The 105,120-nt window shown below is 42.7% G+C and overlaps 1 protein-coding gene across 2 annotated transcripts; it reads left to right on the top strand.

Annotated features, from left to right (window-relative positions):
- Nucleotides 1-838: 838 nt before the first annotated feature.
- On the top strand, nucleotides 839-100,194 carry VCAN (versican). 2 transcript variants are annotated; one of them, XM_036403485.2, is made up of 15 exons: nucleotides 839-1,010; nucleotides 8,986-9,061; nucleotides 13,774-14,145; nucleotides 25,381-25,555; nucleotides 26,129-26,256; nucleotides 35,520-35,813; nucleotides 46,436-49,351; nucleotides 67,029-72,539; nucleotides 74,656-74,769; nucleotides 76,223-76,336; nucleotides 83,531-83,689; nucleotides 85,122-85,204; nucleotides 97,805-97,949; nucleotides 98,434-98,616; nucleotides 99,471-100,194. In XM_036403485.2, the coding sequence occupies exons 2-15, from the start codon at nucleotides 8,992-8,994 to the stop codon at nucleotides 99,599-99,601; spliced, it is 10,395 nt and encodes a 3,464-aa protein (XP_036259378.1). In that variant the 5' UTR covers nucleotides 839-1,010; nucleotides 8,986-8,991; the 3' UTR covers nucleotides 99,602-100,194. The 2 variants fall into 2 exon arrangements, with proteins under 2 accessions (XP_036259378.1, XP_036259379.1); XM_036403486.2 differs by lacking the exon at nucleotides 839-1,010 and having other exon boundaries at nucleotides 8,909-9,061.
- Nucleotides 100,195-105,120: the final 4,926 nt, after the last annotated feature.

Here is a 105,120-nt window from a genome sequence, read left to right as displayed (position 1 = left end):
TATGAACTGGTGAACATCCCTTGTAAAAGGGTGGTTTAGAGTTCCACTTATGACTTCATCTCTCTGAGAGGTTTGGACAGCAAATGCAGAGTCTAATCTTAAAAAAAAAAAAAAAAAAGAAAAAGAAAAAAAAAAGGAAAAAAAAAAGAAAAAGAAAGTGGCTGGAGATGCATGGGTGGAGAAGCTTGGCTCGGGCGGCTGCCGATGTGAGGCTGCCTGTGAATTGGCATCGGCAGGGGAAGTTTGGAACCAGCACCGATTTATTCTTTCATTGCAACCTCCGCTGAGACTGGGGAGGCAAAGGGGAAAAAGGCATTTCGGTCCCAGTCACTTTCCCCATTTCAACCGGCTTCGGGAGCCAGGGTGGAGGAGGTCTCTCCATTCTCTTCCCGGTTAATTGTCTAATTGGGGAACAATGCGCCTCTCGCACCCGCCTGCCCCTCTCCGGAGGGCTCCGGGCGAGCTCGGACGGACCCGTCCCGCCGCACCGGGCTGCGGGTCCGCGCTCCGGGTCTGGGGGCCGGAGGGAGCCCCGAGGGGCGGCCGGGCCGGGCCGGGCCGGGCAGGGGGCGGGGGGGCCCCGCTCGTTGGAGGGAGGCGCTGGGGGCTCTCCTGCGCCCAGCAGCTGCGGGAGCTTTGGAAATTGCAAGGAGGCTCTCGCAGAGCTTGTGAACCCTCCTCTCCCCGAGCCAGCGCCCCTCCTCTGCAGCGCTGACGGTACAACGATATAATAATGATGGGTGGCTGAGGCTCGCATTTGAACTTGCAGGCTCGCTCCCTGTGCCCACTGCTCGGTCCCGGCTCCGCCGCTCGGAGTCAGGTGCTCGCCGGCGGGAAGCGAGCGAAGGAGGGGACACCGAGCTCCGGCACAAGGGGAGAGCCCGGAACCACCGGCTCCTTCCAGCACTAACGAGGGGATTTACTCTTTCATGCGGCCACTGGGATCTCTGGACTAGCCCAGCCACCACGTTGTGATTTTTTGCTATCTCTGCAATACGCTACCTTTTAAGGTAACTATAACTCTTTTATTGCGGGTTGGTTTGTAGTGGTTTTTTTTTTTATTCCCCCTCCTTTTTTTTTTTTTTTCTATAATATAGAAACACCTAGTCTAAGATTTAAAACAATTGTTGTACTGCTTGCACCAACAAAGAGTTTGAACTGCAAATCTTAAGCGGGGAGGGAATAGCGATGATTGGTGAATTTAAACAACCTGGGGTAAGTTCAACGACACGCGGGGGAAGAGGAGAAGGAGGGATGCTTGGGAACCCACTAAAAAAAAAAAAAAAAAAGGAAAAAATACAAGAAAAGAGAAGAAAAAAACGGTGCAAAGAGGAGAACAAAGAAAACTAGGGAATAGAAGACTTTGGGGTGGGATGCCTGACAAGAGTGTTCGGTGCTGGTGGCTTTGGACGGCTGGGAAGGTAGAGCCGCACCTTGGCGTGCGACGGGGCTCCGGAGGGAGACCGGGAGGAAGCTCTTCCTTACGGGTGTTAAGTACACAAAGCGCCCGTGTGGCAGGAGCGACCAGAACGGACCTTTCCCCCCGGCCACCAGTTTTGTAGCGCTGGGAAAAGCGTGCGCTCTGTGTCCTCCGCTCCTGTGTGCTCCCCACATCCCCTTTTTCCCCCTTTTTTTTCCCCCCTCCAATCCCTTCCCCTGCTGTTCCTGGAAAGCTGCTCGCAGAGCAGAGCGGCTCTGAGGTGCTCAGCATCTCTCCAGAGGAGCCGGCGAGCAGCGTGCCCCGAACCACATTTTCTCTGCGGAAAGGGGGGCAGTGGGTGAAGAGGAAGAGGAGGAGGAGGAGGAGGATCGCAAGGTCAGTGGAGCAAAACGCCCCCTCTTACACCCACGTCCACTTTCTGGGGCACGGGCTTTGCCTTCCCCCCTCCGCTGCCAGGGATTTCGCCTTTGTGTTACAAAGGGAAAGAAGTGAGAGCACGGTGGAGGGCAAGCGGGGAGTTCCGACGGCGGGAAGGAGCGGCTCTGTGTGTGTGTGTCTGTGTGTGTGGGGGACCGCGGGCAGCCTCCGCCGGGCCCCGGCCCCGTCCCCACACAAAGGGGCGGCGGGCAGCGGGCGGGGGCCGCCCCTCATTGTCCCTCATTGTCCCCCTGGTCACGTCCTCCCGGCCACCCCCTCTCCCTCCCTCCCTCCCTGCACCGGCTCTCGGGATTAAGCCCCCATGGCTTTTCTTTTTTCTTTTTTTTTTTTTCTTTTCCCCTTATCACCCGCTTCCCTCGGGTTTTCTCCCTTTTCCCCATTCTCTTCCTTCGTCCTTTTTCTTCCTCCTTTTCTCCTTCTTTCCCTTCCTCCACTTTTTCCCTCCTTCCTTTCCTTTTCCCTCTTTTCTTCTTTCTTTACCCCCTTTTCCTCTTCCCCTTCTTTTTGTTCCCTCTCCCCTCCTCTTTCTTCCTTTTCCCTACCCGTTTTTGCATCCCTTTCCCTCTTCTTGCCCTGTCCCTCCCTTCTTCCTCCCTTCCCCTCTTTTTCCCTTTCCCTCCCTTTTTTCCCTTTCCTTCCCCTTTCCCCCTTTTTCTCCTCCTCCTCCCTCCACCTTCCCCTCCCCTTTTCTTTCCCGTTTTTTTTTTTTTTTTCGTTAATTGAGGCGTGAGCGTCGAAACGCGCTGCAATAAAAAAACCCCAAAAAACCCAAACCAAACCAAAAACCCATCCCGGGATGGGAGAGCGTAAACGCTGGGTGGGTTCAGTGATTGCCTTGATTTCCGTGCCTTTTTTATTTAATCCTTTTCTCCTTTCTTTTCCTGGCCTCTCGCTCTGAGCGAAAGGGGAAGTTTCCTCCCCCACAAGGAGCGAGCAAGGCTCGGCGGGGCGAGCCCGGGACGGGGCGGGCGCGGCCCCGCGCTGGGGCGGGGGGAGGCTGTGGCAGGCCTGGGCTTTGGGGGGCTCTCCGTGTCCTGTGTCCGCCGGGGGTCACCGGTGAGTGCCGGTTTTGGGGCGGCGGGCTCGGTTCCGTGTTGGACCCGCGGGTTCAGGCCCGGTTTGGGGTCGTGGGCCCGGGGCCGGCCCGGGGGCGCGGCCGCTGTCGAGGAACGGGGCGGGCGCGGCGGCCCCGCGGCGCCCCCGGGCGGCGAGCGGCGGCACGGCAGCTCCCGCGGCCGCCGGTTTCCCGCCAGAGGGCTCCGGGCCCGGCACCGTGAGGGGAAAAAAAGGCCAAGCCCCCACAAATCACCGCTGTAATAAAATAATTTAAAATACGCAACACCTCCTCGGTAAAAGCCGCTGTCTCCGCTGTTCCTCGCATTCCCCATCGAGTCTTATGCAGAAGAAGTGGGTACAGAGGAGGCTCCAGGATGGGCAGAGGGATGGAGCAGCTCTGCCGGCACCAAAGGCTGGCACAGCTGCCATTGCTCACCTGGGCAGGAGAAGCTTTGGCCTGAGCTCAGGGTGGCCTGGCAGGGCCTGAAGGGGCTGCAGCAAAGATGGACACAGACAATTGCCAAGGGCTGCAGGGACAGCAGCCAGGCAATGGCTGCCAGTGCCAGAGGGCAGGGCTGGCTGGGATCTTGGCAATGAGGAATTGTTCCCTGGCAGGGTGGGCAGGCCCTGGCACAGGGTGCCCAGAGCAGCTGGGGCTGCGCCTGCATCCCTGGCACTGCCCAAGGCCAGGCTGGACACTGGGGCTGAGAGCAGCCTGGGATGGTGGGAGGTGTCCCTGCAGTGGCAGGGATGGCACTGGGTGACATTTAAAGCCCTTTCCAGCCCAAACCATTCCATGATTCTGTGGCACTGGAGCAGGCAGTGCTGGACAGCAGGTGAGACTGGCACCTTTCCAACTCCGAGCAGCCCCTCAGTGCCTGGGCTTGAGGCCTGAGGTGGCACTGGGGCTGTGGGGATGGCAGAGTGAGCTGAGGGCACCCACAGCCACCCTTGTGCCCAGCAGCAGCACTGGGTGAGCCCCGAGAGGGCTGAGGAACCCCTGTCGGAGCCCACAGTGGGATCCTGCTGCCTAACCCCACAATGGCAGTGCAGGATGCTGTGAGTGACGCTTTCACATTGTTTCCACCAGTGCAGCTGCTGGAGAGAGGTGGCCCTCAGCTCTCCTGCAACCAAGCCTGACAGAGGTCAGTGTGTCTGGGCAATGCTCTCAGGCACGGGGTGGGATTGTCAGAGTGTCCTGTGCAGGGCTAAGAGCTGGACTTGCTGATCCCTGTGTGTCCAGCTTGGGATATTCAATGTTTCTGGAAGGCAGGAGCGACAAGGTGGAGCAGGGTGGTGCAGAAGGAGCAGGGTGTGCTCGCTGCTCCTCCACGCGCTGCCTCTGGCAGTTTTCCACTGTGTCTCTGCGTGGCTGTCCCAGAGCCTGGAGCTGCTCCTGGCACACAAGCACGGGGCTGTGAGGGATGTCCTGCTGCTGCAGCCAGAACACGCTGTGCTCTGGTCACTGCTCCTGTCTGTGCTCCAGACAGCACCTGCAGGCAGCACCAAAAGGACTCAGCCTGGAGGAGTTTCCCCCCACAGCTGCTGGAGGTGATGAGGAAGATGATTTGGGGTGATGCAGACACCCCAAGGACCTTCTCCAAGGCTTTGGGAGGGCATTTCTAAGGGGTAACAGGCCAAGCGGGGACTACTGGTGAATCGGATGCAGGCTGATGTGCCATGTGTTGGCACAGTGGGCTAATTAATCACGTGGCAGAGAGGTGGTGGGGCTGGCAAAGTTAATTAGGCAGCGCTGATGGTGAGGTGGATACATGACAGCAATTAACAGGGATCAAAGGACTGCAGCATAAAGGGAAGTGCAGAATGTGTGCCTTTGAGGAAGGATGGTACCTGTGAAGCTTTCAGAGCTTGGGAGGTAGCAAGGGATGTGCTATGACTAGGATTGGTCATTTCTACCTTTTTGGGTTCCCACTGGAAACTCTAATTTACTGTTTTACCCACTAGAATGAGCAGCCTTCATTCTCTTCTCTAGTGCCAGATTCTGTTGGGTCCCACCCTCTTTTTTTTTTTTTCTCTTTTCTTTTAATCTTTTATGTCATTCTGACTTTCACTATGAGGGTCAGATGGGCAGAGGCTGCTTTTTATGTGTTTAAGGAACATATCCAGATTTCACATTGCAGCTGTTGAGCATGTGCAGAACTAATTGCAGTGTGACCCGAGAAGTTGCAGGTTTCAGAGACATTGTTACCTCTATGAAAATGGTTAATATGGCAAATTCCTCATTGTCTCAGCTGCAGAGAAACCAGGAGTATTTTTGGATTGTAAGCTTTAGTCTCTTTCACACCAAGACAATTTGCTTTCTGAACCTGGAGTTTTAAACAGAAAGAGAGACATGATGTTCCCTCATCTGGTTAAATTAAAATAGCATTGGTGTGAGGTCAAGCTTACACTGCAAACTAAACACAAGCTGGAATTTGGTCAGAACTTACTGCTCCTATGAGTTTTTGCTGTAGTAAGGGAAGGTAGCAGCGCCTGCAAAAATAGGAGAGTTCTCTCTTTTCCCACAGAGAGAGCCCCTACTGCTAATTTTTAAAGATGTGAAGTTTGTCCAGGGGTTTTGCATCTATTGCTTTAAAGATGCTGCACTCAGGGCTGCGTCCCTTTTAGAAATGTTAACACCAATTCCTACTGTAGATCCATCTGCCTTTAGTAGCTCCTGATGAAATGGATCAGCCCAGTTGGAAACCAGCCAGCAGGCAACCCAACTTTGGTCACGTCAAGTGAGGTACTTTTTTAGCAGAAGGTGGAAATTAAACACTTACTCAAATCTTGCAGCTTGAGTTGGCAAGATTTGCTCACTGTGTTATGGATTTCTTTTACTATGGGCGTAGTGACACCAAGGGGGGAAAAAAAAAAATCTTGTGGAAAAAGGTATAGTTGGATGGATTTTGGCTAATTGCAGTGGACTTAGGGGCAGTGCAGCAGCCAGACAGCAGAATTCTGTGAGCTGTAGGGTGCAGGAATGGGAAACACAAACGTGTTTTAGAGCAGGGATTTAGGCCTGGGGGCTACAAGAGAGCTCAGTCCTCTGCAGCCTCTGCCAGCAGAAGGGCAGGAGGCAGCAGCAATCACATCCAAGAGCCTGGAAATGTGGGTGGGAATCGGGGTGAGGTGTAAAGCAGCAACCTCTGCCTCACCTGTGGGTCCTGAGCAGGGCTTCTGGCACCAGGTCTGCAGAGCTCTGTCTCCTCCTGAGCCAGGCTGCCCTGTGGGGCTGAGCAAGGTGCTGCTGCTGTTGTGGTCTGCATGCTTGGAGAGGGTGGCAGGGGTGATTCCATGTTTAATTCTGGCAGCTGGAGTGGAGCAGCACTGGGCAACCCAGGAGTGTTTATGGGCACCCACCAAGGCCTGGGGCATGAAACCCAACCCTCAGGTGTGGAGGGTTGTATGGGAGTCACACTCCTGACCCTTAGGGCTGAAAATCAGACCATTCTTCCAGGGGTTTCCATTGCTTGAGTGAGCATTTCAGGATAAAGAAGATTTATAAAAAGTCAGGAGGTGGTTTTCCAAGAGCCAGGTAGGGAGTTTTGGCAAGAGTCTCATATCAAGCTTTGTGCTCAAACAGTGCAGTTTTTTGGCGCTATCCAAGCCCTTGGTGCAGCAGGTGTAATTCCTGCCCTACTCAGTAAAAGGCTAGGAGTCATCACATCCAGGAATGTCCTCTTCTGTTCCCATGGATACGTTGAAAATTGCCCTTCCAGAGTTGCCTTTCTGTTTTCACCTTTCCCTGTGGGTGTGTGTGTTGTGTTTGGTGACTGGAAGCGTCGCAGCAGGGTTTGTGTTCTTACCAAACATGGAAGCAGTTGTGTTATGACAGCAATTGCAATGAATTTCCAAGGGCAACAGGCTTCCACTGACACGTGCCAGGCACCCAGGTATGCCAGGTCAGAGCCAGGGAAGTGGGCCAGGTGCAAAATGCAACCAGCCCTGCTTAGGTGCAACATTGCCCCCATTGCTGGGAAAAAGAAAATACTTTGTTCTTTTTCTTGTCAGGTTTCTTTGATTCCCTTGGTTCTGGTCCCAAAAGGCAAGGTCGCCTTCAGGGGAAGGAGGGAGATAAAACTCATGGGTAAACATGGAGAGCTGAACTTGTAAACATTCTGTTCTGGACCTTGGCTTCGCTGTGGATGCAGCCAGTGTGTGACGCATGGGAGCACATGTGGGCAGAACATCTCAGAGGGTCTGGAGCCACTCAGCTCCCACAGGTGCCAGAACTTTGTCTGGCAGGTCCTTCACCCAGCACCTTGGAAGGTGGAGAATTCTTCCAGTCAGTTTTCTTTTCATGCTCTCCTCAGAGCGCTTGTGTTACCAAAGGAGCTTCACTGCAGTGCTTTTGGTGTTTGAGGCTTCCAGCATTCTTGGGATACAAGGATTGCTTGAAGGTCCTTCTGCACATCTGTAGGCTCAAACTGACATCACTTTTTCTTTTAATTGTTGTGTAATAATGAGGATCATTTAAGTGTTTATCTAAGCAAGCATGTGACTCTGTATTTCAGAGCTGATCCATTGCATTCAGAGGACTTGGATGTCTGCAGCTCTGATCTTGTGCAACCTCACTCATAACAGCCTTCTACAGGGACAGTATAGAATTTTAAAGTTAGCTAATAAATAATCACTTTTGTTTTCTTCACATGCAGCTTGGCTTATGTAAATGTAGGAAGAGATAAAAGTCTGGCTGAATGGTTTTGGGGGTAGGTGTTAGGGTCTTCGCAAGAAGTTTTATGGCCTGTAGGGCTTAAACTGAATGAAGTCCTGGTTCTAGTTTGGGACTCAGTTGTGAAAAGTGCAAATTCCATGAAGTTCACGTTGCAAAATATCACACTCTGCACTCAGCTGTCCTGAATGGCTGCAGCAGACATGGGGCGTCCTTGGCAGCGTGCAGCCTGCTCTGTGGAAAGCAGCTGCATTTCTCCCTCCACGCCCAGGGAATAGGTTGTAGCACATGTTTCCCTGTGCAATCAGCTGGCTCTGGCCATCCTTGTACAGAGAATGAAAGGCTCTGGGGTTTTCAGCCCTGTTGGGTGGGAATTTTTAACTTGCCTCACTGGAAGGGCTTGGTTGGAGATGTTTTGCGTCTTTGCCGTGCTGCTCAGACGTTACAGGACGTGTGCCAGTTCACACAGACTCCTGTGGAGTTTGGGCTGCAGCTGTGAGCTGTGGAGAGAACTGTCCTGAGGTTGAACACGTCACCAGGAGTTCTCTGAAGCTGCCTCTCCGGGTTTTTTTGCTGTCATGTTCAGTGCAGCCTGTGGAGTTTTTAAAAGTAGAAGTTTTAAATGGTACATGTGTGCAGTGCAGGTTCCATAGTTACAACACAGGTACGTGTCTATTAAATCTCTCCTTCACTGATCCTTAAGGCAGTTCAACTGCAAGCTCTCTTGAACAGGAAAAAAACCTGTCAGCTTGGTTACTTGTCCTAGTGAAGAGTTCAGGTGGCAGATTTTGCAGCAATATCAGGGAAATCAAGGTAGTGATAAAAATTTGTCAGTGTTTTGACAAACTGCTGCTGAAAGTAATTTATTGTGTTGGGATGTTCATAGCACGTACATGTAACTGTATGGATGAGGGAATATTTATAAACCCTTTGTAGTTGTTGGTGTTTGTGTGTCTTGCAGTGCTTTTGTAATTTTGTAGATATTTACAGGTTCAACATGTGTAACTATGAATGGAAATGAAAACTGTGAAATAATTTTGTGAACATGCAATTTATTATTGGGTTCATGTGAAGAGCTTTCCAGCTGTTGGAAGGTGGAGCCCGTAAAGGAAAGTGAGAGGTAAACCCCAAGGGAACTGACATGTCAGAGCATCACTCAGGACTCCACAACCTGAACACCCATTACAAATCTCTATTCAATGGAGGCATGTGGTCATTATAACAAATCTCCACCATAAATTGCTAAATGAAATGCCCTGAAAGCAGAAATGACTGTTTCTTGATACCAGTGACAAATATTGATGTGCTGAGTTACAACATTTGCTAAGGACACAGTGCAATACTAACCACTTACTCCTCTGTTCTTCATTTCTAGGTCAAGATGTTGTTAAGTATAAAAAGTATCTTATGGATGTACTCTACGTTAGTTATAACATATATGCTACCTAAAGGTAAGTCTTCTGTACACAGAACATGTCATTAAAATTAATTTAGTGCTCTAATTGGTAGGGCATTTCACAGGACTGAGGAAACAGCCTGAGCTCAGGAAATTGTCTTTCTCAGCCCCTGCCATGCTGCACCATGTCACTAATTTTGTTTCTGTGTCCTCCTCAAGGCATTAATGATTTATTTCTCTTGTGCTTGGGCTGCCATGAGCTAAGCTGGGGCAGCTCCCTTGGCTGCTGGGATCTTTAGCAAGGAGGTGTTAGAGCAGCTGCAGGTTTGGGTGGAAAGGAAGGAGCCCTTACTGCCTCTCTTGGTAATTACATGCCAAGACTGAAGTGTGTATCCATGTGTGGTTGCCCTGGTTATTTGAAAGTTTGGGTCAGGCCTTCAGTATGGAAAATATCTCAGCAGCTGCTACAGACTCACAAAGCAGCTTTCCTAAGTCTCAAAGCAAGATCTTTATTTTCTTTCCCCTTTCTTTCCAGGTACTCCTCAAACTGATTTTAGCCTTTGGGAAAATCAAATTTACTACTTTTGTTTTTCCACCTACCTGGAACACTGTTGCTAGTAACATGTTTAGGTAATCCTGAATGATAAAGAAAAGGACTGGTTCATTAGTGGAACCAATTAAAAAAAGGGATAATAGATTGAGATTGGCTATAAAGTCTGGATCAGATCACAGACCCGACTCACTGCCTTGTACAAATGCAGGATTCAGGGATACAGGGATTGAGAGGGCAGCACTCTTAAGTGGGGAGGAGTGCATGGATCCTTGGAGTTGTAGAATGTGGGATGCCATCTTTACATGTCCCCTCACTTACTCCACCTTTTATTACATCACAAATGGCTCATTTATCTCCAGAGCTGAATTTTTGGTACTTGGGAGATTTTTACGAATGTCCCATTCTTTGGAATGTAGATCAGGTTGTGACCCATCCTTATTTTTCCAAAGTTTTTGGAAGAAATTCAGAAAGACCCTGATGTTCCTAGAACACACTGTGAACTTTGTGAGGTTTGCTTTTTAAGTCAGGGGCCATTCTTTTGGCCTACAGAGTCTTAAACATTTTCAAACTATGGCCATGGTGAGGAGGACAAGGATGAAAAAATTTTTCTTTCTCATGAATTGATCTAATTCATGATTCCAAGGAATCTGTGGGATCAACTCATGCCCTTACCTTTTGTAGAAAAGTCAGTTGATGCAGTAATATCTTGAGAATGAATGTTAGAAGACTGCACAGAATCTTTATAAGTACGGCTTTTGTTTAAAAATACTCTAAAAACAAAGTATATCTCAGCTTTCTGAAAGATAGACACCCTACATTTCAACCTTTTCTTTTTGAATCCTTAGTTTGGATCTAAAATTGAAGCCTTTAAATCTTTAGTGAAACACAAATTCCCAGCTTATCACTGTTGTGGTTTACAAGCTGGACCTTGGGGTTATAACCAACGCTGGAGTTTTTCCTACCTGTTTTGGGTGGCCATTTGTGGTGTTGAGTTCTGCAGCTGAGATTTACATTTGCCTGGCTCCTTGTGTGTATCTTGTAGACCATAAAATTAATTCTTCATCGTTCTTTGTGTCCTTCTCTTATTCTGCTTGCTCAGACCACAAGCCATAAAGGACTCAGGTTATTGCTGGATCTCAGTCCATTACCTTTCAGTGTTTCCTAAAAGTTTCTCTCATTTTAATTCATTATAATCTTCACTAAAAGACTGGTGGTTAATGAAATAGCTTCTCCTAGGTTCAGTGCTAGCTGGATTGACAAAACACATGATTTTAGTGATCCTTTCTATTTCTGCTGCTAGACAGGGCAATATACCATATGTCCCAGCAGGTTGTTGATGAACTGAAAAATGAGATGCAAAATTTTTCTTTTATTTTTTTTTTTCCCTCATAAATTTAGCTAAAAAGAAATAGAATATTTTATTCTTTAAGCATGTGGGATTTGTCTGCATAGTCAGTAGCAACATTCTGTTCAGTTAAATTCAATTATGAGGCAAATTCACTCCTCTAAGCAGTCTCACACCATGCAGGGAAGGTTTTACTCTTTTCTTCAGACTCCTTGTCCACTGCAGACCTATTGGCCTGTTCATTGTGGTTAATGTGATACAGAAGGGCATAATTCTGTCCTTTGAAAAAATGATCTAGACTCCTACTTTAAGAATTTTATAACATTTACCACAGAACAAGTATACACATTTTGAAGAAAGAGACTTTGTTCTCAAGCAAGAATTCCTTTCTTCCCACTTCACAAAGAAGACATCTAGCTATGTGTCATTGGTCTATCACATCCCATTGGGTAGGGGCTGACACAGAATACAAGCTTAGCAAAAATGCTAAATGGGGCAAAAAAAGGGTTATATGGATTAATATGAGATACTGATAGCTTCTGCATTGGTCAGTAAATTCTGCTAGACTAATCTGGAGTGCTGCAAGAAATCAAGATTTTTGGAACTGTGCAGGATCATCACTTAATCTTGTATTTCAGATATTATGTCAACCAAATATTTTCTTTTTCTGTAGGGAAAAACTTCCTCCTCCTTTCTCCTTCTCCTCTTCCTCTCTTTCCTCTTCCTCCTCCTCCTTCTTGTCTTCTCCTCCTTCTTCCCTCACCTCGCCACAACAAATAGTTTTTTATTACCTGCTGTATAATGCTTTCTAAAGTTGGGCAGAACTGCAGCTCCACAGAATCTTCTGTTCTGGGAAGTAGCACAGTTTAGGAGGCTGGATCTAGTTTTCATATCAGGATTGAAAGTGTTGATTGCCAGGTCTTCCAGCTGGCTGATGTGAAGGCACGAATTTTAAAGGGAGGAAATTTCCTCAGGGTTCAGCACTGATATTCCAGATCACTCATAGTCATGAACAGTGTTCTTACAAAGTTTATTAAAGTTCTGTCAGTCAGTATAATTATAATTTAGTCATTCTTCAGTTAAGAAGAAAGTTCCTGTAAGGTGTATAGATGACAAGAGATCATAATAAATTCTAAATATTTTGGGACTGATTTTAATCTCCCACCTGTGCAATTTGGCAGTAATTCCATCACAACTGATAGAACTGAGAATTCATTCTATTTCTTTATCTCTAACCACTGTAGCTCTGTGAAGTTTCAACAAAATAAAGGTGATATAAAAGATCTCTGGTTTCATCAGCTTTGATACCATAATCTTGACTCTTTCTGAATTCTGTGCCCAAGGAATTCTAGTTTGGTAGGCATGGATGAAAAGGACTCGAGAAGTTAATTCAGAATTCTGAGTCTTCCCTGTCAGCCCATTTTTCTCTTTTTCTAATAATACTTTATTATTAAAATGCTTGGGCATTAAGCTGATGACTCTCATATTGAACCTGTTTAGATAATACCATTAAGACTGTCCTGTGGAAAATCATCTGTCTCTGTTAAACATAACCAGGTTAATGAGCAACTTTTCGTTTTTCTTCCATTTTCCTTTTTTTCCCCCCATTTATTTTTTCTGTTTTCTTTCATCTTTTTTTTTCTTTTTCTCCCTCTTCTTTATTCTCTTCGTTTTTTGCTCCTCTTCTTTAATTCTCTCCCTCTGCCCACCCTTCCATCCCACCCTCCAATCTTCTACTCTTTATGGAGAGATTATACTTTTTATCATAGGTAAACATAATTTTCATGTGCTGGTGTCTCCTGTTTCATGTATCACTCTGTTGATGGCTATTATTAAGTTACCATATTTCTAAACTTTATAAATCCCAGCTCCCTTCAAAATAATTATGACCCTGCTCTACCTTTCAAAATGTTAGAAGGATTGTGAAAGAGGTAAAACAGTTCCTATTGAGCATTAGCTTTTAATCTTCATTAAGCCATTATGTGTGATGAAATAACATCACATAAAAAAAGGAAAATCCATCAGAAACCCTCTCTTCAGTCACGGGGTGCAGCTTGGATGAACAGTAGTCAACTTCCCCCTCAGGATATTGTCAGATGGAAACATTTCACTGTGAAATGTTTGCAGCTGGAGATGACATAAAAAATGATAGAAGTTCTGATCATGTCAAGTCTGAGCCAAGCAGGGACTTTCTGCGGGCTTTACTTCTTCCTTTGCTTTTACATCCTGAAATATTTCATTTCTGCGATGTGTTAAAGGCCTGGAGGCTGCAAGGAAACAACTTTGAAAGAGTGACTGTTTGGGAGACTCTCTCTGGAAAGGCTTTTGTTTCAGCACGTGTGCAGTAAAAAAGAATTAACCCCTGAGAGAACAGTGGGGTCAGGGGTGACAGGGGTGCAAAGCCATGGGCTGTGTTTCCTTCTGAGGAGAGAGGCAAGGTGTGAACTCCAGCAGCTCCCCTGCATTCAGGGTTTTGGCCAGTGAGGTAACTCATGGTTTTTCACTCAGAGTGGTCTTCCTCCTGTGAATTGAAGAAACAGCTCTTACAGTTCATCTCTCACGTAAAATTTCAGACCAGTTCCCAAAGGTTAATTACTTGGTGACCATAACAAATAGAGAAAATAAGTCAGAATGAAATTTTCCCAAAGAGAAATTTGCTCCATCATCAGCCTAAGGTGTACCAAGACTGATACAAATTCTTTCTCAGCTTATACTCCCCAGTCCTGTTACAAATCAGCTAAGGTTCATGGATTTCAGGCTTTGCATTAGTGAATCATTAATTAACAATGACATATATCTGTTTCTGATTTTGCTGTTACACTGATGTGATTTCTCCTTTCTCTCTCCTCGCTCTCTTCCCTTTTTCTAGTTAAAGCAGAAAAAAAAACCCTGGTCAAGGGATCTCTCTCTGGAACTTCAGTCCTGCCATGCTTCTTTTCAACCACACCCACCATCTCCTCCAGCTACGCCGCCGAGTACCTCCGGATCAAATGGTCCAAGGTGGAACTGGACAAAGGCGGGAAGGACGCCAAGGAAACCACGGTCCTGGTGGCCCAGAACGGCAACATCAAGATAGGCCAGAGCTACAAGGACAGGGTGTCTGTCCCCAGCCATTCTGAGGAGAGCGGGGATGCCTCGCTGACCTTCTCCAAGCTGCGCGCCAGCGACGCCGGGGTCTATCGCTGCGACGTCATGTACGGAGTGGAGGATACGCAGGGCATCGTCTCTCTGGCTGTTGAGGGTAAGGGTTTTGTCTGTTTCATTTCTAGCCAGCAGTGATTCCAGCTAAAGCAGCGAACCTGGTGGTGAACACAGAGCTAGAGGGGATTTACAGCAGTGTCTTTAGCGATTGGCCCTTTGTCGCTGTCACATTTTCTGAAAAATCCCTTTGCCCAGGATTTCTTCTCCTGGGAAGCTGAGAAGCCTCAGAGAGAAAAGAAAAACAATAATTATCTGATTTGCTTCTCCCCGTTTTGCTGCTTTGGAATGTGGCTGGAGAGTGTTTATCCAACAGGTGCATGTTTGATTGGTTTCATGTGAATTGTTTTGACTTAATGACCAATCACAGCCAGCTGTGTCAGGACTCTGGAAGCAGTCACAAGTTTTCATGATCATTATTTGTAACCTTCTATCTGTATCCTTTCTCTATTCTTTAGCATAGTTTTAGTATAGCATAATATAATATAATATAATATAATATAATATAATATAATATAATATAATATAATATAATATAATATAATATAATATAATATAATATAATATAATATAATATAATATAATATAATATAATATGCTTTCTAATAACATGGAGTCAGATTCTCAATTCCTCCTTCATCCTGGGGACCCCGAAAATACCACAGCCCTTGGATTAGGGTGAAAAGAAGCAATTTATGATGGAAAGGATGAAAGTTTAGGATGTAAACAAACCACTGAAGCTGTGGTTGGCCTGTCTTGATGTCCCCAACTATGCCACCAAAAGTGGGAGCCACTCTTTCTGGGAAAGGAAAATCAAGCATGAAGGAAGTGCTCCTTTTGCCCAGTAATAAATTTTGGATGGGCAGAAGGAAAACTCATTTGTGAGAAGCTGGAAGAATAGAAGTAGGGAGGTGTTTGCTAAATGTGGGGCAGGCAGTGATAACAGTTTGCTTGCCATCTCTATTAGGAAATAGTCTCCAAAATTTTGAGAGGGAGAAGTTTATGTGTTGAGAGACAGAAGAGACAGGAGTTTCAGAATGGTTGATGTTGGAGAAGACATCTAAGATTATCAACTCCAAGCCTTAACCCAGTGCTGTTCACTACTAACCCAGGTCCCCAAATGCCACATTCAAGCACTTTTGGAACTCTCCCAGGGATGATGACACCCCCACTTGCCTGGGAAGTGTATTTCAACGTCTGACCACCCTTTCAGTGAAGTTCATCATTTCCTGATGCCCGCCCTGAGCCTGCCCTGGCCCAGCCTGAGGCCGTTCCCTCTGCTCCTGTCCCTGGTCCCTGGAGCACAGCCCGGCCCCCCTGGCTGTGCCCTCCTGGCAGGAGCCGTGCAGAGCCACAAGGGCCCCCTGAGCCTCCTTTGCTCCAGGCTGAGCCCCTGCCCAGCTCCCTCAGCCTCTCCTGGGGCTCCGTTCCCTTCCCAGCTCCGTTCCCTTCCCTGGCCACGCTGCAGCCCCTCCATTGCCTGCGTGAGGGCCCAGAGGTGCCCCAGCCCTCGAGGTGTGGCCTCAGCAGGGCCGGCACAGGGACGGGCCCTGCCCCGCTCCTGCCGCCACCCCAGGGCTGGCACAGCCCAGGGGCCATCGGCCTCTCGGCCCCCTGGGCACCCCTGGGCACCCCTGGGCACCCCTGGGCTGTGCCCGGCTGCTGGCACAGCACCCCCAGGGCCTGTCCCAGCTTCCCAGCCCCTCTGTCCCAGCCTGGAGTGCTCCATGGGTTTAAGCAAAACCAAGGAGTGAGCGGCCAAAGCAGCGTGTGATGTGTGGGTGTTTCTCCCCTCGGAACCCGCTGGTGGAGCACGGCACAGAGGCTGCTCCAGAGCCCGTCGGGCTGGCACTGAGCCTGGCCTAACAGGCTGTGCTGACAGGCAGGGCATTAACCCGGGCTCTGGGCCATGCACAGGCACGTTCTGGACCCAGGTTTCTGCCTGTGCTTAGAACAGCACTGAGCTGTGTGGATGGATCTCCTCGAAGGAGCCTTGCTTTGGGCCCTGCCTTGCATGCCCCTTTGCAGCTCGGTGTCTTTTGGAAGTTCAGTATTTACTCAGGTGAATGAATCCCAAAACAAACATTAATATCTGCTGCTGGAAATCATGGCTTTGGCTAAGGGTTTTTTGGTGAGCTTAACACTGTATTGTTCTTCCAATCTGCCTAACCTAATGTGAACAGTCTGTTGGTGTTGATTCAACAAAAGGATTTGAAGGTGTGGCCTTAATTTGGAAATACAGTAAATCAGTGTAGCCATTAATGTCTGCATAACTTCATAAACTCTTAGGTCCTAATGACAAAAGCAAAAGAAATCCTGGTTTGAACATTACTTTTCATAATGAGTGTCCCTGGCATTCCTTACCCCTTTTCAAGTGTTCCCTTGACTACATATCTATATCCAGGAGCTGCAGATGTTTATGACAATAAAATATCAGATGATTTATGGTGATACTGTAGCTTTTGTAGTTGCTGCTCCTGCAAAAACACTGCAAAGTGTTGAACTGATTAGATTTATGATTTTACCTCAATGAAAGCTTCACAGACTCCATTTTCTTTCTGCAAGTGTTCTTTTCCATGAGTGCTTTAATGTCAGAATTTCAGGAGAGGAAAAAAGCTAAGTCTTGATCCAAGTGGAAAATTGGTTTGCTAGACCATGATTTGTGCCATCCATTCTCAGTTTTCTCCATTATGTAAACAAATGGCATTTATTAGACTCATAAGAGCTTCGTGTGAATGTTGCTGCTCAAATCTTCTGCTCTATTCTTTATGGTTTCTTATGATTTCAGCTTTTATTAATAAACAAACAAACAAAAAAAAACCTCTAGTCCCAAACACAAATTATTTCTGCTGTTTCTTTTTGAATCTGCACCCCAAGGTGACACATTTGAGGAGACTATTCTCCCCCTTTGTTCATCCTGTCCTGACTGGGGTGCAGGCAGGTATTTCCTTGTTAACTGAGCTAATTCCAGAGCTGAGGGATAGCCTGGTTCAGCACTGTGCTTTGGTCAGCTCTCCTGGGTGGAGCTGGGGCTGCTGAAGCTCTGGTAAAATTATCACCGGATTTTTTATTCTGCTCATTTTATGCTCAAATTAAGTAGGCCAAAACTTTTTGGAAGAGTTCTACTGAAGCAGGTGTAATTTCACTTTTGCCATGGTGATGGATTTATTGTTTGGGTGTTTTTTAATGATTCTTTGGGTATTTTTAAACCAATGCAAGACTTTTTTTCTTGGTATTTTCAGGGTCTCTATTTGTTTTATAGACACTCCCTAATTTTAAACTTTCAAACAAAAAGCATAATACAGCATCAGTGAAGCCAGGAAGATAAGATTAGACAGCTGGCCAGCTTGTTTTTCAAATTAACCTTTACAGTGTAATTGATGGCTGGGAAAGATAACTTGAATAAAATTACTGTAATTGTCATTTCTCTCCTTTAGGTGTGCTGGGAATACAAAACTGCTATTGAACACACTGTGCATCAAATTAATGTATTTTACCAGTGATGGAATGTATTGTGAACGAAAACTGGGATTTCTGAGGAAGGATAATTTTCTTAGTAGCAGTACAGATTCTCCCAGGTTAAGCTGAATAGTGAATATTAGTCATTGAAAGTAGAACTTCTAATGCCTAATTATTTATTTTGGCTGGGTCTCAAGCCCAAGACTGTACAAAAGCTGTAACTGTGAACCTGTTTTTTTTTTTTTTTTTCTGTTTAGCTATCACAACAGACAAATTTGATAACTTGTGTGCAAATATCCAGTTAATTTGCTGGTTTAGATGCCAAATGAACTTCTGAAGTCAGACTCATATGTTACTAGCAACAAACTGTTCAGGCAAAAGATCTGGCTGTCCCAGAGTCCTATTCCAATGAAAGCAGCTGATATCAAAGAGTTACTTAAACTCCTACCCTGTTGCTGTCAGAGACCTCTCACCCATGGAATTACCCACACAGAGACTTGTGCTGTTCTGTCCTGGACAGATATGGCTTTGGTTTTTTCCCATTTGTTTTTTGAATGTCTGTAGATTTTCATTATCCATGGGTGGACTCCTGGTTAAGCCACCATTTAAACACAGCTGGTTATTTTAGTTATCCTTCACAAGGAAGACACATTTCATCACACGTGTCCCCTTTGTCTCTGCAGTGCATATTTCTGCTAGATCATTTTTTGACAGGTGAAAGTTTTCTAAGCAATGACAGGATCTTGGAAATTGATGTTATTCTGTGGCTTTCCTTTGCCTTGGTTGTAGGAATTAACCGTGCCAGCTACTTGGGTATCAATAGCTGCTTATATTTGGAAATAGAGAATCTTTAAGGTCCCTTCCAGCCCAAACCATTTCATGATTCTGTCTCAGAGACATCATCAAGACACTGTGAGTTCACATGGGATCTTTTGTCTGCTGAGCAGTGCTTGGCTGTGTGCGCAACAGAGATCAAATACTTTGATCTGAGTATCTATTTAAATGTCTCAGAGCAAAAGACCTGAATTGGCCCATTTAATTCTAGGGCTGTGAGCAGTTGTGGTCTAGCTGGGGTGGCTGTGTTGTGCACAGCCCTGGGGATCTGGGAAAGTCACAGCAAAGTGTAGGAGAAGGGTGACACGTTGGGTTACTTGATCCACTTTTCCTTTGGCATTGCAAATCTCCCCGTTATTATGTGCTGAGCCTTGTGCCCAAACCCAGCAGACAACACCCATCCACAGGGGCCAGGTGCTCTCCACACTTCACCCCTGAGATCAGGGTTACTGTTTGGCGTTTTGCACTTGGTGAGGGCGTAAGAGGGAGGAGAGAAACACTTAATTTTAGCCCAGGCAGGAAGTTTGGGGCAGCCAGGTGCCTGCCTTACTCATTATTCAGGCCTGCAGGGCTGTGCTTGGGGCAGGCAGCTCTGCAGGATCACTGGAGGGGCACTTTCCTCACACTGGATACCCCCTTTCCTGTCATTAATCATGGAGAATGCTTTCCTGACACACTGGTTGCTGCTATAATTACACTGACCTCCCAGACAGGGGTATTTTGTGTTCAAAGTGGGTCTGACAGCATGGCAGTGTTAGATGCTTCAGCTTCTCACAAGGAGAGGAATGAAGAATCTTAGAATATTTTGAGTTGGAAGGGACCCACTAGGATCATCCAAGTCCAGTCCTGGATATATAGAACAAGCCATTCATACTCATTTTCACTTCCCTGTGTTTTCTTCTCTGCCTCCTGTGCACGTTCCTCCAAAATTTTCCCTTTGTCTCAGGAGCAACTCTTTGTAAAATTCTGTAATTTCATCCCTCTACAGTGTTTTGTGCTTTTCTTCTAACCTTTCTTGCTGTTTCTAAGCCCAGAATTCAAACTGCCTCACACTGGGAGTCCTTGGCCTCTCAGCTTTTGGATATTCCTGGGTGAGGTAAGCTCTCTGCATCAAATATCCCTGGTCACCAGCTAGGGAGATTTATAGATGACTCTTTTAAACTCAACTTGTAACCTTTAGGCAAAGCTACCTTGGGTGGGTTGAATTCCAGGAAGGATTTTATGAAAAGCATTGCTGTACCTTTCTGTGTCACATTTATTCCTTCTCTCTACTTGTAATGAATTTTACTTTTATAAAATATCTTTGAGCTACCTTGTAAAAATCTGACCTAGAAATGAAATGGCACAGTACTTTTCATTCTGGAACATTTCTGAAAATTCAGTGAAACACTTGTTTTGTGCTAGGATATTGGGCAATTAAGAAGAATGTGTATCACCCAATGTATTCAATATTAAGAAGTCAGAACAAACCACTCATTTGAGCTGATTTTTTTGTTCTCCTCCTTGGAGATAATTGGATTTAAAAGGATCAAAGTGGCAAACGGGATCCTTCTAGTTTACTTACTCTTTTGTTGTAGCTCCTCAGTGAATATTTTTCTGCCAAAAGTGAGAGCACTTTATTCTTTTCTAACTGATATTTTGGGAATTCACTCTTTTCATGGGCCTCATTTTCTCAGTTTCTGTTTGATTCTGCTGCAAATCTGAAAGACTTCTTTCCCCCCCCCCCTTTTTTTTTTGGTGTATTTTCTTTTTAATGCCTGTAAAGACAATCCCAGGCTTAAGATACTGATCTTTTTAATGGAAAGAAACAAGAATTAGGGAGGCAGAGGTAGATGGTAATTCCCATTTTCATTTTTATGCAAACTTGTCTTTCCTGCAAGCATTATAATGATAATAAATGAAAGTTGTTTCCGAAGTGGGAACGCTGCCACTCAGGGATTGTGTGCTGACAACCTAATTGATCTGTTCTCTCTGCAGCAGAAATCCCCTTCTTTATCTCTTAAGTAGGCATTTGAAGAGGTGCTTTTACCTAATCTTTTGGACTCACCTGTCTTGAAACCTTACCACATCTTGATGTTGAACTTCCGTGCAAATTATCATGGGCTGCTGCATTTTTCACCTCGTTTTTTACTCCCCTGCCTGATGGATCCCGAGGAATCTTCCTGGCAAGGGAAGAGCACAGTTGGTATGGACCATCAAAGGGTGGCAGAGGGAAATTTCTTTCTGGGTGGTAAAGACCGAGGGTTTACATGCGAGGCATGCCAGGAAGAGGGAAGGAAAGGTCCTGGCCAAGCTGCTGTTTCCCTCGTCGAGTTTGGGAGCGTGGCAGCCTCTGGGTGGACAGGCTGGGGTGGTTCTGGATATGCAGGAGCTGTGGTGGGAGAGAAATAAAGGATAAACCACAGGTGAAGCTCATCATTGATCCTTCCTCTCATTATCTGGAGCTGTTCAGAGGAGTCCCTGCTCCTCCCCACCTGTGTGCTGTGAGGATGGGCACAAACATCCTGCGCAGGGGAGCACCTGTGAGCTGGTGCCTGTCCCTGGAGAGCCCTGGCAGGGCAAGGGAAGGCACTTTCCCTCCCCACCGTGAGTTCCCTCAGGCGTTTGGCAAGGCCGGCCTCTTCTTCTCAGGTTGCCAAAGCCCAAGATGTGTGTCTGAAGATGGGTGCAGAGCCTAGAGAGAGAGAGAGAGACACAAACGAATTATTCATGCAGAGAACTGAAAATGCTGCCCTGTTCCTTCCTTTCATACAGTGCTCAGCCCTGTAACCCATATTTTTGGGGTGTATTTGTAATGTAAATTGCCTTCTGCATCAAGCCCGGGGAGGATTTGAGCTGTGATCTGAACTGTGTGGTAGCTCTGGCACTGGGCCTGGGGTTATTTCAGGGGTCTGCACCACAGTGCCCAAGGTCTGAAGACAAAAATTAACAGGATAACAAGTGCTGCCATCACAATCTTTCCCCTTTAGGTATTTGCTGTGTGAGGCAGCTTCTGAGGTTCAGAAGCTGCCACATCCAACACTGCATGAGGCAGCAGCGTGAGCTCACTAGTGAAAGTGAACTATAATTTATTAGCCATACCAGGAGCTAATAAACCAGATTCCCGTGCAGTTCCACAGGGTTTTGATGCATGATACACAATAAAGCAGCAATCCAAAGGGGTGTAACCACGGAACCAGGCTCTTACCCATGGAAACCCTTGTTCCTTAAAAACGAAATGCTTCACATTTTTATTTTCTGCCCTAAGACATGAGATCAGCGACGAAAAGACGTTCACCCTTGCTCTGACAGAAGTGAATTTTGGATGCTACAAAATGCTTTCCTATGAATGCTCTTTCTTGCTGCTACTCCTTCCTGTAATTACACCGACTTTGTTTGCCAGATGTTCAGTGACAACATTATACCGCTGTAGTCTGTTTTCCAGTCGCTTTATTTGTTCCAAGGACAACTCCTTTCTTGCCTTTTCTTTCGGGGAGGAAATAGACAAAGGGGGGAGAGAAAAAAATCCTTTACAAATGTTTTAAAGTGCAAAGACCGGGACAATGGGGTTTTTCCCCCCTCTCTCTGTCTAACTGAAACAATGAAAGTCCTGCACTTTAATCTTCTTAGCCCCAGGGGTCTTCTAATTATTGCAGCTGTTGCACAGGCTTATGCATAGTGAGTCCTCCTTCCCATTCATCTCGGAGGCTCTTTCATGTCCATTAGCTCCTCGCTGGAAATGGAGGAGCCTCCAGCGCTGAGAATAGGTGAAGTTTACCTTGTGGATCAGGGCGAGGAGAACAAAGCATTCCCCGAGTTCCTTTCCAGGATTTACAAATGACCAAAGGCTCTTCTTTGCCTCGGCGAAATCCACTTTAAATTGGCTGGGATTTTAACTCTTTAGTCCTGCCTCGTTCAGGTGTCCTACCCGGGCACAGCCAGGGCACCACAGAAGGGCAGTGGTGCTTCCAACATGGAAAAAAAAAAAAAAAAAAAAAGGTAGGAATGAGAGGTGTAATAGCTGGTTGTGGAAAATGCACTCATATGTTTAAGCAGCAGGAAGCTTTAAAAAAAAAAATACAGCTTTAGAGAAATATGTTGCCATCCCCTCTAAGGTAACAAATCTTTCGGTGGCTGTGCTGAGAAGCAGAAACTCTTGTGCTCAGTTTGAAGTCATAGAAATCCCTTTAACAATTTTGGAAAAAATTTATAAAAAAGAGAATGAATCCAAATTCACACAAAATACATTTTAATTAGGATTAAAACGACAAACTGAGTTAACAAATTGCTTTATGTAATTGGACATTTCTGACTCAGCATCAAATATGTTTTATTACAGAAATGCCAATGTTATAAAAAAGAAAGTTTTAAGATGCTTGTATATGTTCAAAAATAACAAATAGAGTAGGCAGATGTTCAGCTTGTGACTATTATTATGGGTTCACAGTGAAACAGGATAAATATTTTATCTGCTTCTGTTGGGAGCTCTGTAAAAGTTGTCCATTTTTAAAATCTAGAACCAGAACACCCAGCAGGCCACCTGAAATCCTACTTTTATTTACTACTGTGCTACTAATATGGCAATCCTCATTTATACCAGCGGGTGTTCTGCTCACAGTTTCAACCACTGCTACTAAATTCTGAATATATTAAAATAAATATTTTTATGCATACCACATGTTATAAAAATATAAATCACCAGATAACATATTTTGTGATTTTAAGTTTTAAATGCTGATGTTGGCTAACTGTGTGTTCTGGGGTGTGGGGCTGTGGGGAGCAGGGTGTCCCCCATCCCCAAGTGAAGCATTCCTTTGGCTCCCAGCACATGATGAAGATGCCCTTTGGAAGCTGTCCCTGTTCTCAGCTCTTGTTCTTGAAATCTGCCCAGGAAATTGTTTGGAACGGTGTTGTGGGGCCTGAGCCAAATAATGCAGTAAAATAACCTAACAATTTAACACCCTTAATGACTGAATTTCAGGCACCTGGAAAGTTTAATGTAATGATGCAAACACAGCCATAATTTTCCGGGGTGTATTCTTCACTTGTCGCTGTTGCCAAACAACACTTGGATCCATTTTGAAGCTGAAATTTCACTGTTGCTTGGAAGAAGCTGTTGGTGATGGGTTTTGTCAGTTCTGAAAGGCATTTTATAGGGATGCTGGTGGTCTGCAAGCTTCCAGTTAGTGGCTGCAGCTGGTGTGTGACTCTCTATTAAATGATGAAATATGGGGATTCCCAGCCTTTCTTCTTTTATTTCCTGTTTCTCTGCGAGTGGCTTTGATAAAAAAAAAAAATTATGGCTGAGTAGTTTTCAGATAATATCTTCTGTATTAATTTCTTAGTGAATCATGACAAGAAGAAAAATGTGTACTCTCTGCTTCTTGGCCATGTGCAGATTTTTGATGGCTGGCAAGACTTTACTGTATTTGTCTGCCTGAGAAAAAGATTTCTAAATAAGTTGGAAATTATTGCATCAACAATTTGCTAAGTGACCTGTATTTCTATTTGCTTGTGAACTAGCAGACTTTCTTTATCTTTCAACAATGCTCTAACAGCAAAGACTTGTTGTAAAATTAGTTATTGCTACAATATTACTATTTTCCCCATCTATATTACATTATGCTGTTTCCTCATCATGAAGTACTCCAGTAAAACCATCAGAGAAAAGGAACATTCAGTGGTTTAGGGGCTTGCTTTGTTTTGTTTTCTTGCTTTTCTTGCTTTTCTTTGTTTTCTGGTTGTTTTATGGTGTTGAAACACTTTTGAGGATTTTAGAGTGCAATTAGGTATTGCAAGGGACATGCCTTTGATGCTAAACTGTAAAAGACAGTGGTAATAGGGGGAAATGATTTTGTAAGGTGGAATGGCTGCTTTCTGCCACTTCAGTGCCCTTTATGGTTTGTTCTAGCTGTTGTCACATTCAGTGGGAATTGTGTGTGTAGAAAACAGAATGTGGCTTCTAGACAGATCCTGCCTTAAACAAAACCATCTTCACACCAGGCCTCCCTCTCCAAAGGTCTGACGTGCTCCAGAAGCTGCTGAAATTGTCAAGGTCCTTTTCAGAACCAGAAAAACCCCAGATAAGATCATGCTTTGTTTTGTCTGTACCATCTGTGCTGTGTGCGGGAAAATATGGCTATGGAAAATTGACCAAAATCCATATAGTGATAAATGATGTATTTCTAGTGATCTTTGATGAGTAGAAACAGCCACCAGGCCCATCACTGATTAGCAAATCTGCTTCAAAAAAGTGCATTTTTGGGGGTATTTTGTCATTACTAGTAGCAGCCACTAGAGGGAGAACATAATTTATACCGTGATATCTCACATTTTTGTATTATTTTTCATTTTGCTCACCTGTTTTCAGCATTCTGACAACACCTAGGTGAGGTTACAGAGTGGTGATGGTTGCGGAAACAACCCCAAATGTGCCACTGATGACATTTTTGGGTTACAGAGCAGTGATGGCAGCAGAAACAACCCAAAATGTGCCACTGATGGGGTTTTTGGGTTGCAGGGTGGTGATGGCAGCAGAAACAACCCAAAATGTGCCACTGATGGGGTTTTTGGGTTGCAGGGTGGTGATGGCAGCAGAAACAACCCAAAATGTGCCACTGATGGGGTTTTTGGGTTGCAGGGTGGTGATGGCTGCAGAAACAACCCAAAATGTGCCACTGATGGGGTTTTTGGGTTGCAGGGTGGTGATGGCTGCAGAAACAACCCAAAATGTGCCACTGATGAGGTTTTTGGGTTACAGAGTGGTGATGGTTGTGGAAACAACCCCAAATGTGCCACTGACAGGGGGATTTTGGGTTTCAGAGTGGTGATGGTTGTGGAAACACCCCAAAATATGGCACTGATGGGGTTTTTGGGTTACAGAGTGGTGATGGCTGCAGAAACAACCCAAAATGCACCACTAACAGGTGGTTTTGGGTTACCAGAGCGATGGCTGTGGAAACAACCCAAAATGTGCCACTAACAGGGGTGTTTTTTTGCCTTCCAGGTGTTGTGTTTCACTACCGGGCTGCCACGAGCAGGTACACCCTGAATTTCACACAGGCCCACCAGACCTGCCGGGACAATGGTGCTGTCATGGCCAGCCCAGAGCAGCTGAAAGCAGCCTATGAGGATGGGTTTGAGCAGTGTGATGCTGGATGGGTGTCTGACCAGACTGTCAGGTGAGGCTTTCAAAACGCCCCTTCACGTTTTTACCCAAAATTTGTGTGCCTGGCCTGTGCAGACCTGAACTGTTGTTTTGCCGTAACTGATGCCTTGGAGTGGCTGCCTGGAACAGAGGCTGGATAAGATTAAGAGAATAAAGTGGGTATTTATTAAAGGCCTTCAAAAGGTGCATCTTGGACAGTCAGAAGCCTCACAGAGGCTACGCCCAAGATGGAAAATGGTCACAAGTTTTTTACACAATTATAAGTTTGGTCCATTTCCATTTCTGGGGTTAATCCTCCAATTAGGGCTTCAGGTAATGAAGTCATTTACTCCCACTTTCCTCCCCCCTAAACCCACTTTATACTTTTGTTTATGCTTTTTATACTGTTTATACTTTCAGGGCCTGAGGCTGTAGGGTGCCCTTGAGTGTCAGGCCCAGAGGGATTGTGTTGTCTGACCAAAACATGAAGACACTAATTCACACTCTATATGGAGTTCAGAGTTACACCCTAAAGCAGCACAGGATTTGAAAAATATAAAAGCTGAAATCCTAAGGGGTCGTAACAATACATTTTCTGCATTTCCAGGTATCCAATTAGACATCCAAGAGTTGGCTGCTTTGGAGATAAGATGGGAAAGAAAGGAGTCAGGACCTACGGGCGCCGCTTCCCTAACGAGACTTACGATGTTTATTGCTATGTGGAGCACATGGAAGGTGAGATGGGTCTGCAAAGCCTGGAAGTGCACTGCAAGGCTTAAGAAGTGACTGGGGAGCCTAATGTGGAAGAGCAGAGAGGGAGAAAATTCCATTTAAAATAGTTTTGGCTGCTCTGGATCTGAAGGGAGCTGCCAAACGGAGGGAACCTACAGTTTGTGGTCCTGCAGGTCTTAATTAAAGGCCAGTGTGGAGTCCACAGAGAGGCAGTCAGGGTTCAAGCTGGCTATAGTTAGTGCACTAGATCTCACAAAAGTTGCTGTTGAAGTGTCTTATTTTTTGAATGTTATATAAAAGTATTTTCAAAAAAATGCATTTAATGTTTGAGAAACTGTGTGTGCTATATATAAGTATATACAAAGATAGATGTAGTATATGAGCTAACTGTATTACAGTTCATAAAGTGTGTAATTAGGTCTTTTTGTACGTCCATGGCATAAAATTAGACAGATATTGAATTGCCATCTATGTTTAATAGTATCTTTTTAATAAAGGGTCATCTCAGGTTCAGAAAGAAATGAGAAAAAGCTTCGTCGTTTCTGGGCCTAGTTTAGTAAAATTATTACAGAGATACTTTGCAACCAGGACCAAAGTATATTTTCCACTTATTACACACTTACAATGGCATGAGTGTGTCCCAATGTTGTCTGTTTGACAGGTTTTTATTCCGTGCCAGTTCCACAGTTCCTGTCTTAAAAAAACCCTGATAATTCCTAACTAAACATCCTCAGGGATGGTTCTTGGCTGTTACACTTTTAATTTAGTGCTCTTAAAGTCAACAGAAAAATAAATTAGCCTTGGCTCTGAGCAAGCCTGCCTTTGTAGGTGTACATATATTTTTAAAAAGCAATTGCAAAATGCAAGTGTTCAATGTTTGTTTGTAATCTGTTTTAGATAAGATATAGATTAGGTCATACAAATTTTTCTCCTGCTGGCGACTTAGAGAGGTTTGAGTTACTGAAATCAGTAAGTGTTTTAGTTTTAGTAGCTGAAGATCTGTCCTAGACCACTTGGAGATTTATGCAATACAAGCATCACAGGTATTGCAAAGCCTCCAGAAAAGATATATGCTTGAGAATTTGTAACTTGAACTTGAAAATTAAGTGACAGAATTTTGTTAGTGCTTTTCATTGTCTTAATTTTAGTTATGTCCTGTTTACATCTGTCAGTGAGCACCACCTGTGAACATCAACAGTTCATGACATTTGATCCTCCATCAGTCCTTGATGGGATTGGATTCTGAATCTCCTCTAAATCGATGCTTTTAAATTCAATTTATGTCTTTCCTAGCTTAAAAAAAGAGGTTTACTCAAACACCTAACCTGTATAATTCCTGGGTGAAGAACAATCTCTTGCTCTTTTCCCTCTTCAAGAGCAGAGAAGTGTAACTAATACAGAGCAGATTGTCCTGGGTGCATATGAGCCAGCGGTTTCTCAGGGTCAAAATTTATCACTAAACTTTCAAAAATAAAACTGAAGTCAAAACTGAAGCATTCTTCACTGAGTCTGATGACCTCTGCTTGGAACAACCTGGAACCAGACTGGTGTGTGGTTCAAAGAGGCTGCAGTGACTGTGCCATCCTCCTGGATGAAAATGCACAGGTCCTCAGTTTCTCATGGGCATCAATTGGTTCTTTGTTATAAAATTTAATTTGCCAAGATTTATGACCTGGTTTCCCTCTCTGGATGCATCTACACTTCTGTCCCACTGTTGTGGCCTGTCAGCTGGACTGTGGTGACGTGATCTGCTTATATGTGAAAACATCCAGATTTTAACAAATACATAAGCTAGAGCACAATATTGTAGATTTGCTTCATTATATTGCATTCATTCTATTGAACAAGTTTAATGTCAGATTATTATAATAGTTAGCCAAAGACACTCCCCAACATTTCCCTTTTGTTATTTTTGGTGGTTTTTGCTTCGTTTGGGTTCCTTTTGTTTTTTTTGTTTTTTTGTTTTATTTCAATTTGGGTATTTTTGGTTGGTTGGTTGTCTTGTTTGTTGGCTTTTGTGTGTATGTGAGAGAGATTTTATTATTTTCTCATTCTCTCAGAACTTTTAAAATGATCAGGAGTGTGACAACAACTTCTACGACCCTGGGTACAGGGCACAGAAACAGTGAGGGTGGGTTCTGCTGACATACAGAGGAGTTAAATTATTCTGTTTGGATGAGGAGAAGCAGGCGCATGCTGAGGAAAAGACACGGTGTCACACTGTGGTATAGCGCAGGATAAACCACTCCTCAGTGCCTCCACAGAAACTTGAGCCTCCGAGCCAGACTCCCCATTCCAGGTGGGGCTGAGGAGCCAAGGTGGCCTTTGTCTGTCCAACAGGAGCAGTTTCTGACAGGACAGAGGTTAATTTGGAGTGGGGAGGAGCTTGTTAGAAGATACGCAGCATCTGTGAGTTTATACTTCAGAACCACTCACCCACAGAAGATGGAAATTTAGAATGTCAGTGGAGTTATTGGAAAGTTGAATTAAACTAGATTGCTGTGTTGGTAGGAAACTTACAGATCAACAGCTAAAATTGTGCCAGATTTCTGATGGCCCTGTTCTCCAAAGGTTAATCCTACAAGGTGTGACCTTTAGCTTAAATCATAGCAAAATGAATCCATGGCACTTAGGGTGTGCTTAAATACAACTTTTTCCATGTGAGTTTTAAAGCTCATATCTGTGTACCCAGCCATGATTCAATGCCAAGTCTATTAGACTTGCTTGCACTAAAGAGGTCCTTATTTGGAGGGTCTGTGTCAGTGGAATGACTATTCATGGCACAAGCCTGAGTAATGATATCAAAATTTGGGCAATAACGAGGGTCTCACCATGGAAGTCATTGAACACTTATTGGTCTGTTGGCTGCTGTTGGTCTATTACCCCAGAAGGCCATAAATGGTGGTGGGAATTCTTGCAATACATTTTAAAATAAATGTGCATTGAATTTGCAGTACTAATTTGGGTATCTGCACTGAGGATTTGTAGGAGCAACTCCATCTCGATTTTATTCCTTTTTGGCCATGTGGAATCAGGAAGTTAGCCAGAGACATGGATTTCTCCTTAAATCACAAACTATTAGCTTAAATTGAAACCAGTTATCTAGGCTAACTCTTGCCATTTCCTTGTTCTGAGGAAAGTCAGAGAGATTAAAGACTGCACAATTCTAATTTAAATAGTATGAGTTTTGCTGCGACAGTCAGAAGAATAACTGTGGGAAGGATTGAAAATTTCTGAGCTCCTGGAGATAAAAATGAGAACCTGGAGTCAAAGTATCATTAAAAAGGTACCAGGCATGGCGTTTTATTACAAACTGTTTTACATTCCTCATATTTCATCACTTGTTTCAGTGTACCAAGCACTAGCAGAAACATTCAGGGTACTTTTAACTGCAGGAAGTGATTTATGAGTAAAGATTTTAAAGTGATGGAGCTGCAAAGGTTTGGATGAGGATCCTTTAACACCACCAGCCGAAGGGGTGTCTCCTGTGATGTGATCCCTTGGATGGAGATGGGTGATGGGTGAGGAAGAGTTTGAACTCTTCAGGCAAGCAGCGTGTGGTTATTTGGTGTCTGAGATGGAGATGGAACCACCACCAAAGCCCGCTTGGTGGGGTGGGTTTGTGCACAAGCCACCCCATCAGGATTGTCTGCTGGCCAGAGCCCATCAGAGCCCATGGATGCCTGACAAGCCTCCCTCATGTGCACATGGGGCCCTCATGCTAACAGAGTTATTTTTGGGGTGTCTGTGGGGAGGATTGTGCAGCCCTCCTTCCATGCACCACCTCCCCCCCACCACAGGGAGAGCAGAGAAGAAGGATAAAAACCAAAACCAGATGTCCTTTGAATACTTTCCACCTACTCTCATGCGGTTTTGCTGTTGTCATGGAAATTTCTGTGAGAGCGATGGTCATGATTAAAGGAATCATAGTCTAAAATGTGGCCTCAGGTGAGAAGTTTCTTCTGTGTTTTGGGGAGCTAAAGATGTTCTCTGGGATCTATTCTGATTCTGGAGCAAGTAGATTAGGTTTCAAAAGTGGGACACAGAGAAAATCAGGTTTTTTCTCTAGTTCCGGGCATAGGGTAGAATTATCATCTCTTCCATTCTACTGGACACTTATCCAGCCTTCACCCCTCATGCAGGTTTAAGTTCTCAAGAGGATTCCTGTTCAGCCAATGGGTCTGCACAGAATAGACTCAAGACATTCAGGAAAGTTTAGTTAAACCATTGCTGCTTGTGCATCAAAAGGAATCAAATGACTTGTTCTGACGTGCAAGAGAAAAAGATTTCTTCATCTTGTCCAGCCTCCTGCTTTAAAGTTGAACCAAGCTGCTTAGATGTTTGTGGTTTTCCAGCCCTGCAGAGTGGTTTTGGTAATTAGTGACTTTGTTAAGGACACCTCTTTATTACCCTGGTGTGTCAGAGAACCAGCCCTGAGCAGCAGAGAAAGAGAGGAGGGGGATGAGGAAGTTCTTGGTCCTGAAGTCACAAGGGTAAATATTTTAGTCCTCAAAGTGGTCATTCCTGCCTCTTTGCACACTTGACCATGTCCTAGGAATGAAGTTTTGAACAGATTCCATGTTTTTGAGGAAAAGAAAGTTGTGATGGCAGTGCCTCATGACTGCCTGGACTTTGACCTGCTGCCTGTGTCCAGGTGAGGAGCAGTAACCACAGGTTACAGGTGCAGGTGAGAAGATGCCCTTAGAATGCTCTATAAAACATCAAAAAAGATGCCATTTTGTCACTCTTAGCCAGCTTTTGTCTGTGACCCAGGGTTTTATCTCTACCCAGCTGTAGTCACAGAATCCAGGAGCTCTAACACTCCCAAAGGACATCTCTGCTTGGTGAACTTGGTGGGTTCCAACTCTCAGAAACAAATGAATAAACGAATAGATCTGGAGTTCACCACAGGCACATTATGCTAAAAAAAAAAGGGGAAAAAAAAAGGTAGCTCCCAAATTCTTAGTGGGAGATAGTGTTTCTTCTCCTCAAACGAAACTATCACAGAGGAACTAAAATGAAAAGGCAAAGTTTTTGTCTTGGCTTTTTTTTTGTTTTTTTGGGGTTTTTTTAGGTTTTTTTGGTTTTGATTTTTTTGTTTTGTTTTGTTGATTTGGTTCTTTGTTTTGTGGGGGGTTTTTTGGCTTTTTTTGGGGGGGGTTGTTTGTTTGTTTTTGTTTGGTGGTTTTTTTTTTTTTGTTTTTGTTTTTGTTTTTTTTTTTTTTTAATTGTGAGAGTTAAGCATTTTCTTCCGTGGGAATGATTAACTTTTCATATAATCAATATCCCTCTGCATTTTCTAATGCCTGGCTTTGGATGGTTTTGAGGGGTACAGAATCTGAGTGCCTGACCACAAGGTAAAGCTCATGAACACCAAATTCTGGATGAGACAGTAATAATCACAGAATCACAGAATCATTAAGGCTGGGTAAGAAGAATTTTGAGATCATTAAGTCCAAACATCAGCCACCACCCCAGTCAACACAGTTGTGTGTTGGCCCCTGGCTTTGGTTCTAGCCTGCCCTTCTTCCCACCTTGCTTTTAAGTTGTGTGATTCACGACATTCACATCTACTAGTGTGCCCAGCTCACCCAGACATCTCCTGAGGAGAGAAAGTGAATCAAAGCAATTAAACTTGCTGTAAAATCAGCTGATAAGATTTTTAGAACTGATTCTTGTAGAACTTCAATGTTTTCCTCGGGGATTGCATGTGAGTCGTCTTTTGTCTTCAAGAGAAAAATCTGACTTCTTCATCTGCCCCAATGTTTTGTAAAGAGATGGAAAAAGCCTGACTTTCATCAGGTATCTCCTTTGACCAAGCAAAACAAACACATGTAAGAGGAAAATCCTGGGGATTCTTGGAGCGCAGTGACCGCTGAGGCCGCTCCATCAGCCTGAGGCTTGGTTTGGAACGGGAGCCAGCAATAACACACATTACATTATTGTCTGCAGCCTAAACACTGTCACGTTCTCCACCCCACCCCCTGGTACTGCTGAACCACTTTTTTTCATCTCCTGGCCTAAGCCCTGGGCTTTGCCTGCAGAGTATTGCTGAGTTACTCAGGGTGTGCTCCAGCTATAAAAACAATGCACGTGGCTGTTTAACACACACAGAATTGAGTTTTCCCTGCCTGGTGTTGGTGGCTATGTCATTTGTTTATCGAGCAGATGAGTTTTTCCTTTTAATTTCCTCAGTTTCAGGGCTTTGGCTGGGAAACTGAGGGGCTTCCAGTCATCTTAATAAAAACACTGTAAGAGTGTAGTGGGATCTGTCCTCCTGTCAAATATGGAAGCTGTTGTGCTTTCAAAAACAGGAGTAAATTGTAGAGACTGCATGGATTAAATACATTTCATTAACTTGAGAATTACTTTTCTTACTTTTTAGAGGAAGATTCTGTGCAAGGCTTGAGTCCTTTTCTCTTTGATACTTTGAAGGAGTCAGGATGTTTCAGACACATGCTAGAAGGGAAGGAGATCAAGAAACCCCAGGAAAACTCACATATTTTAATTTTTTTATAAGGTTGTTTGAGAAGCTTGCAGAAGCCAAAAAAACTTTCAAGTGTTTCTGGATTCACATATCAAGCAAGGCCCTTATTAAACTCTTTTTTTGTTTTTCACATTTCATACCAACAATTATTAAGCACATTAAGTGCACATTTAATCACAGAGAATTTTAATCAGTTCTAAAACTGGAGGACAAATTGAGAAGTCATAGCTCCTAGAGTAATTTACTGCTATTTGCAGTATGACTTTTGCCCCTTACTTCATTTTTTGGAAATAAGAATTGTGGAACCATAGAAAAATGCTCTCTAACTAGAGCAATTACAAGATTACATGCTTTAACATCTTTGCCCTTTATCTTATCACTAGCATTCCTGAAATAAATGCACATTTACTTGGTATATGATGGAATTTTGCTCATTGCCCTGCTGCCTTTTTGCCTTCTTTGTGAGGCTATTGTCACAAATTCTTGAATATACCAATTAGGTGTCAAATACATTTGATTTCACTTATTGGATTGTTTTGGTTAAGATGTGTTTTTCCTTAAATATGTATGTGTTTTCTTCTTCTTCTTTTTTTTCCCTTTGTTTTAAATTAGTTTGGTTTTTTTATAAAACTATCATTGACAAAGATGGTGTTTGTTTGACAGCAGCTGATTTTAACAGATGAACAAAATAAGCCCATGTGGGGTCAGTAGAATATATTCAGTGCAGAGAAAGGTATGACACTCATCTTTTAAGTGGGCAGGGTTATCACTATTGCAAACACAGGCACACTCCAAGGCAAACCTGGGGCAGACTTCTACCTAGAAAGTGCAGCTTGGGCAAGTCAGTTCTCTGCAGAGTGACCTCTCTTAAAGAAGAACCCTGCATTTTGAAATCTTACACCAATATTTAACCCCTCCCTTAGTTTCTCTGCCTTAACTGAGTGCAGATGACAGACCAGATGAATAAATAGCACTAACTTTAATGATGTGGTGTACAAGCTCCATTTGAAGCCAGTGATCCAAATCACCTGATGGAGAAATTGCTTTTATAGTGATCTTGCACTGTTTACCCATTTTCCTGTATATTCTATAAGTTTCTTTCAGAAGGAGTGTTGTGGGGTTGCCTGCAATTTTTTTTTTTTTCGTTTACAGAAGTCATGGAAATTCATTGTTCTTCTTCACTTTTCTCACGCATCTAACCGGACTGATATCTGCTGAATAATTACAATTAAATTGCATTTTAACTACTAATTTTCATATACATCATGGCTGCTGTGAGAGGATCAGTGAACAGTTCTCAGAGCAGAGAGGGCTGCTCTGGAGAGACCTTTTTTTGCTCCCCTGTTTCACCGTGCTGCTTTTGGGACAGGACTGTGGGATTAACTGCACCCATCACTCTGTGCTGGACATGGCAGCAGAGCTGGCAGGCAGATGCAGAAGGATGTAAAACAAAAAATGCTCATTTTCTGTGTGCTCTGAAGAGCTGAATGAGCCATTCTGAGGACAAATGGCTCTTTGCTTCCCTTATCTGTCCCTCTACCTCCAAGCTGGGAGCTGCACACAATGTGCATAAAGGAAGTTACACTATGGGATTGGTGCTACAGCTGTAATAACAAATCAGAGCCTCTACCTAGGAGGAAAAAGAAAGCTGGCACCCTGCCTCCTTTCACACTTGCATTCCTTTCAGGCCCCTAACAAGTGTAATATTGATGTGAATGGAACTGCTCGGGGTGATGTAGTTTCTGTCTGCATTTTTCTGTGCTCCCTTCAGACCCGTGCAAGGGTAGGACAGACTGGCTGGTGTGGAAAAGCAGTGTTTTCCACAACAGCGGCTGTCGTGTCCTGGCCTGCTGGGGCTGAGGGGGGGCATCACTGTCTTGCAACAAATATTTTGATTTTTGTGCACCAGCATCTCATTTTAGGTCTGTCTGGTTTAATCTGAAGTCTAAGCAAAAACTGGGAAAGGGGTCAGTTTACTGCTTCATTCCCAGGACACGAACATGAGAGGCTTGTCTTTTCTTTAGAGTGTTTGTGTGAATGAGGCAACCAAGACAACTGCACAATGGTGGTTTACCTTGGAAGCAAAATATTAGATGTGCTATTTGCTTTGTTTTAGTGTCCAACTGGATGGCTATTGCTTACAAACTGTTATTCCTTGGAAGCTGAACTATGCTATCAACATTGTAGACTAATTCAGCTTCTCCACACAAAGAGGGCTTTGTGCATGTAACATGTCTTGTGCGTTTCCTCACCTTTGTTTCCAAATGGGACAAGAGGAAGTCTGATGGAAATCCAACATTAGAAACTGCTCTAGAGTAGCCTGTGAAGAATATTTCCTGTTCTTTGAGTGTTTGAAGTGAGATTCTAGCAATGCCTAGAAGGGCCAGATAGAAGGCTTGCAGAAGTAGATTTGCTTTAAATTCTGATGGACTGGATTTAATTAACTCAGTTGAGCTGCAAATTCTACTCTAACAGGGGTCACAGTGGAGCCTCATGGCTGCTGTTACCTCTTCTAGAGACCAAGGAAGGGAGTCAGTGTCCAGCCACAGGGTACTTCACGGCATAAAGTTTGCTTAAAAATGTTCATGCTTTGTGGCAGTTTAACTTTCAAATCCAGGCCTGGAACATTTGGTTTACAGCCATCTGATTATTTTTCTCTTTAAGGAAAAAAAATACTCACTCAAAATCCCCAACCTTGCAGGACTCTGCAATTGATTGATGGCGGAACATGCTAGTCAGCCTTTGTCACCTTTCTTTTTTTTTTTGTTTCCTCCTGCAGATGAAGTGGTCCACGTCTCAGCCCCCCAGAAGTTCACCTTCGAGGAAGCTAGGGAGCTGTGCGAGGAGCGAGGAGGTGTCCTGGCTTCCGTGGGGAACCTCTACGTGGCCTGGAGGAATGGCTTTGACCAGTGTGACTACGGCTGGCTGGCGGACGGCAGCGTCCGCTACCCGGCCTCGGTGGCGCGGCCCCAGTGCGGCGGAGGCTTGCTTGGGGTGAGAACCCTGTATCGCTATGAGAACCAAACAGGCTTCCCTTACCCCGATAGCAAGTTTGATGCCTACTGCTATGAACGTAAGCATTTATTATTTTTTGTTTTCTGGGTGGTGGTTTGCAGCATGCTTGCCGCGAGGAGCGGTTCCTTTGCCGCGCGTTTTGCGTCGGTTCTTGCGGTGCGCGCGGGTTTTTAGGAACTGGAACTACTAAAGCATTGTTGTCTTAAAGTAACATTGTCAATGTCTTAAAGTAACATTGGCAGGTGAAGACAGGCAGAGTTTTAAGGTAAGTTTTCAGCCTGAGCAGTGTTTTGACCGTGAGTCTGTGCGTGCTCCGTATTTTGGTGCCCGAGCACACCTTGGTATCTTTGCATCTTGTCAATGGACACCAGACAGACATTCAAAGATCACCTGGGCATGTCACCTCCTCCAGGTGACTCTGCCTTGGCAGGAGGCTGGACTAGATGATCTCTGGAGGTCCTTTCCAAGCACATCTGTTCTGTGGTTCCATGATAAATGTCCTAAAGGTGAACAATGGATATTCTGTCCCCAGTGATGAGAGCAAGAGAAGCTGTTCTCGGGCTATGAAACAAGGCTGGCCACTTTCAGGTCTCTCAATGCCAGTAATTTGGGGCCTATCTCTGGATCCCAGGCATGTTGTCCCATCACTTTCTTTCTCTTTCCTACTCAGTGTTTCATGGGCCAGTGGGTGGTCTGAATTGCCTTTCTTACTGCAGCTTGTTTCCCTCCAGGTATTTTCACAGGCACTTCAAGCTCTTGCCACATTCACATGGTAGATATCACCAATCTAAACCAGATGTCCTCCACACCTATCAGCATTTTTTTGGGGTCAGATATTGCCCTGTAAGCTCATCTGTCTTCAGTGCCTGCCACCTGGCTCTGTTATGGTGCAACCACTCCTTGAATGGGTTCCTGTTGTCCCAAAAGGTTCACCAGCTTCCCAGCTGAATATCCTGCTTCCCTGAGACTTGCAGCCTCAGCACAGGGGGGTTGGACAGCTCAACTATTTCCCTGCAGGCCTCTCTGTCCAAGGAAGTTCCTTGTTGCAAATAGCATGACTGACATTAACATTGTGTTGAGTTAAAAGTTCAGAACTTGGTCATTAATGATGAATATTTAGGTTTTTTTGGACTCAGTCCAGTGACTGTAACTCAGAACTACTTGAAATGTGCAGTTTGTACTGTCCCCATTTTTGTGGATAATGAACTTACTGCAGCTGCAGATCTTTCTAGCTCAGGCACTGAAGACCCATTTATGAGCAAATCTTACTCTTTGAGAACAAATCCCGACATCTGCTGCAACATTATGGTCTGGCTGTTCTCAGACACTGTTGGTTTGTTGTTTTAATTTTCCTTTATAGTTTGTGTGTATGATGTTCCAAACTTTGCATGTGGAAATAGTCCTAATGGAACTGGTTACAGGAAAAAGGACTTAAGTTCAGGAGTCTGTGCTCTAATCTTCAGAGCAGCATTTTGTCATATCACTCCTTCTGTTCCTACTCCAAATTGTTTATGACCTGTTTAAAGTGTTGTGGATAAAAAAGACTTTAATGAGGGTGTATTTCATAAGTCCCTCTAAAAGACTGGGGTAAGAACTGAACATTTTGCCTGTAATCTAGTCTTTAGTTAGGACAAATTCCAACCTTCTGTTTGTTTTTGTGAATTTTGCCTCTTTCAAGCAAGATATGCATTTACTATGTTCTTTCCAGAAGTTTTAGTTAGCACAGTTTGTGGTAACATACCATTTGTTCCAAAAGTGACCTTGATAGGTATTGGGTTGTTGCCTTTTATATGAAGGCTTTTCCTGAGAAGTCTTGCTCTTGGTATATAAAGAATAAATATTTCATCACTTTGCAGCCCAGGAATAGACAATTCAGGACTATCAAACTTTTTACAAGAGAAAATAAGACTAAACAGAACCAAAACAATTTGGTAGAGGCTGAACAGCTCTTCAGCACTTTTAATTACAAACAATGGAATATCAGAATTAATTGAACACTGCTGGCTAGAGGACTCAGGTTTTGCCAGACTCATCTGCCTTTGTGTAGGGAAATGCAGGGGTGTCATGCTGTACCCTCCTTCAGGGTGCCACAAATTTCAGAAGTTACTGAAAGCTCTCTCTCCCTCTCAGAAGGTGCTTGGGATCTCACAGGAGCCAGCTGTGACTCCTCACTGCTTTTGCTAAAAGATTTATGCAAGTGGTGAGTAATGAGACTCCCTGCCCAGCATCTTGGTCCTCCACATCTCAAGCAGCTGCCTGGTGCAGTGGCTTCAGAGTGAGTCACTCTCTCCCACTGGGGCCTTGGAGCCAGTCCCTTCTTTGGGGCAGAAAAAGGGAGAGGATTAAAAAAAAAAACACAAAAAACAACAGGCTCTGCATGAGAGCAGAAGGCTTGAATTTAAGCCCTTTGTTTCAAATCATCCTTTGTCTGGAAGTTTCTTCCGAAATTTCCCATTATCTCAGTTTCAAAGTTTTGGTCCACCACAAAATCTGTTGTCCCCCAGCTCTGCCTGCTTTGGGGTTGGCATTAAGCTCTCACACAGTGATTCCCACAGTGCCTGACAACAAAACTGTCCTGCCCAGCACCTGGGCTCTCAGTGAAACCCCTGCTCACAGCTCTCACTGTGTGTGTCTCACACCTCTCCCTCCTCACCTGGACATGCAGTCACACCACAGCACCCCTGTGCTTATTCAAGCTGTTCCTGTCTTCACAAAGACAAATTGTGCATTTGAGAAAGGGGATATCTCCTTCATGCTGCTCAGGCTCCTCACTCCTGTTTCGTGATTATGGGTGTCTCTGCTGGAAAGTCTCAAAATGTTAATTTTAATTTGTGGTTTTAAGAAACCTCAATCTGTATTTTGAGCATTTTGTTTGCTTTCAAAGAGGAATCATATTTATTGAAATACATGAAAAACACAGGGAGTAAATTCAATTTAAAAATTATATGCACTAGTTTCAGTAGAGCAGCCAACCTGGACAACTTTTAAAGTACAGTTAAGTTCAGAATTTTAACTTCAGCAGTGTTATGGGTACAAAATTACATTGTTTGAAATGTCTTGACTTTATGAAAATAAGAGTGGCCCAGACTAATAATACATGATTTAAAATATAAAAGCCTTGTTAAAAACCCCTGAAACTTTCTCCCCTTTGATCACAAGTACTTTTCACTCTTCAAAAACCACATGGGTCTAAGTTTCTGAAACATTATCTGTCTGTTTCATTTCATACCTCCAAGGCTTTTGCCAGACCTTTTCTTTCTTTTTTTTTCTTTTCTTTTTTTTTTATTTCTCTCTGAGAGATACCTAATCATGTATCTGATGGGGCCTGAAAAGGTTTCAGGTTAGACACATGATTAAGTACTTGCAGCTCCTTGGAGGCCATCATCAGAGGGAAAATTTTTCAAGTGTAAACATATAGGACTTACGTTAATATGTTTAAATAAAAAAAAAAAAAAGAACAGTGCTGCTGAGCACTTATGCTAATTTGTAAGAGATGAAAATATTTCATCATTAAGAAGATGATGAATATCATTTAAATTGCTTAAAATGTATCTTTTTAATAGATACGTATATAATAATTAGTTCTTTCAGAGAGCTATAGGGGATTTACTTAATCCTGTATGTCAGCCTCCCAGTCCCTCCAGGGCTATTTCACTGGACTTCGTAGAAATCTTGTCACAGACTTCAGCTGATTTTGGATGGACCTTTTTATCCCACAGCAGCCATTGAACAAATTGCACTCCAGAAATGCACTAATCAAAATGCATTCAGGTTCTTAACTTACATACCTGCGACAAAGCTGAAGTTGATGAGCTCTGTACACAGAGGTGGTTGGATTTTTTGAAACACAAACCCCCTTTTTGCTGAGCAACAGTGATTTATTAACGCTGAATTCTTTCATAGACCTGTATTGGTTTTGGCGAATCTTTCAGCAAAACATTTTTCACTTTGACTCAAAACACGTGTTGACCGTTTCGCTCTGGATTTGCCCATTCTCTTTCCCATTTTCCTCTCTCATTTTGACTTTGTTTCATGCACCTTTATTGCTTCTCTTTTGTTACACCACTTTGGTTTGGCATCGCGGCTCAATTTTAGCAGGAGATTGGAAAATTCCAGTTCTGGGCTGGTGTTGCCATGCCTGTTCCTCAGGAATGGAGAGTCCATGCTGCTTTGATTGCTCCAATCCAGCCCCGTCGAGAGCGGGTCCAAGTCTGCCACTGCTCGGGGCTGAGGCCCCCTTGCTTTGATGCTTCATCCATCTAAAGCTCAAAATCTGCTCTGTAGGAGAAATATAGGAAATTATGACCTCCACAGGGCTTTGGGGCGTCCTACAGCACCACCATGGCAGGCTCAGGCAGCATCCACAGTGCTCCTCTTGTCCTGCAGCAGGATAAAGGATAAAGGCTGCTGGGCACAGCTCAGAAGCTGGCAGGAGGAACGCTGTCTTCCCCTTCTGCTGCATGTGACTTAGCTTGGAAAACCTTGAATAGCCGTGCAGCTCTGTCCTTCTCCACAGCAACCGTCGGTAGCTGCGTGTCCCAGCTATTTCCTGGATGAGGGAATTATTTCCAGCCTGATGTCAGGGGCTGTGTTACGGGAGATCTGTGGATTTCTGATCAGTTTGGGAACGGACGCGGAATAATGAAGACATCGGGCGTGGCGAAGCACGAGGAGCAGAATTGCCAATCTGAAGGGGAAAAAAAAACCCAAAAAACAAAAAGAAATTTATATCTGAAGAAGCACAGTGCTGGGCATAATAAATAATAAACACAGTGTGCTCCAGCATTTCAGAGTCCAGTGTCAGAATGGGGAAATGCCTTTGGGCAGGTGAGGATCCCAAGGTCAGGGCATTGAGCACAGCCTGTGCAGGGCTGCTGGCTCTGCTCAGGCCGCCTCTCCGTGAAGGTGAAGCTGTGCAAAGAGATTACCCCCAGACAGCCATTCTCCAGCCTTTTATGATCTTCCTAAGAAAGCAGATTTATGTTCTTCTCTCAGATATGCCGTTCGTCAAGTCCCCCACAGCTGCAGAGATCCCTGGTAATTTCTCAGCCCAGGTGTGGCTGTAGTAAATCCCTGCTTCTCTCTGCTGGGCTCATGGTGAGCAGCACACCGACAGCCCCTTGCAGCTTCCTCACCCTACTCTTCCTCAGGGCTTTGAGAGCTCAGTTAGACCATGCTGAAAACTGCAAGAAGACCTCAGTCCACTCCAAACCAGCCTGTGCTGTTCATCTCAGCCTGAGAAGGAGGGGAAGGAAGTGGGGCCTGGGTGCAGCTCAACCTTTTAAATGCTGCATAAAGTAGGAGCAGAGATTTATCAACCTGACTGATGTATGAGGAGCAGCTGTTTGGAGCACCATGAAGAGCTGGGGAGGAGATGCTTCTTGCCTGAGCAAGAGAACTTGCATTTGCCTGAGTGATTCAAAACTGGGTGCTCAAAGAACAACCTCTGAGTGCAAACATTGTGGCCAGACAGAGAGAGAAAAGAGAAGAAGACACAGTTGGAGGCATTTTCCTTCCACTGCCTCAGGTTACTGGCTAGGTCAGGTAACAAGGGTAGGATGAGGAGCAGCAATGTGAAGAAGTGGAAGGTCCACTCCTATAAATGCTCAAGTGCAGAAAACATGAATTGATTTTGCTCTTTGTCACTTTTGCTCCATTGCAGCTGTGGGGTCTGGGCATCACCCATGGCACACAGGGGTGATTTCCCCCCTTTCACACCAGGCGGGGGGAGCAGAGCACCAAGAATCCTGCTCTCAGTTCTTACCCAAGTGACAATCTTGGCCCTTTTTGTTCTTCAATTGTTTTTTTGCGGTCACAAAGCAAAAGATTATTGCTTTTATTTGGTGCTGGGTTACAGATTTAATTAGGAAGAGCTGACTAAAGAGGCTTGCTGATTTTTTTTTTGTTGTTGTTGTCCTCTTTGGCAGTTTCATAATAAATAATGTGGAAAGAGAAATGCTTTTTGCTATTGTTCTTTTGTGGATAGATTGGCAGGTTATAATTCGTCCACAGAACTGCACTTGCATGTGGGGAAACCAGGAGATAACATATCTTTTCCTCTTCAACCATCTGACTTCAGAAGTTATGAAATAGCAAGTGGTTTTACTTAAGAGTGTTTGTGTTCACAGAGCTAAAAGAGCTGCTGCCTCTGCTGTTTTGTTAGCTGGAAGAAAAGACCTTGGGCAGTGGTGTGAAGAGGATGCAAAAATTTTTATTATAAGTTTTTGTTGCAAATAAGACAGCCTGATAGTTTTCAAATTTCTGGGTACTTTTTTAAGAATCCTGTTGGTTTTCTCTGCTATGGCACATGCTTTGTAAGCAGGAACAGATCCTGCACTTAAATTTTCATATTTTTCTCATTACATTTGGCTTTTGATTTTGACGTCAAAACAGAGTGTAGGTGAGTGGGAGTATGCACCTGGAGTTACAGAGAAATTCTTACAGCTGCACTGTCAGATTTTGAATTCTGCTACCAAAAGTCTCATTATTTATGAACAAAATGCCCTGTGCACCACTGCTTCTGGAAAAGTGTGAATGAGCAGGTGCTGGATCAGTGCCATGATCAGAGGCTTCTTGCTCAGCCTGTAACTCAGAGCACCAATTTTTGTCCTTTCTTTTTTTTTTTTCCTTTTCTTTTCTTTTTTTCTTTTTCTTTTTTTTTTTTTTTTTTTTGGATCTGTTCTTAATCTTAGACTTGTTCAGCTTGGAAGGCTCTGCCAGTAATTTAAACTCCAGCTGGCAAAACTTTTGGGCTCAGGGGAACATTCAAGGCTGTCCTCTCTGCCAGGGTTGGTAGCAGGGAAGGAAGAGACACCAAGAAGAAACACAACAAATTAACATAAAAAAATATGCAAAAATGAAGCAAGGCAGCTCTCTGCATTGGCATTGTGCTTAAATTGGGCTCAAAGATTTCAAACATTAATTTTGAGTGTCTCAACATTATTTATATTTTGTAATAATTTATTTTGGCTGTAATTCACAAAAATAATTCAGTATTTCCAGCTTTTGTTCCAACTTAAAGCAAAATTTTTGTTGTTTTGGCTGTTAGCAATGCCCCAAAACAATCTCTGCCTATAGGGTCTATGTCCTTCCAGGTTCTTAGGTACTTACCTAAATGTAAACAGATAAACAGTATTTGTGAGTGCAGAAAAATTGCTCAAGTGGTTCAAGTTAGGTACATGAGTAGATCTGGTAATGTTGAAAAACCATGGGTACAAATTATAATATATATAATTTATAAAATAAGCATTTCTCCTCCATAAAGTACACTAATACTAATCCCAAATTCAACAGCACAGAAACACGCCAAAATCCTTTTCTGGTAATTGTAAAGTTGAACCGTGTCTGAAGTTGTGCAGTTTGATTTCCGTGAAAAAAATAGTAAGTTTCAATATTGCTCCAAAATTTTGAATCCTTGTTTAAGTCATGGTGGAAAAGAAGAAGAGGAAAATGCTGTACAGTAAAAGCATAAAATAAATAAATAGGGAGTGACAACGTATAACATCTCTGCAAAGTCATACAGCCCTTCCAAAATCAACTTCATGCATGTTGTTCAATGTAGAAGGAATTGATTAAAACAAAAAAAAACCAAAAACAGATAGTCTTTGATACGAGCAGCTGTTGGTGAGATAATTTGCTTTCTTGCTGCTAATATGTTCATGCATTTTATTAGGAAAATCTGTCTCATGTCTTGAACCAGAAGGAGGAGGACAAAGGAGATAGCATATTGCACGCATGATGCAAGGAGTACAGTAATGCAAAACATCTGGGTGGAGCGGAGGACAGCTCAAACTGGTGTTGTCTACTAAAAAAGCAACCTTCCCTTTGTTTATTCTTTTTTTCTTTTCACACAGAAAAAAAATAAAACAACATGGATATGTTTCTCATTGAAGAAGCGCTGTCAGGGTTTTTTTTTTTCATCCAGTCAAATAAGTTTGCACTCCTGGATGATGTGAATGAAAAAACTTGCATGTAATTGTTTAGACAAAGTGACTTTAGGGTCACTCTGGTTGATTTTAACCACAGCTGATTTGCACACAATTTCCATGGGAGAAAATCTGGCTGTTTATTGATAAACTCTTAAAAAATATGGGCTCTACTTATAACACTCTATAAAGGTAATATTTATTGATTCAGTTATTAATATAAACAAACCAAATATGCTTGGTGTTTTTTCAAGTTGGCATAATAAATGTGTACCTATTCTGTCAAGTCATTAGCAGATAATAAGTCATGAATAATAAATATCTGCATCCCAAGCATAAATATCTGAACTCTTGGGACTTCCAAGCATTTCTTGGAAATCTGGGAGCTGTGTAAGTGGTTGTGAGTAAGTGTACACAATTTCCCAGCAGCGATGAGATAAACTTACCTTTTTTTTCCACAGATTAAAAAAAAAAAAAATTATCTACACTGCCCTCATTTTTGTCTGGTTCTGTTAGAGGGTATTAACATTTTAATATTTGTGCAGAGGGTGATCCTGATGGTCACTCAAAGTGTGGCAGCTGAAGCCTGAGTGAGTGTTTGTGTTGGCTGCAAAACCAATTCCATCCACATTTAGGGAACCGATCCTGTGATTAGAAGGGAGAGATTGAGACTTTGCTGCCTCCTTTCCATTTTGCCATTAAACAAAAAAAAAAAAAAAAAAAAAGAAAGTAAAAATTGCTGTTGAGGAAAATGATGAATACTTTGGTAGAGGTTTAACGGCTACCACCCAGCAGCACACACCAGTTGTGTGCATCCTTCATTTCCCAAGCCGTGAGGCAAAAACCTGTGGGGTTTAAACCAGCCCCATGCAAGCAGAGAGGGGAGGAAAAATATTTTAACTTAAATGAGTAAAAAGCATTTTCATATATATAATATGTAGCTAAATCTTCTTTGTAAAACCACAAAAAATTTAAATTTGTGGTAGGGAAAGGTATCTGCTCCTTTTTTTTTTTTCTCTGCTGGCAAAGAACACCACCACTTCTAAATATGGCGACGTCATATTTTCTTGCCCTTACAATTTCCTTTTCACTTTCACTTCTCGTTCAGGAAAGCTGAAATATCAACCCTTTTACCTCATTTTCCTACTCTGTAATTCTACACGTTCTTCTAGAAATCTGGAGCAGTCATCCCCTGGCCAGTCCCTCCTGCTTCAGGATGAATCAAACAGGTCTTTTGCAAAGGTGGCATTTTCAGGGCTGAGTGTGTGAAACTGAACAGATATTTGTGTCACCCTGACTTGCACACGCAGAATTCATATCTCCAGCTATCAAAGGGGCACCTAATTAGCCATGGGTGTGTGAAAAAAACCCTGATTTGTGCATGCATGTTGCTGATGCTTGAGTATAAACTGTAAAATAATGTAACTGTTTTGATTTCTGTGTGCAAAGGGAAGAGACTTATTTGATCTATTACATGCTAAGCAAGATTTTATTTTGCAAGAAGTTCTAGATGTAGTCATGTCTCTCTGGTAAACAGTGAGTCCTCATAAGCACAGACTGTTTAATGCATTCTTCATATGCTTAGCGTGATTTAAAAGCTGTATTTTGGTCTTTATCTGCATCCTTATAAGGCTTTTGACTCTCAGTTACTTACCAGTTAACAGAATTGGTTTAAGACATTCCCATCTTCCACCCATCTGCTCCTATTGCCCTTGTGAAGATTACTGACCTGGGAAAACTGGTAGAAGGGAAGATGGTTCCAACCTGGGCTTTTCCTGAGGAAAACCTCTTTTCTGAGCACTCACTTTTTCAAGGAATTTAAAATCTGATGACACACCTTGCAGCGCTGGCTCACATTTCCTCCTTAGATGGCGTGGAAATGTGGGCTAAAAGGAGTAGACAAGCAGCAAAGTCACCAGGTTGTTTAAAACATCACAGTTTGGTTCACTGGAAGGACCTTTCTTTGTACCTCCTGTTCATCTAGGATAGCAACTCCCTCACCTTTTCCATCATCCAGAGGGTTCAGCACTTTGCCTTTGCATGTTCAGCACTCCCGTGGAAGCATTTCTGTGTGTGGAGGAGTTTCAGATGTGCATCTTTGAAGTGTCTTCAAAAGATCAACATCGTTTTAGTAGTATTAAGTTTGTGATCTTACGGTTCAACATTCTCACCTTTCCCCACAATGAATTTCTCCCAGCATAATTTAAAGGCAGGGCAGCAGCAGCATTTTCTGGTGGCATGCTTGATCCTGCTGCTTGAGCACACTCTCACTGCAGTGAGGATTCCTTCTTGCAGCTTGTAATTATGTGCTGAAAATAAGCTAAAGCATTATTTCACTCCCTTTATACATCTGAGCTGGATGCTGCGCCAAGCTTTGAAGAAAACCCACAGCTCTCCTAATTTGTGACATCTTGAAATAAACCTTTATGTCCCCAGATCAGTACCTGGCAGGCTGATGGTCACTCATGTAACACAAGGACTTCTAGGGGTAATTATATAAACCACAAATATGAAGAATATTGCTATTTTTTTCACTTCATCTGACTTTTAAGTTAGGCATTCTGCAGCTCTACAGTGTTTTATTGCATGTCATTCAATGCTCTAAAAAACTACCTAACCCCTTTGAAACACTTATTTTTCAGCATGGCATTTATTTTTTTTTGTTGGGGACATTCAAACTAACGAACTAAAGTATCCTGTGTACTGACTGTACTCTTTTTTTTTTTGTTTTTTGCTTTTTTTTTTTTTTTTAAAGCTAAAAAAGTCACAACAGAGCCCACAACCATTGAGCCCGTGACATCCCTGAGAACTGACAGCGTGAGATCATCTCCTGCTGGAGCTCCTCTCGAGCCTCCCATCTCCGAGACCCCGCTCACTGAAGTGCCTGCCACCCAAACAATTTCTTTGGAGGAAACAACCCCAGAGTCTGAGGAGGACACAGAAATGACTACTGACGTGGCTGAGGAGAAAAGGGAGATGGAGGTGCTCATGGAGAACATTCCTCTCACCACCCTTCTACCTCAGACTGTCACCGACGGCGAAATATTCACTGGTGACACACTGGGCAGGACTGAGTACGATGTCTCACCCAGGCCAGCAGACACCACGGCCCCAGATTTGGAGCTGGATCACACTTACTCTGAAGCAGAGGAACAAGGTAGGTCTGAAAGCATTGAGGACGCTTTCTTGACCTCTGTAATTTTTCAGGATAGCACAGCTGTAGCTAAGAGTTCCACTGGTTTTTGGGAAGATGCTGAGACGGGAGATGCGCAGAGGCACGATGTTGATAATCAGACTGAGCAAATAGAAGTGGGCCCTCTGAGGACAGCTACAGATAGCTTCTTACAGACTGCTCGGAGAGAGGCTGCCAGGACAGGGGCTGCAGATTCACTGACAGAGGAGAAAGTGTCCCACAGTGCCCACCTCACGAATGCCCCCACGAAAACATCACTGGAGGCGAAATCTGACGAGAAACTTAGAACTGTTGTGATCCCTAAAGCTCTGCACACCGCTGAGTCTGCAGAGAGGGAGGGCAGTGAGAGCGTGCACACCGCTGTGTCTGGCACAGATTCTGGAGTGGCTGCTGGTCATTACCCAAGAGCAGAAGTGCCTGCTGCATCAGAGGCACTCCTAGATGAGCAAGCAGTAACCACTGGACAGTTTTCTGCAGCGAAAGAGTCAACGCCCTGGGTTAAATTTAGCTCTGCAACAGCATTGGACAGCGAGGCCTCAGCTGAAGGGAGCAGAGAGGACCTGAGGGACGTGCAGCCCACTGTGGCCTCTGGAACACCTGTATCCTTTTCTGTGTCAGCTGCTGATCAAACAGAAACTGAGGCCATCTCAGGAAGCACCGATGCCCTGCCAGTTTTTGGAGAAGGCACCATGTCTCTTATCGCCTCATCTCAGCAGACAGAAGCATCAGCTGTCTTGGAGGAGCAGGAGGAAACAGAGCGGCCAGAAATGAGGACAACAGATGAGGAGGTCCCTCATTCCACAGCTGCCATTCCTCCATGTATTGCAGGAGAATCTGAGGGATGTTCTGCAAGGGAGAAGATCACACAGGCCCCTCCAGGTTCTGGCACGTGGCTGCCAACAGATAAAGAAGAGGGGTACATGACAGAAGAGTCATCTCACACTGGAAGAGTGATTGAGTTTGCTACAGAGGATGGCTTCTCTGGAATGGAGCCCACATCATCTCCAGGACACATTGTGGAATCCACAGTGCATCCAGGAGCTCCAATTTCAGCAGCTACAGAGGCAACTGAGACAAGCAGGGAGCCAGCAGAGACCACAAGGGATGAAGAAGTGGTATCATCTGATTTTGGTCAGAGCAGAGACACTACAAGTGCATCCCACACCAGCAGCTCCTTGGATTTGGAAATGACCACAGCATCCAAAATACCAGTGGAAGAAAGTAGTGCAACCATAGGGTTTTTTAGCTCCCCAAGTGTAACTGTATTGCCAAGTGCTGTGCCCACAGCTGTGGGGGTAACTGAGCGTGAAGGAGATGAGACATCAGGGACAGAGGGAACTATTAAATTTACAGGTGTAACCGAGGTAGATACTGCAGCTCCACAGAAGGAGTATGATGCCTCCCTAGTTCCAGTTACTGTAGAGAGTGAGGTCACTAGAGATATGCCAATTACTGATCAGACTCCTTTTGATGATGTCTTTCATACAGAAGCAACAGAAACAACTGCAAAACATAGCGAGGTGTTCCCAGAACTCTCCACACTGGACCAAGGTTTGGAACCAAGAACTGCCACACTGTCTGTGACATCTGCCCACACACACGAACCAGAGATGTCACCAGGATCTGAATGGGCTCAAACAGCAGTTCAGGAGACACTGGATGAGACAGGCTCAGCTTATGAGGAGATGTACCCAGCCACAGAGGCACCTGCACCTGCAGTGACATCCACAGACCACGGAGGGGTTCTGGCACCTGAGGAAACCAGCACCTGGTTGCACCTCACGGCAACTCCAACAGCTGGAACTGCTCCTGACCAGGATGAGGAGGTCACTGAGGTGATGCCCATAACTGCTGGAACTGAAGCAAAGACACAGGAGAGCCCAGAAACCCCCACCAGGGAGGAAGATGATGCAGTGAGCTGGGATTCCGTGCCACCCTCCCATACGACGCCAGCAGGACGTTCCACTGCGGAAAGCATTACTGACCTGGCTCTGGGAGCTTCTCCAAGCCATGCTCATCCAGAAGGCTCAGGAATGACTACAGAACCTGAGGAAACCAGGCCAGCTGTATTTGCAACAGATAAGGCAACAACTCCCAGCAGCATGACACCTTCCCTCAGTGCTGCAGACAAAGCTCAGCCCACATCTGCAACCAAGCCTTTTGTCACTCCAAAGACTCCACGCATCATTCCTGAGGAAGAAGAGGAGGTAACAAGCCATGACATCATCATAATTGATGAATCTGTGTCTCCCAGCAAAACCACTGCTGAGGATGATCTGCCAGGAAAGATGCTGGAGCCGGAGATCGATAAGGAATATTTCACAGCATCCACTGCCACGGCGGTGGCACGACCTACTGCTCCACCCCAAGTGAAGGAGGCCACAGAGGCCTTGCAACCTCAGGAGGTGTCTCCTTCCACTTCACACCCTGATAATGACATAAGATTGTATGTTATTCAAATCACAGGCAATGACACAGGTAAGATTTTGCCCTTTAGACCCGCAGTCCATCAGAGTGGACAGTTTGTCATGTCAAACAGGTGTGCTTTAGGATGTGCTGGAGGTGTTTCTTGGATCACTGAAGGATGCAAAGTACCACTTTTGTCTAGACAGCAACTTGCTGAATATTGGTAGGTCTATTTTTCTGTCCGTTAAAAGCCCCTCAGAAATGAATTTTATACTTGCTGTGTGGTAAGAATTGTTTCTACGTAAGAATGAATATGAAAATGTTTTATTTCTTTTTAAAAGTCATGATGGCTACAGTCCAGTTTTCTTTTTTTAATGTTGTCAAGTCACCAATTTAACTCCAGCTGTCTGTGAAACAAGCATTTTAATTTCACAGCTTCCATTCCATGCATTACTAGTCCTAAACGAAGCACTAGATTATTTTAACATTCCATTGGTCTGTAGCAATTAACAATGCCATGTACAGTGTAGTCAGCTAAAAAATGGTTAAAGCACTCTACTGCCTCCTGTGATTTGTAGGAATGGGGTTTTTTAATTTTTTTTTTTTTTAATAGCATATCATAGAATTTTTTAAAAATCCATCTTAGGGAATATGTGGTGCACATTGATGCAATATTTAATTCTGCCACATTTTTTAGCTGATGGTTCTGTACATGTGTATGTAGCTTCAATTCCATGGGTATCCAGAACAGAAACTTCTAAAGTAGCAATGAACTGTTGGGGTTGATGATGAATATGTCTCCATAATGCAAATGTTGAAGGGTGTGCAGTTTTACATCAAAGAATCCTGTCAACTGACTATTATTTAAGATTTCATGGTAAAAAATTTTATTTTAAAACAAAAAGCAAAGGAACTGACAAGCAGTACAAAGCACAGAATTTCTGTTAGGCTCAATGTTTTATGGTGCTTAATTGTCTTATGGTTGTATAATAATTATTTTATTTTTTTTTTGAAGGAACAAAGTAAAAAATTGGATTTTTTTTTTGGTCTTATATACCTTAACTGCATGCATGTCTTTTGAATGGTTGTGTCAGAAACTGTTTTCTCTTTGGTTCTTGGCCAAAACCTCCGTGCCTCTGAAGAACTCATCCAGCAGAATTCATAATTTATGGGAGTCTTTTGGATGGTTTTTTCAGGTTTGTTCTTGGTAGGGTTCCATTCAAAAATCAAAAACCAGTAGTGGTTTTTTTCCCTTGAGATGTGCCATATCCTGTTTGGACATGTAATACCTTGGCTTGGTATCTTTTTACACATTGTGCTTATTATCCTACTTTATGTTTACAGGGTGCAAATCTGCACAAGTTATATATAGCAATAGTAGCTTAGCCTTCTATTTCAGAAAATGATAGTTCTGAAACTTTTGTTTCTGCTGTATATTATCATTATTTTGTCTTTATATGTTACCAGTGCCTTGGGAGTCTCTGTTCAATGATACAAGTCCCAGTAAGTCAGAGCAGAAGGGTAATTTCTGAAGACAAAACTTAACCCACATTTTAAGTCCTTTTGTGTCTGTGGATATTCACCTAATTTAACTTAATGATGAGTAGCTGGACTAGGTAATAGTGACATATTTTTTCTCTATTAGATTTTTGATTTGTGCTGCAGTTTATTTCCTACAGGAGAGTGGGTTGTGCTGGGCAGCTGTGTGTTCCAGGTGGTGGGAAGAAGTAGGATGGTTTGGAAGGGTGTGGATGTAGGATTTCTCTGCATCTACCTCGAGAGGAGCCTCATTTTACACTTTTTTTTTTTTTTTCAGAATAGTATGGGTAGTGCGTTTTATTAAATTAGGATTTGGTTCAAAGTGGATTATCTAAAGGACAGGGCGTGCAGATGCTCTTCATAGCTGCTCTTTCTTGCTCTGCCTTGGGTGATCAGATCCTTAGGACAAACTTTCTTCAGGGCTTGTCTTCTTCATCTTCACAAACTTTCAAAGCTGTGCATGCATTTCCCAGGTGTAGGTGTGCATATGTGACAGGGTGTGTGTAAGCAGACATAAAGTTATAAATCCTTAAAAACCTGCCTTTAAGAATTATTCAGTCTGTGAAGAGAGGAATAAAATTTATTATCTTTAAATATTATTAAATTTGTCATATGGCACTGTCTGTGCTCTCTTTAGACACAGAGAGCCTCATTGTGTGTCTAGGGCAATTTTAAAAAGGAATTTTCTTCATTTTTCTGTTTTCAGGCCCTGGCAGTGGGAATTCCCCCACTTAGCTATCCACAGACTAAAGGCACCCTCTACCTACTGACCCCAAATTCAGTTAGAACTGCCAAAGATTTATTCTCTCTGAGGGTTTGGATTGATTTATTTTATTGCTACAGAAATGAAAGACATCATCTGAAAAATCCTGTCAGGCCCAGTTTCCCTTCATTGTTCTTAGTCCATAAACTTTTCTTTGTGCTGAAGAAAATGCGTATAGGGAGTAATGAAGAGGAATGAATTTGGCAAATTTTACCAACATATGCCTTTCACTAGGATGTAGTTTAACTTCTTTTTCTATCACTCTTTATTTGAGAATTGATCCATTATCATAAAGAACTACATAAACTGTACTTCTGGCTTTTTATTCTTAGCTCTTTGGAAACTGTAAATACAGTTTACATCATTACATCTCTGATAAAGTTTTTTCCTCCTTTGGCATGTTTTCAAGGTAATGCAGTTTAGCATTTTTAGATAAAGTTAATCTGTGAGGGTTATAAACAAAGGCCTTCACTGATTTTCAAGTCAAGAGTCCAAAAGTGCCTCCTAAGAAAGGACAGCTTGCTTACCAAAGCCCTTCAAGAAATAACTGTTTCAAATAGGAATTATAATGAGAGGTTATATATAGATGGCATTGTCTATAAACGAGTATATTTTCCTTTCTGTGTTTGCAGAAGTGCTGGAACTATTTATGAGATTATTCTTTCCCCCTCATTCTTCACCTCCTTGTTATTCAGCTTTTGCCAGAAGCAACAGTTTAACAGTGAGGCAGGGCTCAGCAGAAATTCAGCACCATGTTTTGTTTCCTATCACTCAATTACAATAAAAACCTTGCTATTACACAGCTGAATATTGCTCCCTGCAGCTCCATTTGCCATCCACAGCGTGGGCACAATAATATTTAACTGCTCCATGGAGGTGCCATTAGGCTTTGTCAGGCAGGAGCGGTGCCTTACATTCCGCGTGGAAGAGAAAGGCTGTGCTAAACTGTGTGAATTCTTGAGATTTTCAGATATTTTAAGCAGTTTCCATCAAGCAGGGCAGAGAGCCTGTGGTGGTGGGGGCAGCCCTGGCTCGGGCGAGCTCACCTGTAGCCAGGCACAGGTGGAAGGAGAGGCAGGAAGGATTCCTTGTGCCTTCCTCCTCCTCCTCCTCCTCAAACCCTCGCCAGACTGGCACCAACTTCTCTGAAGAGCCTTGAAGTCCTTGGGCTGGAATGTGCTGTTGATACGTGGAATGTGTTATGGATGTATGGAATTTCAGGGGATATCATTCTTCATCATTACTGCAGGCTGAAGCTGCACTCGAAAGGTGTGGAGTTAAATTCAGGTAAATAAAGGGGCAAGGATATTTTCCTGTCTCATACACACATGTCCCTTAATATAAAGTAGTACAGTAACTGGAAGGTGATACTAAATGTTATCATTTCTAAGACTTTACATTTATTAATTAGACCAGAAGAAGGTTCTTCTAGAGGACTTCTTTTCTTATTCTAGAGATAAATAGCTTTACTCCTAGCTTTTAAAATGCATGCTTGCAGTCAATGAAAACTCCTATAAAGGAACTTTACTTTTAGATTAAAAAAAACCAAAAAAACAACAAGGCATGGAAACAGAAGTAATTTGAACAGAAGTAATTTTAAGGCCTGGTGGAAGGTCAAACTCAGTCTGAATTCTGGAGGATGTGTTCTAGGGCGGATAAGAAAGACCCCAGAGCTGAACAGATAAAGCTGTTCATTTGTGTAGGAATACAGCAGTTTTCATTGAGAAAATGTACAAACAAATCCACACACTCCCATGTGGGCAAACATGAGGCAGGTGCACAAATTAATCTGGGTAGTAAGACTTGTTTTTTTCTGACAGCCCATGGGCAGATCTCAGGGAGGTATTTCAGTTAATGAGGAAAAACATCCTTGCACACGAGGAAACATCCCTTTTTATGCTACAGGAAGGGCCACACACGTGTTTCAGAATGGAAGGGGCCTGGGACCTTCATCCACTGGAGCTGGAACCAGGAGCTTTTCCCTTGGAATCACGAGAGTGAGGAAGCCAAACACCCCTGCAGCGTGAGGTGCTAGCACATGCGCAGCTTCCCACGGCATCAGATGGGACACAGGGTTTAGTCCTTCTCTGCGAGGATGCAGAATTTGCCACCTCGTGCCCTGTTGTGTCCTCACGCTCTGATGTTCCCTGCTGGTGCTGCTGGTGCTGGATGGTCATGGATTAGCAGCTGGGAAAAGAAGAAAAAAAAAAAAAAAAAGAAAAACAACCAACCAAACCTGAAGGAACTTTTCAGCTCATAAAGCTTTTATGAGCTGAAAAATGCTTGTGGGGGTGTTGTTTAACAGTGGTTGAGGGGATGCTGGAAACATAACTCCTGTCTGAATCAGGAGTAATTTGCACACCTGTGTTTTTTGGAGACATTTGAAAGTCTTTATTTAGTGAATATGTTTCAAAGTGTTTGTTGGACCCTGGGACTCACACCAGCTCTGTCTGGTTTCTTGTCCCCTCCAGCTTTGAAGAGAGTGAAATTGCAGGAGCTTGTGCTTTGTGGATGTGGATTTTTATGGAAAGAGGTTACAAACCTTTGTGTTTCAACATGTAATTCTCTGACATGCATATTTCTGTCTTAGCAGTGTGAGAGGGCAAGCGAAATTTGAATGAAATGCAGGATGGTAATGAGCCATAGTCATAAACCTTAACAAAGGAGGCAGAATAGAGTCTTTTCAGGTCCATCTTAGGCCTTGCCTTAAAATTCATTTAATCTTCTTGTCTTCACAGCTCCTTCTGGAGGGCTGTCAAAGATCGTCATGGCTCTGTTTAAGCCTGATTCTAATATCTAGCCTGAATTGCTCCTTGGCCAGTTTATACCCGTGTTTGTTCTTGCCAGCATTGTCTTTAGCCTGAATAGGCCTTTTTTCTTCCTGACACTTATCCCTTGATACTTTTATTTCTCTGCTCAGTCTCAGAGAATGACCACGTCCCCTTGCTCAGCCCCCCGTTTTTGGTGGCTCCTGAGGGGGGGGAGCGTGCGTGGGAGACTGGGAATGCGCTGGTGCTCTGCAGGGAGGGAAGATGCTGGCTCTGCCCCAGGCCCTAGGGCTGTTGGGGTGACCACTGCCTCTTCCAGGCATCGCAAGGGACAGCCTGAAAGTCTGCAGCACCCAGGGCTGCATCTCTCTTCATCTGTACCCACACTGTTCTCCTTTAAGGTGTTTTATTTGTGCTCGCTGGCAAATAATCTCTCTGGACACCACTATTTGTGGTGTACGCGCACGTGTGCTAGGAGCAATTTTTGGTGTGCCTTTCTTTGCTGATTATTGTGCTAGTCTCCTCCCTTTCAGCAGAAGTCTCTCTTTGTCTTTTGTGTGCTGAAATCACCATTTGTTTTTTTCCCCAAATGAGAGGTATGTGCTACTGAAAGCCATGGTTTCTCTAGAGGACCTATTTCAAACCAAGGTTTACTGTAAGGAAAGCTGCTGTCTTGCAGCTAGGCTGACCTGAATTAATTTCTGGTGGGATCTCGAAGCAACAGCAAAAGTGGCCTCACATGGGCAGGACCCATTTCCCACCTTATTAAATGCAAAATATAGTCTTATTTTTTTTTCTTCCTTTTTTTTTTTTTTTTCCTTAATGGAGGGCTGAACTTGTCTCTTTATCAATTGTCACGTTCTAAACTTCATTTCCCAGGGAAGCAGGTCTGACTGGAGTAACTTTCACATCCTGAATGACCAGACTCTCTGTATTATTCATAAAACCTGCTGTGGAGCTGGCCAGGTTCTTCCTGTGCCTGGAGTAACTGAAGTGTTAAACGCTGAGCAGCGTGGCCAGATCCTGATTTCATCTTCCCCAGTGTAATTACACCACAGTAATTCCAATGAGGTGATTGAGAGCAGAACTGTGGTGAGGATGTGGGGATAGTAGGTATCACAATGTCTTCATAACACTTTGCAGATTCTGGGTCATTTGTGTAATTAGGTGATTATTTTTTCTTCAGAACACATTTGAGTACAGTCCAAACTGGTAGATCTGTTGTTTAACTAAACCAGTTGGGGTTTTTTCTATATTAGAATAGTCTTTTTTTCTATATTAGAAATATATTTCTATATATTAGAAATATATATTAGAAATATATTTCTATATTAGTCTCTTTTTTCTATATTCTTTTTTCTATATTAGAATAGTCTTTCTATATTAGAATAGTCTTTTCTTTAAAAAGCCCTATGGAGGGCTTTTTAAAATAGGTTGTACACCATCCCTTATAAAACATCCCTTCTGTATATATATATACATCCCTTCTGTATTTAAAACAGAATGGCAGTGATGCCTTGTATGAAAGCAAAAATAATATCCAAGTAATTTTAATAAATTCAAGCTTTTTTTGTGCACTTCTCCTTTTCTCAAAACAAAGGAAAAACAAAAACAAACCAACTCCACCAGCCCCATATCCAACGGAGCTGAAACTTGATACTTAGAAATTTTCACAAGAAGCTAAAACTGAATTAACAAGTGGTCTTTGGGCCACTATTGCTGGCTCTTCCTGAAGAAAGACTTATTATAGAACAATAATTTCTCTTTCCACATTCCTTTCTAGACTTCCATAGATACAAGGAACAGTGCCCTCACATTAAATACTGTTCAGAGGATGCCTACACATTCCCTGCTGTTTTTGCATTGTATCCAAGGAGACGTCTCAGATCTAGACATAGGGATTACACATTTCCAGCTTTCTTATGGCTCTTTGTTTATTCATGAGAGAAATGAAGGAATTTTATTCATAGGTACAATGTAGTTTTTCATACTTCTGTTGTGAAGAACAGGAATTCCTTTTAGGAGTTTTGTTTACATGTGGAGAAAGCCTTAAAGTCCTAAAAGTCCTACTGCAGAAAAGATGAGCTGTCTTTTACATGGTGATGCAATATGACTTAATTTTATTTTTTTTTTTTTGAGGAAAGTGTTTTTCTGTACCAAACTTTTCTGAATGTGTCCAGATTGTAACTTCCTTAATATGGAATTTTCAGTGGTGTTTTTTTGCACATTTTCAGTTTAATTAGTGGATTATTCCTTGCTAATCCAGTCTTTTAAAACCTTCCTTGTTTTTTGAAGTGATTAAGTGATACATTTGATCAATAATATACAAAATACCCACTGGTGTCTTTCAGAATATTTTTTCCTGCTGTAAGTGAGTGAGGATGTGTGCAGACTGGCTGCTCAATATTTTGTCTTGTCTTTGGGAACATGTTGCTGAAGTTATCAATCTTTCTTTATGGAGTAATTTTTTTTTTTTCCCCAAACTGCTTAGTTCATTAGGACTTTTCTGACAAGCCTTGTATTACTGCTTTTCTTACATGAGGAGAATTCAGTATGAAAACTTTCAGCTTCCTGAGGAGGAGAAAAGCAGCTGGAATTTCATTCCTGGTCAGGAATGTCTTCCAGTAGTCCCTGCCTGCCTAGGTATTACCTCTGCTATACTTCATTACCTTTTTGATCCCCACCATTAGCTCAAGGAGTGCACAAGAAATATTAGTTTCTGACTTTAAACCATACTCTTGGATTTTACATGTAGCACCTCATCAAGCAGGAATCCCATAGTTTCAGTGGGAGGTTTTTTGGCATTAGAAAAGGAATTTCCACATATTTGATGTAATTTTTTTTGTTGCTTTTTTGCCAGAATAGCAGCAAAGAATGTGCCTATATGTACACAGAGTAGCACTGAGATTTTTGATTGTATTTCATTGTGGGATTTTTTCCCTAAACCATTGGGTTTTTTTCCTTGAAAGCGGTGAGTAAAATGATTCCGGGCTTACTTATGTATTTACCACTCTGGCTTGTAGTGAGTTTCCAGTCACATGTCTAGTTAAATAGTGAACATTAGAAGCAAAATTCATGAGTCCTTGGGAAATGCTGTGGGCACTTGGTCCAACTGACAGCACCAAGGATTAACCCAAAATGTTCTTCAGACAAGTATTTGTTCACACTTTAATTGAATTGTTTGACTTCCTGGCCTATATACAATTTTTTTTTTCTTTTTTTCTTTCAGTTTACTCTGACCACATACAGAGCCTGCCAGGTGTGAGCTAACTCTGCAGCAATATTGTCATGTTAGCACAGGATGGGGTTTGTGAAAGTACCTTATAGTCAAAAATATGTCTCCCTCTGCTGATTTTTGGTGGTGCAGTAACACTACCACAGCAAGGCATCTATTTTTAGCTGTAGTTGGTTTAAAACCTTTGTTCTCAAGTGCTGTCCAACAGAAGTGTCTTTTCCAAAAAACCCCCCAAGTGTTTCTAAAAACAAAGTAATATTTTTCCAGAGCAAATGTTCCAGTTTTGCCAGGGGAAAAAAAAAAAAAAAAAAAAACAAAACAAAGCAGAAAAGAAAACTGAGATGAAAAAAGTTACTGAAAGAAAAAATTATGTGATTCTATGGTTAAACAAACACTCATGTTCTGTAGGCACTGTTTGAAATTGTGTCTGGTAGAGACATATTTGTGTCATTCCAGCTGCAGCAGAGGGGAGTTTACAGACTTATGCAGATTCAACTGAGAAACTCTGCTTTATCCCTAGGCTGCTTCAGGTGTTTTATAGCCAAAACGATTTTATTAACACCTGTAGATAAATTTACAAAATTTTCACCTTTTTTAATTTTTTTTTTTCAGAAGTAAGGGGCCGGTACCAAGAATAATCAATTAAAGTTTTCCAGAATCCACTCTGTATATCCAGAGTAATAGTTGCAAAGTACAGGACTCAGATCTATATGCAAAAATCCTTTTGCCACATATATCAATATCTATGTATGTATTCACTCTAAATATGAATTCTAACACTCACTTGCATTTAAGAAGTTATGTAAATACTGCAGTACCAACTGCCACTTCTGTAGCAACTCAATTTTGCACATGCAGAAAGGCCCAGGACAAGACTGATTTGCCCCAAACAAAACATTAGTCACATTTCAATGAAGAAAAATGAAACTTAAAAAATATATTTGCTGTGGGACAAAGGTTGTGCGTTGCCACATGACTAATAGCTCAAAATTATGCCCCAAAAGAGCAGGGGCTGCAGCTAAAGAATGTGATTTTGGTTCCTTGCTACGTGACCAGCGGGCTTTTGCAGGCATTAAATTAAAAGTGTGCTTAGGAGGTACATGAAAAAATGCTTGAGAAATAGTAGGGGATAAAATGCCAGAAAATCATCATGATAAGCAGAATAAACTTCTCCAGATAGCTGTAAAAAGAGCATTTTGGGGTACAGCAGGTGGGGTAATTGTCATCACAGATTCAGTTCTTAGAAAAAACAGACATTCTGTATCCTTCCTTTTTTTCCTTTTCCTTTTCCTTTTCCTTTTCCTTTTCCTTTTCCTTTTCCTTTTCCTTTTCCATTTCCTTTTCCTTTTCCTTTTTTCCTTTTCCTTTTCCTTTTCCTCTTTTCCTCTTTTCCTCTTTTCCTCTTTTCCTCTCTTTCTCCTCTCATACACACACACACACTCACATATACAAACCCCACTGTCTGTTTTAGAGCTCAAACTGTAAAATATTCTCTGGCTTTATTTTTGCCACATAAAATTCCTCTCGTGAGACAAATCAAGAAAGAAAAATCTAGTACATGCCTTGTACATAAACCAACATTTATTACTCCTAAAATAATATCATGTCAACCTTTTTTTTTTCCCCAAACTGCCACATTAAGTAGTGTACTGTAAGTTGTTTTTTTTTTTTTTCCCTGATGCCAAATGGTTCCTTTTTCCAGTAGTACTGGAAAAAGGAAGAGGAGAAAGAATATTCCTTTCAGCCCTGAGCAGCCACAGGTGCAGTCAAAGGGTGGGCATGTGCCTTGAGATTCTCAGTGTAGTATTCTGACTTTTGCCCAAATTTGTGTTGTGGTAAATCAATTTTTTGATTCTTGCTGGAGGGGACACTCTCTCCCCATATTGGTAGGGCCAGAGGTGGTTCTTTCTTGTGCCAGCTGTGTCATGGCAGAAACATTTGAGGTTCTCCCAATTAAGGGTGTAAATGTAACGAAGGGATGGTGGTGGAGTGGGACAGGAAAGCCCAAAATTCATTGGTACCTCCGTGTTTCCACCTCAGTCGTGGAACATCACGCACGAAATAATGGATGAAGTCATTCTGGTGAGCAGATGCTCTTTCCCAACCAGCTTTTCCTGCAGAGTTGGGCTTCCCTACTTCCCTCTGCACACACCCAGACACACCAGCTCAGTCAGATACAGTCTGACTCCTTGCTTTGTTTTGGGTCCCATCTGGAGAAAAATGATTTATTGCACGGCAGTTGCTTGGGTTTGGGTTGTTTAGCCCCGCAGAGCTTTAGAATTGTCTTCTCTGTAGGCAGCGAGAGAAATGTTGTCATTGGAAGGATGCTCACACCCAGGAGAAGGCTCCGTGGGCTGGAGTCGTGTTTTGCTGGTGACATATTGGAGCAGAAAGGAAGTGGGAATGGCTGCCCTCAGAATGTTGCATGACAAATATCCAGGCTTTATCCAGGGAGCTGTACCCTGCCCGTGCTGGGGCTCACGGCAAAGCTGCCATTTTTAACAACTTGACATTTCACTCAGTCTGCTTCTTTTTAGCAAATTTATTGCCGGGTGTGGGGGAGAAGAACAAAGGAAACACCAGGAATTGCCAGAGGGCTCCGTGATATGCTTTTATAATAAAACAGTTCCTTTCTTTCTGACATGGTTTCTGCATCATCCTGTCTGCTGCTTTGGAGTCTGGCAGCGCAAATCCAGAGCCCCGTGCAGAGCAGATGTCCCCCTAAGTGACACCCACTCCCCACAGGTGCCCCTCTGGCTGTGGCCTCCAGCTCCTGCCTGGGGTCCTGTCTGTAAAAAGAAATGCCAGAAAGTGATACTCATGGTTTTTGCATGAGAAGCCCCAAATATGGTAAAGCAGACGGACTGGATAAGTGAATTTCAGTAGGCAAGACTGACCACCCACCTTGAATTGCTTTCAACTCCTACCCAGCCAGCTGTGCAAAAGTCACTCCTTACAATTACTTTCTCCCAGCAGTTTACCTGAATCACTGAAACTTTTATGCAAGGTAAATTTATACATATGTGCGTAATGTAATAATCTCTTTTGACTCTCGGAGCGATAGCAAAATGTAAATTTTGACAAAATTTAGAAGGTTAAAAAATCCCCACAACAATCCAAACCTCAAATTATTGAAACCTGCCTTGCGTCCTTGAGGATTTTTAGAGGCAGCCAAAGTTAACAAAATTTTAGAAATATATATGTCCAGCTGGGAAACATTTTAAAGTGAACTAAATAAAACCTTTTGTTTACTTAGAGAGAACAGTAATCAAGACCTGGATTTTACTAGACCTCATCATGTAACTAGTCATGTTAATGTGAGGTAGAAGGATTAAAAGCATAAAAAATTTAATTATTTCTGGATTTTTAAAAATTTTTTTGGCTTAGGTGTGTATAATAGTAGCCATGTTTCTTTAATGCCTTAGACCAGCTCCTTGGCAGTATTCCTACTTTTTCCTGAAGAGGAGAAGGGGTATGCCTGGAGCACTGTTGCACTTTGACCATGCTTAGGTGGGATAATGATACTACAAGATGGCACAAGTTAGAGGAATTGCATATTCCAAAGGCTGACACTTGGAATTTTGGTTCACCAGGAAACATCTGTATTTCAAAATATTTTATTTATTTAAAAAAAAAATTAAATGAAAAGAACAATATACATTGTAAAACACCAACAAAATCAAACCTCTTCTGTGAAGCAAAACAGTGTAAAAGATGTTATCAGATTGATTGATTTCTGTAAAATTTAATGGTTTTGTTCCAATTTGAATGCAATATCTTAAGGGGAAAGAACGCCCTACTTAATAGAAAGGTTTTGATTTTTAGTTTTTTTTTTGTACTGGGCACAGCTTTTCAAATCCCTTTTTTATTTCCTCACCATGCTTTTAAAACAGAACATACTCAATGAAACTGACACATTCCTGTGGAATTGGTTGAGGTTTTGGATTATTTTTTCCTTGCTGTAAGAATTTCAGCAAGCCATGGTCATAAAGCTGCTCAAATCCACGCAGGCTGTGGATCAGGTTGCTGGCAGAGCTGAGGTTCAGGGGTATCAGGGCATGACATAAAGGTGGCTGAACTCTTTCCTCATCCTAGAGGCTCTCCCTGACTCAGGTGTGAGGCCTCGCTGGTTTTTCAGAGGGTTTGAACCATCTCCACTCTCTCCTCCTTTGAGGACTCCTTGGTGTTTTCCAGGTGGAGCAGAGTGTGGATTTTAGCTGTCCATAGGCTCTCTCTGGTGGGAAACCTTTGTGATCCCACCCATGAGTATCCCAAAAATGAGCAGGGGTTTTGAAACAGCTCACTAAAGCCATTTACAACTATACACGTGTTTCATCAATGTCTTCACAGAACCACAAGAAATTGAATGGTTTGAGTTGGGATGGAGTTAAAGCCCATCCAGTGCCACCCCTGCCATGTCAGGGACACCTCCCAGTGTCCCAGGGTGCAGCCTGGCCTTGGGCAGTGCCAGGGATGCAGGGGCAGCCCCAGCTGCTCTGGGCACCCTGTGCCAGGGCCTGCCCACCCTGCCAGGGAACAATTCCTCATTGCCAAGATCCCAGCCAGCCCTGCCCTCTGGCACTGGCAGCCATTGCCTGGCTGCTGTCCCTGCAGCCCTTGGCAATTGTCTGTGTCCATCTTTGCTGCAGCCCCTTCAGGCCCTGCCAGGCCACCCTGAGCTCAGGCCAAAGCTTCTCCTGCCCAGGTGAGCAATGGCAGCTGTGCCAGCCTTTGCTGCCGGCAGAGCTGCTCCATCCCTCTGCCCGTGCTGGAGCCTCCTCTGTGCTCTCTCCAACAATAACTAATAATATTTTATTCTTGATATAACTCCATTGAAGCCAACCTGAAGAAAGTTATGCTTATCAAGTGCAGGAAATAATTTGGCTTATGCACACTCTTGATTTTTCATGCAAACCTGTCTCCTGGTTATGAATTCTTGATGGTGAATATTAAGGATTTTCTGTTAGTGTCACACCATGCAATGAAGTACTTTAAAAACAATGAGTCCAAAATAGTTTTAGACTTCTAACTAAAATCTCTTTTTTGTTTCTTATTTAGCTATATTCTTGTCAAAATATAGGGCCTGATTTAAAATCCACAGAACATTTTATGTAGGTCTCATGGCTTTATCAGACCTCTAGTCCTTCTACAAAAGACTGAACTGTACTATTACAGAAAACTGAGCATCTGGCTCTGAAGAAATAAGTGGACAAATTGCAGAAGTGTGAAATTCCATTATCTGCAGGGTGCCAGATTAGATGTTAAGAGCCCCATTTTGAAAGGAACTTCACAAAACCATAAGTCTTCTGAACGAAATATTTTGTGTTTCGAAAGTTTGGGAAACATCATGACATGTTTTCTATTTAATTCCCCATTAATTCTTCCTCAGATGCTTATCTGATGGATTTTGAGAGAGAAAATGCTTTTTTACTGCCTGCCCCCTCAAAGATGGTCTTGGAAAAGCTCTTTGTAGAATATTAAAAGTCTTCTCAAGAGAAGAAATATTGCTGCACGTTACACTTTTTTTGGATGTGTGCAGGCATTATCTGGTGCAGCACTAACAGGGAGGGAACTTTTCTGTGCGATCCACTGGAAAACTGGCTTGGGTTTGGAACCAGCCATGATGGATTGGGAAGGGTTGTAAGGAGAATTAATGACTCCTCGGTCTGTGGCTCTGTGGTTATGTGCAGTAGCAGGCTAAGATCACCCTGTAGCCAGAGGGATTTCCATTTCTTACAGATAGGAACTGTTACTGAGATGGATGCCTGCTCCTTGCAGGTCATTTAGAACATCTAGATGTATTAAATGGATTAAGAAAAACACTCCAGGCTGGATACAACTATCCTTTCCATCTCCATTCCAGCGCATACCTCATCACTTCCCTCCAAGAGAGGCTTTGCTGATAAATCTCTCCCAGGACTTGTTTGGGTTGGCACTCTGAGCTGACAACCCTTGGCTTTTTCTCCTTTTCAGCTACTTGTTTTCACTTTCCTTCACTTGGAGCCAGAATAACAAAGCACCTCTTTGAAAAAGGGCTCCTTTTGGCTTGTTTTCCATGAGCTATTGATAAGCATATTTGATAGCCAAAATCCTTCCCCTTAAAGTCCTGGTTTCGTCTCTTTTTTAGTAGTCTTTGGTCTGAGTGTGTTTACCTGCAGCAGGAATGGGTGTGAAATAAACAAGAGCCTGCCCTCAGGGTCTAACAAACCAGTTCAACAGATAAATATTTCTTCTATTTTAATATTTCTTCTATATTAATATTTTATGGTAGGTTTTCATCCCAGTGTTTTATACCCAGTTGACAAGGATGTATGAGCCATATCATTATGTAGATTATTTGCCATCTCAGGAGTTATAGAGCATTTTTCATTGCTCTTAACCCTCAGCAACCTGAATCCTAACACTGAATAATCAAACCTGTAGGAAGGAAAAGAATTTCTAATTAAAAACAAACAACAACAAAAAAATCAATTACATTGTTTGCTGTCTCCTGAAAATCTCGTTATTTTTTCTTTGGGAAAAACAAAATATTAAAAAAAGACCTCCAAAGATACTTGTTATTTAATGAAAGAGCCTCCTGAAACTCCTGAAAGTTTATTATCAGAATATCAGACCTTTTGCTAAGGTTCTTTTATGTGGATTGTTCTGGCATGTGAGATCTTGAAAAAGCTAACAAAGTAAAAGCAGGGTCTGATAGAGATCTCTGCATGTGTAAGAATTTGTATTTGTCTTCTAGGTGAATTTGGAACAGATGTTGTTCACTAAATTTATTGCCTACCATAAATGACTTAGTGTGAGCTACTAATTTGAGGGACTCCCAGGTGTGCAGTGCTGCAAAAATTCTGCACTGTTGGTCAGAACTTGTTAGTCACGGTGCCCTCCTACAAATTACACCCCATCCAATCCCATACAGGCTTTACAATTTATTTATTTATTTATTTTAATGCACAATTTCTGTGCAAAGCTGCACATTTTGTTTCACGGTTTTAATCTCCGTATGTGAAATCATAATTAATCTTTATGGCATACCAGGTTGTTTATGCACATCCCTCCTTGGCTGCTCACACAGCACAAGGCATCTTTCCTGGCCATTCAAATTTCTGTGCGTGGGTGCAGTTATTTTATAGTGAATCTTCCAAAAATCAGAGACTCCCAGAGCTCCCCATCAGCTCTGCCTTGCCATTCCTCTCTCACTGACTGAATTCCCATGGGTTTTTGCATGCACAGATTTGAAAGGAAGGTGTGAAATTCTGTCTGAATTGAAACTCCTGCTTTCATGAAGACATGGTTTCTCAGTGTGTCCAGTGTGTGGCCTTTTGCTGAAATTCATGGATTCTGAAAGGGTTGTTATTAGACATGCTCCTCAAAGTCATGCTGCCAGTCTTGGAGAGATTACCAAATCCCTGCTTTTCACAAAATTTAAAGGGAGATCTGGTAGAGCTCAAGTAAATGGCTGCAGAAAATTTATTCTTCTGTGGCATTGGGCAGCCCTTCTCAATATTTCTAATTTACTGGAGAAAAGCATTCATTCTTTACAAGCATTGCATAAAATAACTCCCAACAAGCACATGTGAGGGAGAGAGGAAATCTCAGTTCTGTAGCCATCTAATTGAGCTGTCATAGCACATGGTAAACGCCAGGCTTCTCTGAGCAATACACAACAGCCAAGCAGGCACAAGGTTAAAAACAGCCTTTGTTTTGGTTGCACTGGGAGCCCTGAGCTTAGTGTTGTACAGACTTGACACTGTAGTTGAAATAAACAATGCTGAAGGTGATTTATTATCTGTGTTCTTCAGCTCTTTAGCAAAGCTGAGATCCAGTAATGCTTCATGAGTTTAGCTGTAAACACAGCGTGAGGTATTAGAACATTAATTCTCAACGGAGCTGCAGTGACCTTTTCAAAACCAAATTGATGTCAATTTGCACACACAAGCCAGCCCAGGCCAAAGAATCACAAACCTTTCATAGTGCTCTGTGTCAGTTTAATTTGATTGAATACATTCTTTTCCAGAGTGATCACCTGATGACTCTGTCTCTGAGGACTCAGTAGTCACAGAGGTTAAGTGATCTTCATAGGTAGGGGAATTACTTCAAATTGATGAAGTACTTTACCTCAAGTTCTCATTGTTTTATGACTTGTAGATAGTTTTAGTGAGGGAGATTTGATTTAAGAGCTGAGCTGTGTCACGTACTGCAGATATTTTTTCGGGAAGCAGCGGTTGCTGACAGTGCTCTCAGGCAGGAGTGCTGTCAATTGCTTCAGATCCTCTCCTGGCAGATGTGGGCAAAGCTCCACTGGCCATTCCAGTTTGTACCAGCAAGAAAGTAATCCCCTCTGGCCAAAATGGTTATAAACAGAGATCCAGAAGAAAGAAACGCTCATGGAATAGGATTTCAGCACAAGGTTTACCATTTCAAGTCAGTTGGCCAAGCTTGAAATATTGGGGCTTGTTTCTGAGTCTGTTGTGTCCTTCTTTTTAATTTTTTTTTTTTTATTTCATTTTAATTATGATAGCTTCCATTGTCTGGAACCGAAGGTTTGAAGCAATGTTTGTGCTGGAAGGGCAAGTTTAAAAAGTGTCTACGGAATTTGGGATCATAAATCTTGGAGGAATTAATGAGGCTTTCTGCAGCTAAAATCTTGCCTTCTTAATCTTCTTTCTTCCTCTTTATCTGCCTGGCCACCTAGGAAAAAAAACTGTGAGAGGTTTGCAACCCGCAGGAGTATGTAAATAATTCAAAGTTAGTGGTAAACAGAAGAAAATTACTGGACTTCAGTCATGTTACCCTCTGAGTAGGAGTTGATGTTTGAATCTGTGATATTTTTTCTTATTTGCTGCATAATGCTTTAAAATTCCAAGTAGCAGCAACTTTGTAAAGCAAGACTTTATTCACTGTCCTAGGGTCCAAGTCTAGTGAAGAGTGATTGATGTAGGTGTTATGGTGTTCCTAGTAATTTGAATTATTCTGTACTAAAGGGAAAAGGGAGATGCAGAGGGAGTTTTTTTGTGTCTTATTTTATTTTAGACTTTGCCTTGCTTAGCTTTGCCTGGGTTCAGTTATTGGTAGAGGTTAGTTAGTGTCTAAATCCCTGGAAGCAGTTGCAGCAGGTTGGTCTGAAAAAATGGTTTTTATCTTGTCCATTCCTCATCTTTGCTGAAAATGTAGGAGCAGGTAACTCAGGCATGGGTTTGGGACCAAGGGCATGTGGCAATGAACAGCACTGAAAAACCAATGTGTTCAATATGCAGAGGGGCTCCAACTAGACAGTCATACCCCATGGCAGAGTTTAACTTTGTGTCAACAGGAGAACACACACAAATTGTTGAATTTCAGGGTTTTTTTTGGTTTGTTTTTTTTTTTTTTTCCTTCTCCAATGGATTGCTTGTACTTCATGTGCCTGCTGTTACTTAGGGATTATGAAAAACTCTCTTTTTCTTGCAGATCACCCGGTGAATGAATTTTTGGATCTGTTCAATCGCCACGTGCTTCCTCATGCAATAGATGAAACCCACATTGATGCAGAGTCAGCTCAGACTGAACCCTGTACTTCAGACTCTGTGCAGGATTCCTCTGAATTTATAATATTGGATCCTTTCTTTTCAAACTATGCAGAGTTTGAAGAAGACGAAGACTGTGAAAATACTACTGATGTAACAACCCCTCCAGCTCTGCAGTTCATCAATGGGAAGCAACAAGTCACCAGTGCACCCAAGAGCACAAAAGCTGAGGAAGCCAGGAGCGACCAAATCGAAAGCGTTGCACATTCCAAAAATGTAACCTTTTCCCAAATAAACGAGACAAACACATTCATCATTAATGAATCTGAAGCTTCTGGTACTATGCAACCAAGCAAAGCTGGAGAAGTCATAGGGGCGCTTGAGGCCACACAACCAACCTCAGGGGCTGCAATGTTAGAAGCTGTCTATAGCGGGGAGTCTGAAGTTGTGACAACAGATAAATCAATAGCCACCACTTCTTCACACGAGCAGTCTCTGCAAAACAGCAGAGAGACCATGACCTGGCAGGGAACTGAGGAGAGCTCCACTAAAGATAGCAAAAACCTGCTTTTGGTTCCTAGTGAATTCTCTGGAGATGGCTCCACTGAATCTGATCTGCCCACTTCGGTCTTAGGAGTTGTGACAGGGTCAAGAAAGGAAGATGACGAAAAGAATTCGGGTATAACCTCTTCTCCTGATGCATTTACCGTGGAAAGTTCTGCTGTAACTGTTTCTCCGGAGGCAATTTTTGTTCCTGCTACAGTAGACAATGCTGTAACTGACCTTGTTTCAGAAAAGGCGACCCCTGCTCCAGGAGACCATTATAAAACAACTCTTAAACTTAATGCAAATTCCCCTGTTGCAAACATTCTGGACACAAGTCATACAGCAAAGCCTGAGCTGAGTGCTGCTTCTTTTATGGTGCAGGAAGGCTCTGGAGATGTGAAAGATAGTATCACTGTAACTTCAGCCGTGACAGAGGAAATAGCAGTAACAGAAACACTTTCAATGCAAGATATTTCTTTGGGCTCGGGCACAGCACTGCTGACAGAATTTTCTGTAACTGATTCAGGAATCACCTCTGCTTTGCCCAGAGCTATAAGTACTCATTATCCTGCTTTTGATCAAAGTCCTCAAGTAACTGTTGCCACCAACTCCGTGTCTGATCTAATTACGGAAAAAGTGTTTGCCAGTTCTCTTGTAACTGAAAAGAGTATTGATGATGAAAAGGAAATACACACCACTGTTTATGCAGGTCACCAAAATTCAGCTACTGCTGCAGAGGAAAATTTGGATTTGAATGAACTTGGGAGCACTACAAGTGAAGTCAGAACTGTAAGTCAGGAGCCCCTCAGAAAAACAGTACCAGGTACCATAAGTTCTGAAATTAAAAAGGTCACCACTGTTCCTCTCTTGAGGGAGAAGGAGCTCTTTGTAAATGAAGGATCAGCAGAAGAGCCTGCAGACATATTTTCAGGGGGTTCCACAAGCAGAGTGGTAAGTATTGGCTCCCCATTTAGTGATCCAGGCTCTGGAGACGTAGATTTTGTCATCGAGTCTGCTACTTTGACTTCAGTCCCGTTAAGGACTGTCGCTGAAACACAAACAGAAATGTATGAAGGGAAAATTTACAGCACAGATGATGCTTCGCCAAAGGATGCAACAACAGAATACGAAAAACATCCCACAGATGAACCTGCAGTAACAGTTTTGAGTACTTGGTCAGAGAGCTTCACAGAGGGGTCTGGAGTAGAAAGTCAGACGTCCCTGGATATGATTAGTACCAAAAACCCAGGAGAACTAAACGTGGAAACAAAACCAACCTACACAGCTCCTTCTGACATAAAATCTGGTTCCATAAAAGAGATAACATCTCACATTGCACCAGGAATTGAAACTGGAGATTCAGAAACGGGTGAGGCCACATCATCTCCAGCATCTGTGGTCAGTAACAACCCTCATGAGGGCTTGGTGACACATGGCACTGGCAGTAAAAAAGCAGTAGCTGAATCTACAGAGAGCAAAGATGCAAGAGCTGGTTCTTCAACTGTCTCCTTGGGCAAGATTTTCCTGATTGAGCATGGCTCTGGGGAAGAATTCAAAGATGACAGCAGCACCACAAAACTTATGTCTAATGGACCTACGGAAGAAATACTTGGAGGTCATTTCTCAATTACTGACCAGGGATCTGGAGAACCAGACTCATCCACTGGATCATTTGCAGAAACATCAGTTGCTCCTACCGGGAGACCAGAAATGTGGGAAAAGGATGACAGACAAGCTGTCAGCACATCACCTCCAGGTCCTGTCTTCACTACAGACCCTGATGAGCAGGTCACAAGTTCTGAACATGAGGTAACCTCCATGGGGACTGCAGGGGACATGAGAACTGAGGAGAAAACTGTTGGTGAGCTCACAGCGAGAACTTTTTCTACAAAGATTCCTTTGATGGAAGAGATACATTCTGGGGAAGAGGCACCAAGTGAAATTTCACCAAAAGCTACGGAAACTTCTGAGGAAACAACAACAGACCCGTTCTTTAAAAGTACACAGACTAGCCATGAACATCTGGGATTTTTAAATTTTCCAACTCCCAGTCCTTATCTGGAAGAAATGGAATTAGAAACTGAACCTGTTAAAAAAATACTTTTGCCATTTAATGATGACAGAGTAACTGAGGCTGTAACAACTGAAAGGAAATACATAAGCTCTCCAGTCACAGTTGTAGAGCAAGAGGAAGAGCTGTTGCAAAACATTTTCCCTACTAAAGATATTCCCAGAACATTCCTGACACCTGAGGAAGAAAAACTGTCAAATAACGAGCTCATTGGTGATCCCCTGTTTTCAGGACAGGGGTCAGGAGACGACCTTGCTGTTCTTCCTTCTGTAGTGCCATTTGTTGTTGAAAAAATCAAGAGTACCTCAAGCCCTGAAACTTCTCACCCTGTGACTATGGAGCCTGGACTTTCCACTGACATGACCCAGGACTTTGAACAAGGAAGCACTCCAGCAAATGTTGAAGTCAATGAAGAAGTCACAAGTGCTGTAGCTGAGCTGCTGCCAGAAACTGGAGACCCATTCCCCACCTCCACGTTCCCCAGTTCCTCAGCTTTAGCAGAAGACAGCTCCAAGAGCTTCATCTCTAAAGAGACTGAAGACACCACACATTATTCTGTTGCGAATGAAGAACCACAGGAAAAGGAAACTGACCACGGGAGAGGAGAAAATGAAACAGATAAGACAACACCCACGTCTAAAGCTATTTCTCAAGAGGAAAATTCACATTTTCTGATTAAAGGTGGCACAACTCCTGTATCTGTTATACTGAATGGAACTCCCAGTCCTGAAACAGAGGAATCTCTTGTAACATCAGCAACAAAAGTGATGGGCAGAGTGTTACCTGAGGGCTCTGGGGAAGGATCTGGCTGGGTTGGTGTTTCAGAGTCATCTTCCCCTGATACGTTTTCCCATTTCTCAATACCCACCGTATCCAAAGTGGAACTAAATGTTTCATCCAGTGTTCCTGGACCTGTTTATTCCAAAGTTATGACCACAGAGGCTCCGAGAGATGGATCACAGACTGCAATCACGGGACTAGTCTCCCTTTTTACAGAAGAAACAGAGGTTTTGGTAAATCCATCTGCTGCTCATCCAAAGACGGCTTCATCAGAGGAGTTACCAAGTGACACTGGATTATATGAAAAAATTATTCCTATAATTGATGACAAAAGGAGTGTAATATTGAACGTTTCTGTTTACGGTGATATTACCCTGATTGAAGAACGGCTGCAAACCCCACCAGAAGAAACAACTATTATAGACATGGATCACTCCAAATCAATGCCTGAGGATATAATAAGTGTGCAGACAATGCCAAATCCTGTCACACAGTCAACATATGGCTATGATGATAGCACGACAGCTGAAGGGGAGAAATATTATTCCACTCCCAGGTTTTCCATAGCCAAAGAAGAGACACTTGGATCTGGTGATAATCTTCCTCTGACTACTTCCAGTCCACCAAGTACAGAGCAGGTGACTTCTGGGCACAGACCAACCTCAGGTGACATGGATTTGGGTTCAGGGAATGACATGAATTTTGCAACAGAAACTCTCACCACCACGGAACTCTCTGAACTGGGCATTTTCCTTCCTACAGTGCCATCTCTGGCAAGCCCTCGGGTGCCTCATGAGTCCAAACCTGTTGTGACCAGCCCCACAGAAGACACCTATGAGCCGAGTACTTCAGCAAACAGCCAAGTAACAGCAGATCAAAGTGAAACAATCTCTGGCTTTTCTGGGATGGGCCAAGAAGAGCTGGCTGATAATCAGCCTGTGGCTCCTTCTCTTACACCAGTTGTAACTGGTGAGCCAGAAGAGGCTTTGACAACTGGTGAGCTTGAGTTAAGTGTTGTCACCACACAGCCAACATCCCAGCTGACAACTGTGTCACCTACCAAGGGTGCAGGGAATCGTCCCACGGTGTACACAAACACAAAATCAGCATCAGCAGAGTTCGAGGAGACAGATCCAGTGACTTTTTATTCTGTTCCTCAAACTCCTCAATCCTCAGTAACTGTTCATTTAGTAAACACAGTATCTGAATACCCCGAGGTAATCATTACCAGCACATCATCATCATCATCATCATCATCATCATCATCAAGGGATCCACATCAGTCCAATCACTCATCAGGAGGAATCTTCAAAGAGGTTAGTTCTGATATTACAGCAACATATAGACCACCCACCAGTGACCTCCTTGACACAACAGAATCCTCTCTGCTGGAGCTTTCTCCTGAGCCTGTTTCAGACAGCACAAGCACAGACAGCACTCCTCAGTTTGGCAGGCTTCTAACAGGTGGGACAGAGGAGACAGAAACCCCTGCAACTGATTTAGCTGGTGAGGAAGAAGCTGCTGTTTCTGGAGATTCTCCATCAATACATGTCTTGCCTACTGCTTTTCTGAGTTTTGGAGAAAGAGCGAGCACAGATATTCCAAAAGTCAGCACAACGGAAGTGGAAGCTTCCTCAGGGAGAGTCAGTAATGCCCACCAAGAGGAAGACAGGACTGCTGAGAGGCAGAACCCCTGGCTCGTGTCCACAACTGTTTCAGACTCACCCAACAGCATTGAAAGTGAAGGATTTAAACCTGGCCAGGAAGCAGTTACTATGCTAACCTCGCCTTCCCAGCTTTTGGATGGAGGCACAGAAACACAGGCGGCTTTGTTTGGCCAGGGGGAGATCACAACCACCTCTTCTAACATTGCAACCAACAGCATTGCCCCTGGGAACAGCCCCTACCAAAAGGAGCCACCAACACTGGGCTCTGAGGAGCCAAACACTGTGGAAACTGTGACTTCATCATTTTCCCTCCCGGAAGTCACGAACGGATCAGATTTCGTGATTGGCACCAGTGTGGGTTCAGTTGAAGGCACAGCAGTGCAAATTCCAGGTAACTTCCCCAAAATGTGATCCCTTGTGGTGTTATGTGTGTTTGTGGTACTTGTGAAGGCGTTGCCTGGGCTCTGGTGAGGGGTGTGGCAGTCAGAGCTCTGCGTGAAATGGCAACGGCCCTCGTCACCCCCCAGCTGAGAAATCAGCCTGGTTGTGGCCCCCACAAAGTGGAAGAGGATGGGGGGGTGCCCAAAGAAACCCCAAGCCCAGTGACTTTCCACCATGGAGCTCTGGATCACACTGGAGGTAACCGGCCAGCTCTAAAAGGCAGGAAGGTAACATTGGTTGTGGTAGGGAAATCAGCTGGAGTGATTTAATTTGCCGGTTTACAACAGATGATTTTACCTGGTGACTTTTCTTGTGATAGTTCCTGCACAATTGGTTTCTGTGAAGGGTTGTTTTTAACATCTTGCAGTTGACCTAGAAAGCAACGGTGCGCGTTTTAGGATCAGAATTTTCTATAAAATTGAACTTCTCTTGACCTACAAGATAGCTTTCCACACAAGAGAAAACCAAGACCTTCTTCTCAGCCTGTCTGTAGGTTTAAGTCATTGATGCAGTGTCAGTCTCTCAAAAAATTACAGAACTTTTTCTTAGACATAATTTGCCACAGTATTTTGTTTTCCATGATGGTATTGGGAACCATTTCATCAAATACGTGGGGGATGCCAGTAGTATTACTTCAATTCATATTTTCTCTAGATACATCTGAGGAAAGAACTGGACTGGATTGATTTTATAGGTTTACTATTATTTTTTCCTCAAATAATCCAGGTAGCTGGCAATTTGAAAATGTTTACTGTGGAAATATCCAGTCTGTAGAAGGATAAACAGACAGCAAACACACAAAAAAACACCATTAAGGTGCTTAATAGAGCCCTATGTTTGTGACTTTCACTGAAGCAGTCCTAAAACAAGCACCCTATTTAATGGGTGGGATCAGAACCTTTCCAAAACCTCCAAGGTGAAAATCTTACTTAATTACAACCCTAAACTTTTGCACATAGGATTTTCTTTTGGAGGCTTTCAGCTGAACCTTCTGCATTCCCATGCCTAGACAGGGGGCTTGGTACTGTAAGAAGACTTTGCATCTCTAATTTGCAAGAGTAAAATAGATATGATAACTTTTTTTTTTTTTTTGGTCAGAAATCCTAGTCAGATTGTTTTGGGAAAACATGACCAAAAAAAAAAATCTTAATTTTTCTCATGCCTCTGATTTACAGAACTCTCTTATCTATTATGTAAGTTGTCAAATCCAGGGCTTTATTTTTGCATATCAGAAAGGGCTGTCTTCAGGATTTCCCTCTCACTGTGAGAAACTAACTCTCAGAAATGGTTTGGTGTGGACTTGACTGTGTGAGTGAGTGCTCCTAGGCATGAAATCAAATGCAAATACCCAGGTATCTAAACTCAGTGGAAATAAACATCACTGGAAGGCATAAAGCTCTTCAAGGAAATGGTATTTAGACGCTAACTCCAGTAACAACCGAGGATTTCACAGCAGGTAAGTTTTTATCTTCATGTTCAGTCCAGAGTCGAATGCATTCAGAGCCTTTGTTTGTATTCTTTAAGTGTATTTTTGAGAAAGGCAGGTGGGAAGCACACGTGTGAGAAAAGAAATAAGACTTGGTGGGGGTTGATTGATTCAGTACAAGCAGCCAGTCAGTATGTTCTGTGTACCCTGTCATTCTGCATAAACTAACCCTGTTCAAGAAAAAAGCATTTTCCATTCATTTTGCATATGTTTAACTGTTTTCAGCTATAATTAATTGTCATGTCATGCAAACTAAATCCTCAGCAGAGTATCATGACTGCCAAATACAGTACAAATTGCTGTGAAAAAAAAAAAGTAATTACAAGAGTAATTTATATTGTTCGTAGTAAATGCCATATTGTTGTTTAAGTTGAAAGTAGTGATGCCTGAAGACCAGCTTTACTGTTTTATAAATCTTATTTTGAGGGGTACGTTAATAGAGTTTCTGTAACTACAGTAAAGCCTGCACCACCAATGCAGCAATGAAGAAAGATTTATTTCTTTTTTCCTCCTGAAAATCAAAAATTCACCATTTCCTTGAAACTAGGGAGTCAAATTCCTTTTTCTCTTTGTTTAACAGGTCAAGATCCATGCAAGAGCAACCCCTGCCTCAATGGTGGTACCTGCTACCCTCGTGGTTCCTTCTACATCTGTACCTGTCTGCCAGGTTTCAACGGGGAGCAGTGTGAATTAGGTAAGCTGGTGCCATCTGGCTGCTGATCAGCTCGAGTTTAAAGCTCTTGAACATGAGATCTGGTGTGCTTTAGAGTTGAAGGCTGCATGGACATTTGAGAAATTTTACACCGAGGCCTTACTTTGGGACAATTAAATGGAGAGTTCCCCATTGTTTCTCCCCTTTTCCCTCTCTCTATAAAGTGCACAGATTTGTGCACACACACAGGGGTTAAGGGAACTGCAAATGAACTGCAGGAGCTGGAATTCACAGCATTGAATTCAAAACCACACCAAATAAAAAAAATATACATTAATATTTGGGATACTTCTTTAAGAGCTTACCATAGTTATTTAAAAGGCTGGTAAGATAAAATATTCCCAAATGTGAGTGGGAAGCTGAGAACTAAACACAAACTTGAAAATTTTTGCGGGAAATTTTAGATATTATCACAATCATATGCATCTTTGGTACAAATTAGTATTTTGGTAACAATTTCAGCTGAGGAACTTCTTCCAGTTGCCTGTGACATCTTTGCACCTCCTGTGACTGTAGATTTCAAGTGACTCACCTGTGTGGTTCAGAATAACCAATTTTCCCTCCAGAAAGCCAGCCAAAGTATGATAAGATGACTGGAACAAGTAAGACCAGCATAAAATTTGACCAGAGCATATTTTAAAATAGAAATATGTATATTTTTAAGCCTGCTACATGATGCAGCAATTATTCCTAGCTGTTTGTTTGTAGATTATGTCCAGGTTCTCTCTTATATTTTAATGAGTGAACCACAACCAGCAGTTCATTTCTGGATGGAGCTGTTTGCAAAATCTGCGTGGAAGTCTACGCTGTGATTGTTTGAGAGGAACAGCACTCATTAGGAAACTTCATATGGTCTCCTTCATGAGGAGCCACACTAGCTTACAACCTGCGCAAAAGCAACCCATGCTGAAAATAATTGTATAAAATGAACTTGTGCTCCAGTTTAAAAGGTGAAGACAAGGTATTTTAGCAGCTAGAAGAGGCAGGGACAGACATGTTATTTGTTTACTGTGCGAGACCGTGAGTGCTATGATGTTTTGTCCTCATCTCGATAAGATTAGACATGAAAGAAATGAGAAATGCAAACCAATGAGAATCCAGAGCCTGCTGCTCTGCAGACTGAAATTAGCAGTCTGTTTAATGCTAAATGATAAGTTGGTTCCCAATATTTGAGTTTCGTGAAGATATTCGAGGCCCCTGGTGGTTAATGGGAATTTCTGTTGTGCCAGGGTCACGCACACGAGTCAGATTTTCCACCAGGAGAAGGCTGCGTGGCATTCCTCCCTCTCATCCCCACAGCCACCACTGGGATCTTTTGCAATACTTCATTCTTCTGCTCTGAACTGGTCCCAGTCACCAGCCTGACTGAGGCTGCAGAGCATTTCCCTGCTGGCAGCTGGGAGGGTGATGAAACCAGTTTTGTTTTCTGCTGCAGATATCGATGAGTGCCAGTCCAACCCGTGCCGGAACGGAGCCACGTGCATCGACAGCCTCAACACCTTCACCTGCCTGTGCCTGCCCAGCTACGTTGGGGCTCTCTGTGAGCAAGGTAAGGGCTGTTCCCTCACCTGTGCTGCTGCACACTCATTTCCAGCCCAAAATCCTTCTGGAGTAACAGGGCAAGGCCTCCTAAAAATGAGAAGGTGGAAGAATCCGACAAAGATCTGCGGGAAGTCACCAGTGGTGAGGAGAGCTCCTGATTTTTGTTAGACTTCCCTGACTTGTGGTTCAGGGTGTTTTCCCATCTCTCACTTTGCACAAGCCCTGTCCACATGCTAAGCTGAGTGGAAGCCATGTACAAACCATAAACTGATATGTGGGGCAATTTCTGTGTCAAAACAACAGCTCTCAGGTGTTGCTTTTCAGCAACAGTTTTCAGGTGGCTCCAAGCCTCGTTGTTTATGCTGCCTTGCAAACAGCAGGGAAGACACATAATGAGGCTCTCTCATTACTGTAGTGATGCTTAATGAGTGAGAGCAGAGTTACTTTGTGGCTGAGTTTCTCTCTTAAAAAATTACATGTGGTGTGAGAGACATGTCAGAACCCATCACCTCCAAAAAGCATCAGTAGGAATAGTTTAGTGAATAAGACAGATTATATATTCCTCCACTGGGGACCACAGCTTTGACAACTTCATCCTACAACTTTCAAAAATATTTGTGCTGGGATTCTTTTAGGAAAAGTAGGTGCAGGATTATCATCACAAGGAGATTGTAAAAGGCTTTCTATGCTGAACAGCTGAAATAAGATTGAATATCCAAATGCCTGTAGTTGTTAGAAAATTGCCTGCAAGAAACCTCACAGAATTTACAGGAAACATTTGCAGTGCAAGATGCTTACTCAATATGTGGGAGGAGGAATAGGGTAGCAACATTTGTTCTGTCATTAAAATTAATGAAGGCATTTCCGTGGGAAAAAGAAATAGTGCTTGCTAAACTAATGAAAATATGTTTTTCTTTTTCCTTCAGCTGAATGATTTTTTGCCACAGGTGAATGAACTAAACCTTTGGATTTGTTTAATTAATATTGTGTATTTTCATGTTTGTTTCTCAGCTTCAGTGAAGAGTTGTTTGCAAACTCTTCCAGCTCAACCTGTAGAGATCTTTGTTAAAGATGAAAAATCTCAGAGCTGATCAGCTCCAGCATTTTATTGTTTAACCTTTTCATCAGTCTGGCTAACCTTGTAACTTGAGAAGGCTTTCTGAGCCTTGCCTCCCAAATTAAAAATTGACAGTGTTTTCACACCAAAACAAATAAATGTTCTCACTCCCTTCCTCCTCCCCTACATTCCAGCAAATCCATAGCAGTGAGTGGTTCTGAGTGCCATGGTAGCTTTAAGCTGCTTTTTATGACCAACCTGAGAGTGCATTTTAGGTGGTTAATGGGAACATTTCCTAGTTTGTCAATCAGAACCAGAGCTGTGCTCTCTCAGCTTTGGAATTTAAATTTCCTCCACTTAAAGTCCTGCAGTGGTTTGGGACTTGGGAAAAGGTTTTAGTGCCAAATTTCCACTCCACCAGACAAAATAAAACTGTGTTGGCGATTCAGACATGGTTGTCTGGCAAGCAGGCTTTATTTCAAGGCATCAGTCCTGACCTCACTAGATTTAAAGACCAGCCAGGACGACAGAATGTGCACCTCGGTGCCACAGGAAAGGTGGAGCTCAGCACACCAAGATTATATTTCATTACTTCTTTTTTTTTTTTAAAAATTTAATTTCAAATATACTATTCATTTTAGAAAGCTTCAAAAAAAAAAAAAAAGAATCAGGCTGAAGGGATTTCTTAGGCACAGTGCTGAGCATTCAAAATGCTGTGGGAGGGAATGGGAGCAGGGAGCATGCACTGCCCTTGGAAATGAAGCTCAGAGCAGGAGGTCGCCACATCTGCACCCACTGCACTGGTGCAGAAGGAAACGCAGAGCTCGGAATCTCACCCAAGTGCCCCTGTGGGACTGCTCTGGACTGAGGGATCTTGGACAGGGGTATCATGCTTGTGTCAGCATGTGGAGGGGATGTGACCAGGGGACAGCACAGCTGCACGGCAGGGAGCTCTGGCAGGTGGTGCAGTTGAAGGAACCTTCTGGGTGATCTAATCCAGGCTGAGGCAAATCAGTCCTGAGACTCGGGGAGCTGGAACTGGCTCCCTGACAGCCCTTCCTCTTGCCAGGTGGAAAGAGTTCAGCAATCTGAGCCGGGGAACATCTTCCTGAAGCGAGCTGGATTTGTCAGATGTTAGAAATAGTGCAGCTGAAAGTTCCCTCAAAAGTTTGCCTTTGAACTAGATTGTTAGCTCAGTTAAGCTAATCATCACTTCTGGTGCTGGTGAGATTAAAAGGGACAATACCCTCTTTTGCCCACCACCTTTTCAAAGGAAAGATGGATGTTCTGCTTATCACCTTTTGACATTTGAACATCGCCCCTTAAAATTCATAAATATCCCCAAAACACTTTCCCAAAGAGTGACAGGAGATTACAGTAAATCTTGGTGTGAGTTTTATTCTGGGAGAGCCAATCAATCTTTTCATTGTCATCCCTCTGTGAAAAGCCCCTATCACAACTCTCAGGAAATGGTAGAGACTTGCAACTTGAACCTCGATTTTAAGGGCAAGTTCTCTTTATGAGAACTGGACAGACACATCTGTGGATTTTCCTCTTCCTTCCTCGGCTGGCTAGAGTTTCCTTTTCTTTTTCTCCTTTTTCTGCTGTAGCTGGTGTCTACCTGCTCTCAATGAATGTTTTAAGCCTAAGGTTTGGCTTGCTTGCAGCTGGACATGTGTGCAAAAATGGCACATGTGTGTTTGTAACAGAATGCGCCTCCTTGGGATAATTCAACCAGCTGCTCTCTTCCAGTTTCTGAAAACAAAACAACTGTGGGTTTTTAACCACCCTACCAGGAATCATGTGTTCTTATAACCCAGGTTCATTGTTTCAATGTCTGTGATTACTCCAGTCTCGTTTAATTCACTTTGTTCCCAGGGCTTTGTTGGTTGGGGTTGAAGTAGTTGAGAAGGGCTCAGGGAAAAGGTAATTTCAGAAAACAGATGGTCTCCTACTGATGTCTATCAGCTGAAAAGAGATTATTTTGGATATTTACTAGAGAAATGGGTTTCTCCTTGAGATGTGTGGGCTAAGTGGCCTCCAGCATTTCCTCATTAGCTGAAGGAGAGAGTCACTGATAAAATTCACAGCTGAGTAAGACTCTCATTATGTTCTGGTACCTGTGTCAGTCTTTATTTCCTTTAAGCCCCTTCTGGAATTTCTTTAAAGACAATGGACCTATTGACAGCAGCACTGAAAAAAAACAGTCCCTATTTATGTATCAAACCCACTGAGAACTCTTTTTTAAGTGCAGTGTTAAGGGATGTGGTTACACATGTTCAGCTGCAGTTACAGAGAACAGAAGCTGTGAGACTAACTCCTTGCACACACCACTGAAACCCCCTGTAAATTGTCATAAGCCCTGGATGAGTTTTAAAACACCACAAATATGGTGAGCAGTGTTTCAGTCCTTCTGTCAGAGGCTGGAGTAAGGTTACACGAGTCTGTGGCTGGGTACACAATGAATGTGAAGTATTGCATTCAATAAGCGCTTGCACCTACTCTGCTCACTGTGGCTGGGTCAGAAAATTTACCTGCAATTGGTGTCTACTAATTCAGTAGACACTAATTCAGTGGTTCAGTAAAGGCACGGAAAATTTATACCCATATGGAACCCTTTTACCTTTCTGTCACCCTTTCAGCTTTCCTTGAGTAAGGGTTGCACACGGAGGACAAAGCTCTGCAGAGATGAAATTGTCCTCACAGTTTTACTTGTCTGGTTTGCATTTTTCATCCTCTATCATCTTGGATCTTTCCTTCCCTTATATGTTTTTTCCCCTCTTCTTGTCAACCTCTCCTCTAAAAAAAAACCAAACCAACCCCCAAAAATGCCAACAAAAGCAAAATGCTTTGAAAAACCCCAGAATCCCCAGCCACTCTCCAACCCCAAACAAAAAAATCCTCTTTTCCAGCATCAAAAAACATCATGTGTTTTATAGCCATAGTTCTGGTTTGTTCCATTTTGTTGTTTTGGTTTTTTTTAAGATTTGGGATATACACAGGTGCAGAAAATTACTTAACTTTTTGTCAATGTTTGGCACCTTTTTTCTTTAGAAGAGAAATTGTGTGATTTTTTGTAAGAGAAATTGTGTTATAATTCATGTTCAGGCCATTATATCTAACTAAGTAAACACAGTCCTCTCAGTTTTGTATTTTCAAGCCCCTTTGCCTCCCCTCAAGTGTGCCTTCTCTCAAATCCTTCACTTCTTCCCTAGCAGAGGCCAGGGAAGGTTTGATTAGAATAGCCTGGAAATCCTCTCTGGCCACGTTTTTCTCAGCTCCTTGTTACTATCTGACTTGTTTCCTGTGGGACAAAGGAGTCCCTGAACAAGATAAATAATAAAATCTTAAGTGCCTTCACAATAGGTCTGTTAGTCAGCTCTCTGTGGTTAAACAAATGTTCTAGAAAGCCCAAGGCAGACTAAACTTTAAAAATTACCTAGATGCCAGAGATTAAAGCTGTGTCTGCAGCCTGCACCTCACACAGAATACAAAGAGGGAAAAGATAAAAAAGCTAACAACTTGGTTATGTAGATTACATTCCTTTTCTTATAGCTGGGATGACTCAAGGCACAAGCAGTTTTCTACAGTTCAGCTTCCTGGAAATAGAAGGGACATAATCAGTGTAAGCTTGATTATGTCTTTGCATTTGGTACATTTATGTCAATACTGATGACTTTTGGGAAACTATTTTGATATCAGACTCCTCAGACAATGACTACATTATTAGTGTCAGAGAAATTCTGATAAGCCTCAGACGTGGCTTTTGCCACATTTTGTTTGCACTTTGTAATCCATTTATGTACATGTAAAATCTAGTTTGTGTCATGGGAGATTTAAACCCTTTTTTTTTTTTTTTTGAAAAATAGACAATTTGGTGAATCAGGATGGAAATGGCCTCTTCCTGCTGTGAATTAAAAACCTGTGCTGGGAAAAACTGCTTTTTAGGTGGTAGTAGCAGCTCAAACCTAAGTAATCCCTTAGTTAAGGTACTTGAAGCCATCATCCTTTGGCATGTACTGCAATATTTGGCTGTTTCTGTATTCAGGCAAAAAGAGCCCCTTTGGCCAGAGAATGTTATTGACCCCTGACTGCGTTGACTGACTGAGAATGAGAAATCCACTTTCCAGCCCAGAACATCTCCATAACTCTGCAGAGGCTGGAACACCTCTGGAGAGGCTTCAGACACCGTTTTGCTCAGGGGGCTGATAAAATTTGTTGGGAAGTGGCTGATTCCTGGTGGGTAGGTGGGTGGGTGGGGTGGGGGAGGCCGGGCCTTGTGTTTCTGTTCCTCAGCATCCTGAGGCCCCTCAGGGTGAGCCATCCCGTGCTGAGATAGCTGTGGCTGAAACACGCTGTAACCTCTTGCTGAAATGTCCTTTATGATGCCATTGCATCTGTCATGGCTTCAAACTCCCTGCCTTTCCCCTGTTGTTTCTCCCACTCCTGCCTAAAACTGCCTCTTATCACTGGCAGGTCCTTCCCATCCTCAAGCACAGCTGAGAGGTCACACAATCAGACACTTGTTTTGCCCATCTTATTAATGCTGATTTTTTTCCTGTGATTCATCCCTGCAGAAGCAAACTTGGAACTGAAACTCTTGGGGTTTTTTTGCCATCTATTCTGTTTACAGCTGCCTAACCTTGACAGAATAATTAACGTCAAATCCATTTTGTTCCTGTTCCAAGGCTTGTGTTCATTTCTCTTGTGCATCGTGGCTGGTGTGAATCCTCTCTGTGATGCATTCTTATCAGCACCACGCCTCATGCAAGCACAGGCAATGCGCAATTTCATTACTTTTTATTTCAGCTTTGCAAACCTCCTAACAAACTGATGCCTAAAGTTGACTTCATCAAGGAAGATGGGTTTTGGGGGAGGATTTGGAGGCCTGAGCTCAGAAAGATAATATTGCAGCTTTGCTCCTGCAGACTAAACAATTACAATAATTTCCCCTCATATAATTTTGAGTTATCAGTTTCTTCCAAACTTAAGTTAGTACAGTGACTTGAAGAACCATTTGTCCTTGCAAGTAAAAATTCCCATCCCCACATACAGGCTCAGAAAACTGGTGAAATGAAGGTTCACTGCAGTCCAACATCCAGGGATTTCATCCATCCAGGGTGACAGATGTGGATGTCCTCTGAAATTGCCCAGATTCAGCTCAATTCAATCAGTGGAAACCCACAAAGTTTCCAATTGCAATTATATGCCTTAGATAAGTAATAGTCTTGCAGTTTGTGCTGGAAGTGGGTAAACAGAACTGCCTGAAAGTGAGGTCTCAAGGATGGGTGTACCGAGACTGGGCAAGCAGAACTACCTGAAAATGAGGTTCAAATGATGAGTGTTTGATTTTGCATGCCTTGACAAAAATGGGTTTTTTTTGAAGCTTTGTCCCACAGAAAATCCCTTGGTGTAGATGAGACGTGCCTGGTTTTGATGCACTGACCAAACGTGCCTGGTTTTGGTCCACTGATCAAATGTGCCTGATTTTGGTTGATTATCAAATATGTCTTGTTTTGATCCATTGACCAAAAGTGCCTGGTTTTGGTTGATTGATCAAACATGCTTGGTTTGGTCCACTGATCAAACATGCCTGGTTTTGGTGTGTTGACCAAATGTGCCTGGTATTGGTCCATTGACCAAACATGCCTCATTTTTGTCCATTGATCAAATGTGCCTCATTTTGGTCCATTGATCAAATGTGCCTCATTTTGGTGCACTGACCAAACATGCCTGATTGTTGTCCATTGATCAAACACATCTGATTTTGGTCCATTGATCAAATATGTCTCGTTTTGGTGCATTGACCAAATGTGCCTGGTTTTGGTGCCTTGACCAAACGTGCCTAATTTTGGTTGATTGATCAAATGTGCCTGATTTTGGTCCATTGACCAAACGTGCCTGGTTTTGGTTGATTGATCAAATGTGCCTGATTTTGGTCCATTGACCAAACGTGCCTGGTTTTGGTTGATTGATCAAACATGCCTCGTCTTTGTGCATTGGCCAAATGTGCCTCATTTCGGTCCATTCACCAAATGTGCCTGATTTTGCTCCATTGATCAAACACGCCTGGTTTTGATGCACCCACCAAACATGCCTGATTTTGGAGCACTGACAGGAATGTGCTTTTTCTGACTGCTGCAGACACGGAGACCTGTGACTACGGCTGGCACAAGTTCCAGGGTCAGTGCTACAAGTACTTCGCGCACCGGCGCACGTGGGACACGGCGGAGCGGGAGTGCCGCCTGCAGGGAGCACACCTGACCAGCATCCTGTCCCACGAGGAGCAGATCTTCGTCAACCGTGCGTACCCACGGGCCTCCTCTGCCTCACACCGCGGGTGACACCACACCAGGGACAGCTGGGGGTGTCAGGGAGTGTCCAAAGGAGGGGCGTGGAGATGGAGAAGGGTCTGGACGGGAGCTGAGGTCACTTGGGTGGTTCGGATGGAGAAGAGAGATTGAGGTCAGGCCTCAGTGTGGTCCCCAACATCCTCTGAGGGGCATTTCTGATCTCTGCTCCCTGTGGCAGGGTCAGAACCTCAGGGAATGGCCTGAAGGTGTGTCAGGGCAGGTTGAGGTAGGACTTTAGGGAAAAGTTCTTATCCCAGAGTGTGCTGGGCACTGCCCAGGCTCCCCAGGGAATGGGCATGGCCTCAAGGCTCTAGATTTCTGATCAAAACTAAAGGATTTTCCTTTAATTTTGCCCGTGTGGTGTTGGAAAAATTTCTGATGACTGGTGGAATAGGTTCTGCAAAAGAGCTGTTTAAAAAATTTAAAACATGCAGCGCTTTATTCAAGTGCATTTGAGGCAAAGCCTTTGCTCCAGGAAGCAAAGACAAAGCCTTTGCTGCCAGAACTCCAGGAACATTTGAAATACTCTCCCAGGGATGCCCAGGGTGGGATTGTTGGGGTGTCTGTGCAGGCACAGGGGCTGAACTGATGGTCCCTGTGGGTCCCATCCAGCTCAGGATATTCTGTGTCTCTAAACAAGAGAGATCACTGAGGGTGTAGAGATGGTGAGAGCTCCTCCTCACCACTCAGCTTTTGCATCTCCAACTTAAAACATACTTTAAAATGTTAAACAAAAGGCACACTTTGTGTTATAAATGCTTACTTCTGCACTTAATACAAGTTTTCCATCACTATTAAGTTATTATTTGTTAAATAGAAAATACTTATTTGGGGGCGGGATGAGAACAAGAACTTTTGTTTTGGCATTGAGTCTTTTTGAAACATTTTGTTTTCTGGAGACTTTAAGGTATTTTGTGCATATGACACATTTTTGTGCACATGGTGACATCAACACAATGCCACCATAATTAGGCATAAAGAAATACCTACTGTGTTGTATTGTAAAATTTAGACAACAATGGCCACAGCCTAACCAAAGCTTGAAAAATGTGGATTAGAATATGTGATTTTAATTTTTTTTTTTCTTTTCTTCCTGTCATACCCTCTCAGGTAGGAAATTAACTCTCTTTGCTGTAGTAGATATCCCTGGGAGTGAAGAGACAGGGTCCTTTAAAACTGTTAGATGAGAATCTGCATTTTTATACACATCCCAAATTAAAACCAAAAAGCTGAAAAAGAGCCTCTAAACCAGTCTTTAGCACAAAGAGCAGAAACAATCTTAAGAACAGGATGTCTGATTCACTCCGCATAAAATTATTTTCTTTGGTGAAGCCTCTTCCATTTATGGGAAAATTAATGAAAACACCCTTCTGGTTCCCTAGGTATTGGCCATGACTACCAGTGGATTGGCCTCAATGACAAGATGTTTGAGCGTGACTTCCGCTGGACTGATGGTAGCCCACTGGTAAGATGCCTTTGAGCTGAAATCACTCACTCATTTCTTTTTGTGGTGGCTTATCAAATTCCCACTAGCAATGAGGGAAGCTGCATTAAGGAAAAAAAAAAAAAAAACCAACAAAAAACCCCCAAAAAAAACCAGCCAAAAAAACCCCCACTGTCGCTAAATACGGACCCAAGCAAACAGCCAGTAAATTCATTTTGGGATACCTAATATTTTGTGGTTTAGCTCTAAGGTCTTGTTCTCAGTTCCTGTTATTGTATGTGTGGGAGCTCTCTAAGGTTTCACATAGAAATACTCAAAAATCTGAGACTGTGGTAATTTAAGGGTCTCTGCTGGAGCTGGTTTGTGATCTTGCCTTGCGCAAGGCCGTGTGTGGCAAATCTCCTCACGCACCAGGATGCATTTTTGGGTGATGATCTGGCACTCCACTCTTGGCCTTTGCTGGGTCTCTGGGGTGCACAGAGGAGCCTCACAAGTATTTCTGGAGCCTGCTCTGTGGTGCAGCTCTGCAGCAGACATCCTCAGCTGGTTCAGGGGGCCTGTAACCCATAATTCTGGCATAAAACTTTAAGATGCTGTTGATACCTCCTGACTTTAAACAAAAAGGAAAATCAGCAGAAGGAGAGGGAAAACATCTTCACCCACCATTGAAAAACCTAAATCAAAGAGCTGATGGATGTAGGAAATGATCAAACTTTTCCCCATCCAAAATAATCTCTTCTGTAGGAGGAACAGGTGATTCATTTGCTGTTGAGCACCCAGTGGAGAACATTACATTAAGAAAAAGCCCAAACTGGTTATTATTTTCCCTTCCAGTAGTGAACTTTTAAATCAGAGAGCATCTGGACACACCTGTTGTTGCTGCAGACCATGTGGCTGCAGCTGGTGTGGAAAGACACCTGGGGCAAGGCAGGCTTCACTTATTGCCATTGCATGTAAATAACCACAACCTAAAAGTGCTCTTAAAGGGTTTATAAACCAGACATTTCTTGGGGACATGGCTGTGTGTGGCAGGTGACAGCAAAGAGGGGTGGGAAATGGTGGTGAAGCTTTCTGTTGCCTCACTGGTGGCTCAGGGTGGTACCAAGGCCCCCTCGGTGATTCCAGACATCAGCTGTAAAATAAGGTAAATATATATAAGATAATATATAGTGCTTATATATTCCAAAAGCAGAGTTGTTGTGACACTAATTAATCACCCTGGTCTAGTGGAAGGTGTCCCTGCCCATGGTCCTTCTCAATCCAAACCATTCTGAGATTCTATGAATTTGAGGAAATTAAAATTGGAGGTGAGATCATATTTTTTAATTCAGGCTACTGACCGAATGGGCATTATATTTTTACTGTAATTTTCAATGTTAAGAAATTAAGATATTCAAGGAACAGAGTAGTACCATCTGTCCAACAGATTTCTGCTTTGATTGATCTTTTTTTCCACCTTATTTTTCTTTCATTTTTAACCACTTCCCTCTGTCTCTTCCTTCGGAAACAATTTAGGTGTCTCCTGAAATCATTTATGTTCATTGCTTCAATAGATTTTCCTCATAACTTATTCCATATGGTTTTTGGATCCCATGGTTCTGAGCAGCTGCCTCATTTGTTCCTTTTTCTTTGGCTTTTAACTTATTTCTCATACTTTCTAACCACTCTTGTTGTTACAATGATTTATTACTTCTCTAGTAATTAATAAGAATGATAACATAATTAAATACATGCATCCAATCTATTTCCCTGATGTTCTCCTAAAACTGCACTGAATTTAAATACTATGCAGGTGGAAAATTTGCCTCTTTTATGGGTGTGCAGGTGAGCAAGATTTATGATGGCTTTAAATTCATTAGCATAATTTATGATCATGAAAATCAGCATCATTACACTAACACTCAGGCTCTAAATTGAATTTCTGAGTTTAGAGGTGACTCTTGCCTATAGCCAAAATTTAAATAGCCTTGACTTGTTTTATATATCAGGGTGCATGTGTATTCAGCTGTTTCTAAATTTGTTTCCCAGCTCTATGCACTCTCCAAAAAATATTGTCTATTCACAATTCCATTCAAGACTTCTGGCATGGGGAAAAATTTGTCAAGTGTGCTGGGGATCCCCCTGATATCAGTTTTCTTGGGGATACTATCAGAAGAGTGATTGTGCAGCTACAAGTGGTGCACATTCATCTTTATCTTGATACTTCCTTGAATTTTCTCCAATAACAGCTTGGTCCAATCCAAAAAATCATGTTTGCATGACTTTATGAGGTTTTATGGATTAAAAATAAATCCCTGACAGTTCTTATGCTTTGTGCACTTAAAAGAAAAAGCAAATTAACAACAACAACAACGACGACAACAAGACATGCTGTGGGTGACAAGTTTCTCTTTCACACAAATTTTCCTTCTGAACCAAAGCAAGCCCCTGGAATTGGGAATTGGGAATGCTTGAAGCACAGGCTTCACTACTGGAGACACAGAAAAAGCTTTATATTACTTGGGTACTCATTTCCCACCAACACAAGGAAACCAACAGAAATATGCAGCACACTGACAGCAACTCTTTTGCCAGAGATTTTATTGGCAATTTTGGGAAAAGGGATAAAATACCTTTTTTTTTTTTTTTTTCTTTGCACCTAAAACGTTTTCCAACCAATGGGTTCAATGGAAGGAAATCATTAATTTTTTGACATTTTCAGCCCCTGACAAGTTGTGTTTTTCCAGGTTTTTTTAAACTGAAGCCAAGAGCCAGCCACCATTAAACATGATATTTGGGCAAAGCATGTAAATGAGAATATAGAATTAAGGTTCTTGCTGGGAAACCTAGACTGAACTTAAAGTAGCCTTGACAGGGTCTCAGCCCTTCTGGAAAAGACTGTTTAGTTACCTAATAGTGGATGAAGTATAGTCAGCCACTTTTGATACCTTGGAATTATTCCTTTTTCACTCCTATAGAAAATACTCGCTGTTAAGAATTCATCAAAACCAGCAGCACCAGTCAGAAAAAAAAACCAAAAAAAAAAACCCCAAAACCCAAACCCTCTGTATTCCTGTGCACATTTTTTGTGCTTCAACTGGAATTTATGTTAAACTTGGAAAAATAGTGCCAGTAAGCAAGTTTTAGAAAAGATGAAGAGTGATCTTGGAAATTCACGCTCTGGCTCTCAGGGTTCCTGGAGGAAAATGTTAGTGTCTTGAATAATGAAGTGAATACAATCAAATTCAGTGAGAAAGCAAGAAATAGTGTTTAAATCTTCTCAGCCCGTATGACTTTTGTCCATATTTGCATTGAGTCTCCCTGTTTTCCATTAAAAACCCCAGCTTTGAGGACAAGAAAAATTATCCTAATAAATAGAAACAGGCCCACTCCTAAATCACATTATTGGAGGTTCTGGTCCTGAAACGAGACCTTGAGGAAGCTTTTTGATCTGCCTCACTGAAATGTCTGATGCATCATTATCTGTGAGATTTCAGAGGGATTGGGCAAGTTTGTTTCTTCACTGTAGAGTGGTTTTAATTCAACGCCAGTTAGCAGTTTCCTGCCTTTCAGGCAAAATGGCACAATCTTGTGCAGATAAAGCCTCACCATCTGCTGGTGAAACACACATTTTCAGCTTGTTGTACCCACTGCAACCCAAACACAGACTGGGCTCGAGAGAACAAAATTAATTGAATAAAGTGGTTGTGTCCCACCTCTCATGCCCTAAAGTTTAATTGTCAGCTCAGGTGGCACTTTGCATAAAGAAAATGGTTTTCAGGTAACTGGTCTATCATTACAGGTTATATTTTTTTGGCAAATGAATTTGCTTATATTTGTCTTTCTTTTTTTAAAATTTTCTTTACAAACAAATTGGGACCTTCTTGGCTAAGACCAGAACATATCTTCAAAGTGCTCCTTGGCTAAGCTTAGGGCACATTTTCCAATGAGCAGAATAAAATAGGCTTTAATTACAGTAAGCTGAGGGATCAATGACTGCTCACATGTATCTGCTTTTTTTTTTTTTTTCCTGATTTGCTGTGCTGTACCTGGGGGGTAGGGAGCAATCTTTCCTCATCTACATCATGTCCCTGCCCTCTTTTTTATTTTATTCCTCCTATTTATTTATTTTTCTGTTTTTGAAAGAAATAACTTCTCAGTGGTTCTGTTGGGTGGGAGAGCTGGAATTCATGTTCTCGAGCTGATGGGACACACAGCAGAACAATTTTTTGGGCAAAAACAACAACACCTTTTTTTTTGTATGAAGGGGAAGGAGTTGTTGGCAGCTGTGTTAGTGCAGATCCTCACACGTGGAGCAAATTCAGTGAGAGCTGGGACCACTGACACTGGCCTGGGGCTGGGAGCATCACCTGAGGTTGTGTGGAGCAGCAGGAAGCTGCAAGCTTTGGCAAATCTGCCTGGTCCCTGATTTCAGACAATTTGTCCCAAAAGTGAAGGTGGTGAGAGCAGCCCCTGAGGTGTGTTCAGAGAACTTGCAGCACCCCAGCTCTTTTGGAGCTTTGTTAATCATGAATTCCTGAAAATCAAGCCAATTTCTGCTCAAGATGTTTCAGGTATGATTACATTGATGGATTCAAGAGGCAGGGGAGAATAACATAGTGGTTTTTAGAGCATGTTTTGCTAGCTCTGCTTTTCTTCTGTTCAGGGTAGTTATAGGGCTGTTTGTTGGCTTTGGTGTGGGAGAACATTATTTTCCCTCTGATATGCAGTCTACAGTGCAATGAAAATGCCTATGTGTAGTCTTTATTTACATTTAGAAAATTACAGAATCTAAATTGTTCTTGCACTCTACTCTAGATTTTTCTCCCAGCATTTCTGCAACAGTGAACAACACTTTCAAGTATGTCTCAAGCACAATCTTCATCCCACAATTATCTATAAGGCTCTAAGCAGTGAAAACAAACACATTTGGCAAAAAACCCACAGTGTTGCAGGAGAAGGAAGCAAACACTCACACAACCGTGTGACCAGAGTAATTTGCCTGCTTGGATCTTTTTATACTTTAAATGTGATGCAACACACAAGTACAGAACAACAGAACTTACATTATCAGCTGGGGCATTTAATAATTGATCAAAGGGAGAGGGGACACTACGGGAAGCTTGAAAATACACCAGCAAAATCGAATTTAAATAATTCACTTAGCTCTGTGAATGGTAACTCTTACAGCTGTAAAGCACACCCATCCAAACAGGGGAAGAGAAAAAAAAAAAAAAAAAGAGAGAAAAAAAATGTGGTGTTGCTTTTGGCAGCTCCCCCTTTGTGTTTGCTAAGGACCCTTGTGAGCAGGCAGAGCAGACAAGGAGCCCTTTGGAGCTATTCATGTTATGGATTAAGCACATACAGCAACTTGGGGCAGTGCCCAGGGCCCCCTGCCCCACGAGGGGGGTTTTTCACATCCCCTGGAAAACGCTGCTGATAATTAGTGCTTTGTAGGGCGGTGAGCTCACTGCCATTACATAAGATTAGTGCTGTAATAAGGAGCTGGCCAGCGTCTGTGGCCAGATTGTCTGTCACTGGGAGAATGCTGCCAGCCAGGAAAGGGATGGGGAATATTGCCACTTTTAAAGCTGTACAGGGACCCTGGCTTGGGCTTTTTTTCCTCCCCTTCAGCACAGGGGTGTTTATGCTTTGTGTTCTGCAAAGCTGGTTCTTTGGGTTGTCAGTGTTAGGTAGGTACATTAAAATAAAAAATTTAAAAAAAAAATTAAGAAAAAGAAGGAAAACAACCCAGAAACTTAATTCTGGCAAAAAACAAAGCCCTCTCTTTTCCTTCCTTTATTGGTCGGTGAATCAGAAGGCTTTAACTTGAGCAAATCTGTAACTGCACCCCTCTCAGAAAGAGAAACTTCATTGAACACACACACACACACACAAAAAACCCAAAACCTTCAAAAGGCATGGAGTATTGTAGTGAAGTAGCCTGCCTCTGAGGGTTAAGTAAAGCAAACAAACTAAAAAAGTGCTGTAGTCAGCTGCAAACAAAAAGCTCATTGTGCCCATGTCCCGCAGGATCCTTGGAGAAGGAGATTTTAAACCTACCAAATGTTTTGGTTCTGTGCTGCAGTCAGTCATTACGGCCTCTTTTTAAGATGCTCATTTGACCCACGTTTAAATGGAGGAGAACTATATAATGTTATTAATGACAGGTATATTTTTGGTTCAGGATGTCGTAACGAGGGCCTCCTGGACAAAGTGGGGTTTTGTCTTGTTTTTAGCAGGGGGGTCAGCAGTTACTTCAGAGACTTGTTACTGCTGGGCTGAAATTACTCGTTACTCTGGGCTAAAATTCTTGGACAGCTTCAAACCTGCAGTAATTCAGTAATTGTTGACAAAGTGCAGGATTTTCCTTCTTTTTTTTTTTTTTTTTTTTTTTTTCCTCGCTTGGTAGCTGTGCACAAAAAGATTAAGTCACACCCCACACAATTTGCATTGCGCTGCTAATATATATTCGTGTCAGTGTGACTCCAAAACAAACATGAGTTACACCAAACCAGCACTTACCACCCTACTTTCTTTCTTTCTTTCTTTCTTTGCCACTCATTTTAATGTGATTTCTCAGCTGCTAAAGTGACTTCTGAGAGCCCATCACACACAGCATACCCTCAAAATTGAACTGTACAGTGTGTGATGAAAACTATTATTCTGAAAACAACACATGGTAAAGACCAGGTAAAAGTCCACGGCTTCATTTAGCTTTGAAAGAGTTAATGAAAGTTATAATTCTGAGTAATTATAATTTTGGAGCAACTCTGGGCTTTGGAGCAAGCAGACAGCGTCACCTAGTGGGGTTTCACTGCCTGTTTTCTGCTCCTCATGGAAAAATCGTCATTCCTTGGTATTGCTTTAAAAACATCCCAGACCTAGCCATCTGCTCCACTATACCATCATTTCTTCCCAAAACTATGGGACTGACGGGGCTTTTATGTTTCAATTTCTTCAGGTAGCCTTCTTTTCCCACTGGTTGAATTTAAACTAATTAGGTTTCTTTCCCAAATTATTTCCTTTTGCAGAGCTCTTCCTGCTTATTCAATCTGCAGTCGCTTTTTGTGGATAGATCCACATGAATGTGTGTTTTCCAGAGTCCCTTTCTTTTTTTTGCAAGCTGCTGCATGGGACCAAAAAAGTTTCCCAATACATTCCATCTCTCTGTAACCAAAAAACCCAACCCCTGCAAGTGAAATCTTTTTGCAGAAGTATTTAGCAAAGCTCCTCCTGGGAGCTTGTCTTGCTCACAGTGTGACTCAGTCATGGGGAGTGTTGGGTTCCTGCCTGGTCCAAACCCTGCCAGTTTCCCAAATCCTATGCAAATAAAACTCAGATTAGGAGCTAAAGGGAAGCCATTCAACCAGAACCTTAAAAAAAAAAAAATATCAGGATCACGACATGTGATTTTTGTGTGTACTTGTAGATAGGTTTAAATATAGGAGCTGTCTTCAAATTGATTTGAGTTTCTCCCAGCAATGATTTATGCACACATTTGGTGCCTCCTTCAGGCAATTATTTTAGCATCTGTCTGAATCTGCATGTGAACTTCTCTGTGATCATCCCCCTTAAGGCATGACCCACGCCTTAAATCAAGGTGTGTGCTTAAATTCTCACTGAATGGAGTTTTTAATCTCAAGAACGCTTTTGGTGAGTTCTGTCAGTCTGCTTCCTCTCACAGAATTTAACAGAAAAATCCTTTGCAGGACTGGAGGGAATTTTCCGGGAACAGAGCCTGCACTGTAAGATAGCTTGTTGTCTTTCCCATGCAAAAATGCATTTAAATACTAGGTGACCTTAATGGAAGTATCTCATACATTGCCAAATCTTCACAGAAATCTGGTTGATTTTTTTTTTTTTTCCCTATGGAAAAGAAACGCAATCCTGTTTAAACTTCCCAAGTGTCTCCTGTAACAGCATCAGTGCTGTTACACAGTCCCAAACGAGGGTTTCCTGGACTGATGCATGTGCTCATTGTAACCTCGTGCTGATCTTGTTGAAGTTCAGCCACCGAGTAATTCCCGAGACTCACTGAAAGTGAGATGTAATTTTTATTTAAGCTGCCCAATTATAACAACCCCCACAGAGAGAGAGACTCATTCAGGGCCTTTCCTGATAAAGATTTCTAAGACTTTTTCTGCTTTTATGTTGAAAAAAAGAAAAAAAAATAGTATTCCTGTTCTTATCAGAGCTATGGCAGGAGAAGAAAATGGTGATAGTAAGGTTTGCAGTGGTGTTTTCAGCTTAGTGATAAATACCAGGCAGGAAATGTTGCTTCACTTTGAGATGAAATGGCACAGAAAGTATCCAATCAGCCAGGCCCTACCTCTTCCATTGTTGATTTTTCTCTAATTTGCCTCATTAGTCTTGCATTAAGGAGGAATCAGATAAGGAAGTAGTCGGAAGGAAAGAAAATAAAAATCACAACTGCAAGCTCCAAAAAGTGCCAAGACAGATTTGTAAAGACAGCTTAGTTTAACATGCTGAAAACATGTTTCCTTTCCCCAGAAGGAAAAGCCTTAACCTGTAAATCTAAATGGATGTATTTCAAGTAAATGATTTCCTAGATTCAGCCCTATACAGAAGATTATTGGCCTTTACACAATACCGAGGTCAAGCAGTAAAGTTTTGTTGGCATCTGTGGTTTTTTTATTGTGCTTCGTTAAACACAATGCTTGTTGGCTGTTTTGGAGCGATTGATCTCAGGCACTTGATGAGCCTTTTGTAGATAAAAGGAGGGCTGAAATTTCCAAAGGAGTGCCTCAAAGCTGAGATACTGCTGGATCCACCTGTGCAGTGCAAGCACCTGAAAGAGCTGAGCGGATTACCCATTAGTGAGGAAATGGGCGCATGAAGAAAGGCTGCTTATCTGAGATTTTAAATAACAAAGCTCACGAGGTGGGACCTTGTCCACGATGGGAAGATTATGCACCTTCTGTTTAATTAGCAGCCATCTGAATGGGAATAGCTAGTGACTGGCTAATAAAGTTTTCTGCTTTACAGCTCTTGCTGCAGTCCTGGCGTTTTTAAGCCCGTTTTATGTGACAAGCCACCCAACACGACTGCGAATTTCCATAAAAGGAAATCCTCCCCAAAAATGTGGAACTTAATAAAACGTCCTCATGGGCTTTTGAAGCCATCATATCCAAACTCCTCCTGTGAGGCAAGAGAATAGATTTTTTCCCTGTTTTATGGGCTGTGGATGGCCAGCCAAGTGCATTATCTAGTGCCACGTAGGAAGCCTGAAGAGCTGAATCCCAACTGGGCTCCAGCTCTAAGTCAGGGACCATCCACACTCTGCAGGAAAATTTTCAGGGCCTTTGAGCAGAGAAAGCCAGAACAAATAAATCCAGTGTGACAGAGAAGGCTTTGATTTCAACAATAAAACCAAACAAGTACAAGTAAGATTGTACAACTAATTATTGCGGTATAATTAAAAGCACAAAGGGTATAAACTCCACTTCTCATCCTGAAATGATGGTCAGGCAGACTCCCCAAGAACCAAAGGGAAGGTACAGGGACCAAACCCCTGTCCCTGGGGCTGGGTCCTGCAGTCACCTGGCTGCACAGAAGCCTCAGGTTTTTGAGGAAAAGTCCCAACCACCCTGCCATTGAGGATTTTGAGAGTTTTTCAGAGTGGGTGGGGCAGTGGTGTCTGCCTGAGCCTGTGGTCTGTGCTTGATCAAGGTTGGGTTGTGGCAAAAAACAGAATAAAAAAAAATTTTAGCTGATTTTTGGTTTCAGTTGGACGGGGCTTGGAACAACTTGTTCTAGTGGAAGGTGTCCCTGCCATGGCAGGGGGTGGCACTGGATGATTTTAAAGGTTCCTTTCAACCCAAACCATGCTGAGATTCTGTGATTGCTCTGGACCTCCTTTTCCACAGCTGGAGGAGAAGTGTGGCCAGACAAACCTCCTCTGAGGTACATTTTGTGTCTTGTACATCATTAAGATTATATGTCCAGAAACGTACATTCTGGAAGCACTTTGCATTTTAATACAGAGAAAAAATTAATGTCTTTTGCAGTAATGTTGCTTAAAGAACAGAGTAGTGATGGTTTTCAGGTCACTCTGTGCAATCACCCAGTGTCAATATTTCTGACAAGGGCTAGAAACCTTACAGCAACTTTTCTTCCATGTGTTCACCAACTATTTGATTCTATTTAGGTTTTGTCTTATGAATGATGCAGCATTGCCAAAGGTTTTTTTCCCATTAATTTTTTGCTGGTATGGTTTTACTGGAGATGGTGCAGTCACCCAGATCTACACCAGTGGAAACCAGATTCATGCCTATGCTCATGCAAAGATCTATTCCATAAGGGAAATGCAAAATATTAGTTCATTTGTCCAGTAGCCTATTCCACTCAAATTGTGAGAATCTCCTTGTATCATTGTCCCACATTGTCAGTGTCTAAATAAGGAACTGGAAAACTACAGAGGGGCTGGGTGGGGACCTAAGAAAGCAATTCAGCAGTCTGGAACTTCCTCTGCTAAGCAATTCTGGCACCAGACCCAGGCAAAATCAGAGCTCCTCAGCCAAAATAAATCTGTGCAATGACGATATCAGATGTGAGGTAACAGCAAGTCATGCTGGAGGATATCAGACATTCTTGAGCAAACCACAGGGCCTAGATGTAATACTCTGCCACTACGCTGCAGCCCTGCCAGCTAAGCAAACACGAATTTTGGAGTCATTTTGGCAAGGCAAGTAAGAGCATATGGAGTCTGAGTGCTGAGGGTGGGAGCTGGCAGGCTGCTGAGCACCTCCAGCTCACACGCCCCCAATAGCCACTAAATATCCTTCATTCCCACACTCTCATCCCTATGGAAGCAAGCGGCTCTGCAGTGTTATTTCCACCAGAAACAGCTGCAAGGCTTGCTGAAATCTTTCCTTGGCTCTCAGGACGTTATTGATGGAACATTCTGACACTAACCTTATAGTTTTCTTTAATTTTTGTACCTATGCGCATGTTCTTGAAAGCAAATGGATCCTAAATTTGAGTAAATTAGTTGGTGTGCACTGTAATTTAGGGCTGTTAAACACTGAAAAGTTGAGATGGAGTTAATTTAGTTCCAGCTGAAAAGGGGTATGTTTTATTAGAGGTAATAAATTCAGTGCAGAACAAATTTATTCAGACTGTGCTGGTTAAATTGCCTGGATAATTAAAACCTATGATGGGTAAGATGACACGTGGTAGGAAAAGGTTAAGTATTTAACTCATTTTCCTTTCATACTTTGATTCATTGTAAGGTAAATACTACTTGTGTGGGGTATGTTAACTTTATTTCTAAAATGTGTTCACCCAGGCAGTGAATAAGGGTTATTTCACGAAGTTAAGAAAATAGAAAACTAAACTTTTATGACATTTGTACGGGCCAGCTTTAGTCAGAAAGATGTAAGCACTGGGGAAAATATAAGCAGTGTAGAAACTGTGTCATTTTGCCCATACAAGGGGCTAGCTGCCTGGGTAGTGTCTGGCATTTATGTGAATTCCAGTTCTTACAGATAGCTATTTTTATCCTTCCCTAAATTCTTCCTGGAGTGACACAACAGAAATCCCAGCAAAAATCGCAAATTTTAGGAGTAGTTTCCAAATTGAAAATTTTAGGAGTAGTTTTCCAAATATTCTCTCACTTTTCTTGACACAACATTATGCAAATCTCAGATTCCTGTGCGTTGTTTGGGAGCAAAATGAGGGATTATCCCACCTCTGCTGGCTGCCAGGACAGGAGGCTGTATGGGCCCTGACAAGAACTGCTGCACAGGTTTCAATCAGCCTGACAAAAGTGTCGCTACTTTTCCTGCTGGTTGATTGTAAAAACGGACTGAATCCTCCCAAATTTTCACCCAAAAATGACATTGTGCTGGTATTTCACAGCCATTCGAAGGTTCTTTTGTCAGTTTTTGTTTGTTTGTTTTATTTTGCACGTACCAAAACTTGTATTTCTACTTCTAAATGTAGTGCATTTTGAAGAAGCACTTTCTGCTGCTATTCACATATTTTCATAGATGTTTGAGGCTGGTTTTTCAACAGAAGGCAGAATTTGAATCAACATTTCTAAAGCTGAGAGGCTGCTCTCTGGGCTCAGACTGCCACCTAGCATTTTTAGTTGAAACACCAATCTCTGTGGTTTTGGGGGCCACATTCTGACTTTTTCACTCATGTTGCACCTAAGTCTGCATGTCATCCCTGTGGAATGACTTCATTAACTGGATGAAATCATCCAATGCCATAAATAATCCAAGTCTGGGAAGTTAATCTGCAACTTCTCACTTAGTAGATGTGCTCTAATGAGGGTCATGGGATATTTATTTTCTTGCATTATATTTCATGATATTTATGTAGGAAAGAGTGTTTTTGACACACTTAGGATCCAGTTTTGCTTGTGTCTCTTTGTTTTGTTCACCTGACATCAGTTTACAGCAAATGAGAAGTTAGACCAGAGTGTTTTTCCCCTTGAGATAATCTTTAACATAGTGGGAGGATATTATAAATATACCTTTGTTTAGCCCACTCTTAGCAGCCTGAATCAAACAGTTGAGATTGCTTCTCACCACAGGTGATATCATGTGCTCTTTTGTTAATGTAAATATTCTCCAGCACTGGGAATGATGGTTTTGCTTCTCTTTTCTGCAGCAATATGAGAACTGGAGACCAAACCAGCCAGACAGCTTCTTTTCTGCTGGGGAAGACTGTGTTGTTATAATCTGGCATGAGAACGGGCAGTGGAATGATGTCCCATGCAATTACCACCTCACTTACACCTGCAAGAAAGGAACAGGTACAAACTTTGCAGTGACAAAAGCATAATTTGCTAGATTGCCATTCAGTACTTCTGACCAGGTTCTCTGGACCTTGATGGATCCATCAGTTTTCAGTCCTTTTGAACATGTCACTGAGGATGACATGAAGAGCCCTAAAAAAAGGACTTTTCCCTTAAACGCTTGTAGTAACTTCACTGGCTTTCAGGTTTCTTTGTGTGAATATGCCAACTTTTTGGCTTAAATTTACTTTTAGAATTTAAACCAAAAAGGCAATACTGACCACAATATCTGCCATTTTCCAATTTCCAGCACTATTAGTTTTGGTTTACAGGACTGGAGATCTACAGGACAGACTGATCCCTCTGTCCTTTTCTGGATATTCCTTTGGGATTCCTGATGAGGTCCCTCGTCACCTTCCCTTAGCCAGAGCTCAGAGGCTGGTCCCAGCTCAAACTGGGCTCACAAACTGAAGTTTTGGGTGATGCTCTCTCTTCCTTCCAGTGGCTTGTGGCCAGCCTCCCGTGGTGGAAAATGCAAAGACCTTTGGGAAGATGAAGCCTCGTTATGAGATCAACTCCCTCATCAGATACCACTGCAAGGATGGCTTCATCCAGCGCCACATCCCGACCATCCGCTGCCAGGGGAACGGACGATGGGATATGCCCAAAATTACTTGCATGAATCGTGAGTTCTCTGAAAGAAAAACACTGGCACATCAGAAACAGCGGGCTGGTTTGAGATAATTAAGTATTGAATGTGTATTTTAAGAGAGGAGCAAGTCTGGTAGGACAGATCATGGTGAAAAAACACCAAGCATCCGAAAGGAATGGAAATTTTCCTCTTCTGTGTCTACTGATGCCTTGGAGTGGCTGCCTAGAACAGAGGGTAGACAAGATTAAGAGAATAAAGTGGGTATTTATTAAAGGCCTTCAATAGGTACACCTTGGGCTGTCAGAAGCCTCCCATGGGCTGCACCCAAAATGGACAAAGGACACGAGTTTTTCACACAATTATAAGTGTGGTCCATTTGCATTTCAGAGGTTAATCCTCCAATTACAGCTTCAGGTAATGAAGCCATTTACCCCCAGTTTGCTCCCCTCCCAGCCCACTTTTGTCTATACTTTTGGGGCCTGAGGCTGTCCTCAGGCCTAGAGGAGTTGTGTTATCTGACCAAAATGTGAAGACAGTAACTAACACTTTATATGGAGTTTAGAGTCATACCCTAGAGCAGCATAAGATTTGAAAAACACAAAAGGTTAAAATCTTAAGGCATCATTCCAGAAGGCATTAAGATTATTTTAAAGTCAGAAAATCCTGGAATCAACAGGTTCCTAATAATGCTCACGACTCTTTCTGCAGCTGTGTGTATGCCTGTAACACTGCCACAGCTCCAGCTAATCATTTGTTTACCCTCTAATTAACAAGGAATAAACAACAACTGTGTTGTGAAGTGTAGCCGGCCCATTCACAGCTTAATTCTAAATGAATTTCCCCCCCTTTTTTTTTTTTTTTTTTCCCCTTCTCCCTTCTCTCTGCAGCCTCCACATACCAAAGGACTTACTCTAAGAAATACTACTACAAACACTCCTCATCAGGCAAGGGGACGTCGTTAAACTCGTCCAAGCACTACCACCGCTGGATCAGGACGTGGCAGGACTCGAGGCGCTGAGAGCTAAATGGTGAATTGGGGATTTCCACCATTTCAGCCAAAGTCATAACTTTCTGTGCCTTTTTCTATCACTTATAGGAGTATTATCGAATCGTTTTGAAACTACGGACTGCAGTATTCACGGCGCGTTTTTGCAAAAAAAAAAAAAAAAAAAAAGGAAAAAAATTTAAAAAATTGCGGTGTTTATCAGAAAATTTAAGAAATAAATAAAAAAGAGGAGAAGTGCTTATGGGGATAAAAGGAAACCATTTCCAGCCTATAAAAGATTATTAGTTTTCTATATGCCATCGGTGTGGACCATTTTATGATATGTACCAGCCTTCTGCAATATTTAAACAGCTCAATTTTAGCACCAATGAAAATGTAAATAAGATGATTTTAATGTTGTTCGACTGTGTGTTGTTTTTAAAATCCTGTATATAAAATGAAAAGTCACACTAATTTCAGGCATATTTATGGTTAGAATGGCCTCAGAGGTCTTCAGTCATTTATGACGTTGTTTCTGTGTTGTTTACCTAGGCTGGAAATGGTTGAAATAAAGACTTCACTGACTGAAATTTGCAATTATCAGGTGAAGATAAACACACAAGTGACATGACTTTTTTTTTTTTTTTTTTTTTTTTTTTTTTAATGGGAGCTGTGCCAATTCCCACCCAAGGTACAGTTTTGTGTCCCATGAGATGAAAAGTTTAGGCAGAGCACATAAAAGTGGCACGAAGCATGAACTAGGGACTGCAATACGGAACGTTTTTTCTGCTCTCCATTCCAGCTTCAGCACATGTGAGAAAGGACTGTGTGGAGGAGTTGTGTATGACAAGGAGAGCCTGTAAAATTCCAAGTGCTAATACATTAACTTTATCAACCAGGGCCACTTTTTTTTTCTTTTATTTAGGTTTTTTGTTTGTTTGTTTGTTTGTTTGTTTTGAGAAGAGAAAAAAAGGAAACAAGGAAAAAATTTACTTTCATGATATTAACCACAAGGTCTATATTACAGGTCTCTGCATTCTAAAATGGAGGTAGACCTGGTGTTTGGGGGATTTTTTTTTTGTAGAAAACAAACAAAAATCAAAAAAGTAAATAATTTTGTATATATAACCATTTTTTAATCTTTTTATAAAGTAATGAATGTTTGTGTATGAATGCTGCAGCTGTGAAGCGTACATAAATAAATGAAGTAAGCCATACTGATTTAATTTATTGGATGTTATTTTACCCATACAAAGAAGATTCAAAGAGCTCACCAGTGCAGTATTAGCCCCTGAGCTCCACTTTTGGAACCATCTTTCAGTTCAGCTTGCTGTTTTTCCCAGGAGAACAAAAATTCCTGCTAAACAGGATAATTTGTTGGCGGCTAGATGGGTGGCAGCTGTGTGTGACCCACAGAAAAATCAGGATCTTGGCTTTCTCTAAAGAAGTGTGTGCACAGATTGGTTCTAGGTTGTAGTTTGGTGCAGTGTGTACGTAGGAGTTTTCTGCTATGATTTCTTGCCCTGGTCAGTGCCACCACTGACCTGGATGTGTACAGTGAGGGTAGGAGGTGACGTTTGAAACGGCCTCTCCACGGAAAGGACTGTTGTTCCTGCAAAGTGCCTTGCACACCTTTGGGCACAGGACAAAAAAAAAAAAAAAAGTAAAAAAAAAAAAAAAAAAGTTTAAAAAAAGGAAAAAAAATAATAACAGTTAAAAAAAAAACCCGTGAAAATAAAGTAAGTTCCTTAGGATGTACCTTTCAAAGTAACATGAAAAACACAGACAGAGGCGCGAGGTTTACGTCTCTGTGTTCGCGTGGGGTTGTGATGGGGACAAAAAAACTGAGAGGGAAAGGAGAAGAATTGAAACGCAGCCAACAGAGCAGAGCTGCCCATGGAGCAACCTTGCCACAGCTGAAAGCAGAGTTCAGACAACATCTCCTGAGCCTGAGGAATGGCAGGGGCTGCCCCCCACCCTTGTGGCAGGACCTCCTTGCGTTGGCCGGTCCATTCCCCACCCCTCACCCCCAAACAATGCACATAATACTTTTCTCTATTTATATTATTATCTTGTATAGTGTATAATGTGAATGTCTGGGGTTTGGTTTTTTTTTTTTTTTTTTTGTGAATGAAAGTCTAAAATCTTTGTAACTTTTATATCTGCTTCTGTTTCACCAAAGAAACAAGGTTTTGCTATACTGTGACTTGTCTTGTTATTGCATGTCTTCCTGTTTAAATCTATGCAATGTGATTTTTTTCATATGAATACAACTACACTGTCAGGTACTTCACAATTACCTTGGGCTTGGTCAAGTGCCCACTGGAGTCAAAGAGTCAGCTGGCTGAACTTTAGTAGGTGCTGGATTTGACTTTATATGAGCAGCTTTAGGGGATATTTTAAGATATACATTGTATGTTTTGAAGTCGATTATTGCTTGTAAAAGTCAAGGCTCTGTTCATTAAATATACACTAATCTACACATCACTTCCTTGTACCAGAAACACACAGAACAGAAAATATATTTTAACACTTTGCAAACTTTCTCACCATATGTATAAAAAACCCTGCATAGATTTGTTGTTTTCTTGTCTACTTGTTGGATTTAACAATGTTGTAAGACATTCAGATAACATTGTGATTGTAGTTTTAATTAGGTTAGATGCAGTGCTTATATTGATTTTTTTTTCACCTCCTTCTATTACGCATAATAAAATAGGTCTGACAACATTCTTTATTAAAAAAAAAAAAAACAACAAAAAAAACCACTAAAAAAACCTGTCACCCATGCTTGTTTATTTAGACAGGGAATGACAAGTTATTCAGCTCTGGAGAATTTTTATAATACTGGTGTAAACCCCAAAATGTTTCTATACCAACACCCTGCAAAATGCACACCCCCGTGTCACAGGGGTGGCTCTGCTGTGAAGCCAAGGTGCTACCGTGACAAATGCCATCATTCCTTCACCTGGAGCATCCCTGAACTCCAGTCTGGGCAACAATGCTGGGGTTGGAGGCATAGAAGATAAAACCAGAGATGTCACAAGGGTCTGGAGTGCCAGGACAAAGGGAGATGGCTTCAAACTGAGAGAGGGCAGGGCTGGCTGGGATCTTGGCAATGAGGAATTGTTCCCTGGCAGGGTGGGCAGGCCCTGGCACAGGGTGCCCAGAGCAGCTGGGGCTGCCCCTGCATCCCTGGCACTGCCCAAGGCCAGGCTGGACACTGGGACAGTGGAAAGTGTCCCTGCCATGGCAGGGTGACACTTTGAAGCCCTTTTCAACCCCAGCTGTTCCATGGTTCTATGATCTGAATGCAGATTTTGCATTTTTCGTGCCCATGACAGTCTCTGCAGAGTACCCAGTGCTGCTTCGAACATCCTCCTGTCCCTTCAGAACCAACAGCATTTCAATCCCTGGGGTGCATCCCACAGGGCAGAAATCAGCCAGGACAACTCCTTTGGGAGACCTCAAACAGCAAGAGAAGGAGCTGGTTGGGGCACACATTCCAGTTTTGCACAATTTCATTAAATTAGATAGAGACATCTTTGCGTTGGCAGAACTTTGGTTTTATGGCATCTCCTGCCTCAGACATCCCAACTTGTCAGAGGCTGGGGATGGAGGAGCCCCGTAGGACCTGGAATTGTAGCAGTGGGGCCAGGAGGATGCAGGCAGGCTGGCAGGGGGCTGCCAGTGGAAAGGATTTGCTGCCAAGAGGGCTTTGGCATCAGAAATTGCTTTGCCAGGGCAGTGGCTGGAGGAACACTGAGGATCACCATGTGGGTATGGTTAAAGTCAATGTGATACCCTTTTCTAAGAGAAAATTCTTCATTTCCGTAGGTGACATCTCTGCCCTGAGCACAAGCAGAGACCATCCCTGGGCCATGGGAGTTGAAACAGCTGGTGCAAAAAGAAAAATCCATTATTTTCCAGAGAAAACACACAACTTGTGTTGTTGATTTTAAGCAATGATGTGTGCAGGACTCCATGAGCACATTGTTCTTCCTGGTGAATGATGAAAAAGATACAAACAATGCTTGGAGGAAACATGGCCAAAAGCTTGAAGGCCACACAAAGCTGTTAGCATGGCAGAGAAAAGAATTAATGACAGAAACATCACCCAGAAAAAGGTGTATCATTTCAGCCCTCCAGCAGCAGACCTGGAAGGAAGCTTAAGGGCTTGTACAGTGCAGTTTGATGGCAACTTTTGTTTTCCATAGCAAATAAATATTTCCAGGTGGGGAAGCCATCAGCTGTCAGTGCAGCAGAGGCTCAGTCACTGCGTAAATGCTGACAGAACAGAGAAGCAGAACCTTGAGTTCTACGAGCGAGGAATTTATTGCTGGGGCAGGGATGGGTTGGTGACAGTACCAAAATGCCTCCAGATTTCCAAAAGGTGGGACAAATGAAATGAAGCTGAAAGTGGCCCAGCAGCCATTTTTTCACCCAATTTCTGTGGTGGTTGGAGGAGAAAGTAAAAGGAAGACAAACACTGTTGGTGGTCCTGCATGGATGCAGCAGCGTAAGGAGCAAGGCTGCTGGGATTAAGCTCTGGAAGTTACATCATGCAGTGGTGAGCAGTAAAAACCCTTCTGGAGGCAGAAAGGCAATCAGTTTAGGGAAGGGAATAAATGGTGTGGTTGTCTCTGGTAGCAGGAGAATGGCAGGAATTTGGGTCCTGTGTTTCTTCCAGCCTTCGAGGTGATAATTGCACGTAATGTTCCTACTTGGTAGGGAAAAAGAGCAAAGCAGAGGTTTGGCACAGGTCACACAAAAAGATCTGGGGCAGACCTGAGTGTTCACTAAAGGCCCTGTTCTTCCACAGGCTTGAAAAAAATAAAAAGAGGAAAAAGAAAAAAATGACTTTTCTAAGGAGGTGATGGAAAATTTAATTGCAAAAGGCAGTGGGATCCCAGTTTAGTCTTTTCAGAGTCAGAACAAATGTTGGACTCACCCAAGTATCATGATTTTGTCAAAATAAATATTCTTAATAAGCTTGGGAACAGAGGAAGAAGCACCAGATGTTGCTGATGGTGCTGTTTGCTTGCTGGAGGAAGGATCCCTTTGGTTCTTCCTGAAGGAAACTTCTTCCACCTCTGCTTAAGTGGTGGGCAGCTTCCAGATGTGCTAAAATCTTTAGCAAAGATCCAAATTCCAGGAATTGAAAGGATCTCGGATTATCAAAGATCAAAAATTCTTACCAAGGACCAAAAATTCCCAAATAGATGGATTTTTTAGTACATGGCAGGGTAACATCCTCTGTGCCTCCCAAAAGTGCATTTCCACAGAAATATGTGCTCTGTAAACAAAACATGTGGATTTTGGTGAATTTCAAACCATGCTGCAACTAGGCTGATATTTGCAGCTTGAAAACAGGTGATGGCAAAAGGCTGAAATGCCGGACCATCCCCTTTGCTTTTGGGGGAAATAAAGATGTTTCTTCCTCTCATCAACCTGAACAGGTTGCGCTCGTTTCCTCATCCTCTCCCTTTATAAAGAGAACTCATTTCCCTTATCCCTGCAAGATGATCTGGAGCAAAGTTCTGTCCCCTTGC

The sequence above is a fragment of the Molothrus ater genome, chromosome Z (genome assembly GCF_012460135.2).
Source record: "Molothrus ater isolate BHLD 08-10-18 breed brown headed cowbird chromosome Z, BPBGC_Mater_1.1, whole genome shotgun sequence".
Classification (NCBI taxonomy): Eukaryota; Metazoa; Chordata; class Aves; order Passeriformes; family Icteridae; genus Molothrus; species Molothrus ater.
This window is presented reverse-complemented; position numbering and strand designations above follow the sequence as displayed.

Coding starts and splice junctions, on each gene's coding strand:
- VCAN (XM_036403485.2), top strand. CDS start 8,992: ATGTTGTTAAGTATAAAAAGTATCTTATGGATGTACTCTACGTTAGTT. Junction 14,146..25,380: donor CGTCTCTCTGGCTGTTGAGG/GTAAGGGTTTTG, acceptor TTTGCCTTCCAG/GTGTTGTGTTTCACTACCGG. Junction 26,257..35,519: donor CTATGTGGAGCACATGGAAG/GTGAGATGGGTC, acceptor TTCCTCCTGCAG/ATGAAGTGGTCCACGTCTCA.